General features: G+C 34.3%; 10 protein-coding genes, 1 long non-coding RNA gene, 2 other non-coding genes and 2 pseudogenes across 14 annotated transcripts in view; 9 read left to right on the top strand and 6 right to left on the bottom strand.

Moving 5' to 3' along the window:
- Positions 1-1,312, top strand: part of LOC132046502 (CDK5RAP1-like protein) — a 5,466-nt gene extending 4,154 nt beyond the window's left edge. The window contains exon 3 of the mRNA XM_059437143.1: positions 675-1,312. Within this exon, the coding sequence (XP_059293126.1) occupies positions 675-1,183 (509 nt within the window). The 3' untranslated portion in view covers positions 1,184-1,312. The remainder of the gene's footprint in view (positions 1-674) is intronic.
- Positions 1,313-3,641: 2,329 nt separating this feature from the next.
- On the top strand, positions 3,642-13,584 carry LOC132046503 (3-epi-6-deoxocathasterone 23-monooxygenase CYP90C1-like). The gene is made up of 9 exons (XM_059437144.1): positions 3,642-4,251; positions 6,696-7,023; positions 7,783-7,932; positions 8,093-8,359; positions 11,915-12,004; positions 12,254-12,332; positions 12,519-12,625; positions 13,080-13,207; positions 13,428-13,584. Exons 1-9 carry the CDS (start codon positions 4,016-4,018, stop codon positions 13,543-13,545), a joined length of 1,503 nt encoding a protein of 500 aa, XP_059293127.1. The 5' UTR covers positions 3,642-4,015; the 3' UTR covers positions 13,546-13,584.
- A 13,790-nt stretch (positions 13,585-27,374) lies between these two features.
- On the top strand, positions 27,375-27,447 carry TRNAK-CUU (transfer RNA lysine (anticodon CUU)). Its single transcript has one exon. It is a non-coding gene; the product is annotated as a tRNA-Lys (tRNA).
- Positions 27,448-33,471: 6,024 nt separating this feature from the next.
- On the top strand, positions 33,472-35,500 carry LOC132047828 (3-epi-6-deoxocathasterone 23-monooxygenase CYP90C1-like; the record flags this gene model as incomplete). The annotated part of the gene is made up of 5 exons (XM_059438809.1): positions 33,472-33,567; positions 33,830-33,908; positions 34,095-34,201; positions 34,654-34,781; positions 35,021-35,500. Coding segments are annotated over 5 exons (528 nt in total), but the record flags the coding sequence as incomplete, so codon positions are not given.
- A 10,340-nt stretch (positions 35,501-45,840) lies between these two features.
- Positions 45,841-45,913, top strand: TRNAK-CUU (transfer RNA lysine (anticodon CUU)). Its single transcript has one exon. It is a non-coding gene; the product is annotated as a tRNA-Lys (tRNA).
- Positions 45,914-50,105: 4,192 nt separating this feature from the next.
- On the bottom strand, positions 50,106-52,826 carry LOC132046501 (ribosomal RNA small subunit methyltransferase, mitochondrial). 2 transcript variants are annotated; one of them, XR_009412709.1, is made up of 3 exons: positions 52,335-52,826; positions 50,351-51,735; positions 50,106-50,320 (listed from the first exon to the last, which is right to left on the bottom strand). XR_009412709.1 is itself a non-coding variant. In XM_059437142.1 (2 exons), the coding sequence occupies exons 1-2, from the start codon at positions 52,746-52,748 to the stop codon at positions 50,974-50,976; spliced, it is 1,176 nt and encodes a 391-aa protein (XP_059293125.1). In that variant the 5' UTR covers positions 52,749-52,826; the 3' UTR covers positions 50,106-50,973. The 2 variants fall into 2 exon arrangements, 1 of the variants encoding a protein (XP_059293125.1); XM_059437142.1 differs by having other exon boundaries at positions 50,106-51,735.
- A 6,291-nt stretch (positions 52,827-59,117) lies between these two features.
- LOC132047827 (uncharacterized) lies at positions 59,118-59,706 on the bottom strand. The gene is made up of 2 exons (XM_059438808.1): positions 59,445-59,706; positions 59,118-59,356 (listed from the first exon to the last, which is right to left on the bottom strand). Exons 1-2 carry the CDS (start codon positions 59,704-59,706, stop codon positions 59,118-59,120), a joined length of 501 nt encoding a protein of 166 aa, XP_059294791.1.
- Positions 59,707-77,357: 17,651 nt separating this feature from the next.
- LOC132046499 (beta-galactosidase 3) lies at positions 77,358-83,623 on the top strand. Its single transcript, XM_059437140.1, has 19 exons — positions 77,358-77,849; positions 77,943-78,038; positions 78,137-78,249; positions 78,334-78,400; positions 78,539-78,631; positions 78,895-79,038; positions 79,713-79,801; positions 79,914-80,019; positions 80,142-80,229; positions 80,492-80,610; positions 80,695-80,859; positions 81,006-81,184; positions 81,331-81,440; positions 81,532-81,641; positions 81,901-82,011; positions 82,098-82,211; positions 82,291-82,493; positions 82,568-82,904; positions 83,024-83,623. The coding sequence occupies exons 1-19, from the start codon at positions 77,691-77,693 to the stop codon at positions 83,144-83,146; spliced, it is 2,526 nt and encodes an 841-aa protein (XP_059293123.1). The 5' UTR covers positions 77,358-77,690; the 3' UTR covers positions 83,147-83,623.
- Positions 83,624-84,639: 1,016 nt separating this feature from the next.
- LOC132046500 (thioredoxin H-type 2) lies at positions 84,640-86,309 on the bottom strand. Its single transcript, XM_059437141.1, has 3 exons — positions 86,176-86,309; positions 85,119-85,241; positions 84,640-84,960 (listed from the first exon to the last, which is right to left on the bottom strand). Exons 1-3 carry the CDS (start codon positions 86,263-86,265, stop codon positions 84,811-84,813), a joined length of 363 nt encoding a protein of 120 aa, XP_059293124.1. The 5' UTR covers positions 86,266-86,309; the 3' UTR covers positions 84,640-84,810.
- Positions 86,310-87,353: 1,044 nt separating this feature from the next.
- On the top strand, positions 87,354-90,509 carry LOC132046497 (uncharacterized; annotated as a pseudogene).
- Positions 90,510-92,074: 1,565 nt separating this feature from the next.
- On the top strand, positions 92,075-107,984 carry LOC132046496 (protein MICRORCHIDIA 2-like). Its single transcript, XM_059437138.1, has 18 exons — positions 92,075-92,428; positions 92,523-92,597; positions 92,953-92,987; positions 94,519-94,597; positions 94,693-94,782; positions 94,986-95,061; positions 96,599-96,677; positions 96,797-96,925; positions 98,881-98,979; positions 101,683-101,790; positions 101,882-102,031; positions 102,572-102,661; positions 103,036-103,087; positions 103,159-103,270; positions 104,214-104,466; positions 104,661-104,749; positions 107,455-107,497; positions 107,612-107,984. The coding sequence occupies exons 1-18, from the start codon at positions 92,215-92,217 to the stop codon at positions 107,726-107,728; spliced, it is 1,890 nt and encodes a 629-aa protein (XP_059293121.1). The 5' UTR covers positions 92,075-92,214; the 3' UTR covers positions 107,729-107,984.
- On the bottom strand, positions 98,986-101,482 carry LOC132046498 (uncharacterized). The gene is made up of 3 exons (XR_009412708.1): positions 101,063-101,482; positions 100,735-100,796; positions 98,986-100,079 (listed from the first exon to the last, which is right to left on the bottom strand). It is a non-coding gene; the product is annotated as an uncharacterized LOC132046498 (long non-coding RNA).
- Positions 107,985-110,825: 2,841 nt separating the features above from the next.
- LOC132046495 (uncharacterized) lies at positions 110,826-117,878 on the top strand. The gene is made up of 13 exons (XM_059437137.1): positions 110,826-111,029; positions 111,123-111,281; positions 111,990-112,241; positions 112,346-112,465; positions 112,722-112,802; positions 113,023-113,118; positions 113,618-113,713; positions 114,248-114,301; positions 114,394-114,597; positions 114,912-115,037; positions 115,673-115,738; positions 116,544-116,843; positions 117,042-117,878. Exons 1-13 carry the CDS (start codon positions 110,967-110,969, stop codon positions 117,516-117,518), a joined length of 2,094 nt encoding a protein of 697 aa, XP_059293120.1. The 5' UTR covers positions 110,826-110,966; the 3' UTR covers positions 117,519-117,878.
- Positions 117,879-118,201: 323 nt separating this feature from the next.
- On the bottom strand, positions 118,202-120,890 carry LOC132047826 (serpin-ZXA-like; annotated as a pseudogene).
- A 12,676-nt stretch (positions 120,891-133,566) lies between these two features.
- Positions 133,567-136,476, bottom strand: LOC132046494 (protein EXPRESSION OF TERPENOIDS 1-like). The gene is made up of 2 exons (XM_059437136.1): positions 134,875-136,476; positions 133,567-134,511 (listed from the first exon to the last, which is right to left on the bottom strand). The coding sequence occupies exons 1-2, from the start codon at positions 135,539-135,541 to the stop codon at positions 134,126-134,128; spliced, it is 1,053 nt and encodes a 350-aa protein (XP_059293119.1). The 5' UTR covers positions 135,542-136,476; the 3' UTR covers positions 133,567-134,125.
- Between the last annotated feature and the right edge of the window lie 7,703 nt (positions 136,477-144,179).

Genomic DNA, 144,179 nt, shown 5'->3' with positions numbered 1-144,179 from the left:
ATTCAAATATTTAAAAAAAAGAAAAAAAAAAGGAGATTGTATTCCATTGTGTTTTCTTAATTACCGGGATCTCACTTAAGGCTGACCACGCATGATACACTATGCTATATTTGGGCACCCTAAGGTGTGGCCTAGTGGTCAATGAAGTGGGTTGAGCACCCTGAGGTCTCAGGTTCAATTCCCAGCAGAGATAAAACACTACACTGGGTGAATTCTTTTCATCTGTTCTAGCCTTGGTGGACATAGTCACCCCGTACTTATTGCTGGTGGGAGGTGGCAGGTATCCCGTGGAATTAGTCGAGGTGCGCGCAAGCTGCCCTAGACACCACGGTTGTTAAAAAAAAGTATGCTATAATCGGACATGGTCCGTTTCTTCAGGTTTTTGGGAAATATTTGTACTTCTGTTTTCTAGTTATTTTATGACACTTGTTTTACTTTATTACTTTTTCAAGAATAAGAGTTGACTATACAAAGAGGTGCTATTTTGTATTTACATAAGCCGAGCTGACTACTTCTGCTTCCTGGCTTCTCGCATTGAGAAATTGATATGGGAGTTCTTGAATTATTCTAAATGTCATGAGAGGTTAAACTTCTCACAGTTAATAGGCAGATGGCATGGGAGCTATACAATATCAGTTGTTTGGCTCTTAATGCTTTTGACGCGTTCCTTTCAGGTTTCTGTGGAGAAACGGAAGAGGATCACAAAGACACACTAACCCTTGTGGAGACTGTTGGTTATGATATGGCATACATGTTTGCTTACAGCATGAGAGAGAAAACACATGCCCACAGAAAATATGTTGATGATGTTCCTGAAGATGTCAAGCAGAGGAGGCTCACAGAATTAATTGATGCTTTTCGCGGGAGTACAGGTCAGTTCTACGATGCAAAAATTGGTACTCTCCAACTTGTGTTAGTTGAAGGGCCTAATAAGAGAGCCCCAGACACAGAGTTAATTGGCAAGAGCGACAGAGGCCATAGGGTATCATTTACTATCATGCCTATCCCAGATAAGGTTGATAATAATGGGAAGCGAATTCCAAAGATTGGTGATTATGTTGAAGTACACATAACGAAATCCACAAGGGCATCACTGTATGGAGAAGCACTCGCTATAACTAAATTGAGCTCATTTTACAACACTTTACATGAAGAAGTTGTTGCCTTTGCCAGCAGAACTTAAGCTATTATTAAAGCTTCTGTACTACAGTTTGCTCTTCCATCTCGCCTTTCTTTTGAAATCACAGAGTATTGTTAATAGTGTAGCATTCTTGGTAGCTTAAGGTTTTTTTGTTTTCATACTGGAGTTTTATATCTGGCTGGTTCCGGCAGCAGTGATCAGTCAATTTTGAGCTGGTTAATTTTCAGGCTCCGATATACTTGCTATAGTGTGAGAGTAAGCCAGGAGCCTCTCGCTTATTAAGAAAACAAATCTTCAATCAAGAATTCTGAGCGTCTTGTTTGCTTAATAATATTGATAGTCTGTTGCTATTCACTAGTTTGGAGGGAACTCAGAAAACTGTAATCTCGATAATAGTTACCACCTATCCACTGTCTTCACATGTTGAAACTGTGTCTGGCCACTAACAGTCCCTTACAGATTAAAACTATATATTCATCAAAGTGAACAATGTTGGATTCACATGTAGGATAGAAGGCCTTTGTCGTCCCCCAACACCCCCCCCTCCCCCGGAACTCTGCTATCTAATATTTGTTCACTCTGCTATCTAATATTTGTTGGTGTAGCAGATCATTAATCAGCGGCCCAAAAAATGTTCATAAATGTTGAGGAAAATAGTAAAATGCACATCATGCGAGTAAAATTAGCTCAGTAGACACAACATGGAGCCATGTGGACTCTTACATGTACTAGCTACTAGTAGTATATATAATCAGTTGGTAATGATCAATAATGTCCAGGTTAGGTTCGCATCTTGCTGTAACCCGTCTCTACTCTCTTCTGTGGGGATTTATAGGCCCACTATTTTTTTATTAGACATGCAGCATATATACATGGATTGAGGTTAACCTTCCTCACCTGTACTTCTATGTACCAAAAAGAAAATATTATGTCCGTAGGGAGTGCTTTATCTCTAAAGTGAGCTTTTTTGGCGTGAATCCAAACTAATCAAGCTTGAAAATTGATATCGGACACTAGGTGAAAAAACGGAAAGATTGTTGAGAAACGCACATTGTTCATAATTGTATAGTGTGTGTTTAGAACCCCGTGGGCCTCTTTGAAGTTTGTGTGCTGGGGGAAAACTATGGATCCCTTACTACATTATCCATACAAAAACAAAAACAGAAGGGGAAGTTGAGCTACTACAGTACTCCGTATAAGATAAGAGGAAGGCAATGATGATACCTCAAAAAAGAATGAGGGAATTTGAAGTATGATGATCAAAGTACTTATGTTTGGTGTGAATTCTTCAACTGTTTGCAATAAAGTATCAAAAGTTAGTATTACAGAAATTGTTCACAGTTAAAATTACTAAAAAGATTAATACGTGTTAAAGAAATATTTCTTCGACTCTAAAAAAGTAATGACGTGATATATAATTGGATAGAGAAAGTAATTGGGATCATTATTTTCCGGTCCCAAATTGTACTTGCTACTAGCTCACCATCAGAAGTGCGGTCACTGGTCAGTGGTGGGATTAATGCAATTGCTCTATGTTAATTAGAAATTTCGAAGTCGAATTTTAGAAATGAAATTCTTTTTTGGACCGAAAATGATTTTCCCTTTTAATTTTTTGATAGTATCAATGCAAATCTGAATTATTTAAGCTAGTGTGTTTCGAATATCAAGTACTTAAAATAATAATGAGAACAATAATTTAGAAAATTAGCTCATAAAAACTTCCTGGAGTTTTTCTTAATCTTTCTCAAATACTCAATTTATGTATTGGAAGAACAAAAGATACGTCTCATAAATCATAAGACATGTGATGCCATTTAACCAAATGATGAAATTCTGCTTTTATTAAAAGTAATGATAATTTGACTCATTGGATCCACATTTCCCTGGATTTTGACATCTTTCAATTATAAGCGGAATTCCCTTTTTAATATGCCAAAACCTTCATTATTAAGGTAAGTTCGGTGTATATACATATGGAGAAGGAATAATTAGGCGCAATATCATGTGTCATGATTACTATTAAAGTAATTAACCATACAAGGCTGTTGAATAACATGTGAAAGTGTTGAAAAACTTGCATATAAACAGAGCTTTAGTGATTTTTTTTTTTATTATGGTTGTTAGTTGTACATAATCCAATTATAATAATCTGATTTTGTAATTAAAAATAGTACCCCACAAATATTGAGGCAACAACTTGCTCTAAATTAGTAAATAAACAACTATAATCTGACCTTTTTCATTTGTTTTGGTAAAGTTATAATTTGACTTGATCTAGATATTAAGATTAACAATTTGCCAAAGGAAAAGAATTTATAAGCAGTTATATTTCAGAAGCTACTTAATATCAGTCTGAATTAACATATCGTAATGTTAACTACAAATCTGATCAGAAAAGGAAACAAACGAAATACTGTATCAAACATCAAATGCACTTCCATGTTTAATAGGGTTGTCAATACAGATTTTTTTTTTTTTAAAGCATGGATAATAAAGATATAAAATTTAGTAATTTGTTGTCGTTTGTATATATCGAAAAGTAAGGAATGAAGACAAAAGGAAAACTGCTGGACCTTATACAGTAGCCTTCCCATTCTCATTATTTATGGTAATAACTTCAATACAAACACATCAGTTTCATCTCTGTGTTATCCCAAACGAAGATCCTCTGATTTTTAGTATTTTCTTTTTAAAAATCTGCTGTTCATAAACTCATCTCTCTTCCACCCTCCAAAAAACCCATCACCTCTCCTTCTCTCGGTATATATATGCAAGCAAAACTTTGTAACTAATCTGAGGACTACTCGATCAATTTTTTGTTTAACTCAAACACACAAAGATTGTTCCTCTTTTTTTCCCTCTGTTGTTGTGAAAATGGAAGTTCAAATAACAGGGGAAGCAGAAAGTTGGATTTGGATATGTATAGCAACAGGGGTAACAGTTGGATGGTTAATTTATAAGATGAGAAAAAAGCAAAAGGAAGAGGAAGAAAGGGAGAATGGAGTTCCAAGAGGAAGTTCTGGTTGGCCTCTAATTGGAGAAACTCTGGATTTCATTGCTTGTGGTTACACTTCTCGACCTGTCACTTTCATGGAGAAACGCAAGTCTCTGTAAGCATATACATACATACATATATCCTTTTCTTATCTTTTCATTGCAGGTTTCAGTTCTTTCTTCAAGTTTTCTGGCTGATAATTTTTTGGAATTGCTATCTCTATGATTTCAGAAAAGTAATTAACAGTAATTCTTGCTTTTTTACCAGTTGTAGAGTTCAGTAAAATCTTTTTCATCTTTCTTTCTAGTAAACAGGGGAAAAAAAAGAGTTTTTTATGTGTTTGAAATGGATTATTTGAGCCTTTGTTTAACCACGAATCTTTACCAAAAGATATGGTGATAGTTTTAAATCCTTAAAGCTTCGTGTTGGTTTGTTAAGATCGTAATTTAAAATGTTTTTTGTATTGTTTGGAGGAGTTTTCTTCTCTTAAATAAAAAGTGTCATGGCGCGGTCATTGCACGTGGGCCTCAATCAGTTGACTCAGTTCAGCTGCACGGCCTTTTGATAAAACACTAGTAGTAGTAGTACAATTAGCTGTCTTTTTCATTTTTCTAATTTGAAGGAAAAAAGGAGTATTGAAAATTGGAAAAGTAATCAGTAATTTAAAAGTAGTACCAGTTGTTTGGAGGAGTTGACTTCTCTTAAATAAAGTGGAGAGAATACAATCAGTTGACTCGCTGTCAAGAAAGATAGTCAATTCTTCTTTTTTTTTCTAATTTGAAGAAAAAAAGGAGTATAGTAGTACTCCTAGTAGTAGTACCAGTTGTTGACCGGAGAGAATACTACTCCTTCGGATTCTGTTTCAAAAAGATTATTCTTTTTTTTTTAATTTTTTTTTTTTTTTTTATATTTAAAATCAATTTAACTTTATTTGATTTATATCAAATATTTATTTTTTTTAAATTTCACATTTTAAAAAAATTTTTTTTATTTCTTAAATTTTATGTCAAATCAAAAGAGAATAATTTTTTTGGGACGAGGGAATAGTACTTATTTAAATGAGTTAATATTCTCATGGGATGATCACTTTCATCTTTGTCATCTTTTTCCTTGTTCTGCAATATTTACTATTTGCCGACACTTGCCAATATTATACTCCCTCCTTTCTATAATAAGTATCATTTTAGCCAATTTTTTTATCCCATAATAAGTGTCATCTTAGAAAATCAAGACATAAATTGGTTAGTTTTTTCCAATTCTATCTAGATAATAAAGTAACATCTAAATGATGATTGAAAAAGGCGAAGTACATAAGAATTATTGTTGAATTTTTAATGTCAAAAAGTTTACTTCTTTTGCATGCTCTAATTAAAAAGTAAAAGTAATTTATTTTTATTATATAGGGATAATTTGATAAACTTCACATTACATTATTGATTTCTTAATATGCATGTTTTTAGCTAAAATGACACTTATTATGGGACGGAGGGAGTATACAATTCCAAAATTTGTCGGCCCTCAGTCATAATTCGGGTCCGCTGTGGTTTCAATCTTGCCTTCATTGTGTTGTATAGTGATCGAGCATGTTTTCCAAAAATTTCATTAGAATCGATAAAATAATCGATAACTTCATAAATGATCATTATTGTAACTTATTATCACAAATTAAAATATATTACTAATATAAAAAATTATACTATTATCAGTTTATATTAGAGTTCGTACGTATATGAGAGTTCTACTTAGTTGTATTTCCAAGAGAAGCTATAAGGCAGCCAAGGAAGATAAATTGCCTTTTGCAGGAAGAAACATATCGTCGTTTTGGCAGCATATCATTATTCATACCGCTCTTTTAACCAATGGTACCATGTCATATGCCTTGGCCAAAATCATGAAAAGAGATTTGGCAATCAATTAATTAGGTGCTAAAAGCTGCCATCTCTCTTTTGAACTAATACCTTTCTTCCACTCTAGCTAGGAAGTAGGAACTGAATTGCAGAGCCTAATCGGGCTTCCTCATTAAAATTCACTGACCCCTTTTTACCCCACTTCGCACATATACGAAACTGACTAAAGTAAGTGTAGATATCTGAAATTTTGTCGGATTTAAATTGTACCCGCAATATTTATTTATTTTATTAATAAACAATGTGGATACAATTTTGTTTAGTTGAATTCTTTTAGAATTACACATCTATTTATTTTCATTTTTCCTCTTGATTGCTAGCGCATTTCTCGATTCCACACAAAACAAGTAATATCTTCTATATACAAAATATAATGTATTATACATGATTTATATAAAATTTTATATAGGACGTCCTTATATAATATTATTCTATGAAATATATTTATATCACTAAGAATGTGGGCAACATTGTGGTATTTTGAGTTGAAATATCATATTTGATGTCTTAGTCTCTTTGTGAATACCCATGAGATTTGTAAATGAACTCTTGGACTAGTCTTGGAGAGTCCCATTATAAATTCAGTAAAATTTCGATGTCTACGGTAAGTACTCCATACTAATAACTCTTTTTTCTTTGTTTAATTTTAAAGGTACGGAAAAGTATTCAAAAGTAATATACTAGGAAAAGGAATAATAGTATCAACGGATGCAGAGGTGAACAAGGTGGTTCTACAGAACAACGGGGATGTATTTATACCATGTTATCCTAAATCAATAACAGAATTGTTTGGGAAGAATTCAATATTGCAAACGAATGGACCGGTACATAGGAGAGTGCACGGACAAATTGGGAGCTTCTTAAAATCACCACAACTCAAGGCCCGTATTACACGAGACATCGAAGCCTCCGTCCGCCATTTTTTGTCAACATGGCTAGAAAAACAACACTGTGTCTACGTCCAAGATGAAGCCAAAAAGGTCTCTCTCTATCATACTCTTAGTGCTCGTTTAGTTGGGAAATAACTTATCCCGGTATTAGTTATTTCACCCTCAAGGTGGGATAAAATAAGGCTATAATCCTGAGATAATTAATCCCAGGATTAGTTATCCCAGATTTTTATTCCAACCAAATACTATATGAAGATCAAATTTTATCCCTTGACTATTTTTTGTTTATCCTTCACACCAAACGACCCCTTAGAGTCTTAGTTTGTTGCTGCACATGCATGCATTTATATTATGTCTGCTCGTACAACATTACCACTTGTTGTATCTATCATTTGAGCCCACTCCGCTCAATGTCAGACTCATACGGGCACCTTTCCATCCGTGCGAGTTTTGTGGTTCAACTGAATTCAATACGAGTATTTTTTACTCAAATAATTTATATTATATAAAATAAATTAAAATGTATATGTACAATACTATAATAGAGGACAACACTTATCCTAAATTGACCAACTCTAAATTTTGTACGCAACTTTCATCATTCAATTAGCAACAATATGAAATATGACGACTAAATTGGGATTAGTACAACCTAAATTACTCCTTCTTTAATTCCTAAATGACGTGTTCTATTTTGAGATTCAAAATTGTGAAATTTGACAATTGTTCCTAAAGAGTTGTTGTCTTTTGAAATTTAAGAAGAAATAATAGTATTTCTATAGCATTATTTATCAATCTCCAGGTCCATTTTCCTAATATATAGTTAGTTGTTGTTGTTGGACACGGAAGATTGCATTTGAGGTACTAGTGAAGCTGGTACTAAGCGTAGGCCCTGGGGAAGAATTGGACTTGCTCAAGAAAGAATTTGAAGAATTCACCAAAGGCTTGATTTGTTTGCCCATTAAATTTCCCGGAACCACACTCTACAAATCTTTAAAGGTAATTTGTCGTTGGTTACTAAGTATAATAAATTTCTTTTTGAGTTTTAAATTATATACATTGACATTATAAAAAATATTTATACTATGAGTACATATAACTTAAATTCATTACTTTTTTGCATGTGTGTGTTGTAACACTGGTTTTAGGGTTTGTGCAGGCTAAAGAAAGGTTATCAAGAATGGTAGGGAAGATGGTAGAGGAGAGAAAATTGAGCATAGAGAAAAAGGAAGAGAAGGGGTTACCAAATGATGCAATTGACGTGCTCTTAGGGAATGCTGATGGGGCAAAGCAACCTCTGCCGTCCGATTTCATCAGTAGCAACTTGATAGAGATGATGATTCCCGGGGAAGAGACCGTGCCAACGGCGATCACATTAGCTGTCAAATTTCTAAGTGACAACCCCGTCGCTCTATCTCGCTTGCTGGTATGATGTCGCCATCCTCTTTTATTAGTTTAGAATTTATCTACTGAGGGGGTAAACTTTAATTTTAATAAAATAACATGTACTGTAACAACAAGCCGATATTAGCGAGCCTTATATAGTTACCAGCAAAATAAGATAAATAGGTAAAAATATAATATTTGAAAAGGGCAAAAAATATCTCTAACTTATGAAAAATTACTCACTAAACCTCCTTCTAAGTTCTAATTTTTGATCTAATCATACCCTTTGTTTTTTTTATCAAGGATATCCTCCCTCCACCTTTTGGTCTAAAAGTATCATCAAGCTTTGTTTTTAGCTCAAAGTTTACATGGGTCAATATTAAGAGTCTATTTAATTAACTTAAGATAAAATCTTAAATATATATAAGCAACTAATTTTTGGTAAATAAAATTAAAAAATGTGTTACAGTATCCTTTTTGAATAGACAGAAATTATTGCCATACAAAAATGAAATGAGTAGATTACAGTAAAAGTTCTTTTGGGATACAATAAATGGACGGATAGGCTTGCTTGGGCTAATATATATGGTTGGGAGCAATGTTGCTTGCCCCCACGTGTGCGTGGTGGGGAATTAAATGTCACAGTCACATGATCGTTAAATATTTTCTTCTTTTATTTAATTTATCTTTTTGACCTTTTCTACCAAGTACCAAGTCATTTTCACAATTTGGGACACACACAACTTTTTAAATAAATAAAAGAAAAAGAAGTATGGAAGACGATATTGCAGCCCTACGATTTTGAGGGTCCAGAACACTCAATAAAAACCCAATTAAACCAAAATACCCCAAAAAAAGAGGTATCAAAGTATCTTTAATGCAGTTTTTTTCTGCGTTATATAAAAGTGAGTTAACGTTTCACGTTAAAATTCATTAACAATTTTTCTTTTAAAAAAAAAAAAAAAATCTAAATTGCATAACGCATAATTTTACTGCGCTATGCAACCAGGGTCAATTTCCTGAAGTTAGGCATCCATTTCCATTTCCATTTCATAACTATGCAAAAGTTTCCATTTTTTAAAATATTTATAAGATTAATTTATCTATATTTATAAGATTAATTTATCTTCTAATACTATAAGAATCTTTTAACAATTTTTTATCAAAAATATATATTCTATTATCTTTTGATATTTATGAAAAAACATTTATTCTTATCAAAAGTATTTATTCTTTTATTTTGATATTATCTTTTAACAAATTTTTTATCCTTTTGTTCATAGACTTGTTGCTACCTTTTCTTAATTAATGTTTGTTTAGCTAACTCTAAAAATAATCGAGTCTACGATCTATTTACCGCCGACAAAAGTAAATAATTTTTTATTATGATTGAGGGTTAGTTACATTAAACACTCATGTAATAAGAATTAATTCGAGATACACCCCTTGTATTTTAAAATAGAACATTTACACCACTTATATTATGAGAATCATGCACTTAAACTCTCTAAGGGTTATAGTCGTACCTAAATATATTAAATATAATAATAAAAAACAAATTAAATTATAAATAACACAAATGACCTAATAAAATATGCCAACTATTATTATTGGCTTTCTCGCACATTAAGCAAGCAAATTGTTTAGTTTTATTTAAATAATATTTTATTATATAAGAACTCCTCATCTTTAGTTTCTTTATTTATTCTTCGCTTTAAAATTATTTTTAATTTACTTATTCCGATAAAGTTTCATTAGCATAGGATTTCTTAGGAAGTTAATTTTTTTTTTAAAAAAAAATTGGGAATACATCACTATAGTTTAGATTATTTTAAAAATATTTTGCCAAATTGTTAAAATTCTAGTTATCTTTTCATTAAATACTCATATAATAAGAATTAATTCGAGATATACACCATGTATTTTAAAATTGAAGATAGGATTTTCATAGTATAAGTGGTGTAAATGTATGATTTTAAAATACAAGGTGTGTATCTCGAATTAATTCTTATTACATTAATATTTAACGTAATTAACCCTCAATTTTAATAAAAATTATTTACTTTTATCAATGAATAGATCTTAGACTCGATTGTTTTTAGAATTAGCTAAATAAACATTAATTTGGAAAAAAGAGCAACAAAGTCAATGAACAAGACAGTAAATTTTTTGTTAAAAGATATTTATTCAAAAAGTAAGAAAATAAATACTCTTTATAATAATAAATGTTTTTCATAAGTATCAACAGATAAGATAATACATACTTTGGTAAAAAAATTGTCAAAAGATTCTTTTAGTATCAAAAGATAAATTAATATTCCCTTCGTTCATTTTTACTTGTCTATAAAATTAATATTTCCTCCGTTCACTTTTAATTGTCTACAACTTTGCACATCCCTTAAGAAATAATAATGAAGTGCATAATTTATCAATATATTCATATTAATTGATGCATATTTTTAATGGATTTGAAAATGATTTGAAGTGAGCAATTAATACTATAGATAAAATAGAAAAAAATTATCTTCTCTTATTATGCTAAAAGTAAAAATATATTTTTAGAATAATAAATAAGTAAAAGTAAACAGAGAAGCATTATAAAATAAAAACTTTTGCATAGTTTTGATTTGAAATGAATACGGTTGGATTAGCAAGTATATTGACATGGCCTAACTTAGCAAGGCCTAACTCTGGAAATTGACCCTAGTTGCATAGCGCAGTAAAATTATGCGTTATCCAATTTTATTTTATTTTTTTAAAAAAATGGGTAATGAATTTTAACGTGAGACGTTAACTCACTTTTATGTAACGCAAAAAAAAAAAGGTGCGTTAAAGGTACTTTGTTTTTTGGGGTATTGTAATTCAATTGGGCTTTTATAAGGTCATTTAGGTTCCGGACTCCCATTTTGATTTAACGGCTGTCAGTTGTGGACCAACTTCATTTACAACCCGTGTGCTTTTCTTGTTGAAACTGGTGCCTATCACACACTCATTTTTTTTCTTCTTCTTTTTGTTTCTTTTACTTTCTCCTTCGCATGTTAATACGTCTATATTACATGTTCTATTGATAGAGTGACAGTTCAGTTTGCGTAGGATAAGGGTTGGAAAATTATTTTACACAATGCCTGGTAGTGTTACTCCAGGGATTATTCTCTATTATTGAAGAAGACAAAAGTTGAGGCAGACCTATACTGAAAACTATACGATCCAAAACTCAAATATATTATACCATAGAGTCTATTAAGCATACAAATTAATTCTTTTATAGTAATGTATATTATATTAAATTGTCATGAGATTTTATGACCAAGAATGTGAAATTCAAGGTTAAAATTAGAAAGAATCCAAATAAGTTGAGATCGTCGATATGAATCCTCACTGATATAAAAAAAAAAAAAAAAAAAATTAAGAAAGACATACAGTTAATCTACATTGTACTCAATGTAGACCAAACAACATTATACTATAATACATATATTGAACATTTTAATGATGTGCAGACATATATGTAGCCTACTTTTTTATTCGAAATGTAGATTCTTAGTCTTATTTCCTTTCTTATCACATAATTGTTGTTTTCCTGGAATGATTGCAGGAGGAGAATTTGGAATTGAAGCAGCAGAAGATAAGTTGTTGTGAGGATTATAGTTGGACAGATTATATGTCATTGCCCTTCACTCAGAATGTTAGTTTCCATTTTTATGCTATAAATAAATTGTGATACTTTTTCAGTCCAGTGTTCACTATATACATGTAAATGCAAGTCCTATTAGATGTACTCACAGTGTCACCCTACCCCTAAGAACTGTCTCAACGAAAGAAGATTATTTGTAATCCTATTTTTGGGTCTTTTAAAAAAAAGGCCGAATATCCGATCAAAATCTTGAAATTCACAAGAAAGAGAATTTTAAGATCCATTGTTATGGAATGGCAGGTTATCAGTGAAACCTTGAGATTGGGAAATATCATTAATGCAGTATGGAGAAAAGCTCTCAAAGATGTCAAAATCAAAGGTCTGTTTTCTTTTCTTTATGATCCAGCATTTCCCTTCTGTGTTTAGGCCTCCTAACTATTGTAGCTGCTTTATTATGTGTTACAAAAAATAGTTTAATTTTAGGGCAATAAAGTAAAAGTTGAGTGACTATCCATAAAACTAACTCGAGATTGTAGTGTTTAATATATGTTGGGGTTGTTGCCAGGGCATTTGATACCAAAAGGATGGTGTGTTTTGGCATCCTTCACTTCAGTTCACATGGATGAAGAAAATTATGAAAATCCATACAATTTTGATCTCTCCAGATGGCAGGTCAGCTTTTCTTTTAAAATTTTCATTCTCAACAGTCCTATTACCTAATCTTAAACCACCTTGATTATTGCGTGGCTATGCACTGGTAGAGTTATAGCCTTTGATAATAGAGCTATAAGATCCCAGTCTTACTTCCTTCTTCGCTGTCATAGGAACCTAGGCCTCCCCACCCCTAAAGCGAATTATTGGAAGAAAAAAAAAACTTAGAACATGATGTGTCTAGTTGAGATGAAATCACTATAGTTTATTCAACTCCTCAGAGATTTGTTAAGCAGCCTAAAGTTGCAATATCAAATACCATCTTCTTCAGAGACATTGCTTTTCGGTCCTTTTTATTGTTATTCATAGCTATCACTAAATTCTAAGTATATGTTTACTTCCCAAAGATGTGAAATGGATGAATCTAACTTGTCTCACTAATAATCAGAATTCTAACTAATTTTTGGCTTGTCAGAAAGCTGGAGTTGCTGTGACCAGCAGCACATTTACACCATTTGGTGGAGGACAGAGGCTGTGTCCTGGTTTAGAACTTTCCAGGCTTGAAATGTCCATTTTCCTCCACCATCTCGTCACCACCTACAGGTAAACTCGCTCTCTAAGAAACCATGACCCCGGAAAAGAAAAAAAAAATATATTTCTAGCAGCTCGGGATTGAGATATAGTTGTTGTAATACGAAAAAGAAGAAAAAAGAAGTGGGTATAGCATTCTGTTTTCTTAAAACCAAGTAGCTAAGGGCCAAAGATAGTGGCAAAAATTGGTGAAGGCTAATGAGCAATCACTTTCTATTGTGTTGATAAACAGATGGGTGGCAGAGAAGGATGAGATTGTCTATTTCCCAACAGTGAAGATGAAGAACAAGCTGCCTATCAACGTCATGCCCTTTGAGCAAAACCCACTAATTCAAACCAAACGAAACTAACTTGTTCTTTATTATTTTACCCTTAATTTTCTCCAACATGCTGCTTCTCTACAATTTATTATGTAACCCACATCTTTCCTCCATTATATTATCTGAACCAAAAATATTTCTCTATGTTAAGGTAGCAAACCAAGTACAAAAACCTCTTTTACCCCACACCCTCGACAAGGTTTTATTTTTTTAGAAAAATCTTTTAACATCATTTTGATAAGATCGAATATTTAGCTCAAGTGTCATTGTCTTTTAGATTGATGGAACCTATTTTTCATTTCTTTTTGGGTGGGGTATCGATGGATGTTGTCTATTTCATTATTATAGACCTGTGTATTAGGAAATAATAGGAATGCTAGTGGAAAAATCACGCAAATGTTGATCTCATCATCAATTTTTGGAAGATTTCTATGTCATTTTGATCCACAAAAAAACAAGATGCGATGGCTGTAAACTAGGTATGTGCATGAAGAAGAAAGGTCCCTGTCTAGCATAGGTGTTTCACTTGCCCAACAAAGTACTTAATTTGTTTGGTAAATCAGACAAAGTACAAGATTTTGTCATAATTTTGAGTTTAGATCACCCTAAAAATATGTATATGAATTTTTGTAATACAAAACACATCAATTAGATATAGTTATTTGTTGATGCCAAAGAGTTGGAAGGAAGTAATTATTGAGAAACTAGCTTAAAATGAACTTAAACTGTCTTTACCGTGCCTATAAAGTTAAACATATAGAGCCAAAATTCTGAATAAGATCATCCATCACTATCATTAATATGAAAAGCATATGTCCTTCCACAGAGGCGGATTTAGAAATTGGAGGTTCCGGATGTCACACTGATTTGTTGTTATTTATCCATATAGGGTAATTATTTGGTGGGTTTGATCAACTTTGGGCTTCGATTCAGGTTATTGCCTTTCTGATTATATAGGAGTCATTCACACAAATGCCCCTATTTCGGGGTGGTCTTTCATTTTTGCCCCTCAAAATTATGGTTTTAAATTTTTGCCATTCAAAGACTTTTTTGCGGCATAAGTTTAGATTTCACTTGGCATAGTTTAGATTATATCACATAAGTTATGCCGGACACGACAAAACTTTCAAACTCCACAAATACAGGACTTATAGCGGGCGAACTTAATTCCTGCAGAACTTATGTCGAGCGAAGCAAAAGTTCAAATTTCAAAGATTATTGTTACGTAACTTATGCAGGTTTGGATACTTTCATTAAATGAGTAGCAGGAGCAAAAATTAAAGACCAGTGCATTTGAAGGGCAATTCGTGCAAAAACTTCATTATATAGCCAACTCGATAGAATGAAAAATGAGATAACTCTGATAACATGGTGCAAAGTAAAATGACTTCCAGCACATTACTAATATTATAAATATATATGATTCATTTCATATTCTAAAAACACTCAATAATAGCATAATTACTTATATTTTAAAATATTTCACACTTTATGTAGTAAACTAAACAATCATTTATTTGTTTAGGAGATATCTTATTGGTGTGCTTAAGAGTTATTAGTAACATTAAGCAAGAGTGTTAAGACACTAATACACTATTAGTCTCCAAGTGTACCCACAGTTAGTGTAACTTAAAAATAGGAAGGAAACCTCTCCCTAAGGAGAAACTGCTATAAATAACGTTTGATGCCAAAATGAATTATTAAAACAAACAAAAAAGCACAAAGAAAATTTGTAAAAGAAATCTTTCAAGCAACCAAGAAATAAGAGAGCTCTGGTAGCACTAGAAATGAAAAAATGAAAAAGAGATAAGAGAGAAACAAGTTTTTGTATACATGACCAAATATAGACTCGATAGAGATAATGTTTTGTTGGAAAGAATAATCTATATCTATATCTATATTATATTAAAAGCACGAAGGGCCTTAGAAATGTTAATTGAACTTTTTGTCCTTCATTAAAAAACTCTACAATAGACAAAATTATCATTTACTAATATTTAAGATTTTGGAAAACAATTTTAAAAAATCTTATTGAATCATTGCTTATTTGACATGGGTAGGAAACCCTAATATTTAAGACTTTAAAATCAATTAAAACTTACCTGATATAAAAATTTCCACCGCCTATTGCTTATATATAGAGTTCATTGGCATATTGCATTCTCACCATTAATTAGTCACGCATGGTCCTATCTAATGTCTTCTTCCTTTTTGTTTTTGTATTTCTTTTCCTTCTAATTAGATATGTGCAGGATGCTTATCCATTATATGCGAATATAAGATGCAACTTTTATTCTTTAGGTTATGTTTTAGTTTTCTCTTTGTAATGTAATTTATTGAAGTTGTTAATTGATCTTTAATGTTTCAGATGACGGATGACCATTCTCTTTTTGGTTCCTCTTTTATGTTATTATTACAGGTAATACAATTTTTTTACCCGAAAATTCATTAGATTGTATTCAGAAATCACTTATCATGATACTAATTGTATTTGAATAATTATACGTACCATGTGTATTTTCTAACATTCAAGTTATCTTAATCCTTTTAATACTAAGTTATTTGAACAATTTTTGAAATTGAACACGTCCAAAAAATGGACTCATGAAAAGAGATCATTGTTTAAACAGTTGCACTTTTCTTAAAGTTTCGTTATGTTTTATGTGTAAAATAATGTTTCTTTAAAAAACACTCTCAAATGCCTTCGTCTATTATTATTTTTTTCAATAATTTTTTTAAAGTTAATCTTTTGGGAATTAACTTTGTAGGTTTGCAGAGATTAGATAATTGGAACTAAGAAATTCGTGTGAAGCTTAGGGAAAAAAAAAAAAAAAAAAGGTATCCAGCAAGTTACTTAAGTGATAAGGGCTCTTTTTAGGACAAATATGAGATAGTTGGGTGATACCTCTAACACTTACGCACACATAAAGCATTAGCAAGCATGAGCATACTTGGAGTTGTATGCAGATTATAGTTATTTTGATTTTGCGATCCAATAAGAGATATAAGCATATACTATTAAATAATAGAGCAAGTCTTTCCATATTAAATTTAAATTTATTTATGAGTTAATTCTAGAATAGAGACAATGTTCATGACAAATATTTTGAGAGTTAATTTGATTAATTTTGAAGTCACATTTGATTAGATTAATTTAATGTTTTATAACTAAAATTTAGATAAACAAAAACTACATGCAAAGTACCATAAGTTACAATTTCTTTAATATCAATATGGTGAAATTACATCACAAAATATTGGTGTAAGTTCAAATAATTTGACTCTCGAAAAACGAAACATGGCAAGTATTTGAGATGGAGGGATTACTATTTAAGATCTAATTTATTCTATATTCATTTGGTATTTTTTTTTCTTTTAAATTATTTTTATTACATAAGGGTTAGGGGAAGGGGAAATGGGGAAGAGGAGTACATGTGGGGATTCGAACCCTCACCAATAAGGTGAGAGTTCAAATAGCTAATCAACTGAGCTACTAGATCCCTACTATTCATTTGGTATGAATTAAGGGATTGGCTCAAAATATATTGTTAGCACTTTGGTCACAATAAATCGGTAATTGAGGGAGAAGCAGGATATGCAACATGTCTTCACACTCCAACCAAAAAAAAATTCACATTCAACTATATTTTTAACTTTCAAGATAATTAATGTCGATAACAAGAGCTCTGATTATGACAAAGTAGTTATAAGAAAAGATACTAATCGTGTTGTAAAACAAGCTCAAAGTAACAATATAAAATATTAAAACAAGAGAACAATATAGAATAAAACAATGTAAAGATGACTTTCTTCTTTCTTTCAAGTGTTGTTCAAGTCTCTTCATATCCCATTATATACCTCTATTTATACTATTATATAGAAGTAGAGTTACAAAGGATGTCTTAAAGATGACATTTACCAATTGACATCATGGGATAGTTATGGGGAAGATCATGGAAGTGTGGGAGTAATAACCACATAATTGTGAGAAAGTAGTGGAGGATTAACTATACATCATGGAGAAGAGTAGTGGGAGTTACTTTAGAGTTGGACATCCACCATATTATTCTAATATTTCATAACACTCCCCTTGGATGTCCATATAGATAATGTGCCTCGTTAAAACCTTATTAGGAAAAATCCAGTGGGAAAAATCCTAGTGAAGGAAAAAGAGTACACATATCTTGTAATACGCATTGCTTGCTGCCTCGTTAAAAACCTTGCAAGGAAAACCCAGTGGGACAAAACCTCAGCTAAGGGAAAAAGAGTACAGCGCGTATTATACTCCCCCTGATTAAAATATCACTAAAGTCTTGGAGACGACGCATCCAAATCTTGTATACCGGCTTCTCAAATGTTGAGGTTGTTAATGCTTTAATGAACACATCCGTCAAATTATCAATCGAGCGTATTTGTTGAACATCTATTTCACCTTTCTGTTGAAGATCATGTTTGGAAAAGAACTTTGACGAAATGTGTTGTATTCTGTCTCCTTTGTTATATCCTTCTTTCAATTGAGCTATGCAAGTTTGTAATTAGCTATCACCTTGGCAGGACTTCAATAAGTATCAACAGTTGACCGACATGTCAAACGTAATAATGCGGCAGTATCTTCACATGCAAATAAGTAACTTGCTTGAAGAACAAACTTTACGTAATAGTACAAATAATGTCCTGCATTTTACATAATCAGCAAAACCTTGATAATATTTGGTAGGATAAACAAATCTATATCAAATATTTCTTTTGTAGTATATAATCCAATATACCCATTATTTGCATGAGGTCATCTTTATTTATATCTAGCGACATCACAACCATTGGGGTACTCAATGGAATCGCTTTAACCCATATAAAGATTTGCTAAAGCTTTATTTTAAAAGCTTTATATTCTTCAGAACAAATTAAATTCTTCATAGATTTCTTTCATTGTCTATATAGCCATATTGACAACATTAATTATATGCATTCAAAATTTTCATATATTGCCAGACTGACAAGAAATCCCATTGCATCCAACACAGGAGAATACATACATCTCCATATAATAATGTCAGGACTTTCACGAAAAACCTTTATGCCACAAGGCACAAGCCATACTTTATATTTACGGTTTTATTTCTCATTTTACTTTTCGCACGTAAACCCATTTGTACCCCATCGACATTATACCTTCGGAAAGTCCTTGGACAATAGGTCCAAAACATCACTTTTCCAATTGAAACAAAATATACTTGAATTGCGTATTTATTTGGCCAATCATTATATCATCCACATTCTTTGACAGATTTGAATTCAAGATCCTCATCACCATTTATAATGTCGAGCGCTACATTATTTCAAAGATACCGTCGACGGTCATTTGATATCGGTTCCAATGCGACATAACTTATCGAGATCTCTTCATTTTTTTTTATATCAATTTCTGTGCAATTCGAACCTTTCCCAATGTTTATGAAGTATTATGTCGTGGTGCTCTTTAAAGCACTTGCTTCATTATTATGATCATCTTGATCATTTGCTTCTCTCCTTCTTCAAGGAGTTTTACCTTTGATACCAATTGGTCTATCGCCATAGACTCATCCTTTAAGGACTTTATTCTAATTGGAGCATTTGTAGCGAAGATATAATATTCACTTTTGGGTCAGCAAATGCGTCTGGCAATTTACTTGAATTATCTTTTAAACGAGGATCATACCAGCGATAATTCATTACATATACCTTATTTTCCAACCGCTTATCATCCCTCCCCCTAATGTTAGGTAATCTAACATTTACCTCCCAACCTTATTTGGGGACCCATCTATGTGCGTTGTGGTGGAGCAATTAAATCATATACTGCACATTCAAATTTTTAGATGGGAATTATTTGGTTCCTGAACCTGAACCAATTATGATAGGGGAACTTATTATAACTTGTTGGCTTGATGCTTACAAGTGCTGCTACATATGAAATAACATATCTCATCCCAAATTTCTTTTTGGGAGTTTTGTTCTCATAACCAATTTTTTTAGCTATAATTGGAGGCATACAATTTCTGCTAAACCAACTTTTATATAAACCAAAGATTATCAAAATAATTTCATAGTTTGAAACAATGCTCTTAATATAACAATTTGAGCAAACAATCTTGCAAAAACCAAATTGCAAGTTGATACCAAATGCACATGTGACCATAATATAGATGCATCTATTAAAACCATATAATAGTAAACCGGTCCACATGGCAGGTGACTGGGCCCATATATATATCACCTTTTATACGTTCCAAAATCATGGGATACAATCCCAACCTTAGCTGGTAAATTAATCAATTTTTCATCAAGAGAACAAGCAGCACACTTGAACCGGATGGCCAACCGGTCATGCCAACTTCTGCAGCATGTGATTCCATCATGTTTGTATTTATGTAGTACAAATTCGAAGGAAAAACGAGCAACATTACACATACATTTTGTTTACCCGCTATAGTTGTAGTAATATGAAGATATTAAACCTTCCCATAATTTATAGTCTCAATATAATTCATATTTGGCCAATGCCTTTGAAACTTAAAAAGTTTCTTTTGAGACTTACTACAACACCAATATTATGAACAATTTCATTCCTCTCTAGAGCTCTCAATTAATTATGTACTCCCACATATTTCATAACACCATCCATATGGTGAATCTCCTTTTAGGGATAATTGCCATTATGATCATGGTCAAAACCTTTATAAGCAAGACTTATTTCTTACTTTTTCCTTTGGTAATTTATGATAAGACATACCACAATATTTGTGACATACTAAAAGTACGTGACCAATGACCTTTTGTTCCAAAATAATTTTTTTTTATTTTGTCTCAAACCTCCCGTAGAGGTGAGTTGTGGTATTTATCCAACCACATACGAGCACGTCCTTATCCATCATTTTACACATTTCACTATAAAAATGGGTGAGCATTCATAATGCTTATCACAAGTCACATTCTCTTCGAGGAACGGACTATAGTCATATATACATGCTTCATAAATTTTCTCTTATAAGCCCATTCTCATGCCTTGACATTTTTCAAAATTATATGACTCACCTCAACATCACCTTAAAATTGTATTCCTTTCTTTTGATGGAGGATTTATAAAATTTTATCAAATTAGGTCGCAGACAACCTCGTGTCCAATAACCTTTCATACCACATTGAGGCAAAAGTTACCTTCACCTTTGGAAGGACCAACTTAAGGACTCATAATATTCTTCCTTTTATAACTACCAAAATGATGATGATTATTATTTTGTCCCTCCATACCAACATTTAACCATTTGTCTTTTCGTACTTATATACACGGTTACAACACTCTTTCAAGGAACGGAGCAAATTCAAAGGTGACGCAGCTTCACAATTTTTCATCACATGCACATTATTTTGCCTTAGTCATCATTACATCATCAATATAGTGCATCGGGACTCAAACCCAACGTCTTATCCATACAAAGGCGTGTTAGGCCGTAAATCACGCAGACTGAACCCAATATCTTATATTATCACCATAGTGCATCGTACTGGAAACTCGATGTCTTATCATCTTGACGCGACCGTACGTCTTAACCTCTCAATCAATGGCATAATAGTTCAAAGTGCAATAAAACTCACCCACGAGCCTTAAAAATATTACCACTTTACATAAATCACGTGGCCCTTCGAGTTCTTTGCCCTTGCATTTGCTGCACGAACTTCTATAATTAAGGATTCAAATCTTTGAAATCATTTTCAAATAAAACCAACTATCTACAATAACAACAACGCAAATATTATTAGCATAAATAACATAAAACAACTTAATGATCCATGATGCAAATGGGGAAACGAAGGGTTACAAAGAACTAACGATCCTACAAGCAGGTGTATCAACATATAAATTCAATAATAATTATACAACATCAATTAAATGAGTATTAAGTTGATAACATTACGCAACCGTTAGAACTAAACGAGACCATCTTTAGTTGGAAAACTCCAGAAAAGTACCGATAGACGACTACTAGAAAATTAATCCCATTACTTTATGCCTATACTTTATAGAATTCAATATATGAATTAAGTTTAAACTATTGTAACCTACCAAAGAAATTAAAGTAAAGTTAAATTTGAGATCACATACCTCATACTCCCTTTATAATACTACTATTATTTAATAAGATCCATACCAAATGCTCAAGCTTACTACTAAACTGATCACGGCCCAAAAGGTTATAAACAAGTAAAGGAAAATTAAAAAGCACCTACCACCGTTCTTGACAAAGAGTGAGCATTTCGTGCTGATAACGTGTTGTAAAACAAGCTCAAAGTAACAATATAAAATATTAAAACAAGAGAACAACACTTGAATACATTTGGATGAATAAGAAATTTCTCCTCTCTTGTCTCTCTATTTCTATTGTTTTCATCCTTTACTATTATTACTCTTTTAACTTAATTTTACAATAAATCATTATTTATGGAGTCCTTTTTTACTTTGAAAAATATTTTTTTGAAAAAGTAAAACAAATTCACCATTATTTTTGGCAAAATAATAACTGTCATAAGAGTCCTTTTTTACTTTGGAATCAGTAGAACTTCTCCACTTCTAATTCACATTGGATGAATCTATTCACAATGACTTAAGTCTTCCATGTTTCAATTGTATTAGTTCAAAAGATTATTATTTTGCTATATGAATTTTACATATTTGATAGGGCTTACCCGTATGAGGGACTTATTGTGTTTTCGAAGAATGTAGTTTAATACAATACCAATCCTGCTCGAATAATAATATGTACCATAGTGTATTTTCTAACATTCAAGTTATCTTAATTCTTTTAATAATACGTTATTTGAAGAATATTTGGAATTGAACATGTCTGAAAAATGGACTCATTAAAAGAGAATCATTATTTAAATAATTTCCCCTTTTTTAAAAGATTCGTTATGTTTTATGTGAAAAATAGTATTTCTTCCAAAAACACTCTCAAATGCCTTCGTCTATTATTATTTTTGGCATAAAAGTTTCTAACTCTTTTTTTAAAAGTTAGTAATTTTCTAGGACTTAAAGATAATTTGTTTCTTTCTTAAAAGATCATTCTCCTCTTTTATTTATATCAGAAATTTTAATTCACAAAATTTGTAGAAAGAAAAGTGTGTCGTGTGTGTCTGTGCAGTGTGCTCACGCCTCTCTCTCCCTATACAATATAAATCTTTTACGAATTTGCTTACTTTGTTTTGAAATATTTTATTATTTGATTTCATTATAGCAAGTGTATTTTGCTAACTAATTGAGGGTAAAGACAAATATTATAAGGAAGTTGATTCTCGATCTTCTTCACAATTTTTTCATGCTTAAACAAAGTCTAATGGATAGGAGCAAATGAAGATTAATCATGTTTTTTTATCATGCTTTAACTGTCTATTCAGAGTAAATAATCTTTTTGATATTATTGTAAGTTATCTTTTAATTCTTTTTTTGAAGCCCTACTTTGATCTGAGCTTTTTCATAATAATTCTCTATGTATTCGACGAGCTGAATTTTCGTCAAAACCAGTAATTCGTCTTTTAGCTTTAACAATTAAATTTTCCTTTCAAAGTTGTTTTCCTAGAGAAGTGTAATTATAAAATGACTAAAGTATTGATACCTCTATTAAAAGAACATGAATTGGCGATGGACAACTGCTATAGCTAAATAACAACATTCATCGCTAATTCTGTTTAGCGACGGTTAGACAAAATATTAAAAGAATCTATTATCTACTGGCTATTTAGCAGTAGATGTTCGATCCCGAAGAAAGAAAAAGATCTTCGTAAAGTGGGTTTTTATGATCCGATAAAGAATCAAACATTTTAATTTTAATTTTTATAGTTTTCTTTTTTTGGCAATTAACAGATTTTTATTAATCACCAAAGTATTTTTGTACATAACCAGAGCACACCATATCCCGGTTGCTCATCTCATATTTCCTATGATTCCTCTCCTACCAAAATACAGAAATCCTATAAAGAACAGATTGTATCAAAAAGGTTCCTATTTCCCCTAACTCGTATGCATATATTGGTTTGTATCATATGTATTAACCTATCCCCCTAACTCGTATGCATATATTGGTTTGTATCATATGTATTAACCTATCCGTAGTAATCCTCTTGCTTTGAAATACTCGAGAGTTCCGTTCACACAAGAGTTCATACACCACGCCTGCAAAAGAAGCCTTTAGTAACACATTTCTTGCCCTTTTCGACTTGCTGTGCTGCTGTACCCATTGCCATTCCGATGCCCATGCTAAAATACTGCGTTGCCAACCCAACCAATTCAATATCTTCTGCCAAACCTCCTGTGAATATGTGCATTCAAAAAAAAGATGTTCTAAAGTCTCCTGTTGATTGTCACAAAGTACACAGTTCTATCATGCCCGTTCCCTTTTCATAGCGGTCTTTGGTACGTATTCTCGCCGAGAGTGCCGGCCGAGAATAAAAACATGTTTTGGACAAGCTACATTGTGGCACACTAGTCTAGGGATGGGCGTTCGGTTTTATCAAACTTCGATTTGGCTATTTCGGTTCAGTTTTTTGAAGGTGGACACCGAACACCGAACCAAACTAGTTCGGTTCGGTTCTTTCGGTTTTTTAAAGTTCGGTTCGGTTCGGTTTTGGTTTTTTCAATTCGGTTTTTTTGATATAATATTAGAAGCGATTCCATTGACACTAATTCATATTCTCAAAAGCAATAAAACATAAAACGTATAAATTGAAATCAAAATCAAACAAACGGGATACACAAAATCAAAAACTATAATCATGATATAGGATTACAAGGTGTTATATACATACCGTAAGAATAATTAAGAAAATATATATAAGGACATACGGTAATCTAAAGAAACATCTAGTTACCTTTCTTTGTTAAGGATATTTGATTTTCTCAATTGAAGTGGAAAATTAGGGATACAAATGCAAAAGAGAACTTATTACAATTGGGTTTTTTTTGCTTTAAACTTAATGGGCCTGGATTATTTTAATTTTTTTTGGGTAATGTATTAAATTTGGTGCTCGTTCGATTTTTCGGTTCGGTTTTATCAAACTTCGGTTCGGCTATTTTGGTTTCGATTTTTTGACGTTGGACACCAAACACCAAACCAAACTAGTTCGGTTTGTTGAAGTTTCGGTTCGGTTCGGTTCGGTTTTTCGGTATTTATGCACAGCCCTACACTAGTCCTCTCCATGGTACTGTCGTGACATCCCCCCACAGCATCTTATAAGCATTTTTAATCTGAAATTTGCCCCTGCTAAGTAGTTTTTGGTTGCTTATAAGCACTGGCCAGAATTTCCTCATGTGAAATATCTTCCTGATCATCCACGAGGCCTGTTTAGGCACTACCATGGTCAGCCAATCTTGATTTTTGATGCAATATATATGTACCCATGTGATCCAGAGTTTCTCCTTCTGTTGACTAAGAGCCCATAATAATTTGCATATCACTGATTGATTCCATACCTTAAGGTTGATGAAGTTCAAGCCCCCTGCATCCTTAGGAAGGCATACTTTTTCCCACTCAACCAGTGCCCTCTTTGAGATGGTGGCCTCTCCTGTCCATAGGTAGCTTCGGCATGTTACCTCTATGAGCTTGATCACTTTTTGAGGCAAGAGAAAGAGTTGGGACCAATATGCTTGAATGCCAAACAAGACTGATCTAATCATCTGGACTCTACCTGCATAAGACAATCCTTTAGCCATCCATGATGTGATTCTTGCTGTGATTTTGTCCACCAACGGTTGACATTGAGCTACCGTGAGTTTCTTTGTAGATAATGGCACTCCTAAGTACTTGAAAGGTAATTCACCTATCTCGTACCCAAGTACAGAAATAATTACATCCTTAGTATCATTGTCCACCCCCCAAAGTAAACTTGACTCTTTTGCATATTTGCTTTCAAACCTGATGCCTCGGAGAACACGTCAAATCTATCCATTAGCAATTGGACAGATCCTACATCTCCTCTTGTAAATATGAGGAGATCATCAGCAAAACATAAGTGAGTAATCCCCAGTCTTTGGCATCTCGGATGATAGTTAAAATCAGGTTCCTCTTTCAATGTGCCAAGGCATCTGTTCAAGTACTCCATCAGAAGGACAAACAAGTAGGGAGACATGGGATCCCCCTGTCTCAACCCTCTTCTGGCTAACATGTTGTCTGATAAAATGCCATTAATTTGAAAGCTGTAACTGACAGTTTGCACACATAACATGATCCATCTCACCATCTGCTCAGGAAATCCTAGCTCTGTCAGTATTTGCTGAATGAAGCACCACTCAACTAAGTCATAAGCCTTTTGGATATCAACTTTTATCATACATCTTGGGGAAATATGTTTCCTTGTGTACCCCTTGACCAGCTCAGGTCTAAGTAAGATGTTATCAGATATGACTCTCCCTGGTATGAACACTGACTGGTTTGGTCCTACCAGTCCATCTATCACCCCTCTGATTCTATTTGAAATTATCTTGTACATGGTAGAACAGCAAGCAATAGGCCTAAAGTCCCGAACTGTCTCAGGGTGAGAAGTTTTGGGAATCAAAGTCACGACAGTATTGTTTACTGCTCTGAGAAGTTTATTTTCCTGAAAGAATTCCTGCACAGCCGTGCAAACCTCTTTTTGAATTATAACCCATGCTTTTTTGAAAAAACAAGAATTGAAGCCATCAATCCCAGGTGTTTTATTTTCATCAATGTCAAATAATGCTCTTTTAATCTCCTTTTGAGTAACAGGTGCGCATAGCTGTCGTTGTTGTGTTAGAGTTAGTTTAGGTCCCTTCCTCATAACTCTGACATCAATAGCAGGTAGACGGTCTGCTTGAGTGCCAAGTAGTGCCTTATAGAACTTCAATATCTCATTTTCTATCTCCTCATGTTTCACCAGTGTTCTTCCAGCTCCATCTTTCAACACTGATATACTATTGAAGTTGGACCGTGCCTTCATACATGTGAAAAAATACCTATTATTTCCATCTCCTGAGCTGATCCAATGTGCTTTAGATTTTTACTTTAAAGTCTTCTCCTGAAGTTCTAACCATCGTTGCAGATCTGCTAAAGCATTTTTCTCCTGTTGGACTAATTCCGGATCCACCCCATGTTGCACTGTTTGGGTCACTTGTGTCTGAATAATTTGCAGCCGCTCCCTTGCCTCTTGTACTCTCCTGTCAATGCTTCCCATATGATTGTGCATTAATTTCTTTAGAGGCTCTTTGCATAGCTTGAGTTTTGCCACACTCTTTAACTTTTATGGTTACGAGCAGTGCAAATACAATTTAAAACATGTGAACCAATTATTGTATAGTATGATAAAATTCTCAAATGTATTCAATTCTTATTATAGATTCAACTCTATACTCATAATTCTTATTATAGATTCAACTCTATACTCATAATTCATTCTTATTATAAATTATATACACATTTTTTTAAGAGAAACTAAATTCACATGCAACGCACGTACGCTAACACTAGTTTATAAATAGTCGGACCCACAATAGAAAATAGGAGAGAGGAAAAAGATGAGAGGGGCTGAGAGTGAGAGTGTGGGTCTTAAATAAATTGTGAGAATGTGGGTCCTAAATAAGTGTACTAAATAGGAATCGAACTTTTTAAAAAAAAAAAAAAAAAAAAAAAAACTAAAACAATAGGAATCGAACTCGGGTCTATAAGGAGAAAAACTTGATTCTTGCCACTCACACTATCGTTCCAATATTAGTGGGGTTGGCACGCTTAATACTTATACTATTTCTTACACGTACATACATGTATATACAAAATTTCAACGGCACCCCGACCCTCCCACATAGATCCGCCCCTGCCCGTCTAGCTCAGTTAGTAGAGCGCAAGGCTCTTAACCTTGTGGTCGTGGGTTCGAGCACCACGGTGGGCGAACATTATCTTTTAATTTATAAAGGTGTTTTTGTTAACCAGTTTTAAAATAGCGGTTAACGAAAAATTTGAAATATGCCTCTTAACTTTAGAATTTCTTTTCCTTTCCTTTTTTGAAGAAATCCATACAACAAAATGATTTTTTACTTTACTTCCCATATTTCTTTTTGAAGAAATTAATACAAGAAAATGATCTTTGACCTTTTTTCACAAATCTAAGGAAACAATTGATATTCAAATGTAGCCCAAAGTCGTCCAATAAAATTTGTGGCTAAAGAAATTTTTTTAATCTGATGCCCTTTGTGTATACACATACCAAAAAAAAAAAAAAAAACAGTGCTGTGGTTTTTATTTTTATATACTTGTTATTTTTAGTGTAATATCTTTTCCTTCACATACTAAGTTATTAATTATTATAGAAAAGATTAACTCAAGTTACTAAGTATTAGCCATGTCTTTTCAATACATTACCTTGGATGTTGTTGTAAAACAAATTTATTCATTAACATGAACATTGGAGTAGTTTAGTTCAAAGTTCTAAAATATTTCAGTCAAAAAGTAAGTAGTTTTTTCCACCATTAAAAAATTTTTAGAACCTCAAAATTTTGGCGGCTTAAAGCAAAGGTCTCACACTTGAGCCGCCTTTGATTTGATTCTTTAACTAGGTGATGGTAAGCCCGTGCAAGCACGGGCCCAACACGAAAAATGAGTCAGTTTAGTAACAAATTTATGAAAGTATTATTACATAGACACAATTATAATTCAATCAATTCGAATAGCATTTGCTAGAGTCCTATATTTTCAGGTACAAACTAATTGGTTGGGCACTAGTTTTGACGAGTTTCTTGCCTTCCATGATTGAAGTGACGAGTTTCTTGCCATCCATGATTGAAGGCAAGGGTTCAAATCGCATTAGTAGCTTATAATTCCTTTTCCTTAATTTCGTCCCTCTCTCCAAATATAATATAAAGAAAAAAGTACAAACCAATTATATCTTAATCGTTTTTTAAGAAATTTGTGTATACACATCTTAGTGTTTTTTGGGTTCAAACTAAATCCTCCTTTTGGTTTTTCCATTTTATGAACTTATTACGACTCAGTTTCGGATACACTTAAAATCAAACACTTATACCCCCAATACTATGAAAATTCTACGTCTGCACTCCCTATGAGGTATATCTATAACTAAGTATATTAAAATTTAATTATTAAAAAGTAAATTAAAATTATAAATAAGAAGCTTTTGTGTATTTATTTTTATTAAATTTAATAAAAAGGGATATTTTTCTAAATATCTTTATTCACGCATTTGATTAAAATAGAAAAGAACATTTTTGAAACACGTATATTTTAAAACTTATTAATAAGAAATGAACACAACGTACTTAATAGAATATAGTGACTATAAGTAGTAATTTTCTACACTTTAAACATGTAATATATTTGTATTTTTATTAGCAGATATAAAATCTTTTAAATATTTAGTAACATATTTTTCACTAAAGAAAATGATGAAAAGAAGATCTAGAAGAGTTTAGAACCAAATAGAAAGGAAAGGTGAAAAATAATGTATTATTTTCAAGGTAAATGTTGTCAAAGTAAATAATGCCCACAAATTGAAAATTATTGGCTAGAAGCAGCCATGTCAATTTGTTGAAATGGCATTTGCTAGAGTCCTATATTTTTCAGGTACGAACTAATGAGTTGAGCGTTAGTTTTGGCAAGCTCTCTGCTTTCCACGATTGAAGTGAAGGGTTCGAATTGCATTAGTAGCGTATAATTCCTTTTCCTTATTTTCTCCTCTCTCCAAATATAAAATAAAGAAAAAAGTACAAACCAATTATATCTTAATCGTTTTTTAAGAACTATGTGTACACACATCTAGAGGCTTGTTTGGAAAGCCACCCCTGTAATTAGAATTAAGTGTAATTACACAGTTTGACATATTTGTCAGGCCAAGTAATTACTTGGTTAGCATGTAATTAGGTGTAATTAGGAGGAGGTAATTACACTCTCCAATTCTCACGGGAGGGTTGAGAATTGGGTGTAATTACACCCCGTAATTACAGGATTACTTTTTATAGTGTTTTTGGGTTCAAACTAAATCCTCCTTTTTGTTTTTTAAATTTCTTCTATTAATTTTCACTAAGTTTAACTTTACCATTTTATGAACCTATTACGAATCAATTTCGGATACACTCCTTATATTTTAAAATCAAACGCTTATACCCCCGATACTATGAAAATTCTACGTCTGCACTCCCTATGAGGCATACCTATAACTAAGTATATTAAAATTTAATTATTAAAAATTAAATTAAAATTATAAATAAGAAGCTTTTGCGTATTTATTTTTATTAAATTTAACAAAAAAGGATATTTTTTTGAACATCTTTATTCATGCATTTGATTAGAATAGAAAAGAAACATTTTTGAAACACGTATATGTCAAAACTTATTAATAAGAAATGAACACAACGTACTTAATAGAATATAGTGACTATAAGTATTAATTTTCTACACTTTAAACATGTAATCTATTTGTATTTTTATTAGTAGATATAAAATCTTTTAGATATTTAGTAGCATATTTTTACCGAAGAATTTAATGAAAAGAAGATATAGAAGAGTTTAGGACCAAATAGAAAGAAAAGATGAAAAATAATGTACTATTTCCAAGGTAAATGTTGTCAATAACGCCCACAATTTGAAAATTATTGGCTAGAAGTCGATCCACTGGATTGATTGGCTCTTCTAATATACTAGATATGGTAAACCCGTGCAAGCACGGGCCTAATACGAAAAATATAATGAGTCGGTTTAGTGATAAAATTATGAACGTTTGGTTACATAAACCCAATTACAATTCAAATAACATTTGTTATATTCTTATATTTTCAGGTACGGGTTGAGCTCTAACTTTGGTGAGCTCCTTTCCTTTCACGATTGAAGTGAAATGTTCAAATTCCATTAGTCGAGTATAATTCTTTTTCCTTGTTGCCTCTCTCTCACCAACTAGATTTTAATCCCTTTTTAATGAAATATGTGTACACGCACCTTCGTGTTTTTTGAGTTCAATCTAAATATTCTCTAAGTTTAGCTATACTATTTTATGAACTTATTATGACTCAATTTCGAATGCACCCCTCATATTTTAAAATCAAACACTTATATCCTTTATAGTATGAAATTCTACACCTGCACCCCTCTGAGGATCTATAACTAAGTATAGCAAAATCTAATTATTAAAAAGTAAATTAAATTATAAATTAGAAGCTTTTATTTATTTATTTTTATGAAATTTAATAAAGAAGAACATATTTTTTTTGAATAGCTTTATTCACCCTTCTGACTAAATAGAGAATAAACATTTTTGACACATATATCTTTCAAAACTAATTAATAAGAAATGAATAAAACTTACTGAATAAGATATACCGACTATTAGTAATAATTTCCAACACTTTAAACATAAATTTATTTGAAATTTAATTAATAGATAATATAAAATATTTTAAATATTTATTAACACATTTTTTATTATTCTATTAATTTTGTACAATAAACAAATGTGCAAGTAAAATTAATTAACCTTATCTCTGAAAGTTTTCTTTCAAATGACACAAAATAAAAAAGGTTACCTTATGTATATATGTTATGCTTAAATAAATGAAACAATAATTGATCCCATAAAAAAAACAAAAAGAGCATCCAATGCATGGCTTCTCGTGAAATGGCCAAGATGGCTTCAAAATGAATTTTAATCTCAAAATACAGCCATGTCGATCCTTGTAGCTTACCCACTCTTCTATATAAGTTATATAGTTTTGATTCTTCAATTTGTAATACAAAAAGCAAGAGAAAGGGAAAAAGAAATTACTTCATGGACTTCTTGTAAAATATTGGGTAATCAGGTCAGTTGTCATTAGAAATCCATCGAAACGTAAAGATTCTTCATTGTTTACTTTTCTTTCTCTTTTTTTCTTGTTTTCTTTTCTATATTAGGAGTCTATTTAATTAATATTAGTCAAGGCATTAGTTATTTTAGCCTTTATTATCTTAGTTAAGGAATTACTTTATTTCGAATATGTCGAGATTCTTTTCATAATTAATTTAGGACATCGCACAAGTTATTAATAAACGATTATAAAGATTAAGATAACTAATTATCATTAAGAAAATAATACCAAAAAAATATAATATTAACATAATCTTATGTGCATTTTATGTTAATTAATATATTATCTTATGTGCATTTTATGTTAATATTATATTTTTAGGTCCCTATCAATTTTACACAATCTTAAAATTATCCACAAAAGAACTGAAAATAGAAATAATATTGATGAATAGAGACTTGTCAAATAAGTATAATATTTTATTTAAATAAAAACGTACTCCCTCTGTCCCATATTAGTTGACCACATTACTATAAATATTTGTCCATTTACAAAATCAAAATGGAATTAACTAAGTTTTTCCAACTTTACACCTAACATTAATTGTTTTTTAAAGTAACCAATATTGATTGGAGTGCAATTAATTGAAGAGAGATAAGGATAAATCAGTAAAAATATCCTTCTTATTTATGATTTTTTAATACAAGTGTAAAATCAAAAGTGACCAAGTAAATTGAGACGGAGGAAGTACATAATTTTTTTAGAACATCAAAGTCGGAGTAATTAATAAATTCAGAAATTTTAAAGAGCTCTCTTCACTCGGTATGTTTCCTTTCTTTCCCCTTCTCCCCAATTAAAACTGTCTGCAATAGCATCCATCAAGTAGTGAACTATGATAGAGAAATACAAACAAAATAAAATACAAACATATTTTATGTAATCATAAAAGAACTTTAAACTTTAAGTCACTACATACCTTCCTCACTAATTATTTCCACACGGTCAAAAGTGGTGGGTTTTTGGCCCTACAACAAAAAACAACAAAATCATACAATCTAAATCCATTTCCCAATATAGCATCAACTTGAGGGGCATAAGTGGGCCGTGGAAGTGAAGATAATAGATTAAACCAAATAAATAAAAAATAAAGGAGCTCATAGAGTTTCGCTGGGAAAGTTACCTCTCGGCAAAAGGTTTATGCTCAAAAGATACTTCTATCACTTTTTTATGTAATGAGTTATTTGGTCTCAAATCTTACTTTTTGGGTCATTTAAGTTGCGGACCCGAATTAAATGTCACAGTCGCATGATTGTTAAACATTTTCTGCTTTTATTTAATTTATCTTTTTGACCTTTTCTACCAAGTCATTTTCAAAATTTGGGACACACACAACTTTTTTAATTTAAATAAATAAAAGAAAGGGAAGTATGGAAGACGATATTGCAGCCGCACGATTTTGATTTAAGGGCTGTCTGTTGTGGATCAACTTCATTTACAACCCGTGTGCTTTTCTTGTTGAAACTTGTGCCTACCACACACTCTTTTTTTCTTCTTTTTGTTTCTTTTACTTTCTCCTTCGCATGTTAATACATCTATATTACATGTTCTATTGATAGAGTGACAGTTCAGTTTGGGTAAGATAAGGGTTGGAAAATTATTTTACACAATACGCGGTAGTGTTACTCCAGGGATTATTCTCTATTATTGGAGAAGACAAAAGTTGAGGCATAGCTATGCTGAAAACTATACGATCCAAAACTCAAATATATTATACCATAGAGTCTATTAAGCATACAAATTAATTATTTTATAGTATGTAGATTATATTAAATCCTCATGAGATTTTATGACCAAGAATGTGAAATTCAAGGTTAAAATTAGAAAGAATCCAAATAAGTTAGGATCGTCGAAATAAATCCTCACCGATTTAAAAAAAAAAAATTAAAAAAGACATACAGTTAATCTACATTGTACTCAATGTAGACCAAATAACATTATACTATAATACATATATTGGACATTTTAATGATGTGCAGACGTATATGTAGCCTACTTTTTGATTCGAAAGGTAGCTTCTTAGTCTTATTTCCTTTTCTTATCACATAATTGTTGTTTTCCTGGAATGATTGCAGGAGGAGAATTTGGAATTGAAGCAGCTGAAGGTAAGTTGTTGTGAGGATTATAGTTGGACACATTATATGTCATTGCCCTTCACTCAGAATGTTAGTTTCCATTTTTATGCTATAAATAAATTGTGATACTTTTTCAGTCTAGTGTTCACTGTTCACTATATACATGTAAATGCAAGTCCTATTAGATGTACTCACAGTATCACCCTAACCTTGAGAACTGTCTCAACGAAAGAAGATTATTTGTAATCCTGTTTTTTGGTCCTTTAAAAAGAAGGCCGAATATCCTATCAATATCAAAATCTTGAAATTCACAAGAAAGAGAATATTAAGATCCATTGTTATGGAATGGCAGGTTATCAGTGAAACCTTGAGATTGGCAAATATCATTAATGCAGTATGGAGAAAAGCTCTCAAAGATGTCAAAATCAAATGTCTGTTTTCTTTTCTTTATGATCCAGCATTTCCCTTCTGTGTTTAGGCCTCCTAACTATTGTAGCTGCTTTATTATGTTTTACAAAAAATAGTTTAATTTTAGGGCAATAAAGTAAAAGTTGAGTGACTATCCATAAAACTAACTCGAGATTGTAGTGTTTAATATATGTTGGGGTTGTTGCCAGGGCATTTGATACCAAAAGGATGGTGTGTTTTGGCATCCTTCACTTCAGTTCACATGGATGAAGAAAATTATGAAAATCCATACAATTTTGATCCCTCCAGATGGCAGGTCAGCTTTTCTTTTAAAACTTTCATTCTCAACAGTCCTATTACCTAAGCTTAAACCACCTTGATTATTGCGTGGCTATGCACTGGTAGAGTTATAGCCTTTGGTAATAGAGCTATAATCCTAGTCTTACTTCCTTCTTCGCTGTCATAGGAACCTAGGCCTCCCCACCCCTAAAACAAATTATTAGAAGAAACAAAAAACTTAGATCATGTTGTGTCTAGTTGAGATGAAATCACTATAGTTTATTCAACTCCTCAGAGATTTGTTAAGCAGTCTAAAGTTGCAATATCAAATACCATCTTCTTCAGAGACATTGCTTTTCGGTCCTTTTTATTGTTATTCATAGCTATCACTAAATTCTAAGTATATGTTAACTTCCCAAAGATGTGAAATGGATGAATCTAACTTGTCTCACTAATAATCAGAATTCTAACTAATTTTTGGCTTGTCAGAAAGCTGGAGTTGCTGTGACCAGCAGCACATTTACACCATTTGGTGGAGGACAGAGGCTGTGTCCTGGTTTAGAACTTTCAAGGCTTGAAATCTCCATTTTCCTCCACCATCTCGTCACCACCTACAGGTAAACTCGCTCTCTAAGAAACCATGACCCCGGAAAAAGAAAAAGCAAATATATTTCTAGTAGCTCGGGATTGAGATATAGTTTTGTAATACCAAAAAGAAAAAGTAGGAATAGTATTCTGTTTTCTTAAAACCAAGTAGCTAAGGGCCAAAGATATTAGTGTTTGAAATAATATGAGTAATAATGGCAAGAATTGGTGAAGGCTAATGAGCAATCACTTTCCATTGTGTGATGAACAGATGGGTGGCAGAGAGGGATGAGATTGTCTATTTACCAACAGTAAAGATGAAGAACAAGCTGCCTATCAACATCATGCCCTTTGAGCAAAACCCACTAATTCAAACCAGACAAAACTAACTTGTTCTTTACCATTTCACCCTAATTTCTCCAAACATGCTGCTTCCCTACGATTTATTATGTAACCCACATCTTTCCCTCTATTATATTATCTCAGCCAAAAATATTTCTATGTAAAGGTAGCAAACCAATTACAACAACCTCTCCTACCCCACACCCTCGACAAGGTTTTATTTTTTAAAAAGAATCTTTTAACATCATTTTGAGAAGACTGAATATTTAGCTCAAGTGTAATTGTCTTCTAGATTGATGGAACCTATTTTTCATTTTCTTTTTGGGTGGGGTATCGATGGATGAGTGTCCATTTCATTATTAGGAATGCTAGTGGAAAAAACATTCAAAATCTTGATCCTTATCATCAATTTTTGGAAGATTTATATGTCAATTTGTTCCACAAAAAACAATACGTGATGGCTGTAAACTAGATATGTGCATGAAGATGAAAGGTCCTGTCCAGAACACGTGCGTCACTTGCCTAAAAAATACTGTAGTAATTTGTTTGGTAAATCAGACAAAGGTACAAAATTCCTACAAGATTTTGTCATAATTTTGAGTTTAGATCATAGCTGGTAATGATATGATTGTATTAAGTTCATCACCCGAAGTTCATGACATGATAAAATATAGCCGAAGAAAAGTAAATCGGAGAAACCCTGCTGGCAAGATCGTTCTTAAGATTGGAAGATTGAACTAAAGAAGAAGAAGCTTTGGAAAGGAGAAAGAAAATTTTAGATAGGAGAACTTGGTTATGGAAGAAAGACTTTCTTGAATTACTTGAATTACTTGGTTACAAATGATCAAATCCACTCCTATTTATACTTGTCTAAGGATGGTTCTAGACATTCTTCTAGATACATCTATAAGAAAATCTAAAAACCTTATCTTCTTGCAATTCTCTGTAGACTACTAGAAATCTCTTCAAGATATTTATCCAAGATACTATCTTGGGCTATTCTAATCATTACTAAATATCTAGGATTTTTTGTAGTTCCAAAAAATCTACTTTATAATTTCACACTCCCCTTAAAGTGAATTTTTGGAACTAGATCAAGCTTGTCGCGAAAGAACTCGAATGAAGCTTTAGGAAGTGACTTGGTGAAGATATCAGCAATATTCTCCTGACTTCGCACTTCCAAAGTATTCCATCAAGAACTTTTTCTCTGATGAAATGATGTTCCACCTCAATGTGCTTAGTTCTGGCATGGAATACCAGATTGTTTGCAAGCTTGATGGTACTTTGATTGTCTCCGAAAATAGCTTGATTGGCTTTGATATAGATAGATGCAAATCTTGACAAGTCTTTGGAGCCATACACATTCTTGGCGATGCAAGAGCCGTCATTTATATTCCGCTTCGTAGTTGATAAAGAAAGCGAGTCTTGCTTCTTGTCGCACCAAGAAACACTTGTTCCACCACAAAGAAAAATATAGCTCCGACGTAGATTTTCGATCATCCGATCACCACCAAAATCGGCATCAGTATATCCAGTTAATACCAAATTATTATTCTTTTGGAAGAGTAGGCCCATATTTGATGTTGAGTTGATGTATTTCAAAATCCTCTTTGCAGCTTCCAAGTGAGGCTTTCTTGGTGATTGCATAAATCTGCTTACATATCCAACAGAAAAAGCAATATCTGGCCTTGTAATAGTCAAATACAAAAGGCTTCCAACAACAGCTTGAAAAGGCTTGGGATCCGCAAGAAGTGAGCCTTCTTCACGCCTTAACCTCGTGCTAGTCTCGAGAGGAGAGAGCACTTTTTGCTTTGTTTTATCCCAAACCCGTCAACAAGCTTCTTGGCATACCCTTCTTGGGTAACAAAGATCCTTTGCTCGTGTTTGTCACCTCTAAGCCAAGAAAATGATGTAGCTCTCCCGGGCCTTCTGATATCAAATCTTATGGCAAGCTCATCTCTTGAAGCCTCGCAACTTCATCATCATTGTTTCGTTATTATCATGTCATCCACATATAACGAACAACAACATACAAGTCTCCATGTTTTTTAACAAACAAGCTAGGATCAATGTGATGCGGCATATCCACAAAAAAAATGTAGATATTGTGCAATTTTTCCATACCGTGCTCGTGGAGCCTCGCTTGAGTCCATAAAGTGCTTTCTTAAGCTTGCGTACATAATCGGGATATAAGTTAGAGGCATACCCGGGTGGTTGATCCATATAGATATCTTTGTCAAGTTCCCCATACAAGAAGGCATTCTTCACGTCAAGTTGCCATAATTTCCAACGGTACGATGCTACCATGGCTAATACAACTCGAACTAAGATCATCTTAGCCATCGGACTGAAGGTTTCTTCGTAGTCTTCACCATACTTTTGTGAAAATCCTCGAGCAACTAGCCTTGCTTTATATCTGTTTATGCTGCCATCTGCTCTTCTTTTAATTTTGTAAACCCATTTGCAAAATATGGGTTGTACGTCTTTGGGCTTTGGTACAAGGCTCCAAGTTTGATTTTTCATTAAAGCCTCCATTTCATCATTCATAGCAAGCTCCCACTCTTTGACTCCTTTAGCTTCTTCAAACGAGGAAGGTTCTTCATCGTCAATTGGTCCTGCAAAGAAGCAAGAATATGTACTAACAAAATTTTCATCTCTGAAGCGGGCTGGCTTAATAATAGTTCTTCTTGGTCTTTGTGAATCACGTGAATTATCTTCTTGTTGAGCTTCATATTGTTGATTTCCCGGGCTCCCCCTTTCTTTTAGCTCCTCTGCAGCTGTACTATCCGAGAAAACATCTGTGATGGGTAAGGTTGAAACTCCAGGATTCAAGATTTTAAAACCCTCTCCTTTCCGAAGGAATCGCTCCATAATACGAGGAGACTTCATCAAATACGACATCACGAGAAATAATGAAGCGATGAGTTTTCGGTCCATGCACTTCCAACCCCTTTTCCTTTCATCATATCCAACAAAGATGCATTTCCTTGCCTTGGCATCCAACTTGCTTCGTTGAGAATCTGGGATATGCACATAACAAATAGAGCCAAAAACTCTTAGGTGTTTGATGCTATGCTTTTCTCCAAACATTAATTCATAGGGTAACTTCATGTTGTTTGGAGAAAGCGGCATCCTGTTGATCACATATGTTGCACATTTCATACCTTCAGCCCATAAGGCTCTAGGTAAATTTTTGGCATGAAGCCAACTTTTACATGTCTCGGTTAAGTGTTGAATCTTTCTTTCTACCACTCCATTTTGTTGTGGTGTATCGGCACGACAAAGTTAGCTTTTAATACCATGCGCGACGACAAAGAGAGAAATTATTCGTAAGTGAACTCACCACCATTATCAATCTGCAACCGCCTTATTCTGGAACCGAGCTCGCCTTCAACCGTTTCTTTGAACTCCATAAACTTGCTGAAAACTTCCGACTTATGCCTCACAAAGTAAACCCAAGTGAATCTAGTAAAATCATCAATGAGAATTAACATATAAGAATAGCTAGGAGAAATGAAGGAGTTCTTGTTGGCCCCATCAAATCACCGTGAATTAGTTCTAGAGGAGAAGACCGCATCTTGACAAGGATCTATCAAACGGAAGACGATGTGCCTTTCCGTATTGACATCCTTCACAAATCTCTCCTCCACCAAAGTTGCTTAAGTTTAGTAATCCTTTTACTAAATTGAATTTCACCATAACTTTTAATTTATCCATGCTAAGATGCCCAAGTCTAGCATGCCATATTAATGTATTATCATTACTACTCATCTTCTCAATATATGAATTAGAGGCAGATAAGACATATAAATCATTAACTCTCTTACCGGTATGAATGATATCGCCTTGAGTTCTTTGATATTTTGAAGGAACTTCACGTATGTGGGCCAAATAATAGATAACTTCCAAAGATCTATGGCATTTGCAACTGAAAATAGATTTTTCCTCATACCTGGAACATGAAAGACACTGTTGAGAGTGATAGAGTCCTCCTGCTTCTCGTTGATGACAACAGAGCCTTCCTTCTCCACATGATGAACTGAGTTATCTGCTGTTACAATGACATCACGACCATTGTATTTTCGGAAGTTGGAAAATTTAGATTCATCTCCGGTGAGATGGTGCCCACATATTGAATCCACAATCCAAATTTTTTTCAAAAAATTGATGGAAGGCATGGCCGCTCGAGTCTCAACTACAAAGCACTTTCCCAGCCCTCTTCTTCTTCAAAGAACTTTCTCGGTCCGAGCCATATTACTCTCTTTGACTCGGCAATATCTTTTTATGTGTCCTATTTTGCCGCACCGATAGCATTTGGGAGGCTTCTTACCGTGATTGTTAGAAGACTCTTCCTTCTTTCCCCGGCGAGCTTCGAACCACCTCGAGGAGAGAGAGGTAGCCTATCTCTTTGCTTTTCCTTTAAAGTTCCTCTTATCGGCAAGAGCATTTCCTTCACCTTTCTTTGATGTATACACCAGCCAACCCGTTTGGCTAATAACTCCCGTGACGATAACAAATTCTCAAATTCCTCCAAGGATGGTTGTCGAGCCCATCCTTGAATTGATGTAACAAAAGGAATATATTCTCGATTTCAAATCACGAATGATAATTCTTCTCATTCGTGCTTCGAAATAGCCTCGTCCGGATTTAATAGAGATATTTCGTAACATAAGTTTTTAATCTTCAAGAAGTACTCAAAGAATAGAAAGATTACCTTGAATGGTGTTGTCAATTCGTTCTCCAAAATCAGAGCCGAGCTTCATCCTTCTTGTTGAACAAACGATCAAGGGTCCTCCATATTTCAGCCGATTTACACCTTATAATATGATCAAATAAACCGAGAGACGGACCTCTTCGTGATGAACTCCGCCTTGGCATTAATCGTCTCCACTTCTTACGTGCGTCATTATTTTCCAGTGCATTGGCAGGAAGATTTGTGTTACTCCCATTGACAACTTCCCATAAATCCTCACCAACAAGGTAGGACTCCAAACAGGTCTTCCATACTTTGTAGTTGGACTGGTTCAATAATTCCATCCCAGTCCATTAGCACGACCACACACATCCATTTAGAAAAATATAATTGAATCGACCACTAACCCAATCTTGAAAATATATCCGTGCAACGTATATGGCTATGGCTCGATACCATGTGTATAGAAATATAAGCGGAAGAAGTGTAAATTAGAGAAACCTTCTCATAGCCCAAGATCGTTACTAAGATTGGAAGATTCGAACTAAAGAAGAGGAAGCTTTGGAAAGGAGAAAGAAAATTTTAGATAGGAGAACTTGGTTATGGAAGAAAGGCTTTCTTGAATTACTTGAATTACTTGGTTACAAATGATCAAGTCCACTCCTATTTATCGTTGTCCAAGGATGGTTCTAGACATTCTTCTAGATACATCTATAAGAAAAATCTAGCAAACCTTATCTTCTTGCAATACTCTAGACTATCTGAGAAATCTCTTCAAGATATTTATCCAAGATACTATACTTAAAATTTTATTCTAATCATTACTAAATATCTAGGATTTTTGTAGTTCCAAAAAATCTACTTTATAATTTCACAAGTGCAATGGTTGCACTCGTATAATTTAGAACTGCATGCATCTCATGTAGGGGTGGCAAAACTAACCCAAACCCATTTGACCCGCCCAATCCATCCAAGTTTTAAGAGAAAATTACGCTATTAGTCACTATATTAGATTTAGGCACATAATTAGCACAATTTTTAAAGTTCTTCAATAATAGCAGCTTTTATTACTTGTTGATCATGTTTAAGTGTGGTAATACGTTCCCCTAAATTAGGGATAAACATTTAATTTATCCCACTAAACAAGGGATTATGACCCTCTTTAGCCTACATTCAGTTGCATTAAGTACACATAGCGCAACAAGGCAAATATTTATACTAGAGATAATCTCATTTCTCTCTCCTGTAACTAATTATTAATAATGAGTATAACTAATTACACCAATAATTTTACGAGTATAATTATAATATGAGATGTATATTACTAATTATACTAGTAATTAGCTATTAATAATGAGTATAACTAAATATACCAATAATATTATTAGCATAATTATAATAAGAGTTGTATATTACTAATTATACTAGTATATATATTTGGTATAATTTATATATATTTTAAAAAGAAAATATATCATATGTATTGCCTATATATATATATATATGAAAGGTATATTGGTTTATATTGTTTCTAGACATATAATATTTTAATAAAATCATTATTTATTGCTAGTTTGCCACCATAATTGAAAGAGAGAGAAAGTAAAATTACATTTATTAATGAAATAGTATTATTTATGGCAAAGTCATACGTTGGAAGAGAGATAAACGATAAGGAAAACCCATTTTGTTGAGTTTGAGCGTGAAATTAGCGGAACATTCCCTAAAAATTTTGGAACAGGAATTCTCTTATGCAATGCAATTGTTACGAAATGTTAAACAAATAATACTGCTACAATTTTATAAATATTTTCTAAATATTGTCCATTTATGTTTTTTTCCCAAGCTTTAATGAGTTTGAAATTTAGAATGATTTGAAGATGGGCAAATTTGCCTAAGCCCAAGTTGACCCATCACAAATCATCAAAACTTGCCCGCTTCATCAAATGAGCCCAACCGATCCATCAATTGTCCTCCCTGCATATGTATAAAAGCTACAAAACATGATTAACTCCTTTTTAAATTATTATTTAAATTTATTTTTGTAATTATTTTTATTTTTAGAAATATTTATTTTAAATTTTTTACTAATAATTTTATTTTTAATTTTTTTCCCCGAGGGTCTATGTTTATCCGTTTTTTTTAAAACTATTTTCGACTCATCCATATCCGACACACGTTTGCCACTCTTAGTTATGTACAAGATAACCGTAAAAATAAATAAATAAGACAAAGGGGTAAAAGAGAGGAATCTGACAAAATCACTATTTATTACGTCAATTAACATTTAATTTTCTTTTGATTTACTTTTCGGAATAATTTCAAATATAATTTATGTGCTGGGATAACTTATGAGGAAATATTTACAGTGAATATCTTTATAATTTTGAGTAAAAGCATACGTTTGAGTTTTTTTATATCCAAAAAGTATTTAAAGTTGATTTTTTAAAATATCGTTTATTTAGAAAAGCATGAGCGAGAGAATATCTGCAATCAAAGCATATTAATATTTTTATTAGTTTCTCAAAATGTTGAAAAGGAGAGTTAAGTTGGGCGGATTGGGTTGCGACCCTGCATTTAGCCCATCTTAACCCGGCCCATCTTAGCCCAAACAAGCTTTGGGCAGAGTTAGGCTTTGACCCATCTTGACCTGCCCAACATTAGCCCAAATGGCCCACTTGACACCCCTAATCTCATGCTAAAATCTAATTTTAGTCATTTTGATTTTTGACATTTAAATTTGGAATTCTTAATATGCACTATTTCAATTGGACCAATCAGATGGTTAGATTTCAATAGCAACACGACAAGTCTAGAGTCCGGAACCTAAATGACCCGGAAAAAAATCAAATAGACCAAAATACTGCATGAAAAAAAAAGTGATCATTTTAGCTTTAACGCATAAATTTTATGCGTTAAAGATTTAACTTCGTTACACACCAACAGAGCACTATATTAACCAACAAAGCACTATATTATGCAAAAAGGGATCGTCCAACAAAATGGCACCTAAGAGTCTGACTCAATTTCATTGAGGGAACATTTATTTAGATAAAATTTATTTAGCACTGAGGAGTAATTTAGTTATGAATAAAATTTGAATATTATTTTAGTTAAGTAATCAGACCCCACACTGTGAGATTTAATTGGGTATGTTGTTGTTTGTGCCCCCTCCATCTCAAATTATTTATTCCTTTTTTTTTTTTTTTTTTTTTTTTTGGTTTTACATGCCTCTTAAGAAATATTAATTAGCAGGGGTATTTGACCTACTTCATCCTTATTTATGTCTCAGTTATAATGTCTCTCCATTAAATATTTACTTTATTTATGTGTCATCCCCATTAATGACAAAATTCTGCTACGGATAAAGTATGTCAAATACCCCTACAAGATTTATTTAGGTATTTTACAACAAATTCCTACAAGATTTTCTATTTATATTATAAAAAAAAATTATAATTTAGAAATTTTTCCATTGATGACAATTATAGCAAAAAGATGTTTTGTCAATATAAATAACGGAATGAATATTATCCAACGGTTTGAGGTCGCTTTCAAGTTTCAAAATATAATTTTTTTGGTGTGAATAATTGTTAATGTCGTTCTATATAATAATGTCAGTACCAAAATACAATATAAATTAATTACGTTCTATAAGGTATACCTTATCGAAGATACATTTATCACTAGAAATAATATATATATTTTTCTATAGGTAAATTTACTACATATATTAAAAATATATATCATGATTTTAAAGAAGTAAAAAGGAAAAATCAAAGCGGGTAAATATTGTGATTATTGAAAAATTGTGTTTTGACACTTGAAAGGGACCTCAAGAGTCTCGGACAATATTCATTCCGTTAATTTATATTGACAAAACATCCTTTTGTTGTAATTGTCATTAATGAAATATTTTCTAAATTACAATTTAAATTTGTTTATAATATAAATAGAGGATCTTTTAGGAATTTGTTATAAAATACCTGAATTTTATTAATTATTTTTTGCATTATGTGCATTAAATATATCTATAAAGCTCAATTATTTCATTATAGAAAGTCGTCAACTTATCTACTCAATTGGAGTATCAATTTTCACTTTTTTCATCTCGCAAAATAATATTTTTTTATAGCTAAATTTGTTACGTAGATTAACAATTTTTCTATAGAACTATATTAGGTACTTTGCTACAACCAATTAATTACATTAGTCGTTAAATCTATTACTCCCTCCGTCCATAATAAGTGTCACCTTAGCCAAAAAAATTTATCCCATAATAAGTGTCACCTTAGGAAACCAAGACATAAATTGACTAGTTTTTTTCAAATTTTACCCTTAGACAATAAAGTAATGTCTAAATGATGATTGCAAAAGCTACATTGTAACTTGGTATTATTGAATTTCCAATTTCAAAAGGTTTACTTCTTGTGCATGCTCTAATCAAAAGGTAAAAATAATTTATTTTTATTATATAGGGGTAATTTGATAACCTTCACATTGTATTATTAGTTTCTTAATATGCGTGTTTTTGGCTAAGGTGACACTTATTATGGGACGGAGGGAGTACTACCTAATTAATTGATGTAAGTTAGCTTGCACAGGACTTGATTGAAACTTAAAAAAAAAAAAAAAAATTGATAAAGAAGTACTCTCTCCGTCTCAAATTATTTTTCGTGGTTATTAAAAATAATTATCTCAAATTATTTATGTAAAAGTTCAAGGTATAAGTAATTATTTTTTCACCATTTTACCCTTAGTAGAATTTTTTCATTAATGGGAATGTTATAATAAAAGTAAACATTTAACGGAGAGAGATTATAACATAGACATAAATAAGGATAAAGTAGGTCAAATACCTATGCTAATTAATATTTCTTAAGGGGTGTGTAAAACAAAAAAGGAACAAATAATTTGAGACTGAGGGAGTACTTATTTATAAAAATATTCAAATTTTATTCATAACTAAATGACTCTCAAATATTAAATGTTCCCTCTGCCTAATGAAATTCTCTTGAGGCAGATTCATAGGAGCCATTTTGTCGAAGTTCCTTTTTGCATAACACAATGCTCGTTAGTGTCTAACTTGTAGAAAATCTTTAACGCATAAAATTTATGCGTTAAAGGTAAAAACGTGCTTCTAAATGTTGAATAAGCTTTTTTTCATGCAGTACTTTTTCTATTTGGTTTTTTTAATTAGTAGGCCATTTAGGTTTCGGAGAAAAAAGATCACAAGTCTACAGCTATGCTTTAATAACATTATGTAAACAATTCATGAATTTTTGTAATACCAGACACATCAATTAGATAGAGTTATCTGTTGACGCCAAAGAGTTGGGAGGAAGTAATTATTGAGAAACTAGCTTAAAATGAATTTTAATCTGTCTTAACAATGCTTTTAAAATTAAACATATAGTGCCAAAATTCTGAATAAGATCATACATCAGTATGGGTAAGAATCCCCTCCAGTACTACTACGTCCAGTAATCCTCAATGGTGTAGTGGATGTAGGCCACGTGTACAAAATGAATATTAGAGGCTAGTATCTTTTTCTTGGTACTTCTTCAAAGAATTATTTATTTATTAATTTATTCCTACACTATTTTTTGAAATCCAAGCTAAATTATTTATGGCCGTAAAGGCCTGGATCATTTTGTTAATAATCCTTCAATTTTTTTCTCAACGGTGCTATATATATAATGTTTCTTTTTCATAAAAGTGAATTTAATTCTTGTGTTTTTATGTGAGTTATGAACAGTGAAACTAATTTCGAGAATCTGGAAATTCCACAATTTTTATTTATGTTTACCTTTTTAAGTTACTTTTAAATATGAAGAGTAAATAAAAACTAAAAATGAAGGAGTATTAATACATATAATTACTTTGGTTTAAAGAATATTATTCTTTGGAGAAGTACCAAGAAAAATGATCCAAATCTCTAATATTCATTTTGTACACGTGACCTACATTCACTACACCATTGAGGATTATTGGACTTAGTAGTATTGGACGGGATCCTTTCCCCATCAGTATAATGATTGGTATGAAAAGTATTTGCCCGTTTAGCTCAGTTGGTAGTGCGCAAGGCTCTTAACTTTGTGGTCGTGGGTTCGAGCCCCACGGTGGGCGATTATTTTTTTTTATTTTTTCCAATCCTTTTTTGAAGAAATCGTAACAACAAAATGATTTTTTACTCTATTTCTTTTCGATGAAATTCCTACAAGAAAATAATCTTTGACCTTTTTTCACATATCTTAGAAAATAATTGACATTCAAACGTAGCCCAAAGGTGTCTCAATAAAATTTGTGCCTAAAGAAATTTTTTAACCCGATGTCTTAAGTGTATATACATACAGTGTTGTTGTTTTTTTGTTTTTTTCATACTTGTTATTTATAATAGTAAAAATTAATTCAAGTTACGAAGTAGCCATGTCTTTTCAATACATTGCCTTGGATGTTGTTATAAAAAAACTTTATTCATTAATATGAAGATTTGAATAGTTTAGTTCAGAGTTCTAAAATATTTCATTCAAAAAATAAGAAATTTTTTTCACCAATAAAAATTATTGGAACCTCAAAATTTTGACCTTGCTCACCCTTGAGCCGTCTCTGATTTGATTCTTCAATTAGTAATACAAAAAGCAAGAGAAAGGAAAAAAGAAAGGGAAAAGGGTCAAATATACCCCTCTACTTTAGTTTATTGGCTAACTTTGTCCTCCGTTAGCCAAAGTAGTCAAAGATACCCTTCCCGTTACAAGTTGGGGCCAAAAATACCCTTACGTTAGCAAAGTTTCAAAAATACCCCTCATTTCTAACATATTCCCATATAAGAAAGTCTAGTCATTTCAATTGGGTGACATGGACGCCACATGGCATTTAGCTTATTCTATGTGGTGCCTACGTAACAATTTTTTAAAAAACAATCTAGAATATTGATTTTTTAAAAACAAATATGGAAAAAATGGCTTTTATTAAAAATTTGAAACTTTTTTTGTTTTAAGGAAACCCTCTTTTTTAATATATTCTCGAAAATTGGATATTTTAGTTAAAAAATATGGAAAATGATTGTTTTTAAATCTGGAAAATTGTTAATTTTTTTTTAAAGTGTCCTAATTTTTTTTTGAAAAGGTGGATTAAATTTAAAAAATCTGAAAAACTGATTAAAAAAAAATCATTTTTTAGATTTTTTAATAAAAAAATCCAATTTTCTAGAATTTTTTTTTTAATAAGCGGGTTTTATAAAATCAAAAAAAAAAAATTCAGATTTTTAATAAAAGCCATGTTTAACAGATTTGTTTATAGAAAAATCAATTTTCCATATTATTTTTAAAAAAATTGCCACGTAGGCACCACATAGAATAAGTTAAATGCCATGGCAGCATTATGTCATCCAATTCCAACGATTTGCATTATGTGAAATATGTTAAACCCATTTTAGAAACTTTGCTAACGATAGGGATATTTAGCCCCAACTTGAATCTTAGGGGTATATTTGACTACTTTGGTAATGGAGAGTAAAGTTACCCGACAAACTAAAATAGAGGTATATTTGACCCTTTTCCCAAAAAGAAATCACTTCATGGCCTTCTTGTAATTTCTTGGGTAATCAGTCGATTGTCATTAGAAATCCATCAAAATATTCACTATTTTCCGAATATTTTTTCACTTTATGGTGTTTGGCCGTAAAAATTCCAAATACAACTTTAAGTTGTACTTGGAATTTGAAAAACAACTAAAACTTGTTTTTCACTTTTTTCACTTTTAATACATTCAAACAACCATATATTCCTTGCAAAAACTATAACCAAACACAACTTCATCTTCAACTCCAACTTCAAAATACCAAATAAAGTGAAAAATATTTGGTTTCATGGCCAAACGCCTACTTTGGTGTAGTCATTGTTTCCTTTTCTTTCTCTTTTTTTCTTGTTTTCTTTTCTATATTGTGGACCATGGAAATTACCTGGTGGGGGTGACACTACGTAGCTATTTCACCAGGACATAGTTGTTCACCTCCCTCCTTTTGCATAGGAAATTACAAGTTTGATTTGATTTCGCTCCATACAATTTGGGCCTACGTCTATATCATCCTCCGTTCCTCATTTTTGTAATCTCTCTAGAATCAAAGAGTGACTGCTGTATAAAATATGCTTGAAGGCATCTTCCTTGTTAGTGTAAGGACATTGCAAATATATTTGGCTTAAAATATCGACAACCTAAATCTTGCCGCCAAATTTCATTTAGACATTTGAACTAAGACTTGTTTCAATTGAGCACCTAAATACATAATAAAGGTCACATTAAACACTTTCGGTTCAAATCCATTACGTAAATAAGTTAAACACTTAAAAATATGACACCTTATTTAATTATATGCATTTGACTCAATAAGCCGTAAAAACTTAGGCCTATTGGCCAATTGATGTTGATATGTGCTTAAAGGACATGCGATATTTTATTTGGTTAACTAACTACCTAACGGATGCTTGTAAAAGTTTTTTCAAAATTTGAACCGTATAAGTCTAATAGGAACACTTTATTATGTGTTCAGGTGCTTAATTGAAACAAGCCTTAATTCCAATGTCTAAATGGAATTTGCTGGCAAGTTCAAGAAATTGTCAATGTATTAAGCCAATTTATTATGTATCAAACAAGATCAGATATAATCAGAGAATCAATTAGGTCCATTTTCTCTTGTTATTATGTAATTCTTTGATTCTAATTTCTAAAAAGGATAACTTCGCAGACCTCCTCTTAAGTTATGCTTCGCATAACCACTAATCTCCCTCAGTTTATGATATAAACTTACCTTCCTTATTTTGATTTTTATGTAACGATTTGCTTAATCTATTACTATGAATGAAATTAATTATATCTTGACTAATTTTCCCTTATCCAATATTAAACAATTCTAATCAATTAGTTTTATGAATCCATTCTTTAACAAATTATTCTAGAAGAAAAAAACTAATTTTCGTTGCTACAGGAATTGAAGGAAGATCCAACTACACCCCCTACCGGCTAATGAGATATCTCAGGTTCTCTTCATACTCATAAAATATTTTAGGGTTGCTACCAAGTTCTTCAATCGCTATGAAAAACATGCAGCAAAGCCAAGTGACTTAGTATTATTTTTTTGATCCCTAGTAGCGACAAACAGTAAAGCACCTTCTAAATTCTCAAAGGCATCTATTGTGAAACTTTGAAGGACCTAATTTAAGCTTTTCTTAGTATTAGCTGTAGATAGGGAGACGACATCGGTGCAAGTTACCACCGTCAAAAAATTTAAGAAAAGAAAAATAAGAAAATGGCGTTATCAATGATAATTGGAAGGACCACTCTCTGGAAAACATGAACTTTCAATCATCCTCAATAGATTGTTCGAAAGTTTCAAGAAAGTCAAAGGAGCAATCATGGCTCAGATTTTTAAAAGAGGAGATTATAAAATCACTAAAGTAATAGTAGTTGCTTAACATTTCATTATTGTCAATTAGACTTATTCGGTTAATAGGCAAGTATTAGCATGTGTTTTTGACATTCAACCTTTCTTCTTTTCTTTTCCTTTTCTGGATCAGACCAGCAAAGTTCCCTTTGATATTAACATCATCACCTGCAAATGATGTGTTTGGCCCCTAAATATGTCTGGAATTCAAAAGTTCCTGTTAAAGTGATGTGTTTTGTATATTTGGTGACCGAAAAGCGTGTTTAAGTCAAGCTAATCTTCAAAGGAGGGGTTTTCAACTTGTCAAAAAATGTTAAATATGTGAGAAGCAATGACTTATTACTTCAATGTGATGCCACATCACAATTATGCCAGATCTTTCTGATTTTGTTGGGTATCAAATTGGCAATGCCAAGTTCTACAGCTGAGTTGTTATCTTGCTGGAACAGAAAAGATCTCTCAAGGCATTTGAAGAAAGCCTGGAATACAATTACAGCAGCCATTTAGTGGTGTATTTGGAAGGAAAGAAATAGGAGATGCTTTGAAGGGTATAAGAACTCAATCCTGAAGATCAATTTCGAATTCCAAACCCAGTTATGCTTCAGCAAATCTTTTGTATAGATAGCTAAGGTTTCATTTTCTTTGCTACTTTTTGATGTAATCATAACACCTTCTTACTGCTGACTTTTGTTGGTAATAACTGTGAAATATTACTATAGACAAACCAAAAGATTACACCTAAAGAGCACGTAAAAATCATATCCACCTTCTAGGAAGGGTGATATGACTAAGTAGGCCTCCAACAAACCAGAAAACTAATTACACAATCTTTGAATAAAAACAGACAACGTATTCTATTCCCGGAAGAGAAAAGCAATAGAAACAACGAAGATGGATGATTTTCCTTTTGATCAATATTGAGCTATATTATTCCAAATTACATCCAACATGGCCTTGGTAAAACCAACATTAAAATTCCCGATGATTAAGAAACTTGGAAGAAAAAATTTATTAAGAATTTACCCAAACAAGAAAAGAAGAAGACAGTTAAATAGGACAGCCAAAACCCAATATTCTAAGCTGAAGGTAGAGACCTGGGGGTTTCAAGCTGGTCAGGTAGAGACCTGGGGGTTTCAAGCTGGTCCTTCTCACGCGAAGCTTGTTGCTGGCCCTTCCCTGTCTGGTGACTGTCGGTTAAGCTGTAAACTATTGAATGGAAAAATCTTACGAAAGGCTCAAGGTGAAGTGTGCCATATAACAGCCGAAGCTCCAGTCTGCACAGGTAGAGGTGGACGACAAGGTGCTAGCAAACAACTGGATACTCTCAGGCCTGACAGGAGGGTTTTGGAAATAAACTGTCTCAAGGCTCCGAAACTCATTTTCCCTAATGGACAACTCGATATGGGCTCCACTGCAGTACATCCATCTGCTAAATAGAACTGATCATAAATAGATTAAACAACGCCATCTTATGAGGTCCATTTGAACATTCCACCAATCAAATTTAATCCAAGGAAACACAAAGTTTGTGCCAAGAAACCAGTATTCTTGATATGACTAAGAGGCTCAGACCAATCAATCACCTTCAACGTGTTAACTTTCTGAGGGTGAAATGATACATCTTCTGCAAAATTCTTGCAAGAAAATTGATCAGCCATGGCTAGATCAATGAAGTTGGTTGAATTTCCGAAAATGAGGCAAGAAAATATGCAGCATGTATTTACACAAGAGTAGGTGCTTTAAGGCTTTATAATGGACCAAATGCTGAAGCAAGTTCTGCATCACTTTCACCCTTCGGATTTCCTTGACCATGAAAATGTATCCTAGCTCGATTGAATAAAGAAAGCAAGTCCAGTAGCTCCTCGTGGGAGAGCTTTGAAGGCCTCTTATCTTCAAATCCACCAGATCTTAGAATGTCATTGATTATCTCTCTAAACAAGGTCAGGTCCTTTCCCACATCAGAAGAGAATTTAGCATCGTCTTCATTACTCACCCCATCTTCATCTTCGGTATCATTCACATGATAATCACTGTACAATGTGCTATTATCTTCATCTCCTCTGGTTTCCTGCAGTTTCATTAATTCCATCAACATTCTTTTATGCTTAAATATCGCACCCAATGTTTTGTTTTTCTTGGTGAAGCAAGTTCTGGTAAACGCGCACCATTCTTTACAGTCCACCTCCGGGATTTCAGCTTTAGGATATATCTTCACAACAGAAGAATCAACCTTTGGACATGGCAAAAAGTCCTTCTTGCTAACATTCATGACAAACTCTACGTCAGCCACCAGCTTCACATTCACAGCTAATCTATTAAACTCCGAGTCCCCTGGACTAGCCAATAGCCTCCTTGCGAACTCTTTCTGCAGCAGTAGTGTCCCACTCCTATATGAGTTCTTCCCATAAACCAACTTAGCAAGCAGAGGCGAGGAAATTCCATAAGGAATGTTGGCTACCATAAGATCAAACGGGGGAAACTCGGTCTTTAAAGCATCTTGACATATAATCTGCAAAACCCAAATGACAACTGCTCAATTGAACCAAGTATGAAGTCCTACACTTGTCAGTCTCAACTGCACTAAGAAGTCCTTTGGTTGAATGACAAGTTACACAAGGATTATAATATAAGGGTTGTTATAGCTTATACAGTGCAATAAACTAATAATCATACACGGATTGTCATAATATAGGATGCAGCAACGGCCATACCAAAATCAATTCAGAATTTGCTTAACGTTGTATTACTAATACACCTAGTCTTATTTCACATTCTATCCCCGTATAAAATTTGGGGCGGAACTAGAATTTGAAGCTTATGAATTCGGGGTTCTACTCTTTTTAAGTTACTGGGCTTTAAATTAATAATTTATGCGTGTTCAATGGATTTCTTGACAAATATAGGGTTTACGATCAAAGTTACTGAGTTCAGCCAAACCCATAACCTCTACTCTAGCTCCGCCCCGGTATAAATGATACTTGGATTCCGGTTCAAGTTTTACCAGGAAACAACAAATTAAAATAATAATGCAGAATTTTAATCTAAGATAATTTCTTCAACGAGTGGTAAGGCATTTCATCGAACAATATGTAAGCATTATAAGCTTACAGTTAAACGGCCTTGAAGTCCTCGCTCAGATACGCGCTTGTGAAGAATCTCTACCATACGTTTGTCAATTTCAATGGCTATGACTTTTTCGGCAACTTCTAGAAGCTTCAAGGTGAGATTTCCAGTGCCAGGTCCAATTTCTAGAACAGTATCAGTAGGAAGTATGTTGGATTTTTGGACTATGGAATTAAGTACTCGAGGATTCATTAAAAGATGTTGACCTCTACTCTTAAGCAAATAAATTTGAGCTTCTTTATTTTCAGTTTTTCTTCGGGCTTTGTGATATTCTTCATCTTCATCTTTCACGTTGTTGAAGCGGCGAGTTGACTTCGCACGACAATTTTGTCGGAGAATATGTTGGCTAAGGATTAGTTTTGAAATATTGTTGGAGATTATTTTGGTACGATGAAGCATTGTGAAAAGGCTTGTTAAGGAGAGATTTCTAAATTATCAGGCTTTGATTTGAATTTCAGCGGGAATTAGAGGAGCATTCAGCAGCGAAAAAGAAATCAAAAAATAAATAAGGCTCTTTCCTCATCCGGGTCAGTTTATAAATCTGGGCCAAGCTCAGATTGAACAGCCCAAAAGTATGAACTGCTTTTCTGAGCCAGTGGTGATTTGGCCCATCTACCATGGAAAGAAAGGCCCAACTGAACCTTGCATGTTTGGAACGTATAATAGTTCTATGAAAAATTACAACTCAGTAACAATTTAATATGCCATGTGTTGGATAGTAACAATTTAATATGTCATGTGTTGAATAATACACAATCTAAAATTAAAATAATAATGCAGAATTTTTGATATTTTTATCTTTAATAGAACAATTTATTATGTCGTATATTGAACAGTACTAACATTTACCATAATATTTTGATCTTTTTATTGTGTAACTGTTTCTAGTGATGATAAAGAACAAATATGGGCAAAATTGTTGGGATAATAATTCTCCCCAAAAGTATGAACTGCTTTTCTGAGCCAGTGGTGATTTGGCCCATCTACCATGGAAAGAAAGGCCCAACAATTGATTTCATACAATAGTTCTATGAAAAATTAATTAATTTAATATGCCATGTGTTGGATAGTAACAATTTGGTGTTGAATAATACCAATCTAATTAAAATAATAATGCAGAATTTTAATATTTTTATGAATACACAAATTATGTCATATTGAACAGTCACATCATTATTTCATTGTGTACGTTTGTGATGATAAAAAGAAAATTGTTGGGATAATCACTCCAACAAATAATTTTTATGAGCTCAACTACTAATAATGTTCATCTTTGTCACTGAGTAATATTCTTCAAGAGTGTTTTGCTACAATACTAAATAATTTGTAGATGTTGAGTGTTTTGCTACAATACTAAATAATTTGTAGATGTTGAGTCTTTTGCATACAAATCATAACATGTGTTCCTCGGTAGAAAGGTACTAAGACAAGGCAATAACTCTTCAAAGGTTTGTGGATAAGAATTCTGGATCTGGTTATTTTTAGAGTCTTTACGCAAATAGTCAGTCAGATCTGCTATTTATTTTTCTCTCACACCCATTGTTAGAATTTAGAAATAGAGGTTCTCCCCCACCGATTCAGTGGGAAATAGTCATGGAACATTTTTCAGTGGGAAATCAATGGGGAAATAGAGATTTTTTAGTAGGGACCCTCGTGTTGTTTCCAACATTTTTAATTTTTATCACTAATTAGCACTAAATCCCCTCTCTTTGCAAGAACCTCCTATTTTTCTTTTCATTATTTTTAAAGTAAGATTGAAGAGAATTCTTCAGCTGTAACAGAGAAGATGGTACTTCGTAATTCCCATCGATCTCTGCGATTATATATGGGAGATTAATGTTATAGAAAATGATGTTGTATAGGATATATGTTCAAAGAAACATTGAGATCTGATAAACCCGTGGGATGTTTCAGCCAATTAACGCCAAGTCAACCAGACTCTCTAGTCTTGGAATATGTATCTTCTTTCTACGTACCCCTCAAGAGGAACTCAATTTTTTTTTTTTATAGTAGTTGTACTAATAAATGCGAATCATACACTGTACTATCACAGTTTTGAAATGCTATACTTAGGACATACAAATATTTGGAAAGCCACCTTGAAATTAGCTTTGACCTTTGAGTGTAATTAGGTGCGATTACATAGTTTCAGTGTGTTTGTCGAAGGAACAATTAGACTGTCCAATTTTTAAGTGCAAGGTAAAAATTGCTGAAAATTACATGAGGAAGGCTCGTCGACAAAATGTGACCATACAAAGCACACAAGTACAAACTATTGCAAGAACGAAAAACTTAGAACTATATGTGATGTCAAAAGAGAAAAGAAACAAATCGTGTAGCAATGTCCCTATCATCTACAACGACTACAAAGGACAAAACTGGGACATGCTCAAGTGATATTTCTCGATAACAAGTTCTTCCATTGTAACGTAATACCTATCGACAAAATATTTATCAAAATCAGACCATCTTTGGTACAAAGATAGCCACGTTAAAAAATGAAAATAACTTGGACATATCCTACTGGAGTATATTAATTATATGAATAATAAGATTGCCTATGGAAATTCTTAAAGAAGAAGCAAAGAGGGCGAAGCATGGAGTAGGGCAAAACTTAGTAGACCAATCACCTTTGTGATCTTTTCTGAGAAAAACATTTGCCCCATAACTCTCTCGTACGGGAGAAGGTCCCCATACTTGATATTTCTTGTCTCCATGCTGGTCCCATTCTTCACTATTCCTCATTAAGCTCTAAAGTTTACATTGCCAAACCTTGTTTCAGCTGTCTTTACAGAGTAGGAGGCATTTGTTTCACTTGCCATGTTTAATTCTTATAGAGACTGTAAGAAAGTGTTTTCCCTTCCATAATCTCGTCCCTTGAATGGGTTGATATACATGATTTACAACATAATTGTAGGCTACAAATTAGGAACTAATTTGACTAAATAATTCTAACATATGCTATCCTAAAATAGAAGATTACAAAATATATTTTACTAAATAATTACATAATCTAACACACCCCCGCAGTCGAAGCGGGAGGTTTACGAACGGTTAGACTGTCGCGAAAATCATCAAATAGTACGCGCGGAAGACCTTTGGTGAAGATGTCAGCAATCTGATAACGGGACGGAACATGTAGGACACGAACTTCGCCACGTCTAACCTTTTCACGAACAAAGTGAATGTCCATTTCAATATGCTTGGTACGTTGATGTTGTACCGGATTTCCGGACAAGTAAATGGCACTCACATTATCACAATAGACCAAAGTTGCTTTACGAATAGGACAATTGAGTTCAAGCAACAGATTACGAATCCAACAAGACTCAGAGACAACATTAGCAACCCCTCTGTATTCTGCTTCAGCACTTGACTTAGATAGAGTAGGTTGGCGCTTGGAAGACCAAGAAATCAAGTTATCCCCAAGATAGACACAATAACCCGATGTGGAGCGTCGAGTGTCTGGACATCCTCCCCAATCAGCATCTGTATATGATAGTAGGGACTGTAGAGAGGATTTGTATAAATGTGTGCCAAAGTCAATCGTACCTCGAATGTAACGCAAAATGCGTTTTAATGCTTCCATATGCTGGACTTTGGGGTCATGCATAAACAAGCAAACTTGTTGGACGGCGTATGATATGTCGGGCCGAGCGAATGTCAAGTATTGCAAAGCACACGCCGACGACGATACTTCGTAGGATCCTCATACGGGCGCTTGAAGAAGCCGAGTTTGCCTTTTGAGTCAACCGGAGCGGGGCAAGGCTTACACGTGACATGACCTCGCCCGTCAAGAATATCCTCTCTGCATAAGAACTCTGAGACATAAAGAGACTATTGTTGTCCCGGGAGACAGCAATCCCCAAAAAATAGCTCAACGGACCCAAGTCTTTCATTGCAAATTCCGTAGCTAACTTGGACATGATACCGAGTCTGAGAGAGTCTGAAGATGCAGTTAGAATAATATCATCCACATATAACAAAATGTAAGCAATATCTTTTCCACGACAAAAGGTGAAGAGAGAGTTGTCAGATGTACTATGCGAGAAACCAATGGTTGCCACATATTCAGCAAAACGCTGATACCAAGCCCGTGGTGCCTGCTTCAAACCATAAAGAGACTTACGCAAGAGACAAACATGATCAGGACGAGCTGGATCCCGGAATCCCAAAGGTTGATACATATAGACGGTCTCATTCAAATTGCCATGTAAGAAAGCATTCTTTACATCAAGTGGTGAACGGGCCAAGATCGAGATAAAGCAATAGTAAGAACCACACGGATAGTTGCACGGCTTGACCACCGACCGAACGTCTCGTCACAATCAACACCTTCCCGTTGAGACCGCCATCACCTACAAGACGGCTTTATGCCTCTCAAAAGAACCATCGTATTTCTTTTTATGCCGAAAAAATCCATAAAGACCGAATAATATTAGCATTTGGAGGACGAGGGACCAACTCCCAAGTCTTACTATCAATAAGAGCATTATATTCATCTTGCATAGCATTTTTCCAATTCGGGTCATTAAGGGCACCAACGGGATTCCGAGGAATGGGGAGATGGAATTGGTGGTGACACTTAAGGCTTGATTATGGTACTTTGAGTTCGGCTTAAATATCCCATGTTGACTACGTGTAGTCATGCGAGGAACTGGTGGGGGGCCGGGGAGGAGGGGGGCGCCGCCGTGGTGGGGGGGGCGTGGGAGAGGAAGGGCCGGCGGGGGGACCGGGGGGCGGTGGCGGGGGAGGATGAAGAGGCCGGCGGGCGGCCGGGCGGTGGAGGTGGCGATCGACGAAAGGAGAGGAGGTGGGGAGATCGGGTGGTGGGTTGCACGAGAGGGAGGGGGCTGCATTGGGGGAGCAGTGGCCTGGTCATGCAACAATTGGATTCTCAATGGGGAATTATCATCATCCAAAAAATCATATGAGGTAGGAGATGGAGTATTTATTTGTGAAAATGGAAAGGAATTTTCATCAAACCACACATGCCGGGCTATGATTATTTTTCGGCTCGATAAGTCATAGCATTTGTACCCCCGATGATTGGAAGGGTATCCTAGGAAGACACATGGAGTGGACCTAGATTGCAGCTTATGAATTTGTGTGGAGGGAAAGAGAGGAAAACATAGACAGCCAAAGACTCGGAGATGAGAGTAGGATGGATTCTTTTGATAAAGAATGTGAGTGGGTGTCTTATATGCTAAGAGTTTAGAAGGGAGAATATTGTGTAGGTACGTTGCCATGGCCAAGGCGTGATGCCAATAGGAGGGGGGCATAGATGCATGGGCAAGGAGTGTACGAACAATATTATTGATCGATTTAATTTTTCGTTCCGCCTTACCATTTTGGGGGGAAGTGTGGGGACAAGAAAAGCGGAAAAGCATCCCGTTTTGTTCACAAAATTTATGAAAAGGACCATTATCAAATTCACGCCCGTTGTCACATTGAAAAGTTTTGATTTCTTTTTCAAACTGAGTGCGAATGAAAATCCGGAACGACAAGAAGATATTATAAACCTGGGACTTTGTTTTGATGGGAAAAGTCCAAAGAAAATTTGTGTAATTGTCAAGAAATAAAACATAATATCTGTGACTTGAAGAGCTAAGAACAGGTGCAGTCCATACATCACTGTGAACAATGTCAAAGGGCATAGTAGTAGTTGAAAGAGAGTCATAAAAAGGCAATTTAATTAATTTCCCCGCAGGGCAAGAATGACAAACATTGTTTCGAGCTTTATTACATTCAATCAAATTACTACTACGTAAAGAACTAAGAATAACATCCCCCGGATGACCCAAACGAGAGTGCCGGATATGAGGAGAGATGACACTAAAAGCGAGATGGTGCGAAGACGAGATGGCTCGAAAATTTTTGAAGAATGGATAAAGATCACCCGAACTCTCACATCTCACGAGTTTTCTCCCCGTCCGTAAATCCTTCACATAAAAACCAAAGGGATCAAATTCAACAGAAACCATATTATCGATAGTAAATTTACGAACAGAAATAAGGTTTTTGATGAGTTTAGGTGCATGTAAGACATTTTTCAGTTTTAAAGAGGGATTTACTTGAAGGGATGTATGACCATAACCACGAATTGGAATCATGCTACCATTACCAACAACAATGCCATTATTTTTGCTCAATTGATAATAAGACGAGAGAGTACCTTGGGAGTTGGTCATATGAGATGTGGCTCCGTGTCCATGTACCAATTCTTGTCATCGGGCGGATTCAACGACATTGTGTGCATAGCTTGATCAATATCTGTGGGCGCATACCCGCCATGTGATGACGAGGCTGACGAGTAGAACGACTGTGGAGGACGAGGACCAAGAACTCCCTGTGCGAGGGGAGCCGGACGCGCGTGCCGCCCCACGGGCCGGCCGCCACGGCCCGTGGGGTAGGGGCACGGTGGGGTGGCCCACGGTTGTGGCCCCCAAGCTGCCCACGGTGGATAATACCACGACGGGGCAGTGGGTCCCTGGCTGCTGCCGGGCGCGTAGCGTGGTGCGTCGCCCGCCGGCCGCTTTGTCCATTGCCGCTGCCACCGCGGTTGTTGCGGTTGCCACCGCTGCGACCACGGTTATTTTTCTTTCCACGATTCTTGATTGTTGAAGTTATTTTCGAATTATTGGGGTCCATTGCCCGAGAAATTCTGAGGATTAACATTGTGGGAAACAAGAGCGACGATCGGCCGGAGTTGTGAATGGCGTCCTCGGCATGGCTATCTTCCTCAAGCTCAAGCATCGACGGACAAAGTCAAAAGACGGGAGAGAAGTGCGGTCTTTGCACCGTCGTGCGAAAAGTTTTATATTCCTCCGACAACCCTCGCAGAAGGCGAAGCACAAGTCGTTCGTCGGAAACTTTGTGACCGACGTTGGCAAGGTTGTCTGCAAGAACTTTCGACACAGTGCAATATCTTTTCACATTCGGAAAATCCACCAATTTGGTGTTGGTGAACTTTGCATCAAGAGCGAGAGCCCTAGCCGATTTATTGTCTGAAAAGATGAACAAGGCGGTCCCAAGCCTCGGCTGCGGTGTCCTCTTGATGAATGATCGTGTTGAGAAGATCATTCGATATCGTACCATATATCCATTGCCGAACAATGTCATCTAGCCGTTCCCATAGGGCCTTAGCAGCAAGTTTTTCGGCTGCAGTTGCCGGTGGTGGCACGGTGGGGGAGGCAGGAGGTAGGATGTGGTCGATCACCAAGTTTGCACGACAATGGAGCTTGAAGAGGGTAGCCCAGTTATTGTATTGGCTTCCTTCGTAGTCAAGCATAATAGGAATGCATGATTTGATATTGGTGACGGTAGTCGCAGGATGCAACTTGGAGGTGTCAGCCATGGAGAAGAGGAGGGAGAATAGCCGAAGGAGAGGAAAACGAAAAGAGGGGGGGGGGGGATCGGGGGGGGGTCGGCGGCCAAGGGCTAGGGTTTTAGGATGCTAGGGTTTTTAGGAGAACCTAGTCTGATACCATGTAAGAAAGTGTTTTCCCTTCCATAATCTCGTCCCTTGAATGGGTTGATATACATGATTTACAACATAATTGTAGGCTACAAATTAGGAACTAATTTGACTAAATAATTCTAACATATGCTATCCTAAAATAGAAGATTACAAAATATATTTTACTAAATAATTACATAATCTAACAGAGACATTCTCTTTTAAATTTTACAAGAACTATTCCTCCAACATAGAGCTAAAAGATGAAGGGATAACAAGTGTAGACATCCAATGCGGGTAAGTATTATTGTTCCACAAAAAGAGTAAAAGACGGAAAAAATGTCACACCTAGTATTTGAACCTAATAGTAGGTTTCTAATCCACCTTTGCCGCTACACTAAGAGTATCTCTTATGCATTAAGAAGATTCAACAATTTATATATTTATATAAAAAATTACTTTTACCCTATTTGCACAATGCAATTTTTCTGGGAAAGGAATTCAATTGAACCGGCACCTTCGTACGATGTAGCTCCGTCCCTACGGTTTAGTATATATAGTTTTAAGTTATTACTAAAAAGGGCGAAAATATTCAAATTCCTTGTTCAGATACAGATTAGTAAATTGCCATTAGGTGTGGGAAAAACTAGTAAAGAAACTATTTACTTTAGATGATAGTTGTGGTAGAGGACCAAAGAGCTAAAGAGGAAGCTGAGGAGAGAAAAAGAAAGGGGGGAAGTGAAAAGGGAAAGAAACGAGTAATTAAAGAAAGGGGGGCATAAATTATGCGATATATATGTGTTAGTGACGAAAGGCCGAAACAAAACCAAGGCCCAAAATTTAGGAGACTGTCGTGGCAATCACATGCAAAAGAGTAATTGCAAGCACAAATCTCATAAAGTACCAAAATAAACGAGTCGTGAAAATGAAGGAACCATCTTGTATAGGAGCGTGCTAAAGCCTTATTAATTAGACATCCTATTGTTTGCTGGTACCACCCTCATGAAGGGCCAAATCATAATTTGCTTCATGCATGTGTTTATGTTATCTAACAGCAACGAACTTTAATTCTTAACTAATAAATGAAAGTACAATATGAGGTAGATAAACAGGTCTATATGGTTTACATCCATCAAAACTGATAGAATTTTGAAGTGATAGTTTAAGTCATCAAGAGGGTGTTATAGTAAGTTTATAAGCTGGTCAAATCAGCTTTTAAATATTTTTTGGCTTAATTATGCGTCATTCCTAACTTATGACTTTTTTAGTTTAATAACAGGCACTTTTGGTGTGACCAGGATTGTACCACTATCTTATTGATAATAATGTTTGTAAAAGCATTTTCAGCACTAATTGACATTTTCTCAACTGCTTTTAATCATTTAATCCAAACTGGCTATATGATAGTTAATGTACCTAGTAATGGTTAAGTTTTAGCTCTTAAAGTCCGTTTTTGTACAATAACAAAACAATGAGTTCGATTCATAAAAACAACTTAACAGAAAACGACTAAATCAAGTTAAATCTATATGGTTTACATCATCGAGAGTGGAAGTTTAAAAAAACAAGTCATTGAGGTGATTAATTAATTACCAGGCAATGGCTACATTTTAGCTCTAAAGGTCTTTTTTGTATAATAACAAAACTATGAATTTGGTTATTCTTTTTAAAAAAAAAAAAAAAAAAAAAATCAATAGAGAAGGTATAAACCATGTTAAATATAATTCAGCTCGAACAGATCAAAAATACTTAAATCGAAATATGTTCTCGTGATATTTACGTCATAGCTGGTAAATGTAGAAACGTAGATTATTCTCAAACATTTATATATACAAACAAACATGACTAGCTTGTAATTTGTATAATGTCATAATAATTGAGGATTACAACCAAAATAACAATCCAAAACCTATAGTCTCGTGTCATCTGAGGTTAAATCACTAAAAGTAACTGTCGAATCCTAGATTCTCTTAAATCATAGCTTGCTATGTCAAAGTTTTCTTTTTTTGACAATTGCTATGTCAAAGTTTAGTGATATCATATTTAAGCAAAAACCAAAAAAGAAAAGGGACTGTTGTGCTAGAAGGTGAGGAGAAAAAAAAAAAATGATGACTAACGTTCAAGCGATGAATGCGGCAGATGGATAACACCCACTATAGTAGGGAAAAAATTAACACCAACTATAATCATTGAAGATGTCAAAAAACCTACTACTACTATTAATCAACCGTTAGATCATCAATAAGAAAAGGTTAAAAACATAACCGTTGAAATGTCACAATTAGCAACTCCTATTACTTCTTGTCTTACCGTTAAAATATAATTACGGTTTGCACCATGGTCGGAGACTAATAATTCAGACATCGGATAGGTCTAGCCGGCTGGGAATCTACTCCTTTTTCCTTTTTCTTTTTTTTGAGTTAAGAATTTGGTAATTTTAGTTATTTGTGGATTAAATTTAAGACATAATGATTAATGAATAAGAAAATTATGTTATTAGTCCTACCGAAAGGAAGCAATCACGTTACAAATTCTGGAAAATTATGCATGTTTTATCCGTTAAAGCATAACATAATTATAAAAAAAATAAAAAATAAAAACCGTTAAAGCTGATCCACTCGAACTGAAAAAGAAAATTTGAACACTCCTAATCATAATTATAAGATGGTAATAAAGAGAAATAAGTAGCAAAGAGAAAGCATAAAAAGACACTACTTTTCTTTTCCTCCTTTTAAACAAAATAAAAAGCAACTCGAGCAAAAGTCAAAGATACCAAATCTCCCAAAAAAACAAAAAACAAAAATCTAGCCACGTTGCCTTCACAAAAATTATAACATCCCCTTTCTTTTGCAAAACACGAGTGTCCGACCAAAATTTAACACATAATCCTTAATTGCAGCATTCACATATAAAATGAAAAATTCTTATTCTTAACAATACTAAAAAAATGCCTCTCCAAAATACTAGTGGTGTCAATGATTTTCAAAAAACCGACTTAACCGACCGAACCACACCGTACCGAACCAATTTTTAAGTTTCTTTTTATAAAACTAGCTGTTTTTATATAAACTTATAACCGTACCGAATAATTAGGTAGGTTTTTAATTTTATAAAAATAAACCAAAAAAATACTGAACCGCACCCTATAAGTTTATATGTGTAAAATATATTCAATATATTGAATTTAACTATAATAAAATATTAAGATTTTCACCTTAGGTAACGGAATGATGAAAACGACTACAAGCCGGCAACATAACTAACACCAAAAGTTCCAACTCTAAAACCTATTATACTATTCCAATTGAAATTAAATCAGTTCTAGCATCTCGAGTAGTTACTAACTAGTAAGCTACAAGGTATTCCAATGATCTTGGATAGAAAGCTACAAAGTATTAGATAGATTTCTTCTCGTATGATTTTAAATTTGTCTTATAGGATACTTAATCTTAGTAGACTTAGTTCTTCAGTCCCATCTTGATTGAATTTTGTCCCCTCGTGCGATCTAATTTATATTTTTGGTATTTGCTTAACATTATTTTACACTAACTTAAAATAGTGGGATCAATCTTTATTCTTGTTGTCTTTCATGTTTTCTTGATTCATCACCTTTTAAACAATAAAATGCACTACAAGAAAGTATAGAAATTGCAACAGCTCTTTCGGCAACAAAAATAATATAGTTGGCAAAAGTCAATATTTGGCAACAACTTAGCTTTATTGTTGGCATATATGATGAATCTTTTAAAATGAACTTTTTTTTTTTGTATTTTGTTGCCATATAATATTGACTATTGTTGCAAAAAGTACTTTGGCAACTAAAAAAAAGTTGTTGCACGTCGTTGCAAAAAGTTATTGACTATTGTAGTGATGTCTAAAGAGTTTTTGCTAAAGTCTCAAAAAAGTATGCATCATATCGTGTTTTAAGTTTTACTAGTGAATAGGGGTGTACATGGACCAGGTTGGTTCGAATTTTTTAAACACCAAACCAAACCAATTGCGTCGGGTTTTTAAATTTATACACCAAACCAAACCAATAAAATTCAGGTTTTTCAAACTCGGGTTTTCTCGGGTTATTCGATTTTCTCGGATTTTTCGGGTTTTTTTTCGGAATAGTCTTGATACAAAACATATAACTTTTTCTCAAATATTTTTGTAGTCCTAGTAAAATACAACTATATAATTAAGGTGTTTCTTAAGAAAATAACACAAAATGTGAGAAGAGTGATGACATTGTATAAAATATTCAACAAAAGCTAATAAAATCGGTTAAAATAAATATTGCTAATTAACAAGCCATAAAGAAAATGACCATAATCTAAAAATACTAAGTCATGCTAAAATTAGTACGGCTAATAAGTATTAATTACATGACAACGAAAAAAAACTTAAGTCATGTATTTTCACTGTATAAATCAATTATGCAAAACTAAAGAATAGATAATCAACATTATTGTCATTCCTAGTGGTAAATTAAATTTCTTTTGTTAGCATTAGTGTTGAGTTGGTTTTGGTTTGGACTTTATTTGAGTTACTAACATCCATATGATATAAAACTTATTGACATTCAAAATTATAAGTTCAAGCTTTAATAATATGATAATAGATAAAAAAACTACGAAAAAATTTAAGAAATATTTATAAATTACATTACAAATAAATATTTTTATGTATAAAATATTTTAAAAATTGAATACATGTAATGTCGGGTTGGTTTGGTTCGGTTTGACTTTTTTTAGTTAAAACCAAACCAAACCAAATCAATTATGGTCGGTTTTTTTTTTCAACACCAAATCAAGTCAAACCAAACCACTAGTCGATTTTTTTTTTCTCGGTTTATCGGTTTGGTGCGGTTTGTCGGTTTACTTTGTACACCCCTACTAGTGACTATAAGTATACCATGATGTTCTTTTTAAAAAAAAAAAAAAAAAAAAACCGAAAATTAACCAAACCGATACTCATATCGAAGAGAAATCGAGATGATGAGACGATTTCGAAAAGTCTAATTTTAATTATACAAATTGAAATAACTAAAAAATTGATATGATATAAATTTTATAAATTAGCTCCGCAAACCGTAACATTGACACACCTACAAAATACGTAAAGATAATAGGTTTGGAGTTTTATGAAGAAAAGGGTCAAATACATGACTAAATTTCATGGAAGATCACTCAAATATAGGTTCATATCATAAAAAACATTTTTCTTTTTTTTCATTACATAAAAATCACTTAATTATGCTCATATTAACTTAAAAGTCACCTTTTTTCTTTTTCTTTTTTTACATAAAATCACTTAACTATATACTCATATCTACTTAAAAATCAACTAAGTGCTCAAATCTGGTGAAAACTCATTAAAAAATTTAAGTTGAATGCCACATCAACTTTCGTGGGTCCACTTTGCATCCAAAATTAATTAAACCCATTTATGATACCCAACTATTAACCCAAAATATGGTTAAGATTAAAATTTACCCTCAAATACATATCATCTTCGGCTTATAATTATTCATTTGCACCTAAAAGATATATAGTCAAAAACTACTTGTAGAAGAGGGGGAAAATGATGTAAACAGTCAAACCTCTCTATAACAGCATGGTTGGGTTTGAAATTTTTCGGTACATTATAGAGAATGGTTGTTATACACCTATAACGACCTTGACATTTAAATAATATTTATTTGTTATAGATAAAAAAGATGCATAAAATCTAATTTTCATTTTTAATTGTCAAATTCTAAGCTTAATCACACTTTGTATAACGCAGGAAAATCGTTTAATGATGAAAATATATATATTCATATGATAATTTTTGTCATAAATAGTGTATTAAATGATCAAGTATTTGGTCAAAATTTCCACTCTTATTATTGGTAATCATACATATTCTATTTTTATAAAGATGGTTAATTATTATATTACCAAAAAAAAGAAGATAGCTATTATATGGGGGTAATTTTACAAAGAAATAGTCTTTATATAAAGTTGGTTATTGCTGTTCTAAGTGAAATGTTGTTATAGAGAAGTAAAAAATATAACGTAAAAATATCGGTTATAAAAATCTTAGTTGTTATATAGACTTAGGGGCTTTGGTATGCGGGATATATTCGGTATTAAGTTTGGTATTAATTTTATACTATAAAGATATAAAATTATCCTGATAATTTTATATCTTTTGTATCAAACGGAGTGTATGAGCTCAAAACTAATTGCGGATTATATTTTTACTTTTAGATGGGATAAATTAGTCCCGTAACATCTAATGCATTATAGACTTAGGACCCACTTATAGTATTATATTGTGAAGTTCTAACTTTTACTAATTTGTATGATTAATTACTCATACGGGATAAGGTGGGATATTTAATAAATTTTAAGTTTGGTATTAATTTTATATTTGATCCCGCCACCCCGCCGTAAATTAGATACAAGATATAAAATTATCCATTTTTCGACTTCCTTCTTTTTTGCGCTTTTTAATTTTATATACGGTATCAATTTATCTTTTTATTATTTATATTTTCTTTCCCTTTTCTATTATTTTATACGTGATATCTTCTAATACAACACAAAAATAGAAACTTTCAAAACTAAATTAAGCATTTTTCTGCAAATTTGTGAGTATTTAAATCAAAAAACTTGGATATTTTGGAATGAGATCAAAATTCAATTTTTTTTATTTTTTTTATAGTTTCTTTTGGTTATTACTCCATCATCCATGGATTATTTTATAAATAAAATGAGAAATGAATTACTTAATAATAAGGGTATGGTATAAATTGTCTTACAAGTAAAAGTGGACATATATTTTTAGTATAATATAAAAATGGACGGAATGGATTATAAAAATTTATGTTAATCCGCGTAATTTAAATCCAAAGGACCCCATTATATTATTGAGTATTATATTGTGAAGTTCGAACTTTTACTAATTTGTATGATTAATTACTCATACGTACGTAGTACTATTATTTATCTCTAAAGATTTTTTTTAAAAACGTAGGTAGCTTAATGAAAACGGGGAAAAGGAAAAAGAAGATTCCAAAAGAGAGTAAAATTATATTGTGAAGTGGTCATAATGATACTACTCTGATTTTTTTAAAAACGTAGGTAAGGGATATTGTTGTGGTTATGATGGATACTTCTTGAAAAAAGATGCAAGTCCAAGGGTGAGAATTAACGGATCTTCAGCCCACCGACGCTATTTTAGACAATGATAAGCAGACAAAAAAGTTGTGTAGCGGTAGTTAAATGTGAAGTGGGGTCACGGCGTTAATAATTATTGGCGCCAATTATGACTGCCACGTGCCTCTTGTTTTAGTAGTGGGCCCCAGTAAACAACTACCGTACCTCAATTGCAACTCTTCCTTCTTCATTTTTTTATTTTTTATGGGCTTCTAGACTTGTATCACCAATCACGCATAGGCAGGCCTATCACGCTTTCATGGACAAGAGCTTTACTCGAATTAGTATATACATCCAAAATCATGAATACGATGACATATTTTTTATATAAGTTCATCATTTATAATTTTTTTATAAAATATATAATCTTGTTTAAAATTGTCACTTAATTCAAACTCAGACATCCAATTGGAAAACATCAAATTGACTATCAAGGATTGTTGTAGGATCGTGGAAGGGATAGAATTCTACCACACTTGATTAGAATTAATGAATTCGAGTCCTGAGTATAAAAAAAGTTCTGATAGGAAAGCCTTCCCCTTTAATTAGCTTACGGGAAATTTAGATTAGTCAGCGCCCTAATGTATATATTGAATATCGTATGGATAAATAAAACACACTAAAAAACAGGCGAAAATCGAATGCCAAAATCGACGGACAGCATCTGTTTTTCAGTGAAAATCGACGTAACACGTCCGTCGATCTACGTTACGTCGCTTTTCGAAAACCGACGGACTCCATTGTTTTTTATTTTTTGAAAATAAAATAATGAAATGTAACAACTTGGAATCGAACCCGGGCATATTCCTTGACATTAACGGGCTCTACCACTAGACCACATATATTCTTTTGTTCAAATACTTACATTGATTTAATTTATACTGTTTTTTTGCTCTAAAAACCGACGAACTTCATCGGTTTTTTTATAAAAAAAAACAAAAAAAAAACGACGGAGTTCGTCGGTTTATTTTAGAAAACAATATAAAAAATAACTGACACAGTCCGTCGGTTGTCTTAAAAAAAAAAATTTATCTAAAAACCCACGGATTCCAGTTTTTTAGTAGTGAAAAGAAAATCAAATTGGTGAATATGTTGTTTTCTTCTTTTTATTTTCTTTTTTAATCCATCCAAAACTATTGATGTATATTTTATATTATAAGAAACTATTAATTAATTCCATCATTCTAATATATTGAAATAGGATAGCATGTTAAGATAACAATATTCTAATATATTGCGATATGATACGTTAAACACATCAACTTATGTGATAAATCTTGTTAAACCTTAATCAAACAATATTATATACTTAAATATTTACAGTGTTCGATGTAGTATATGTGTTTCTTTTTAATGAGATGGAGGTGCGTAAGGCATTTGGTGTATATGCAATCACGCAGCAAGGGGACATTTGTCTCTTGCAAAAAATACAACCTCAAACAAAATAAAAGAAACGCAATGAGTGTTCATTCAATTGCCATTTCGACAAAGACTGACCAACCCATCCATCTTCCTCCACGCCTATACATATTGTTTACTCTTTTCCTTTTTTCATTTTTTGATATACGCTATTGAATTATGAAATTTCTTATTATTTTCTTATTAATGTAGATGGTTATTGAGAACCAATCAGTACTTAAAAGACGAACACTGTCTTTTTCTTTTTGGTGCAAGTTAAAAGAAAGTCGTCAATAGGTTATAACCTTCTAGCATGTACTTTACACAGTACTTTTTTTTGCTTCTCTATTTTAGGAGCCGTTTGGACATGATTTAAATACCGTAGATAAATCGTATGATTAAATGTCACTGGAATTCTTAAGTTGCTTTTTTTATAAACATACAAACTACAAGTTATGAAAATCATCAAAAAAATTTCAATTCTTATACAATCTTACCAAATGAGTAATTCATAGTTCATAATAAAATTAATACGCTAGAAGAAGGATTTTCTAAAAATACAACATCAATTGATCAAACTTTAGTTCAATAAAAAGAAAAATTTAACAAGAATAGTAATGTAACTACTCTTTAATATAATCCTCCCACATGGTACGAACTTGCAACTTAATACAAATGACTGGTAAACATGATTGGTATATATATCTACCAACTTATGGGTCTTTTTTTACAAAATATAAACATATGGGTCAAATTTTACATTTATATTTTTTGAAATTATGATTTCAAATCCCAAATCATGCCTTTTTGGATGATTTGGATGAAATGAAATCGCGTATTCAAACGCTAATTTCATCTGCAATAGATGAAATCGCATGTCCAAATGCCTACTTAGACAAAACCTTCATCAGGCCAAGGTAAATTAATTATCGTCTTTGCCCTGATGTTGTGTTGAGATAGAGAACAGCCTTTTATGATAGGACCTAACACATTTCTTCATTGGTGCAATTGCAAACCTGAAATTATTTACAATAATCATGTGCAAACTAATTAACTGCCTGTATTGTGCAAATTGAAACTTTATTGAGACCCTTTGGATGATCTCAAGAGTTAGTTGTGGGTGTGGCAGAGCTTTACGTAGACAGGATTTATGATGTTTGATACTAACTTTCTTAGGCCTGTTTGGAAAGCTAAATGATCTCTTAATTACTAGTGTAGTAATTACAAAAAACAAAAAGAATAATTTAACCATTCCTAAATGAATGATAACATTGTTTAATTTAAAAATAAAATTTAATTATAAAAAATTTAAAATTAATATCTAAACAATATTTGAAAATGATCAAATTAGTTATTTAATAACACATTGTTCTTATATATTAATTGATAATCATATATTTTAATATTGTAACAAAATAATTGATATATATTTTTCAATTAATAATATTTAATTTTAATTAAGTATAAACATTACAAACTTTTTTTTTTTTTGGATGTTTGACAAAAAAAATAATATTTATAAATATAATAAGTAACATTATTCATTTTCTAGACAAAAAATCCATCAATTAAGTTTTAAGCAACTTAACCATGGCGTTATTAAAAAAAAATATAACACCTTCAAAGAAAAAGTTTAATATCAACTTACACACATGGTAAGCTAATATAATTTGCGAAAGGTCTCCCTATGATTTAATCAAGAAGCATGATATGAAGGCAACATGTTTGTTAGCAGGAAATCGATTCGGTATATATCCATTGCTTAATCGATCAGAAAATTTGTGTCATTTTCTCTGCCACATTCATTCCACTGATTCTGGAAGAGATTCTTTCTTTTATACTTCTTTTTTTATTAACAATTATTGAAATTTTTTGCCAACTTAATAATACCCTTGGAGTCGTGAAATATCATCAGAACTAAAATGTGAACAAACTCTGTAATAATACCTAAAAATGAGCTTTTAGCAACAACTACAAGTAAGTGGACTACTAGTTTAATATTAATTAGTTGATATGCTTTGTGTTAAGCAAACAAGCATTAGCGAGACAGAATCTGCAATCTCCCCGGTCATTACGCCGTCGAAAGCTTATATGCGTAATGAAAAAAAAGTTAACAAAAGCAACAAAAAAGCCCCACTCCTATTATTTTGACCCCCAAAAGACTGCAGCAACCACTTAGTATCCAATGTTTATTAATTAACAATTTGCACTCTAAATGACAATTCCAAACAATTGATTAAACGAAAAAGAAAAGAACTGGCCCCAGCCCTTTAAACAATTCCATTTTCCTCGCTTCTTTGACCACGGATCAACAGGGACAGACTAAATTGTCCTTTTTGTCTGAGACAATTAGAAGTGTACAGACTACTTATTAGTGATAACTAGCGTCTAATCTTTGGTACTTTTCTTTTGAGAGTGACCATTATCTGATAGAAAATTAATCCTCGTAATTTGGAACTTGTTTAAGGTTAACTTTAGGATAAATGACAAGTTGTATTTGCGAGGTTACTGTATACATGATAAAACATAGCTTGATACATGACATGACGAGCAGGGAACACGTGATATTTGAAGACAAAATGCTGCTTAGTCGTTTAACTTGGTTGGAACGAGAGACCCTGGTTAGCCCTGGAGTAAACTTGTCAAGCTAATTGCTTCGGGTCATTAATTAAAGATAAAACGTTGTGTGGCTTAAGCTCGATTCAAAGCGAGAAGTTACGATTTAAATTAAAACAACATTTATTATCTATTATTGCTCATTATTAAAATTTAATCTCGGCAAGTCTGATGTATTTGTACTATAAAGGAGCACGAAGGCCTCTCAAAAAGATCATCGAATAACAACTTACACACATTCATACTATCCAGTTTTTTAGCAATTAAGTTTATTTTATCGTTCTTTTGTACCGGGTTACCATTAATTTAGCAAGGCCGAAGCAAACAGCTATTCCGCCGGAGGAAAACCTATCAAAGTATTCTCTTCAAGGATCAGCAAAGCCCAGGCTTATTTAATTCATTATTCCTTTATAATACTTTACTAATTTATTCATTCAATTTCTCTGGTCATTATTGACTTTATTATTCACTGTTGATAGCAAATCAATTCATGTATCTTTTAGAACTTAAATAAATTTAACTGTACTCTTTTTTAGGGTAAACAGTTACACTTGTTAGGAGTGAGAATGATTGCGTAACCCGTCTAATCAGCTTGAAGTAGGTGGGTAGATTATGACATAGTTGTTCAAATAAATTCAAGTTGATCTAAACAAGCTTTGGATAGGTTCAATCAAAATATATTTGTTGATATAACAATAACTACGACAACTACTACTCCTCAACCCAAGTTGTCTGGGATCTTTTGGGGTTACTGTTTATTTCGCTCAATCTGAACCTCCTTCAAATAATATTTTAGTATTCAGTAATTTGAGTTCTCAGGAGATGTTCTTTACATTTTCTACTACTATATAAACAGACCAAAAAAGCAACACTAAATCTGCTATAAATTTTGTTTCACAACTAGTCTTTATAATGCCAACTAGTTGGTATGGCTTATATAAATTAAATATTTTACTCTTGTTATATTCTATTTTCATATTTGTATACGGTAAAAATGATACATTACACGTGGCATACACACGTGGCTGATGAGAGTAGGTGATGGCGTTTTTGATGACAGAACCCAAAGACAATGATTTCGCAGAGACCTGGAGCAGAGGTTACGGTGCAATTGCCGCGGAGCATTTAGTGAATATCAGACGTTATGCAAACGGCCCAGATATGTAGTCAAACGTTACAATTATGTAATTAAGTAGCATTTATTGATTATTATTACTCATTGTGAGGCAGGATTCACCATTTCTTATGATGATTAACACCTATAAAAGGAGCGCAAACTCAATGTAATAGGGACATAGAATGGTAAAAACTTACCCGCATCGGGTGTTTACACAAGACCAATGGATTCAATTTGTTGGTATGTAAACTCAGTTGTTGCTTTCATTTGGCATTACATTCGGCATTGTTCACTGTTGATAGCAAATCAATTCACGTATCCTTTGGACCTCAAATAAATTTAACTGTATTCTTTTTTAGGGTAAACAGTTATGCCTGTTAGGAGTGAGAATGATTGCGTAACCCGTCTAATTAGCTTGAATTAGGTGGGCAGATTGATGACCTAGTTGTCCAAATAAATTCAAGTTGATCTAAACAAGCTTTGGATATATAGGTTCGATCAAAATATGTTTGTTGATACAACAATAACTAGGACAACTACTACTCCTCAACCCAAGTTATCTGGGATCGTTTGGGGTTACTGTTTATTTCGCTCAATCTGAAAACCCCTTCAAGTAATATTTTAGTATTCAGTAATTTGAATTCTCGAAGATTTTCTTTACATTTTCTACTACTATATAAGCGGACCAAAAAAGCTCTCAGCAACACTAAATCTGCTGTAAATTTTGTTTCACAACTAGTCTTTATAATGCCAACTAGCTGGTATCGCATGTATAAATTAAATATTTTACTCTCGTTATATTCCATTGTCATATTTGTGTATGGTAAAAATGATACATTATACGTGGCATAGACACGTGGCAGATGGGAGTGGGTGATGACGTTTTTTATGACAAAACCCGAAGACAATGATTTCGCAGAGACCCAGAGCAGAGGTTACAATGCAATTGCCGCGAAGCATTTAGTGAATATCAGACGTTCCACAACTGACCGGGATAAGTAGTCAAACGTTACAATTATGTAATTAAATAGCATTTATTGATTATTATTATTCATTATGAGGCACGATTCACCATTTTTTATGATGATTAACACCTATAAAAGGAGCGCAAACTCAATGTAATAGGGACAGAGAAATTCTAGCTTAATAATTCGTATTTATAAAAACAATCAAATTATAGTTCATCTGATATTCTTAGTGTTATGAGTTCATAAAGCTTTTCAAGGCTAAGTGTTGATCTTCAGCGAAGGAATCCCTCTGAAGCTCATACAACCCAAACTAATTTTATTACATTTTTGTTATATAATTATCTGATTTCATTACTTGTCATTTATTTCTTAATTTTATCTATAACAAATCAATTCACGTATCTTTTAAACTACTAATAAATGTAACTGGAACTTTTTTGGAGCAAACAATATTAGATCTATTTATTGACTCAGACTATCTTAAATCATCCAATTCTACCCAACTACTCGTTTGACATCCTTCAGTAACTTTGACTATCCTTGGCATACAACAAAACGTTGTGCAAACCCACAAACTTTGACTATTTATTTGCTTGTCTTGTTGAACTCCAATAACATGTACAGATCAAATGACATGTTAGGCCAGAATATGACGATTAGGGATACTCTCCTAATTGCAAAATATGCTCCTACTCATTTTATAAGCTAAAAATATACTATTATATATTTGACTATTTATTTGCTTGTTTTGTTGAACTCCAGCAACATGTACAGATTAAGTGACATGTTAGGCCAGAATATGATAATTAAGGATACTCTCCTAATTGCAATTAAATAAACTACTCTACTCATTTTATAAGCTAAACATATACTAGTATATATTTGACTATTTATTTGCGTGTTATTTTGAACTCCAATAAAATGTATAGATCTTAAGTCATGACATTTTAGGCCAGAATACGATAATTAGGGATACTCTCCTAATTGCAAAATAAGCTACTACTCATTTTATTAGCTTAGAAATATAGTACTATATTTGATTATGATAGGAAAAGCAACATAGCATGAAATCGTTGCGAATTTTCATGCTATGTTTCGGGTAATGGAGAAGTACTACATATATTCTCATGGAAAAGTTTCAGTATATAAACATAAATTTCTGCTCCATTATGCTAAAGCAATTATAGAACTAGAATATTGAAGTCTAACCGTATACTGCTATTACTTTCTGACTGACACAAATTAACTTAGTTCTGGTGTTGTGGGGACCTCCTCTTTTAAGATATAAAAAAAGTACTAACAAACAGCAAAAACAAAAATAAAACTTTAATTAGTGGAATAGCTTTTGAATTTCCCACCAGTACTAGCTTCCCCCATTTCATTCAACGAATTGACATTTCCTTGTTGAATCTTGACGTGTGTTATTAAGTCTTATTAGTGATTAGAAAAATGGTAGGCAAGTTTGACACTTAATCAGTAAGAGAAGTGAGCATAGCTAAGCTAAGGCAAGCACTAGAAAAATAACATAATTCTGGGAGACACAATACTGCATCGATCACGCATTGGAAAAACGACATCCATGAATATGGAAATAGTGGCCAAGCTGTAATAGTACTGTCCCTGCAAATGCTGTGGATTGTAAATTAAAAGAGCAGTAGTTATTGCTAGCTGAAGGGGATGGAGAGAGAGTTTTGAGGTTTACTCTTCTGAAATGAAAATGACCGACCAAAAAGTTTTGGGTGTAACGCAGGCAATTTCACACGTACTACTAGTATGCTTCAATATGGATTATAGTTGTGGTGCCAATTCGGTCAGTATAAAGGACCAAAACATTTTTGTGAAATGAATAATAATATCTTCGGTCATACTATTTGTCTTTTAAGGATTTTGCGTTCTTATGAAAAATAGACGTGTCACTTGTAATCATAAAAGTATTAATATGAACTATCATTCATCTCTAGTTTAGGGTTTCATTTAATTAACACTCTAATAATTGCAAAAATAGTAGATTTGAAAAAACAAAATGCAATTCCTCCTATCCTTGCTATTTGTCTCTTGGTTCAAAATAGTTGTCACTTTAGCAAAGCTAAAAGTAATCTACGGTCAAAGTTTATAATTGGCATAATCAAATGAATTTCTTAGTGGATGCAGGGTCAAAGGCAAAACAACAAATAAAGAGAACTAAAGGGGGTAGTAATAGATGTCTTCTTTTAAATATTAAAACATTAAATATTTAAATTTAGGTCAATTTATCAAACTACTAGCTACTACCAGTATCATTCGGAATAGTTGGAGAAGTGACATTGATTTATCTTAAGATTGGACACTTGACCATCTTCTTTCTTTGACACAAATCACATTCTTGTTCTCCTACTAATGGCTGTGTCGGTGCGGGCTTCATCAATTTCTGTATACATGACAAGTAAGAGGTGTTACACAGATTATGTGAAGAATTAAACTCACGTTTATTGGCTTTAAGTCTATTTGTCGTTTTCTTTTCACATATTAATTGCTTTTGCCTCTAGTGAATCACGACAAGTGACACACAAATACTTGTTTTCTTATGAATTTTTTTTCGTAAAAAACAGTCCGCTAATTTTGTAAATCATATTTCTTCCATACGTGAATACAACCTATTTAATTTTTCCTTTTTCGAGAAATTTTATTTTGTAAGTCATATAACCAACATTACTTATGCGAGTCTAGTTTATTATTTGACAAGTGAACTCAGGGTCCCACAAACTTGTTCTTAAATATAAAATAGAAAAGACAATATTAAAATCTACTTTTTTCCTTATTAGGACGCATACCCAAAAGGAAATTAAAATTTGAAGATCTCCAATCGTCTATTGACGCAAGGTCTTTATGGATGTAAAAACTTGCTTTCGTTATAATTTTTATTATGCAAAAGAACCTGTAAAGATCATTTGTATAAGGTATTAATTGGATTCTTCCGAAAAAAAAAGTCTCAATTTTCTAAAAGCATGGTCTTAGTTTGATCTTCTAGGAAAGAAAATTGGATTATCAGTTATTTAAAAAAAAAAAAAATCATGTACAAAGAATTTAAATATATATGATCTTAATTCAGTAAAGTGATCTTAATTGAGTAAAATAATACGATATTTACATGATCATAAATCACCAGCAAAACAATACGTTTGAAAGTTTTACAACTGCTTAGCGAAAAAGAAAAAAGTTATACAAATGTAAAATTACTCATGTTTTTAAATCAGATTGAATCCTAAAAATATAAGAATTTCAATTAAAATTAGGATAAAAGCAAGGGAGACCTTGCAACAACTAAAAGTTCCAACACAAACGGATTTGTTAGTATGCCGTCAATAGCCGATTGGAGATCTTTAAATGTTAACTTCCTTATAGATATGCATCCTAAAAGATTTTAATATCGTCTTTTGTATTTTATATTTAAGAACAAGTGTGTGGGACCCATAAGTTCACATGTCAAATAATAAACTGGATTCATATAAGTAATGTTGGTTATGTGACTTGCAAAATAAAATTTCTTTCCTATTACTATACTTGATTATAATTTAGTATTAATATAATGATTTTTTTTTAAATAGCGAGGATAAGAGGCAACTGCCTAATTAATTATTTGACAAGAAAAATCCAGTGGAATCGACACCTTCACGAGACTTCTTCAGAAGTTTCAATTTTCAAATCATTTAACTTATTCTCCTTAGTCAGATTAAGAATCAAAGATTTCATTTTTAATTAAATGTCAACTAATCACAATTAAGTGAGGTCTGAAAATATAATTCTGTGTCAGCTCAGTGGATCTAAAATCAAAATACAAGGTGTATAGTTTGACCATCTGCAGTGACCGCTAGGAAAACAGGTATACAAAATAACATTGCTTCTTGTAACAAATTTGTAAAATACGACTCCTTATCTGCAAAACATTTAAAGAGTCTCAACAAAGATTATGAAAATAAAATATAGCCACCAGTTTCCCACTAATTAAATAATGACCCCGCAAAATTTGCACTCATTCAATTAATGCGCCAAAATCACTCTCTCCCTCCATTCCAAAACTTAAACTTTAATTTCATTAAACTTTAATTTGAAAAAAAAAGAAGGACAAAAGGGTCCGAAAGCTTCTTAGATTTACACATGATATTCTTGTTTTCTTTTTTCTGTTTGTCAGCTTCTTTTACTATTATGTGCTTTTATTAAATAACTTAATTTATTTTTTACTTCTTTTTGAGTGTTGAGCTCAGAGTCACGCACTGATGACTTTCTCTCTCGGCAATAGTGAAATTAAAGCTGTACAATTACAACTGTCTCTATATATAACTTGTATTTCCATCACTTCCAAGACTTGCACACTACTAGTATAGATTTGAGGCAATTACTTAGACACAAGCAGTGTGGTTGCTCTCCAAAACCAAAAGTGGACTTACTTGTAGTGCACCCACACTGCAACTAAGCCTACCCCCCACAATTTTTTTCACCATTTTTAGCTTTTTGTTTCAAGATTCTTGATCTTTCTTCAAATTTCCCTCCACCCAGAAAGCAAAGTTGTGTTCTTGGATGTGTTTGTAAGATAAAGAGCAAAGAGGAAGTGGAATCATGGAGTTTAACTCACTTCTGATATGGTGTGTAGTGCTGTTTATCGGTTGTGGGTTAATTCAGTGTGATGTTACCTATGACAGAAAAGCTATTGTGATTAATGGGCAAAGAAGATTACTTTTTTCTGGTTCTATACATTATCCCAGAAGTACCCCTGAGGTACTTCAATTCTTGCCCATGTTGAACTCTCTCTTTCTTGTTTTATTTACTGTGAAATTGTTTATCAAATTAGCTTGAAAATGTGTTTTGTAGATGTGGGAAGATCTGATAAACAAGGCAAAAGAAGGAGGTTTGGATGTGGTTGAGACCTATGTCTTTTGGAATGTTCATGAGCCTTCTCCTGGCAATGTACTTCATTTTCCACTTATATCTGTTCAATTAGCTGGTTTTCACTCATGTCTTTTGCTGAAAATTAAATCTTTCTTGTTTTTGTGTGGTGGTTTCAGTACAATTTTGAAGGAAGATATGACCTGGTGAGGTTTGTAAAGACAATTCAGAAAGCAGGCCTTTATGCTCATCTTCGAATTGGCCCTTATGTTTGTGCAGAATGGAATTTTGGGTACATTTCTCTTTTTTGAGCTCTTCACTGGATCTACTTAACAGGTATTTCATACTAGTACTAATGTTACTGTCAATTCCGCAGAGGGTTTCCAGTATGGCTGAAGTATGTACCAGGCATTAGCTTCAGATCAGATAATGAACCTTTCAAGGTCTCAACTTCTACGCCTTCTTTTGCCCCTTACACCCTCCCACACACACACACAAAGAAAATCAGAATTGAAAGAGGATTTATCCATTTTTATATGGTGGTAGTTAAAGAAAGTTTAATTGTTTTATGGTCATGGCAGAATGCAATGAAAGGGTATGCTGAGAAAATTGTTAGCTTGATGAAGAGTCATAATCTTTTCGAGTCTCAGGGTGGTCCAATCATACTCTCCCAGGTTTGTCTTTCAGGATTTTTTTGTCCATTACACTAGTCACGGGTTCAAGCCTTGGAAACAGCCTCCTGAAATGCAGGGTAAGGCTGCGTACAATAGACCTTGTGGTCTGGTCCTTCACCGGACCCCGCTCATAGCGGGAGCTTAATGCACCTGGCTAAAAGAAAAGAAATATCCATTATACTAGTCTTCTGTTTGCTGAAGCTAAATTTCACTAAAACAAGTTCAATTCCCATGTAACCATTCTGACTGATCTGCTATTGCAGATTGAGAATGAATATGGGCCGCAAGCTAAGGCACTTGGAGCACGGGGCCATGAGTACTCACATTGGGCTGCAAAGATGGCAGTTGGATTAGACACAGGTGTCCCATGGGTGATGTGCAAGGAAGAAGATGCCCCAGACCCTGTGGTATGCAAACTCAGTTGTTGCTTTAATTTGGCATTGTTCTGTAGCATTTTCTAGTTTAGTTTAACTATAGACACCTATCAGTTAGGTTTTTACCTGCTGTAATAAGTCATTTACCATTTGCCATTGCCAATTCATAAGTGCTATAGAAGTTACTTGTAATTTTCTTTAAATGACCTAATATTCCTGATCTCACACTCTAAAGGGGTTGTTTGGTTGCTGGTTAGAAAGTGCATTATTCATGTATTAAAAGTAGCTTAGTTAATACCATGTTTGGAAGCTTTTTATTTGCTTGTATAAAATTCAGGACACCAAGTATGGTGTTTGGTCATCATTTTATAATCCTGCCCAACACATGTATAAGTTATTAGTCAATTTATGTATTATTTTATGCAGGGTATTAGATGGAATAACTAATACATGAATAACTAAACCCGATATAACTCTAACCAGCAACCAAACAACCCATAAGTGTATATTAGCTAAACTCCTAGCATGAACCATACTGTTTTTTGCTCCTCTTGAACCTCTGCTATTTTGCTTCAGTTTCTAAAATCCAAAATTTATATGATGGTTGGCTCTCAAGGATCTTAAAACAGTTTCATAACCTCTTACATAATTTTTTTTGTTTGAGATAAACCTCTTACATAGTTTTTTTTCCTTGCTGTTGATAACAGATCAACACATGTAATGGTTTCTACTGTGATAATTTCTTCCCAAACAAACCATACAAACCTGCTATTTGGACTGAAGCTTGGAGTGGTTGGTATGTTATCTTGTCTCTTCCTTTAAGTTTTGACTATGTTTCAACTTTGAAGTCAGGTCATGTAACTTTGAAGTCAGGTCATGTTTGACTTGCTTTTTCAATAAATTTTTAGGTTCTCGGAATTTGGCGGTACACTTCATCAGAGGCCAGTTCAGGATCTGGCATTTGCGGTAGCCCAATTTATACAAAGAGGAGGATCTTTTGTTAACTATTACATGGTTAGTTGCCATTCCACTTTTTTCGGAAAATGCATGATATAGAAATGTCATAGCACTTCTTATTAAATCAAGCACGCATGAAGTCCCATATGGTAACAACATTTCCTCTTTTTGCCTAACAGTACCATGGAGGCACAAACTTTGGACGTACCGCAGGGGGGCCATTCATCACTACTAGCTATGACTATGATGCTCCAATTGATGAATATGGTGAGTGTAGAGCTTTCGTTTCCTCTTTACTCATCTCTTCTCTTGTAAATTTATATTCACAGGTCTTTGAATATTTTGTAACGAGTTGTATTGGTCTTTGTAATTGTGGAATGGTCCAATGAGACCACTTTGCCTTCACTGAAATTTGTTCTATAAGGTTTTCTAGGAGCTTCCTTCTCTAACTTGTGTGTGCTGAAAAAGCTTTTCAACATAAAAAATTTGAAAGAGAAACAACCTCTAAATGCCCTCTTTCGTTTGATAGGTCTGATCAGACAGCCAAAATATGGTCATCTCAAAGAGCTTCATAGAGCTGTCAAGATGTGTGAGAAATCCATAGTTTCTGCAGATCCGGCTATCACATCCTTGGGAAGCCTTCAACAGGTATATATTCTGCATAAGCATTAGTCTCTTGTCGCCATGGTTCATTATAATGAGTCTCTCATTGAATATTTTCTGTTACTGTAGGCTTATGTGTACTCTTCAGAGACAGGGGGTTGTGCAGCTTTCTTGTCAAACAATGACTGGAATTCTTCTGCTAGAGTATTTTTCAATAACATGCACTATAATTTGCCTTCTTGGTCCATTAGCATCCTTCCTGACTGCAGAAATGTAGTCTTCAACACAGCTAAAGTACGTAATACACCGGCTTTGGAACTTTTGTATATTCAATATTACTCATGAGCTGCTTTAGCATCTTCGGAAAGCCGGAGTTCGTTTATGCTACTCGGTAACAACTCTGATAGTAAGGATTTAACTGCTTTGGATTTTATGTGCAGGTTGGAGTTCAAACATCAAAGATGGAAATGCTACCAACTAATTCACAGCTGCTATCTTGGGAGAGTTATAACGAAGATATATCTGCATTAGATGACAGCTCATCAATTAGATCTTTTGGCCTCTTGGAGCAAATAAATGTTACCAGAGATGCAAGTGACTATTTGTGGTACATAACTAGGTGAGTTTAGTTTGGTATCTGACTATTAAACCTGTTTCCTCGGTTTGCTCAACCTTGGTACCTCTCCTTTGCATTAAACACTTGTGACCTGACAGCTGAAATTCTAGCTTTATATGACATATGTATGATGTTTCCTGTGTGTACAGTGTTGATATCGGTTCAACTGAGTCCTTCTTGCATGGCGGAGAGCTCCCTACTCTTATAGCTGAGACAACAGGCCATGCTCTGCATGTGTTTATTAATGGACAGCTCTCAGGTAATGCAGTCAATACTACTTCATCAAAAGTTATCTATGAAGTATGATTAAACTTGGCTAACTATTTTGAATGATCCTACGCTTGTTATAGGTTCTGCATTTGGGACGAGGAAGAATAGGAGATTCGTATTTAAAGGAAAAGTCAATCTTCGTGCTGGCTCAAACAGAATTGCACTGCTGAGCGTGGCTGTCGGACTGCCGGTTAGTTCAATCCTCATCTTCGGTCTTCCAAATAGTGTGCATACTTGAGATCAACTCAAAGTTCAAATAACTAATAAAGAAAATAAAATAAGTATTTAGGAAAGGAAATGAAACCAGCTCATCAGTCTGACTGTAGCTATTATCATCACCATCGCTGATATGTTGAAGGAACAATTTGTAGCCGATTTACAGTCCTGAGATAATATGTGCATTTTTTCAATGTATTCTAAAATCTTAATATTTTCGTTTGTTACTGAAGAACATGGGCGGACATTTTGAAACATGGAGCACTGGAGTACTGGGTCCTGTTGCAATTCATGGGATAGACCAGGGAAAATGGGACTTGTCCTGGGCAAAGTGGACATATCAGGTCGGTCTAACTTACCGCACTATTGTTCAATCAATCACCAACGGTTTCAACAGCAACCATTTTTACTAATGTGGACTTACTAACAGGTTGGGCTCAAAGGGGAGGCCATGAATCTTGTTTCTCCAAATGGTATTTCTGCTGTTGACTGGATGCAGGGTTCATTAATTGCACAGAAACAACCACCTTTAACATGGCATAAGGTATGAAATTAGGTCAAATAAATTTCAAGATGCAAGTGATATTTGTAGTCATATCTTACAAATCCTCATCATATTGCAGGCTTACTTCAATACACCGGACGGAGATGAGCCACTGGCTTTGGACATGAGCAGTATGGGTAAAGGTCAAGTATGGATTAATGGTCAGAGTATTGGTAGATATTGGACTGCATATGCTACTGGGAATTGCAATGGTTGCCATTATTCTGGAAATTTTCGGCCTCCAAAATGTCAACTGGGATGTGGGAAACCAACTCAAAAATGGTAAACCAACTCTGATACGTAACTTCACCCATACTATTAATGGTACTTGCAACTAAAAGATTTTATTTTTTCAGGTACCATGTTCCTCGGTCTTGGTTAAAACCCACTCAAAATCTATTGGTGCTTTTTGAAGAACTAGGAGGAGTTCCCACAAGAATTTCTCTTGTGAAGAGATCAGTCAGCACCGTATGTGCCAACGTTCCTGAATATCATCCAAACATTTGGAATTGGCAAGTTGAGAACTATGGCAGAACCCAAGAGTTTCACCTACCTAAAGTTCACATTCACTGTGCTCCTGGTCAATCTATTTCCTCCATTAAATTTGCAAGCTTCGGAACTCCTCGCGGAACCTGCGGGAGCTTAGAGCAAGGACCTTGCCATGCTCCTAACTCGCACGCCATTGTAGAAAAGGTAACCCTTATTTTGCTAACAGTCTTGGAGTGGACAAGAATAAATTGTTTACTTTTTGTTCAACTAACTTGGCCGCCTAACTTCTTATGACTCACATTTTGTTCTTGTTACTTTGACAGAAATGTCTAGGACGCCAAAGATGTTTTGTAACAATATCAAATAGCAACTTTGGAAAAGATCCCTGCCCCAACGTACTGAAGCGGTTGTCTGTAGAAGCAGTTTGTACACCTACCCAGAGTTGAAGAGTAAAAAGGAAAAGTTGTTCAAATGTTGCATAACTTAGTGTTCAATCATGAGGAAAAGGCTAGTGAGAGGTAACAATAAAGTTTGAAGCATAGGAAATAGGAGGTAGTAGTTCGGTTGATGAATGCCATTGTTGTAGAGGAAAACTCCTGATCCGCATTCATTAGATAGTAGTCTTAATTTTGGGGTGCCAAAGGGGACTCTGTGAAGATTAGCATATTTATAAATGAGTTTGTAGATCGTTGGGAGTTCCAAAATGCAACTCCCATCTTAGAGTGCCGTCTGGTCCCTTTCTGCTTTTAAATTGGAAATGTGGACCAGATAAGCATCGATTATGTAACAGTGTGATAGCTCGTCTTCCTGGGAAAATCAAACCCCTTAGGTTCATGTTAGGAACGGATCCTAGTATGACCCTTTGTAATCGTCTGTATTGTGCAGTTGGTAGAAAGAATTCAATGGAAAAGTGTATTTGCATCCATGTTTCTCTTTCCTTTTCATGCAACTACCATCATATTAGATGAGCATGTTAATTACTCCGGAAGAGAAGTACAGGGACTCACCAGAGCGCTCTAATAAGGTACCATAGTTCAGTTTTGAGTTTGAAAGCTGCATCAATTTATTTATGGTCCGAATCCTTCTACTATTGCTGATGCTATTATTCAACTCTTCTTACACCAAACTGAACCGACTAAAAAGGCCATTCCATAACCGAATCTCGTTGCTGAATTGAGGGGGCTTGAATGATACCAGGCACTAAAAGAGTTCTCTTTGAGCGAGCGGTCTTTCTATCTTTTGGGTGTCATGCCCAAGGCAATGACACCAAACAGAACCGAAGTTTCAGTGATTGGATGGCAGTTCAAATTTTGGTTTCCGGTACCATCAATCTTGAGCTAGTCGTGGTTGATGTCTTTCTTCATAAACTGAAGTCACTTGCGATATATTTCAATCAATCAATCAATTATGCTTCACCCATCAATTACTTGGAGTTGACTATATGAACCATCTATATCTGTTTAACTCTATTGTTTCCAACCTTTTTCTGCGAAACCATTTTTCTCCGCGAAATGGGATCGAACAACTTGTCATATGAAAATAGCAGTCCTTGTCTAGTCAAGAGATCATCCTATAATAGTAGAATAAGAAGACCCGTACCAATCAGCCTAGAAATTATAGCTTGCTTAGTCTTTGATTGATTTAACCTTTTTCACAAAGCAGTGTCATATGATCTTTTAAATTGATTATGCTATTTTGAAGTTGATCTATTAGATGTTGCCGTATGGTATGGCGTTATATTTGGTTCTTGGTTGGAGATCAATAATGGACTTTGATAACTCTCGTTCATGACTTTCATTCTTCACCATGACAAGAGGTGATTTCAAGTTTATTACTTGGACTGGATAAAACTACTGTACGCTTGGGTATTATAACACTGTCAGCATAAATAATTCAAATGGAACACTCCCATTGAAATAACTAATGAATACGTTCGTCATTCGAGACAAGAAATCACTTTTGATTGGATAAGGAACAGTTCAAACTACAGATTAATATTGACTTAATAGTAAGAACTTGGAATATTCAACAGACAAATAAATTAGTTCTTGCTCATATTAAGATAGATGTTACTAGACCAAGCGCAAATATATTATATTGAGTAAGCACATTAGGCTGATGAGGAGGTACAACTGATGTGCTTGGCAATGGTCTGCTGCAGTTCATCTTTTTTGGCTCCGACCACCTTATCAACAATCTTCCCCTCCTTGATGAACATGAAGGTTGGCATTGCCTCCACAGCCCAATCAGTAGCTACCGACTGCGACAAGGAAATAGGACATCAATACTTATAATAGACCATTCGTACTAAGAAATATAACTCCTCAGATGTTTCATCATATCATATTGTTAGGTAACATTAATGGGGTTTGGTTATATGCCAACAAACGTATTAAATGTTTGGCTCAATAATTTTACCTTCAATTCGTCGACATCCACTTTCAGGAAGGTAACAGTGGGTATCTTCTTGGCCAACTCTGAAAGGAATGGGGCAATGAACTTACAGGGACCACACCAAGAAGCAGTGAAGTCCACAACTATCTGCAGCATTAGTAATATCATGAGCAAATTAAAGTAGTAGAAGGATATGTGTATAGTAAACTATGTCACCAATTTGTTTTTCAGCAAGAAATTAGACTGTATACAGTACTGCAGCTATCGAGTCTTTTGGCTGTTAAGAGTTAGACCGACCAATTAAATAGGCATTGTTTGCTCTTTTGGAGCAACAGTCTAGGCATATCGAGAGGGATCTTCCGGCTATATCAATTACCCAGACGATAATCTATACAACAACAACAACAACATACCGAGTGCAATCCCACAAACTGGACCGGACAATCAATAAACCAAAAGCCTCACAATTTTATCTCAATACACAACAAGTACAGAACAAGCGTGAACAATAGAAAGATTGTAAAAGAGTACGAAAATATTGTGAACCTGCATATTTTTATTTATCAAAGATTGTACATTTTTAATATTAAAAGTTAAAAATGTTTAGCTGAAACAAGACTTCAAATAATGGTCAAGAACTCAATTTATTCATTTGGTTGAAAAAAAAAAAAATCTTTTGAGAACATTTCTTTATCATGCCAGAACGCCTTAGATATTCTAGAAACATGGGTGAGCCTCAAAGTCAGAAAAGTTTATTCCCTTTTGATTTGTGTGGGCAGAACTTGAACATATTGCCTACATTGCCCAAAAAAAAAAAAAAATGACAATTGGGATAAGTTATTAAGATTTCAATCCCCAATTCCTCATAATGGAGAACGTCACACCCGATGTATTTACTCTTTATGTGTCATTTCCAATGAGGGAAAAATAATTAATTTTCCTTTTTAACAGTTTCAATTCTCGATCTCGACAAACACTCCAAACCCACGCATAATCAGGATCCGATCCGTAAACATTAAGCAAGAAAATCCAACGATGAATGATCACATAATACTAATAAAAGAAAAAAGACAAATGTTACCAGTTTTTTGGTATCAATGCCTTTTTGGAGTTGCTCGTTCCATGCATCAACTGTGTGGACGCCTAGCACTAGTCCCTCCTCTGCTGCCATTTCTCTGCTCTTCTTCTTTTTCCTATTGCCTTCGCGGATGAATAGCTTAGTGTAATTTGGAGGCTCTCTCCGTCTTTCTTATATACTGGGCTTAGCTTACGATGGAAGAATGAAGATTCTGTACATTTACAAATTTGTCCCTACTCGGACCTTTTTCCCTAGGCCCATGGACGACGTGGAAGGAGACAAATACGGAGAATTCCTTTTTCAAAACAAATAAAAAATTCCTTTGATTTATAAAATTACCCTCTTCAGTAAAAATTAGGTGTTTGATTAAACTACCCTTAATTAAATAGTATCTAGTTAATCTAGTTTTTTTATTATATAAAATTCATCTATTTAAATAGGGGTAAATTTGGAAGAAAATAATTAATTAGTTTGTTTAAAAATAATGTCTTTTTTTTTTTAATTTTTTAATTTCAACTTATCACCTGAAATGTTTAAGATTATAAAATTAAAGGAAATTTTGTATATCCTACATCTTTTTAGTTTAAAACCATAAGATTCAAAAAAGTTCTTTTTATTTTTCAATTAAAACGGAGGAAGTAATTTTTATTATTTTGCAAGAAACTAAGGAGATTAGGATGCAAATCATTAAAAGAATGTAGAACAAGGTGTAAATCATAAAAGCGGAAATATGTTCGGGGTGCAAATTGCAAATTACAAACCGCAAATCTAAGGCTACAAAATCTTTTTTTTTTTTTAAATAGGAGTTTTTATGGGCCGATTCCTTTTTTCTAATGGGAAGAATATATCTGTTGAGATTTACCTCTAGTTTCGTATTCAATCAAAACACAAAACAAATTGGACACAATTTAAGGTAAAAACTTATTCACACCGGGTGTTTACACCAAATCAATATATATATATATATATATGACATGTGTTTAAATATGCACAACTAGCACTTAATCATGATTAATTAATGCATATATATAATGGTATATTACATTGATTCAGTGTAAACACCCGGTGTGTATAAGTTTTTACCAAATTTCACCCCAAAGGCCTCCATCTTTCATCACACAACACAAAACTTCTCAAACCCTAAACTTATAACTTATACGCAAGGCATATACTCACACAGCATGGTGGTTAAGAGGGGAAGAAAGAAAAGAGGAGGAATGGGGGAAGCGGAAGAATCATTGGCTCATTCCCCTTTGTAGGCCATTCTTTTGGCTGATAGTTTTGACACAAAATTTCAACCGATCACTCTTGAACGCCCCAAAGTACTCCTACCATTGATCAACGCCCATATCATAGATTATACTTTAGCATGGCTTGAATCTGCTGGTGTTAAAGAAGTTTTTGTTTTCTGTTGTGCTCATCCCAAGCAAGTGATCGATGATTTACGTAACTCCAATTGGTTTAACCAACCAAACTTTTCGGTCAAAACGATTGTATCACATAACGCTGTTAGTGTAGGAGATGCATTACGTTTGATCTACGAGCAACATGTGATACGTGGTGATTTTATCCTTGTCAATGGAGATACTGTGAGCAACATGTCACTATCACATGTACTTAAGGAACATAAAGAGAGACGAAAAAAGGGTAGCAATGCTGTAATGACCATGGTTATTAAACAATCAAAGCCTTCATCGATAACTCGTCAATCTCGTGTTGGAACTGAAGAGTTGTTTATGGCAATTGATTCACAGGCTAAGCTATTGTTGTATTATGAAGACAAGGGAGATAACTTAAAAGGGTATTTTTCTCTTGATAAGGCAATGCTTACTGATAGTAATTATTCTTCCATGTGTCTTTACAATGACAAGCAGGATTGCTATATTGATGTCTGTTCACCAGAAGTTTTGAGTCTTTTCACTGATAATTTTGACTATCAAGATCTGCGGCGTGATTTTGTTAAGGGGTTGCTCGAAGATGATATCATGGGGTATAAAATCTTCACTCATGAGATACTTTCAAGTTATGCGGCTAGAATTGATAACTATAGAAGTTATGACGCTGTTAGCAAGGACATAACTCAGCGATGGACGTATCCTTTGGTGCCTGATGTCCAGTTTTTTGGAAATTCTGCTAGTACTAAATTGGAAAGGTAAGGCATTTATCGAGCACCTGAAGTTAAGCAATCCTGTTCAGCAAAAAATGGTCCTTACAGTGTAATTGGGACTGGAACTAGTATTGGCGACAACACAGAGATTTCAAATTCAGTTATTGGGGAAGGTTGCACAATTGGCTCGAATGTTACTATAGAAGGTTCGTTTATATGGCACAACTTCACGATTGAAGATAACTGCAAATTGAAGCACTCAATAGCGCGTGACGATGTGACAATCAAGTCCGGAGCAGCTTTAGAGCCTGGTGTCATCTTGTCTTTTGATGTTATGGTTGGCAGGAATTTCGTTGCTCCTTCTTACTCAAAGGTATCTTTGCTTCAACAACCTAAAAATAATGATAGCAGCGATGAGGAGCTCGAAAATTATGCTGACAGTAGTAGTGGGACCAATGAAGTGCCATACATATCTGAGGTTGGTGATGGTGGAGTTGGTTTCATATGGTCAGCCAGTGAAGACAAATGGAGACATTCTGTTGCTCCAATTCCTCTAGATTAACTTATGCAAATCATTAATGATGAAGCGGATATACCAAATGAAGATGGTGGTGTTGTTCTTCCACCTTATGTAGAATTGGGACCTGACTCTACCACTAATGATTCTAATGAAAATGGTCAAGATGTTATAGATGATGACGCCATAATGTTTGAGGAAGAAGTTGAAGCAACTTTTCGAAGGGCTGTAGTGGAAAACGTAAAAGAAGATTATATAATCTTAGAAGTTACACTCTGTTTGGATAGTTGTTATCCATCGTTTGCTGTTTTGTAGATATAATGTTTGGATAGGCTTGATTCGCTTTCTTTGTATAGTAACATTTTTTTGTTTGGATTGATTGTATCGTCAGAATTGTAAGCTACTTACTAAAATGCCCTAAACTATTGGAAATATTGAATTTATTAAGTTGTGCCAAATAATGCATTGTAAATATATTAAATTGTTAAATTATTGCAAATTTTAACAAAATTAATGAAAACAGGTAATGGACAAAAAGAAATACATGTAATTCCGAAACAAGAGAAGAAACCTGAGCAATTAAAAATAGTATACTATAAAATCACAAAAGTTTTTTCACCAAAGAGTAGGACACAAAGACGAAGAAGGAAAAAGAAAGCAGTTGACGAGCTCGGAAAAGAAGAGAGTCGTAGGGCAGAGCATTTGGATGGAGTTAGATAATATAGGGTAAAGGTAAAATAGGATTATGAAATATTAAGTAAGGATATAATTGGAAAAAGAAATTAGGTAACAATGGGATAACACCAAATCGGTTGTTACATAAAATAGGACTTTCATTGTTACGTAACGACGGAATTTAACAATACAATACGATACATTTTAAATAACAATCAAAACAAACATTGTACTTGTAGTAACGATACAATGGGTAACAACGTTCCAAACACAGTGCTAATGCACTGCGGTTGTCCTACAATATGACATCTGCTGATTGTGCTGGTGCTTTATTTTATTCAGTGATGAAATTGGCATTGGATACTCCACATGTTGAACTGGTCGGTGTTGTAGCTAAGGCAATTGAAGAACGGAAAGAGCTTCTGAAATATTACTTACCAAGCATTGATGAAGAGATTGAAGTAATATTAAAGTTCGAAGAAATGTGCTTGGAATCTGCCAAGGAGTATTCTCCACTATTTGAAAAGATTTTGGAGCTTCTGTATGATAATGACATTATACAAGAAGACGCAATATTTGGCTGGGCTTCTGAAAAGGAAGGAGCAGAGGAGTCAGATAAGGTTTTTGTCAAGCAATCAAAAGAATATATCCAGTGGCTTAGAGAAGCTGAAGAAGAGGACTGAGGCAGTAGGGACCGTGTTTTCTTTTTATTTTTATAAGTTAGTTAATCATTGGACACATTAAGAACTAGTAATAAAAAGATGAATCTACACTCTTCCTATGCTATGCTTTGAGAACATAGTGAATGATCAAGTTTTCTTTTACTTTGTTATAGTTTAGCTGCAAATTGCAATGTTGGGCATAGATTGTTATATTGTTGCTAAAACTTCGAACCAATTTTTGGAGGGGTATGTCGCCGCAGAAATCAAACTATTGATTAAAGGATGCTACTATTAGTATTTGTTGCCTAACCAAAATGTAAAACTATTATCGTATTGCTGTAGAATGGGGTCTGCAAGTTGTTAATATGTTTCAGAACTTATCAGTGCATGTCCCCTTTTAAGACATTATGGATTGCTGGTTTTGTTTGAAGTTTGTCCTCTTTGAACTACGAATTCTATTGGCATTGCAATAAATTATATGTATACTTAACAGTTAGTGTATATCCTTTCTTCTCTTTGATTGCTTGTGCCGAGCTAATAATTATTTTTAGCCCTGGGCATTATTTTAAAGCTGTTCATCTTAAGGTGTTATAATCGTCCTACTAAAAGTGCGCAGTTTTAACGATCACTATGGATAATATGGGTCATTCAACCCATTTTTATCCATAGCAAATATGAATCTCTGACTTTCTATCCGTTTTTATCAGCCTGTTTTCGACCTGATAATATTCGCTCTACCTGCCTGATTGGAATTCCTAAATATAAGCACTAAAACTTTAGTCGGTAAAAGAAAAGTGAAGTTGAGGTCAGTCTAGACGGTATAGGAAAAGTGAAGTTGAGGTCAGTCTAGACGGTATAGGAAAAGTGAAGTTGAGGTCAGTCTAGATGGTTTTGCAGTGTCTAATGCAAGCAATTCAGATTTTTAGGTTGATATTTCTAAGTGACATGGCAGATGAAGATATCACATGTAGAATCAAAATAAAATTATGTGATAAAATGATCCATACCAAAGTCAAAGATAAGTTATATTAGTTACGAATATTAGGACTCTAAAGTTTAACATATCCCCAAAATGAGTGTTGCAGAGATACGGAGGTTAAGATCGAAGTTGCCCTCGCAGGATTAATAAGGTTATAAATGATTACATTTGACAGAAGGTCCAAATTACACCTATTATAGATCAAATGAGAGAAGTCTACTTGAAGTGGTTCGATCATGTCATTCGTTTGCCTCCAAATGCACTATCTATTGGTATGAAACCATGGTTAACTAAATGCGTTGAAAGGGAAAGAGCTAGACCTAAAATCACAATAATAGAGTTGCCTCAAAATATCTAGAGTCTCTTAATATTGATGCAAACCTAGGGAAAAAAATACCACACTATACAGGGAAAAAAAAAAAATCTATAAAAAACACTACTAAGATTCATTTTACAATCAATATTTTTTAATACATACTCTCTCCGTTTCAGTTTATGTGAACTTTTTTGAAGTACGAGGATTAAACTTTATAACTTTAACCGTAAATTTTGACATAGATTTTTCAAGTTTATAAAAATAAAATTTATATATTTAGAAACTATATAAAAAATACTATAAGTCATGATAATTCAAATAACTTAGAAAAAATGTAAGGAAAATATGGTCAAAGAAGCGTAGGCTCTTGACAAGAATAATAGATTTACATAAATTGATACAGAGGGAGTAATTATTATGAAAGATTTTAATTAATTTTATATTTTGTATTTTTATTTAGTTAAAATTTAAAATCACTATAAATATAATTAAACCAAAAAAAAAAAAAAAAGAGAGAAGGGTTATACCTAAATTTGAAATATATATTAAATTAAATAAGATATAGCTTGACAAATATAAATTTAACAAAGATAATTTTATTCTGAAAAATAATCTTTTTGATTGAAGAAATTTATAGTATTTCTTTCCAAACAGCAAAAAACTGCTTGGGTAAACCGACTTTGGAGAGTAGTGTTGTAAAGCCCTGAAGAAACCTCAGTGATCAAATCCAATCGGTGCTTGTCGGGAAACGGATCTCTAATTCCTTGAAATCTACATTATTTCTCAATGCCACCTAAGCAAGATAAACCCTCAGTCGATGTGGTGGAACTCGATAGTAGCGACGACGAGGGCACCGCCACCGCCCTTCCCAAATCAGCGGTAATAGAAAAGCCCAACGCCATTGTTCCATCGGATTCCAATTACAAGCCACTCGATTCTCGAAGTTTCTGGAAAGCTGGCAATTTTGAAGTTGATCGTATCAAATCAACTTCCATCCATGGTTCATTTCTCATCTCTTTTTTTTTTTTGGTAATTCAGAGGTTACTTTTACTGGAAACATGAGTTGCGAGTAAGTTTTGTTTTACCTTATGTAGGTGAATTGGAGCATGCGCGTGTTCATCCCAAATTTCTGCATTCCAATGCTACTTCTCATAAATGGGCCTTTGGAGGTAAACTTTATGCTTGACTAGGGTTTATCAGGTTAACATTACATTCTAATAGAAATATATGTAAAAGAAAACCTGCATAGCATTTTTTGTAAGCCGAAGCAAGTGCATACAAAAACGAACCCAATGATTCTTTCTAGGTTGTCTAAATATTATTATGTGTTGTTCATTTACATGTGGCACTTTGATATACTATAAAAGAATATGAACTTTGGATTATTTTGGGTTGATAGAAGAGCATAGTGCCAATCTAATTAGTCATGTTCTTATGGTGGTGGAAGATAGTTAATTAATAAGTACGTTTCCTCATTCTGGTCTTACTTTTGCACGGCCACTAATATTTTGCATGTCATTGCAGCAATAGCCGAGCTTTTGGATAATGCTGTTGATGAGGTATTTTACTGTAATGTTGATTATTTTGTTATATTATGTTTTATGAGGTGAAAATAAAAGTTCAGCATTCTAAGAAAATAGAAGTTCAGGATTCTATGTATAATATATCAATCTACTTGAAATTTGGTTTCTGTTGAAACTACAGCTTGTCAGTTGTCACCCATATGTCTTTGAGAGTTCTACTATGTTTTGTTGCTTTGGTAACTTAACCCATGCACACTTGCTTGCTCCCACCAGAAGCCATCACCTTTTCCTCATTGTCTTATGTGGGAGTTAACTTCAATCGGAAATTCTATAGTCATAGAATCGTGTCATTTCCTCCTTGATGAGCACAATCTAACCAAAATGTTATCAAGTCACCCATTTTAAGCTTTCTTTCCTATTACTTTGACCTTAGGATCTTACCAATAATTTGGATCGAAAGCTACAGTCGAAGTCGAATTTTCTTCCGGGAGCTTGCTCTTTACTTTTTTGGGTATTGCTTGAATAATGCCAAGAATGATCTCTGAATCCTTAAGGAGCTGTAGTTCCACAGACTATGAGGCACAAGATCACCCAACACTGTCTTCTTGATAGTTTGAAAGGAATGCAATAGAAGAACTTTTGCAGGACGAACAAAACTCCATGATTCGGTTAAAGCACATTTTCTTCTTGGTGTATTTTGGATCAGAATTACCCATTTTAAAGATAATTGGACGGTTCCTTGAGCTAACTTAACCATATAGTGCCCTTGATATGGGGCTGTATACTGAGTTTCCCCTCTTTGCCAATAGTATCCTCATAAAAGGAGCTAGATGTGATACTAGTATACTACATAGGATTTAGGTATCTTTGAATTGGTTTTTGGTGAGAAGAATAGCTTTTAATTGTTGTTACGGGCCATTGCATATTTGATTTGATTGGTCTTAAAGAGATGTTCAGAGCTGGATTGGTGGAGATCACTATTTGCAAGAGAGCCATTCTCTTTTTGTTTCTATTGTTATTTTCATTTGACTTGTTGTCTAAGGTGGCCCTCGAAGATAGTTGTGGATACATTTCCTTTGGTACCTTTCAGAGGTTTTGCAATTAGAATATGGTTCCTGTGTTTAAGTTTCTTTGCAGAGATAGACATATGAGGTATCACAATATTGTCTTTTCAGCCAAGAACTTGTTGGTCTCCTTTCGTTACTAACAACTTTCTAATTTACCATAGCATCAAGTAGTTAGAACAAGAAGGCACAATTTTACCCTTTTTTCTCTTCCCCTTGTTCTGTACTGAGCAGGAAATGGAAGCTCCATTTTGGTTAGAACTTTAGGTTAGATGCTGGTTTGTTTTGGATGCCTTCACAACTTTATTGACTTTCTAACTTTCAGTGTGTTTCATTTCCTCCTTTGCCATTTGGATAGAAATTCAATTATTTAGAGACTTAAATGTCTTTAACAATAATTTTCACAATCAAGAATGTATGTTGAAACCAATCTCTCTTTCACTTATACAAATTATCTTTTGTCTAATGCCTATTTTTCTTGTATGTCTTTATCTGCATGCTAGATAAGTACTGGTGCAACTTTCGTGAAAATTGACAGAATCTCTAACCCAAGGGACAACTCTCCTGCATTGCTCTTCCAGGGTGTGGTATTGCTGTTACTTAACCTTCATCACTATCATACTATACTTTCTACCTTGTTACAATTGCCATAACGTGTACTATATCATATTGAGCAGACGATGGGGGTGGTATGGATCCGGAACGCCTTCGCAGATGCATGAGCCTGGGTTATTCTTCTAAAACATCAAACTCAACAATTGGACAATGTAAGCATCTTCCTAGAGTTTCAAATAATCGGAGTTGGTGTATTAATTTGTATTACTGCCATAATCAGTTTTTGAGCTCCATTGGTGCTTGTGAATCACTTATACTCCTGTGAAGTTTTGAGGCATTTTATGCTACTTGACTTCTCTTTTTGATGAATAAGCTACTTGATATTTCTAAAGCTATTTTTTTTCCTGGACTTTAGATGGTAATGGATTTAAGACGAGTACCATGCGGTTAGGCGCTGATGTAATTGTCTTCAGCCGTTCATCTCATTCAGGGTAACCCCCCTCTCTCTCGACACACACACACACACACACATATATATATGTGTATAATATGTATGTATATGGTAGTTATGGAATATTAGGTCCTTCAAGAGATCACATTGGTTTCAATAAAGAAACTTTATGAGCTGTTTTGTGAACTACCAATTCTCAATGTTTATATTATTTCCCTTGAAGAAAACATAGCTTATGATATAATTTAATTACTAATAAATCCCCCCCTAACAAGCACCAAATCACTCACCTTTCAGATTCTTTTGTTAGTAAGCATGTAAAGCAAACTACGATATTCACGACAAAGGAAGTGACGTCTCTTATGACTTTGGTGGCTAAAATGCCAGTTTTCCTTATAATAACATTTGTAATATCTCCAATGACATGGTGCCTTTCATAGAGAACTATGTTATTCTGTAGTTTCTCTATTTGCTGGTGTACTTTTTGTTTACGGGGTTGGTGTTTTTTTTGGGGTTGGGGGGGGGGGGTGTTCCACAACATCAATACACTATTTACCTTATTTAAAAAATTACAACGTTTCAGATATAATTGTAAAATATTTCATAGACAAAAAACTTATCTTATAGTTATCTGTTATTGTATGTTAGATTTGAAACTAGCAATGTCAATTACAACTTGGATCTTACAAGTACTAAATTGATACAATAGGTATTTATTATAGTTTCTTTAAGGTGTACACATCAGTTGGAAGAAGAGTGAATGTTCTATTTAATCGGTATCGTACAATTGCTTCTTGCTTATAGCTTAAAGCTCATCAGTCTTGTGTTTTTTGGCACTTTCTGTTTTTAAAGTATATTGGTTATGTGAAGTATTTTGGTTATGTGACGCAAATTATATATGGGTTTAAACTCTGAAAATCACATTTGTCAAAGCTCTATTCAGGCTATAAAGTGCTTCAAATTTGGGAACAAGGGAAGCCCTTTTTACTACTTTCTCATGACTGCCAAGTTTGTTAATAGTTCATTTTTTTTTTTAGTGTACTTTTTTTAGACAAATCTATGTAGCTATTTTAATTTTTAGAAATGGTTGAACAAGTTTATCATTATCATTATTCTTTTGGCTAATAGTGGTGGTCGGGCGAATTTGCAACACCTCGACTAATCCACCGGGTATTTGCTACTTTTAACCTGTATAACTATAGAGTAACTCTGGCTACTGAGACTTAGGCAAATTAGTTGGGATTCAAACCTTGGTTTCCAAGATGGTTACTCCATTTTTTTGATCGCTAGGCTGCCCCTGGAGTGGAACAGGCTTATATTAGAACAGATATGTATTCTTGTATAGAATGAATCCGAATGAGTTGGGAGAAGAATAAAAGAGGAAGACGGTGAGTTGGGAGAAGAATAAAAGAGGAAGAGGGACCAAGAAGTTGATTGATGGGGGGTTTGTTTGCATTATGCTGCTTGATATTTATTTCGAAATTTAATGCTCGCTGGTGTTAAACAATTAGTTATGTTGCTAGAATTGATGTTGTACTTGAGAATCTTGATGAATTTTGATATTTTCTATGGTCTAGCCGAGCAACTCAAAGTGTTGGCCTTCTGTCCTATACATTTCTTCGGAGAACAGGGCAAGATGATGTGATTGTTCCAATGGTAAAAAGTCTTACTTTCTGTTGAAATTTGTAATATTTGGCACTTGAAGCTTGTAATCTATTTCTGAACATGAACACCTATTCTTGCTTTTTCTTGTTTTCAATTGAAAATGAATGCAGATCGATTTTGATATCTCCGACCATTGGGCTGAACCAATAGTGTATGGCTCTCAAGATGATTGGGCAACTAACTTGAAAACAATCCTCGAGTGGTCCCCTTTTGCAACAAAGATGGATCTTATGGACCAGGTTGGTTGGATAATTGGTACATATACTTTGAAGCTACATTTTTTTTTTATAAATTTACTTTGTGTGAATTGCTGTATCTAGAAAGTTACTTTTATCGATTCAATTCTTTGTTGCAGACTCTGAGCTTCGATGCGTTATCTGAATTTCTTTTTGTTTTTTAGTTTTCCATGAGAACATATCATGATCACAATACAACAATCAAATATGAAAATGTCCATGTATAACTCATTAAGCATACAAGCACAAACCTGCTAAACTTTGAGTGAACATATACTTCCTCTATCTCAAACTTAGGATACACGTTTTGAGATGACATGGTTTTAAGGTTAGAGTTGAAAAAAGGTATGTTGCTTCCTGTTAAATGGGGGCACATGTGAAGCCTATTAGTTGCTTCAGGATTTTCAAGGATAGAGGAGCAAAAAGTTGAACGGAAAACTATAAAATGGAGCACATATAACTTTCATCATTATGTAAAACGTATTAAAATTTCACTTCCAATTGGAGCTTAGATAACTTTCTAGATTATGCAATACATATTCAACTTCCAGTTCTAGAACACTGGCTTTATTTAGGATGGGCTATATTGTGGACATTTGGCGAGTGTGATACTATCTATATACTCTCTCCATTTCAATTTATGTGAACCCATTTGATTGGGCACGGAGTTTAAGAAAGTAGAGAAGACTTTTAAACTTGTGGTGTAAAATGAGTCACATATATTTTGTGTAGCTATAAATCATTGCATAAAGGTAAATTGTTTCCAAATATAGAAAAAGGTCATTCTTTTTGGCACGGACTAATAAGGAAATGGGTTCACATAAATTGAAACAGAGGGAGTATTTAGTATGTTAGGCATATAAAATACTGTTACCATTATCAAAAAAATGTTAGGCATATAAAATATCTGATAAGTGATCTTGCCAAGTAGGGAAAAGATAACAAGTATCATCAGGGTTCTCTTCATAGAGGGGACGCCTGCTACATAATTGCATTCCTCTTCTCTGAAGATTTGACTGAGCGAGGCATGCTTCCTTAGCCACAAGCCATGAAAAACAAGAAACCTTCAAAGGTGTTTTGTTGTCCTCCAAGGCTAACGATCGGTGTTGGAAGAAGTCAATGACATTTAGCAAGGCTTAACAGAGAAGATTTCACCTGAATGATAGCTTCAACAACAACAACAACAACCCAGTAGGTGGGGTCTGGGGACGGTGGAGTGTACGCAGACCTTACGTCTACCTTGTGACAGGTAGCGAGGCTGTTTCCGATAGACCCCCGGCTCAAGGAAAGAAGAAAAGAGAGATGAAAAAGCATCAGTAATGATAAACAATAATAATAAGCAGTAATAACAACAAAATAATAAGATGACGAAGTGAAAGAAAAAATCAGATAACACTAGGGATCTAATAATAAGCACACAAAACAGAGATACTGCTACTCCTAGTTCGGAAAAGTAATTCTTGTGCAACCTACTAACCCTCTACCCCGATACTCGATCTCCACACCCTTCTATCATGGGTCATGTCCTCAGTAAGCTGAAGCTGCTCCAGGATGATGGTGCTAAGGGACTGTAATGGAGAACAAGATCTTGCAATTCCCCAATGGCCTAGTGGTCAATGAATTGGGTTGAAAACCATGAGGTCTCTCAGGTTCAGATCCCAGCAAAGACAAAAACACCGGGTGATATCTTCCCATCTGTCCTAGCCTTGGTGGACAGAGTTACCTGGTACCTATTGCTGGTGGGAGGTGGCAGGAATCCCGTGGAATTAGTCGAGGTGCGCGCAAGCTGGCCCGGTGACCGTAGTTATTAAAAAAAAAAATCTTTTTTAGAAATAAATTCTATCCTTGAGCGTCAGAAAAATCAGCTATAGAGTAGATTCCACTGCAATTATTGTTACCAGAATTACTTTTATTTGTTATTACTGAATGCTCTGTCTTTTCTCTTATATGTTCTCCAGTTTGATGATATAAAATCACATGGAACTAGGATTATAGTCTACAACCTATGGCTGAACGATGAAGGCATTTATGAACTGAACTTTGATGACGATGATGAGGTATGTCTACTTCCTGAAAACATTTGGCTCAGCTTTCTTCCAGTCTTAGTTTGTAAATCTTGGACATGCTAGCTAATAAAGGTCAAAGGATTTGATTGCTGCTTTAACCTGAGACTGAAAGCTTGTGTTCCTTCTTTTGCCATTTGCTAGTCATTGATGGCTCTGGTTTTGTCTCTAATGCTTTGTTTATTCTCTTTTGGGTTTGTGGGTATCTTTCTGTTTAAATCGTATCTTAAGGAATTAATGGGCAATGTTTTTCATCGAAAAGTGAGCAAGATTACCATAACTGCTCTAGAAGTAGAAGGGGTTTTCTTTTTTATCTTTTAGTAAGTAGAAGTAGGAGCAGTACATCGTATTTACTTCAGTAAATTGCAAAAGAAATTTCTGAAGTTAAGCTCCGAAACGAATATTGTCATCTTCAAACAGCTGAACTTGCATGAACCTTTTGAGGCTGGTCATACAAAAAGAAGAAAGTGTTTGATTTGTATGCTCCAGTTGGGCCTGTTTCATTGTAGTACTTAGTAATTTGCCTTTTAGGATAAATCAAGGCTTCTCTAAAACTAGGAATTCTCCAAATCTAGTTATCGTAGAAGCTGTTAAGCAGACTCTAGAGACTCCTGTGAAGGTTGGTTAGTGTATCTATGGCTAAACTTGTCACGACCCACCCACCTAGGTCATGACCGGCGCTCAGTTAGCCTAAGCCAACCGAGCAAGCCTGAACCATTTTATGTTAGTAAAGATTTCGGCAGAGTTTCCTCTGTATCGGGAGAAAATCCATAAATCAAAACCTGTCAACACTCAGTAAAATAATCCAACATGCTACAATACCAACGTATTAAGTTTCATAGAGCATCATAATCCCAAGCCATGGGCTTTCGCAAAACTTAAGTCCCAAGCTACACTTTACTAACACTAGCCAAAATAAGATATACAAGGCCGACTTAAGGGGCAAAACTCTAGGATTTGAAAAAAAGAACTAATATACTATAGTAGCCAGCAACATGATGGCCTACGCGAAACAAGTGTGGGGCTTACTGGATTCGTTGTCAGCTCTGTCTATCGCTCTGTCTGAGTCAGAATGTCACCCTCGGCTAAGTTATCTGTAGGAAAATAAAACAAGGGAGTGGGGTCAGTCACACCGACTGAGTGAGTAATAATATCAACCATAGCGTTTTTTTTGGGACAAGCATGTGTACAAGATATCTCCTTTAAACCAACAGAACAATACATCTATGAAAACTATGTTTAAACTAGTTAAATAATCACGTTCTTATCTATTGGGAGGTTGCTGTGCCAGTATCGAAATATACATTCTGACACTATGGATCTACCGTAGCCGTCTGACTACCCCGTCAGCTAGGTTCCCTTCTAGAGGGCCTTTGTACAATACGAGTTCACTTACAAGGTGCACCAGGTCTAACGATCCCGACGTTAGATAACGGCGAATCTGGCAAAGGTTCTTCCGAAAGTCCCTTTTTCATAATACAAATGTATTCTTTCCGTGTCAAGAATTAAATCCAGCAATATATATCAACTCATCCTTATCAGAAAAAAATATATAACAACTCATAAATGGCATAGTTCAAGAACATCCAGTATGTAAAAGTGAATTGATGTGTTTTCATATATAAGGTCATACTGTTGCTTGTCCGCGTGCAAATAATCTCTTTCTTTAGACAACCAGTTCTATGCAGGAAAATGAATTTAAAACATGCTACAGTAAAAAAAATCAACTATGAAGGAATTATCACTCACTGTACTCTTGCCGAATAACTCCAATTCGCTTCCGACAATTGTCTCCTTGAAGTATCAGTTATCTAAAATATATAAAGCAATATTCAAGTCACATGTGGGCTTATCAGATGTCAATTTCCCCAAATTAACATATGCTCATCAGGTTACTAATTTTAGATTTCTAACTACTGTTATTCTGTGTCTGGACTGAGCATGCCAACATCAGGTTTTTAGTTTTATTCCCCAAATTTAGAACTCGAAAAGGAATTCCAATTTATTTGATTCAAAATCTTAGTTGTTATTGCTCCCTACCCAACAGAAGGATGAATTTAGTGATGAAAGAACTTACTTGCAAAGTCAAGAATGGAGAAACTAGTTGGGTCTTGCATTTTTCTTATCTGGTTCTAAGTTTCTAGCTTCTTTTCTTCACATCTCTTCCCTGTAGCTCTTGTTCTTTCTTTTTTTTTTTTTTCCCCTGGAACTATCCTGATGCTCTTTTTTTTTTTATTATGTTATAAGTAGGTACTAAAGAGGTGGGTAAATAGCTTATGGTTGAAGTAGCGTAAAAATGGGCCAAGAATACCTAAGTAACTTAGATGGGCCAAGGCCCAATATTTCAGGTTGTTATAAAACTTAATCCCAGCACAGGAAAAAAAGTGAAAAGAAAGTTTTGTTAAACAAATTGCTTTTGATGATCCCGTCTATGTCTAATGCTCTTGTAATGGAGGAAACTCATATTTCTCTTCATATAATAAACAGCTAAATGCCATCTCCATTGGGCTAGAATTTTACTTCATTCCTCTAACCTTAATAATAATAACTCTTCTTATAATACTGATTGTTATTGTATTATATTTTTGGAATCACGGGTTATGCTGCCAATGTTGTTTGAAGATTTCCTCCTTTTCTGCCTCATCCTTCTCTTGCTATTTAAAGGATGTCCTATTCTTTCTTTTGTTGGTCATGTAGGATATAATGCTGAGAGATGAAGCTAATCATGGAAATACATCAAAAACAAGCAAGAGAAGGCTTGAATTGCAATCCCATATTTCCTATCGCTTACGATACTCTCTAAGAGTAACCACAAAATTTTACTTAATTCCTCTAAACATCACTGCTCTGATTATTTTGGTAATGTATCTTAGTGCTTCTTTATATCTCTTCTCAGGCATACGCATCCATATTATACCTCAAAAAATTTACGAATTTCAGTATCATACTAAGAGGGAAGCCCGTTGAGCAGTTAAATATTCTTGATGAGTTGAAGCTCTTAAAAGTAATCACGTACAAGCCACAGCTTGCTGGGACATCAAAGGAGGTACAAAATTCTTGATTTTCCTGCTTTTTTGTTTTGTTTTGTGGGGGGGGGGGGGGGGGGGGGGGGTCATGTTCAAATTAGACCAGAAGTCCAACTTTAGATTGTGAACTGTTATTTGTGTCAAATGTTCACAATTGAGAACAAAACAGCGGTTTTACTAATATACTCCCTCCGTCCCAATTTATGTGATATAGTTTGACTGGGCACGGAGTTTAAGAAATAAAGGAAGGCTTTTGAATCTTGTGGCCTAAAATAAGCCAAAGATATATGTGTGGTTATAGATCATCTCGTTAAGCGTAAAAGGTAAAGTTTAAAGTTAAATTGTTGCCAAATAAGGAAATGTATCATTCTTTTTCGGGACAGACTAAAAAGGAAAATGTATCACATAAATTGGGACAGAGGGAGTAGTATTATATGAGTTCTCCTCATATATGATTTTCTCAGTGTGGGTACCAACTAATTGCAAATCGGTTGCCAGACTTGTGGCTTTATTTGGCCATCGTCAAAATTTTGTGGATTCAAATAGCTTTTCTGCTGCAGATCTTGGTTGAAACAAGTCTTGGCTTGGTCAAGGATACTCCATCACCAGTTTGTGGATTCAATATTTACCACAAAAATCGCCTCATCAGGGTATGCGATGTTGTTACTGGAGAAATATGTCATTTTCCAGAGCATTTTAATTACCATTACATGCAATATCTTCTTTTTTAGAAGATGTTAACATAGAAATATCTTGTTTCTCTTGCTGAAGATCTTAAAAAAAAAAAAAACTCATCTGATTTGGCCTGGTTTAACCCCTCCCCCCTCCCAACGGAAAAAGAGAAAAAGAGAAAGCAAACATTTGTACAGACCTTGAAGCTCTGAATAAATGGCATGTAGGGGCATCCCAACATTGCAGTTGTCCTGAACAGAATTTTGCTGGAGTTGAGATTACTTAATAGAATTTTTTTTCTAAGTAACTTGAAATTGCCTATTTCTGATTATGTTCTTCTGTGTTTTCTTAGCCATTCTGGAAAGTTACTGCAGATGGTTCTTCCAAAGGAAATGGTGTTGTTGGTATGTATTTTAAGTATTCCGACTCACTTTACCCATGATGGCGATGATGTACTCAATTGCTCTTGACTCAGGTGTTCTGGAAGCAAATTTCATAGAACCTGCACACGACAAGCAAGATTTTGAACGATCTTCTCTGTTTTTCAAGCTGGAGGCTAGGCTCAAGCAAATGGTGATGGATTACTGGTATGTTCTGTATTGTAATTTCAGATATTTAACAGGAGTTCATTATCTTTTTGTATGTTCAGTTATGTAAATTTGTAGGTCACATATCCAATTCGTTGTTGATTAAATAGAATCCATACCGCAGTTAAATCTTCCTTCAGAACCCTTGAGGCTCTTTTTTCTCTCTGGATGAAATGGGTGTTGTGGAAGAGTGGTTCTGCTTGTACTTCGTTGTTTGCATTTGTAAGTCTGACTACAACATAACTCAACTAAGCTTTCTGTTTCAAACAAAATAAATCAATTAAGCTTTAACAGGTCAATACAATTTCTAATGTAGTACATAAATATATATATCTTTTACTGAAAGGGAAAACAGATGTAGTTCAGTGGTAATTATGCCTTGATTTCACAAGTGGCTCTCGAAGGATGGCTTGCTCTGAAGAACATATACTGCGAATGTAAAATAGCGAATACTGAAACATGTAATTTTGTTTTTTTTATTTGACTTCGCTTCTGACTTCAGATGGTTCTGATTTCATCTTGTTGGCTAATATCCAAATGGGCTCATGCTGAGAATTTTAAAAAGTTAAAACTAATGGGGATCTAGTAATTTTTCACTTTTTCTTTAGAACTCTCTCATAGTCAAACCCTGGTTGAGGTCATGAGGTAGCTAAAGCGCATGTGGCCAGTCATGATTGTCAGTGCTCCCGGCCAAGATTAAACCCTCCTGCACTCTTGCTTACTGAGAACAAAATTTAAAGTTCCTTCCATCAAAGTCCGGCTTATGGTATCCTTGGCTGTACTTTTCTCGTCCTCCCTGTCTCCACCTACTTACTAGACTACTACACCTCTGAAATTTACTGCTCAACTTGTAATGTTTCATCACTGTATTCTGTCACTGTTAGAAAACTAGTAGTACTTCACAACTTGTGATATAAGCATGTTTCTCGTGATCATAATACAGGAAAGGTCATTGTCACCTGATAGGATTGGCGCCTCTTGAGCCGCATTTGCGAAACCTTCAGAGAGAATCTTTTGTTCCACCTCAAGTTCAAGTGGCTAATGCTCAAAATCAGTCGCCAACTGACTTTCAACCAGTTACAGGTCTTGCAGCTCATCCCAGGCCACCTTTTCGTTCTCCGCAGAGTGGTAATAGTGGAAGAACCAACTGCAACAGGGAATTGCCAGCTGTACAGCCTATGACAGGGAATGCAACTGTAGGACCTCGTTCTTCCTTTTCTCGGCGTCTGTTTGAGTCACTTTTTTGTTTATGGTGCTTTTACATTTTTGAGAAGCTAATGTTACTACATTCATGTTCCTAAAGTTATCAAATGTCTAGTTGGATAGTGTCAATTTATTATATACAAAAATGGCGTTGACAGTTTCATCTTTTCTAATGGTATATTTGCAGGGGTCTGTTCACAAAGATACACAAATAGCCAGTTCAAGTTGCATGTCAATTGATCAGATTTGTGAAGAGAATATCCAACTCTTTAGGAGGTACATGCTTCTTTGAAAAAAATGCTCTCTTTAAGATACAGCCGCACACGGTACTTGATTAAAAAAAGATTCAACCGCCCCCGGCATAAAGTTATTGCATGATTGATCAATCATGATGGATTTATGCACTTAAAGAGTCATTTGATACCTCATATGGGATAAGGTGGGACTGTATCCCTTCAGATTGGGATTGTTAATAACGGGATTCTTGGCCATATTGGATAAGGTGGGATTATATCCATCCAGATTGTACTTCTATTTGGGAATTTTGTAGGCCAAATCGAAATCTCTGTCCTATGTATGCTATGCTGGAGCTCTCGGATAATACAAGAATGACCATTAGACACTGTTAGCAATTTCATGGATTTGTTACTGAAAGGCTAATGGAACAACAACAACAACAACCCAGTGGAATCCCACAACGTGAGGTCTGGGGAGGGTAGAGTGTACGCACCGACTCCTACCAAGGTAGGGCCGCTCGTTTCCGAAAGACCCTCGGCTCGAATAGAAAGCATAAAAAGCATAACAAGAGGTCGATAAGGCCAAGAGATTCAAAGCGATATGGAAATGCAAATAACTAAAGCGACTAAGCCATGATGAAGCGGTTTGTAAGAGCGTAGCTATCACAGATATAATAAGATAATCAAAGTACGGATAACAAATAGTAAAGCTAAATCAAAGCACAAATGTGACTACTAATATGAAAGGATAAACGTTACTATCTACTAGCCTTCTACCCTAATCCGAGTCCTCCATACCCTCCTATCAAGGTCATGTCCTCGGTAGTTCAGAATCGCGCTATATCCTGTCTAATCACCTCTCCCCAATACTTCTTCGCCTACCTACCTCTTCCGAAACCATCCATGGCAACCTCTCGCACCTCCGCACCGGGGCATCCGTGTCTCTCCTCTTCACATGTCCAAACCATCTCCGCCGCGTTTCCCGCATCTTGTCTTCCACCGAGGCCACTCCCACCTTGTCCCGATAGCCTCATTCCTAATCCTCGTCACTGTGTGCCCACACATCCATCTCAACATTCTCATCTCGGCAACTTTCATCTTTTCGAACGTGAGAGATCTTAATCGGCCAACACTCCGCCCCATACAACATGGTCGGCCTAACCACCACTTTGTAGAACTTGCCCTTAAGTCGTGGTGGCACTTTCTTATCACATAGCACTCCAAGTCGAGCCCTCCATTTCATCCACCCTGCCCTAATACGATGTGTGACATCATCGTCAATCTCCCCACTACCTTGTATAATAGACCCAAGATACTTGAAACTACTTGTCTTCTGAATGACCTGGGTACCAAGCCTCACTTCCACGCCAGCCTCTTGAGGTGCTTCACTGAACTTGCACTCCAAGTACTGTCTTGGTCCTACTCGACTTGAACTTTAGACTCCAAAGTTTGACGCCAACCCTCCAGCTTAGCGTTGACTCCGCTACGAGTCTCGTCGATCAAAACTATGTCATCCGCGAAAAGGATACACCATGGCATCTCGCCTTGAATATGCCGCGTCAATTCATCCATCGCCAAGGCAAATAAAAAATGGACTAAGAGCGATCCTCGATGCAACCCCATCACAACCGGAAGTGCTCTGAGTCTCCTCCTACTGTCCTTACCCCGGTCTTGGCTCCCTCATACATGTCCTTGATCACCCTAATGTACGCCATAGGTACACCTTTAGCCTCCAAGCATCTCCATAGGATCTCCCTTGGAACTTTGTCGTAAGCCTTTTCTAGGTCGATGAATACCATATGTAAGTCTCTCTTCCTCTCCCTATACTGCTCCACCAGTCTCCTTACAAGATGGATGGCCTCTGTAGTTGAGCGTCCCGGCATGAATCCAAACTGGTTCTCCGAAATAGATACACCTCTCCTCACCCTCATCTCCACCACCCTTTCCCACACTTTCATAGTATGGCTTAGCAGCTTGATAAGAAGAAAAAAATTAGAGCATTTCGCTACTGTAGGACTCTTCTAAGTATGCATTATTTTAATATCGTCGTGTTCTTCTTTGGCTTGCAATTGCTCTTGTTCTTTTACTAATCATCCATCTTCTTTTCAACAATTACTTTCTTCTTCTGGTGTGTGACTTCTTCTTTTTGTTAGACATGCTTTCGGGCTTATCTTCTGGTTCTCTCGTTTACTAATTCTTGTTGTCAACGTGTCACGACCCAAAAAAACGTCGGGTTGTGGCCTGGGTTGACTTACCAGGCAAAATCTGTACCTTACGCTAAGACAAAGTAAACAATCATAACAACTAAATATAACGAAACAGAATATGAACCGTCTTTATCCCACTGCTTGTACTAAAAGTTAAGGGTTGCAGTGTACAACAACTGAAGTTCAGGGGAAAAGATTCTGCAGAATTCATGCTACTGTTTCCTCTCGAGTTTGTTGATCAATGGATGAGTGGTAACTGCATGCTGCTACTTGTGGGATGGTCTTTCCAATATGAGTACATGATAAATGTGTTGAACCTTCTCTTGAATTTGGTTTTGTACTTAAATTTGCCTTCGAGATTTAAATGATATAAGATACCTCTCTTACATCTCTGGTTTTAGGCAGCCTTAAGGCTGTCTGGACCAATCCTTGTTTCTGTTTCCTTCTCTAGTTTGTCTCTTTCAGCTTTTGGCCTCCTTTAGCAACTAAATCAGAGTGGCAACGCCAATTAGTAACATTTTGAATCTTTGTTCCACAGGTGTGAATCATTCATCCAGAGAGAAACCGAGTTGAAACGTACAGTATGTAGCACTTCCATGCGCAGCATGTGTTTGATACTTTTTAACTTTTCTTTGAAGTTATGCTGTTGAAACTAATCTAGTGATATGACCTTATATCTGACATACTTGACACAGATAGAGGAGCTGGAGAAAGAGCTAGAGGACACTAAAAAGAAATCTTCCGAGCTTTCTTCGCGCCTGGAAAGTCAGAAAAAGCTTAAACTTTTGAAACAACTTGGGCAGCAGGCATAGTAAAGGGCCTATCCTCTCGTGAATTGTATGCATTCAGCTGGACCATGACGAATTGATAACCGTAGGCCCCTCAGTGCCTCTTCCAAGAAATCCTCAACCTTCCATCTCTTCGTCCCCTCTCTTCCTTTTTGTATATGGGGTTCTCCTTATCGCCCATTCCGTTTTGGATTTTATACAGCAAATTCTATGGGCTCATAAGTCCCCTGAATTATTGTACTATTTAGTATTTAGTTGCATTCGTATGATGATTTCTATTTATGCTGCCTCACCCCACCCCCTAAAAAGGATAAAGTAATTATCATCAATATTCAAGTGCATCAGATGAGGGAAATATAAAGTAGTAATTAACATCAACATTCAAGTGCATTAGATGAGGGAATAATAAAATTGGTTTGTGTTTATCTTCATTTACACAAATATTATTTCCATTTAAAGGAAAATAGAAAACCATCTCTCTTCCAAGATTGGTTTCATTTAAATAATATGAATAAATCTTTTTCTTAGTAAATAAAGTTCTACTCTTCGGAGTAAGTGAAATAAGGGTCGAAGAGAATGCTTCTCATGTCAAGTTCTCTCGTGTTGAGATTACTAGACGAGGCTGATAGTATTAAAACCTAGTGCGGAGTCATTCTGATAAAATAACCTTTGTTATTTGACAATCTGCTAGCTTTGGAGCATGTTTATAAGGTGCATTGTTTGATAGCCTATTGTGCTTCCAAATTTCACTAGAACTAACGTCCCTTTACCTTCCATTTCACGTCATTACCCAGATTGCTATATAACAGAAGTTGTTGCTTCCACGAGTTTGCAATTTGGGCGAAAGTAATATAATTGAAATTGTAAGGGTTTCCAAACTAGTATGAGAAGTTGCTGGTAATCCTTTTGTGATCCTCCCATCTTTTTTCCACTGACAAGTATCATTTGGAAAACTCGTTATATGGTTCGTCCTCCTCTGCAAATGTAGTTGCATGTCCTTCAGTCAATGATAATAAAGGAAAGATGATAAAAACAAGTGAGCTAGGGAAATATGTTCTAACAATTGATTATGAGACGCTTTACGGAACAATTCCTTCAAGACTGGTTCACTAGTGATGTTCCCGCCTTGATAGCAACCTCTATTTTTACCGTACAACCTCTATTTTTACCGTACTTAGTCACACCTAATGCTGTAATAAAATCTCCATCCAAACAGGAAGTTTTCTTCAACACAATTGGCGCAAGAAACAACCTATCTAAACGTCACAATAAAGAAAAATGTTCTCTTAGTGCGGTACTGAAAAATTTCTCACAACAGTTTGGACAAATTGGTAAAAATTATTTCAAAATCTTTTTCTGAAGAAGAGTTGAGCAAATTTGTATCTAATCTACATTATTAATATAAAAGCATGAATATAAATGTTAGTTGACCAAAATATCCTTTAAATATTGAATGACTTTTATACTCCTATGTATATTAAATTGATGGGCTATTTCGGTAAAAAGAGGCATACTTTGCTAGAGGTGGAGTTTTAAATAGAAACTAACTCTTACTTCAGTCCTCTTTCCTTGTTATATTAAAAGAAGCAATCCTATACTGGGTTAAATTGTAATTATATTAATTATGTTTGTCTAATACTCAGAGTTAAATTCCGAAATTAAACCTTCTAAGTGTTGTCATATAATTTTTCTCTAAATAGATTTGTCCTTTTCTTATTGTATTGAAATATATATTCTCGCCATTTTAATCTATTCTAAATAGGGCACCACATAGCTTTTTCTTTAAGAATTTTAAGTTCCTTTAGGGATGAAAATTTGAAATTGGACTCTCAAGTCTTAATGCTTTTCCATATCATATTTGTACGAAATAAATATATGAATATACAATCTTATATGTAGTAACATCTTTTTACCTAAAAAACAAATGTAATGTAATTAAGGATAATATTATCTAACATTTTCTTACGATGACTGGGATTGACGGGAAATAATGTGTAATGCACATTTATAGTGACTAGTAGTACTAAAAATGCGATCTTGAAACTAGAAACTTTAGTTTGTAACAAATGAGCGGATAGACTTATAAAGTTTTGCCATTGTTTTTCACACGAAAGTTTATTTGGCGTCATTCCATTCATCATAATTCGATATCAGCTAGGCCCATTCAATCTAACTATCTTTCTTGAAGCATTTTTTTTTTTTTTTTGCGCGGATTGTTCTTCAAACGCACTGGTCTTTAATTTTTGCCCCTCAAATTGTTGGTCTTTAATTTTTTCCTTTCGCCTAAAAATCCATGGGTTCCTGGTTCGAACACTCGTTCAGTCAATTTTTTTTTTTTTTTAAGCAAGGATGAGTTTTGGATTTAAACTCTACAAGTATGCTTGAAGGCAAACTCTGCCTTACGACTTTTTTTAAAAATTTTTTTGACTAAGTGAGGGTTCGAACCCGGAACCCATGGGTTTGTAGGCGAAGGGCAAAAATTAAAGACCAGTGCCTTTGAAGGGAAATCCGTGCAAAAAAATTGGGAAGTTTGCACGATCGTCCATTTTGCCCCTTAAATTGTTGGTCTTTAATTTCTGCTCTTCGCCTAAAAACCCATGGGTTCCGGATTCGACACTCCGTTCAATCAAAAATTTAGAAAAATTCGCAAGGCAAAGTTCTGGATTCAAATTGCCTTATGGCTCAAGGCAAACTCTACCTTAAGGTAGCAAACTCAGCCTTAAGAGGGAATTTGCTACCTTAAGGCAAACTCTGCGTTATAAAGTAGCAAACTCTGCCTTAAGGTAGATTTTGCAGGCAAATTCTGCCTTGCGAATCCAAACTCCATCTTGCGATTTTTTTAAAAATTTTTGACTGAGCGAGAGTTCGAATCCGGAACCCATAAATTTTTAAGCAAGCACAAAAATTAAAGACCACCCCCAATAAGGCCAATGGTGCAAATTGCCCTTCACACTTATTGAAACACAAATCCGCCGCAGGTTGGAACAAAAGAAAAAGATGGAAATTACAGCAAATCAGAATTGTGAACCTTTTTTTGTGAGATCTAGTAAAGATCACTGGACCAAAAAAAAAAAAAAGAAAAAAAAAGAGAGATACTGTTGTAAGATCATAACATTTGAACCCAACTTTAATTGGGCCAGAATGTAAAGAGCGGGTTGACCCGGGAAAAAATCAAGGCGTAGTCAAACGTTACAACTGAGTAATCTCCATTGAAACTGAGAAAGCTACAACACTCCTTCCTACTCTGTTGATCGGCAACAAGATGAGGAAACGCGATTTAGCTATTCTTATGCTATCTGCTTTCGCTATTTTCTTCTCTCTTCAGGTAATTCTATTAAAAAACCCTAGCATCTTAGATATCACTTTTCCTAATTGAAAAAAATCCATACTTTAAGCTTAAATGATTGTCTATGTGTAGCATGAAGGCGATTTATCGTTCAAGGAGGCATGGTTTCATCTTTCCGAAGAGTATCCTATCAAATACGAAGCTGAGCGGCTTCCACCCCCAATTGTTGCGGATCTCAATGGTGATGGCAAGAAAGAGGTCCTTGTCGCCACTCATGATGCCAAAATTCAGGTTTTTTTCTACAATTACTATCCCATTCGATCATAATACGGGTTCAGGATTTATAATCAGTGCGTTCTAAGTGCTGCATTTTATACATATAGGATGATTAGTTTTGACTGATAAGATATAAAGGGCCAAACTGAAACCTACTCGGCTGTATGGCTACCTACTTTAATGCTTATATAATGTAGAAGAGCGCTGCTCGCGTTTGAATACAAGGAACTTGAGGAGAGTAGAGACTATTTTGATGAAGCAATGCATAAAATGAAGATCTCTTGTTCCCCCCGACCCTCTGAAGAAGCGTCTGCCCCCACCCAAGGGTGTGGCCTAGTGGTCAATGAAGTGGGTTAAGTATCATGAGGTCTTAGGTGAGACAAAAACACTAGGTGAGTTCTTCCCATCTGGCCTAGCATCGGTGGACAGAGTTACCTGATACCTGTTGTTGGCACGTATCCCGTGAAATTAGTCGAGTAGCGCACAAGCTGGCTCGGACACCACAGTTGCAAAAAATAAAAATAAAAAGCGTCTGCACATGCGTTGGATCTTTGGTTTATTCCATGTTCGTGGATAGTATAATAGACTTAACAATTACTGAGCAGTATTTTTTGATGTGGAGTAAACTTTTTAATCAATTTTTGGATGAAGCTTCATCTACCCTTTTTTGCTGAAAAATTTCTTGTCTGTCGTTTGGTTTCTTATCATATGGGTATTGGCTAGGTTTTGGAACCACACTCTAGGCGTGTTGATGAAGGTTTCAGTGAAGCACGTTTGCTCGCAGAGGTGTCCCTCTTGCCTGACAAAATTCGTATTGTCTCAGGAAGACGAGCGGTGGCGATGGCCACTGGTGTGATAGATAGGAACTATAATCACAGGGAGCCTCGGAAACAGGTCCTAGTTGTTGTTACCTCAGGTTGGTCTGTGATGTGTTTTGATCACAATCTCAAAAAGCTATGGGAGGTCAACTTGCAGGTGCTTTCATGCATGGAGATTCTCACATTTGAACTTACGGAGGCCTCTGATATAGTTTTTGATAAACTGATGTTCTATTCGTTCTTCCTGGTTAATTCGTACAGGAGGATTTTCCACATAATGCTCATCACAGGGAGATAGCAATTTCCATAAGTAATTATACTGTAAAGCACGGAGATTCAGGCTTGGTGATTGTTGGCGGAAGGATGGAAATGCAGCCTCATGTATGTAATTACCCTTTATGTTTTCTAGAAGTGATCAACCCTGTTAGAATGTTATGTCATATACGACTCAAGCTACTTAAGGTAGTAGTATTTACAAAGTAAAAAATCCAAAAGGAAAACAGAATGTAGCATTTGTTAGCCAGTCTCTTACCCCTTTTATAGGTTTTCTTTGAGTAAGTAAAAGTTCTGGAGCCAAACTTCTCTTAACGTCAGTTTCAAAAAAAATTCTCTTTAACTTACATATTTTCCTTTTCAGATGCATATTGATCCATTTGAAGAGATTGAAATGGCTGAGAAAAGTGCAGAGCAGCATAGAAGAAGTGCTGCTGAAAAGGAGGTAAACATACAATATGCCTATTATTCCCTTTTTTCGTGTGTGGAGTTTTGTTTGTTGGGGGAGGGGATGCTGAAAGTGAAGTCTGTTCCTTTGTGAGAGGTTGTTTATATTCAGTTTTATAGTTATCTTCTTTTCGTGAATTTGTTTCTTTTGTTATGCTTATGGTAATAAGGTATTGCTAGGTTTTTATTTAGTGTCTAAATTTGACTTGTTTAATCAGGCATCTGAGAACTCAGGAGCTGTGGATTTACGCCATTTTGCACTTTATGCACTTGCTGGTCGGACCGGCCAAGTTCGTTGGAGCAGGAAGATAGAGGTCTCCACTAACTTTCCGCTCCATAATAGGAGCCTTTTCTGTTTCATGTTATATATATATATATATTTTTTTTTTTTCCAAGGACTGAAGATGATATTTAGTATTGTCGCTTATTTTCCTTCGTGATTGTTGGTTTCCGTTTGTTATAGAATACCTTTCAGGTCCAATATTTGATCAAGTGTGTATATCCTAGAGTTATCTGTAACATAGATCAACATTACAGTGTGTAATTGCATCATTGCTAGTCTGCTATTTGTCGAAAATCATTGAATTAATGTCAATTTGGAGTTGAATATCCTGTCAGAGCTAGCTAGTTTAATTGTTTGCGAAGATCTTACACTGGGCAATACAACTTACTGGTGTTTTTTCTAGCTTAGAATTTGTGATGTGAACTTGGTCAGTTTGGGTATGACTAAACTTGAGAGAAATCTTTTAGATATTTTATCTATTAATGATCTTCAATCTTTTCAAATTTCTTTTTTCCCTCCTGATATTGCAGAATATTCAGACGCCATCTTCTGATGAATCTCTTCTAATTCCACAACACAACTACAAGCTTGATGCTCATGCTTTGAACAGTCGTCATCCTGGGGAGGTATGGCAACATACTAGCTCAATTTGAGTGCCTTGAGGTGCCATGTATAGACACATTTTTTGCTCTATGCCTTATATTTGAAAAGATCTATTCCCGTTCACTTAGAACATCCAATAAAAAGATCTACTTGTATAATTTTTTTCAATTTTGGTCTCCATAAGAACAATAAAAGTGAAGTGAAATTAGACAAGATTGTAGTGCTTAATACAAACTATTCAGATATCTAGGCGAGAATGACATGATAGGTGAAAATGTAACAAATGATTGCAATAAAGGAGCCCTAAGGGAGTGATAGCAGTAAATAGATACCTAAAAACATCAAAGTGATTGTTGGGACTTGGGATTTAATGACCTAACAATGTGAAGCCAATTTCTATAGAACGGTTGTGAGACCAATGGAAGTGAATGTTAGAACTTTTAGAGACCAGCAATGTTATCTTTCGTCGCTACTTCTGCCTTGTTTGTTGAACTATGTTTTATTTAACTCTATAAAATATTCATCTGTAAGCTAACTTGAATTGTTTGCAATACTAGTTCGAATGTCGGGAATTTAGAGAATCTATTCTTGGAGTTATGCCACATAACTGGGTGAGTATGCCATCTTATTTTTACTTTCTGCTAGTCGTTGCAATGTATGTTGTTGGGGGTGTTAATTAATGCGGCAAATTCTTTTGGACCAGGATCGGCGGGAAGACACCAGGTTAAAGCTGGCACACTTCAGGCGACACAAAAGGAAGGCGGTTAAGAAAGTACCTGGGAAGTCCGCCACTTACCCTTTCCATAAGCCTGAGGAAAAGCATCCTCCTGGGAAAGACACTACCAAGAGAATCTCAAATGTTATTGGAAAGGCAGTAAATTATGCAAAATCAGCAAAACCCAAAAAGGTGATGGTTCACTGTGAGTTTTAGCAGTTTTTCAGTTTTCTTCTGAGTATTGGTGAGGGGGTCTGGATCTTGGAAATGCAATAAATTATACAATGTTGTTCACTAAGACGGTGCCTGTTTTGCGATTGAAACTGCATTTCTATGGAACCATCTAATAGAGCAACTGTTTTCAGCTGGCAGTTAATTTGAAGTTAGAATCATTCATAGATAATAATCTGGACTTAATTGGGTAAAATTGAGAATATTTTGACTATACTGTGTTCCTCAAACCATTTCAGCACTCGATCACATTCTAAGCTTTTTCTTTTTTGCAGCCTTCGCCCTATATACCTACTATTACCAATTATACCCAGCTTTGGTGGGTCCCTAACGTTGTTGTGGCTCATGAGAAGGAAGGGATTGAAGCTGTTCATATAGCAACTGGCCGTACTGTGTGCAAGGTATGAATTGCCGCATATTACACATCTGACCTAATGTACTATGATGATTCAAGTATTGCTGTGTATATGTATAGCATTCTGGTAAATAAAAGTTTTTGATTGTATTGTCTAAGTAACCAAGGTTCGGATAGTAGCTGTCTGATAAACGCTAAGCATACTGCAATATCTTGTTTTCAATAGAATAGTAGTTGAGAAGCTTAGCTCAATGGTCTGGGGGGTTCAAATCTTTGTCGACGTCTCTGGTTCGAATATTAGTCATTACGATTTCTTGGAAAAAAAAAAAAAAAAGAATTTGCCAAATATCATGAAAACCTAGAAAAGAGTTTCCACACTTCACATCCCTTATTTCTTTTGGTGCACACAGAATGTTCCTTGTTGTCAGATGATTGGGTGGAGTTTGTAGAGAATCATACCGTTTTGTAGATTCTTACCTTTTGGTATATCCCTTGTATATGGCTGCTTATGGCCATGTTTATGATTGAAAATACTTTTTCTTGATCAAAAGAAAAAGAAAAAGATTTTCCACACTTTTTTTAAACCAGAAGATTGTTTATGAGGGAACTCTGTACCCTTTTCACGCTCCATCTTCTTGTCTGTTAGCTCATGGTTTAATGTGAAGTCATGATTTTCACCAGCTTCATCTCCTAGAAGGCGGGCTTCATGCAGATATTAATGGCGATGGAGTGTTGGACCATGTCCAGGTAATACACAACTTTTGATGTCTCGCCTTCTTCTTCTCTGTTTCCAATTGAAATGCATTGTTTCAAGTCAAGGTGTGAAGATATGTTAATGTTAGTCAAGCATTGTATTGATGCTACTTTCTTTTTCAGATTGAAATGAACTATATTGTCCAATTTCAATTACTTATCAAATTTGGGCTTTAATATAGCATACTGGATAATCTCTATTAGCTTTGGTGTACGAACCTTTGCTTAAATGGGAGTAAACATGGATAATTTATCTTTAGAATAAAACAGCAAATAGATTGCTCCATCAACAGGAAAAACATGTGATGAACTAGATGAAAACAAGCATAAGATGGAGTGAAGTCGCAGAAAATCTTGGGGACCCCAAATAACTGCATAAAACTGAACTTGGGGAAGAAGCTTTATAGCAGAGAGGTTTATTAAGGAAGAGTATAAAACATGCGCTGAGGATGAGATAATTTTAGAGAACACGCTGTTTCTCTTGAACTTATCTATGAATGGCATGTTCTCTGTTATACTTGATCCCAAACAATGAATGAATGATACATATCTGAGGATACTGGATGTGTAAACTGCAAGTGAAAGGTAAGAACCAATATTAGGAGAGAAATCCGATCTCTACCATATTTTTAGAGGCCAAAGAACTAGCTGATTAGAATGCAATGTAAGGTATTTTGACTCTACATGAATGGTAAAGGGTAAAAGTTGGTGGCACGGTAGTACTGTTATTCTAAGAAATCAATCAGCATTCTCACACCTTTTTGCCTTTCTTTTCTTTCCTAATTTTTGTCTTTTGCAGGTGGTGGGGGCCAATGGTGCTGAGCAGACTGTTGTTAGTGGATCAATGGAGGTGCTGCGCCCCTGTTGGGCTGTTGCCACCTCTGGTGTTCCAGTGCGAGAACAGCTTTTCAATGCTTCTATTTGTCGTCATTCTCCTTTTAACTTATTCCAACATGGTGAATTCTCCAGAGGATTTGGTCACACTTTTGATGCAAGTTCATTAGAGGTAGCAACGCCTATTCTCATCCCCAGAAATGATGGTCATCGACATCGTAAGGGAAGCCATGGAGATGTTATATTCTTGACAAATCGTGGCGAGGTATTCTCTTAACTTGGAACAAGAGCCTACTTTTAATAGTAACACACAATTGTTTCTTCACAATGAGTAGTTTGAATCCTGAAGGAAATGAGTTCTCATGCCATGGACGTGCTAAAAGTCTTTATCTTCCATGCGATGTTTGGGCACATTCATTTTATTCAATAATTGACTGCTGGTTCCATGCCATTCTCTTTTCAGGTAACATCATATTCTCCGGGCTTGCACGGACATGGTGCTCTGTGGAATTGGCAGGTATTGACGGGTGCCACATGGTCAAACCTTCAATCGCCAGCGGGGATGATGGAAGCTGGTACAGTAGTCCCAACCCTGAAGGCGTTTCCTCTACGTGTGCATGACAGTCAAGAATTGATCCTAGTAGCAGGAGACCAAGAAGCTGTAGTATTATCTCCTGGAGGGAGTCTATTGACTACTATTGACCTCCCTGCACCTCCCACTCATGCTTTGGTGTCTGATGACTTTTCCAATGATGGATTAACTGATCTTATCCTTGTCACTTCAAGTGGAGTTTATGGTTTTGTTCAAACTAGGCAACCTGGTGCACTCTTCTTTAGCACACTCGTAGGCTGCCTTATAATTGTTATGGGAGTGCTCTTTGTCTCGCAGTATCTAAATTCTACAAAGGGAAAACCTAGAGCAACTTCTGGTCAGTGGTGACAAGTGAGACATACTGATAGTTTATTAGGGTGGCATAAGCCATGAGATCCCCGACTTCATGCTGAGAAAGAACTACCGAAATGGGATTTCAGCCATATACATCGAGGAAATTTCTTAGGTTTGGGTGAACGGACCACCTTGCTATTGGAAACACTGTCAACTTTTAGAGAGCTCTTTTTCTTCTTAGTCCTTATTCTCCTATAGGATTGAGTTGTATATTACTGCAAGACTTGTTGCGTATAAACTATGCCTATATATGGGAGATTAAGGCAAGTTTTTTCTGTCAACCTTTCCTCCTTGATGTTGTTTTTCATTTATCTAGTTATCTCCAAATTCTACAAGGATGGTTCTTCAGGTGTACCATAGCATCTTGCTCAAATCTGTCCATTTTTGTCTTCATCTGCTGTTTTCATAGCTACATTTTCCCCAGGTCTGGGTTGATTGATAGAAATATAGTTCCATTGCCTAACGTATTGATCTGTGAACAACCAGTTGGAAGGAAAGACGGTTCAATTATTTTCTGGTTAAATATTTCAAAACATATGCTCTCTCCAATAACTACTTGCCTGCAGGAATCCCTTCTGTGCTTGTGTAGTTGTCCTAGCTTACAAAAATGTGGAAATGTGTGGACTACGTTCAACTTCTTTGTTTTATGAAAGATGTTTTAAATGGCAAGCGTAGAGTTAAAAAATCCCCTATTGCCTATAATCTACTATTAGTGACTGTTAGCAGACCGATACTAGATTGGTGTTCCAACAAAGTCTTAACACCTTAGACTATTAGATGAAGTACAAGAGGGGTAACAGAATAATATGGCAGACTTATGCTCCGTTAGTACTCAATATGGCAGAGTTTCTGCCCCTGAGCATTTTGGTAATACACAGTCGATGCAGGAGGTTGATAATGAGAGTAAGAAAGGAATGAGCATGTCCAGATCATCATGGGAAGCTTTAGTCATTTGTTAGTACTCAGATCTCCACCACTCATGGACTAAAGGAAAAATCTAACATGACTACTGCTCATATATAGATGCAGCAGATATTAGAATTACCAAAACCCCATCCTTCCGCATTACATTGGGCATGTCGTCGTCGTTGTTTGTTTGGTTATACATTGAAATAAATTTTTGGTTAGTTTTTTAAGATGAGTTTTTTAAGTGTGAAAATGGGGATTTCAAGTGAATCCCTCCCCCAACCCAACCCCCACACATGACACTTCAACTTTAAAATCTTTTTTTTTTTTTTTTTTTTTTTTTTTTTTTTCAAGTTTGAACTAAATCCATGTGCAAACGCCTACAAGAATGCAGGCGGCCAAACAGTACAACATCCATACAGAAGCAGGTGGCAGAACTTTTCTCAAGAGAAGTAAAGAGACTATATCTGTTGTCTAACACTATTATGACAGGCTAAAGCATCATATACCCATCCGTACTGAAAGGGTGGACAGATGTTTGGAAAGGAAATCTTAGACAATATTTATACAAATTGCCAGACATCTCAAAAGAGTATCCTATTAGAAACACTACATCAGATATTGACCATTGGCGTCATACTCTCCAAACTCTATCCCAAATGTAGATATTCGCGATTGCTTTCATTCTTGTCCAAACTCATTAATTTTTTGTTCCTTCCGTGGGCAAACCAGCTCGTCGATTCAACAAGCTCCCTATGATTATGAATAACACCACACTACTAGATTCGTCTCTTACAAGGAGCAAGAATGGATGATCAACAACAAATTTTATCATTCTCAATCGTGTGGCAGCAATGCATCGCTGCAGCTTCGGTTTCTTCCTCATCTACCTCAATAAAGGACGTTGTGGAGAACCTCTGAAGCAGCAAAAGAAGAATCCACCATAAGAGAGAGGCAATGTGAGGCAAGTCCCTTTAGAACTTCAAAAGCTTCATAACCAGAATATATTTGAATTTAGGTATTCCGAGAGTTGCCCACTTTAACTTTTCTACACGGAACATGGCAATCTAAAATATCCTGGCTCTGAACTGATTTTGTCCACTAAAGTAGATAATCCATCATGTGCATCCGGGAGACTTAAATACATTGAGAATCGACACGTTTATATGGAAGCCTCAGCACTTTAAAGCCATTATAAAAGGCTGCTATATATTCCCTCCGTTTCAATTTATGTGAACCCATTTGACTGGGCACGAAGTTTAAGAAAGAAGAGAAAGACTTTTAAACTTGTGGTCCTAAATGAGTCACATATATTTTGTATGGCTATAAATCATTGCATAAAGGTAAAGTGTTTCCAAAAATAGAAAGAAATCATTCTTTTTGGCGCGGACTAATAAGGAAATAGGTTCACATAAATTGAGACAAAGGGAGTATGTATTACTTCTTCATGCTAGTAATGAATGGTGTTTGGTGTTCGAACACTTCCTCCACTGAGGAGATGGATTTCACGGTCTTGCGTCTTTGAAGCATTGAACTTCTCATCCCATGCTCCTTTAGGATATAGTGCATTGGCCAAGACGAGGAAGAATCTCTTCGATGAGATCATTTGTCAGCCCACTCATTTATTTGATTGACAGCCTCAGCAACCTCAATCAATTAACACAGAGTTTAAAAGGGAAATTGCAATAACAAATAGTAGATGACAGTGCTGGCCAGGTCTATATATGAAAAAGAATTTAAACAGGATTTCAATAGTTTAATACATTAACGAAATTCAACTTTGAACCCTCTAGAGTTGGACATAGAGCCCCAACTTCTAGTACTACAAACCAAGAAATACAAGTAGGATCCTTTCAGTATCACATCCTGTCTATATCTACACTATGGATAAAAATTTAGTTTCTTTAACACCTTTGGTAATCTAGGCTTACTATCTCCTTTGTAATGTATGTCTTGTATGATCACCTTTGTCAAGACTCTTTCTGTCCTCCTTTTGCTTTAATTTGAAACACCCGCGTGTTTCTCTCCTGCCATATGTAGTAAATGCACCCTGATAGAATCATCCCATAGATCTCAGCTTGTGCACTGTTGAAATTATAGAAAAGCGAAGTACATGGAAGTAATTAGGACCAAGTATAGTTTATGGCTGATATGAATAAAATGCCTTAAGTTTAGGGGGTCTTTAGACTTTAGGTATTCTACCAAATAAAAATGGCCCAAAGCTGATGTTTCGAGCAAAATTTGTGGACAGTTAGAAAACTCAAGCAGGAAAGTATTTGAGTTGAGTTTAACCTTTATCATCCGACAAAATATGTGAAGGATCCAACTAGGTCAAACTTTTGTCCGCCAGGCAAGCTTGTGAAAATTGAAAATGGTAGGAGAAAGTCCAAGGCAAGTTTGGACTATCCGCCAAAACTTGTGAGAAATACGCCATATGGCTGTTTTAACGAGAACAGGCATTATAGCTTCAACAGTGTCTCAACAAGCATCCAAATGACCATTTAAATCCCTTGGAAAGCTTACACAACTGATGGAGAACAAGCGTAACTCTCTCTCAAACACATTACAAGAGAAGAGATTCTTATTTTTTTTTCCCTTTATTCCCTTAGTACACTTACCTAGACAGTAAAAATTCTATGCCAATGGCAGGAGAAAAGAAAAAAGAATTAGCGACCTCCGAATTTCTTTTCGTACCTATTTTTCAAAGGACCATTATTCACTTTGACTCTAGTGAGCATTCAACTAGGGCCTTTGAAAAAGGAATAAACCAATTTCATTCCATAAACCCCTCTAGGTTTGTTTAAAATTTCAACACCTCCATCAACCCACATCTAAGCCTGTTAACCGGTCCGGTTGGACCGGTTCAAACCGGTAACCGGAACCGGTGGACCGGTTAACGATCTACCAGTGTTTTAATACCGGTCCGATTTTTAATTTTTGGGACCGATTAACAGGAACCGGCCGGTTAAAACCGGTTAACCGGTCAAATTTTTTTTTTTTTTTTTAAATATAGTCGTTGCCTGCGTGGACTGGACCGTTGGGCAACGGCCCATTTTGCAAAAGTGGGCGTTGCCAACGGCTCCAAACGCCCCTTTTGGCCCCCCAAACTTTTTTTTTTCTTTACACTTTAACCCATCCCCCACCCCTATATAAACCCCTCTCCATTTTCAATTGTAATCCACACCAATTCACTCTTCTCTTTCTCTCAATTTTTCTCAATTATAGCTGCTTTGCAACAATTAGCCACTTTAAATTTCTCTCAATTAAATATTATAAAGTTTTATTCTAGTTTCAATTATTAATTTTGCAATTATAAAAAAAAATTATTTTTGGAGTTAGTGATTTTACAACAATCCGAAGTAGCTCCAAAGCTTTGGTGGATTTGCAATTCTAACCGCCTTCACTTTGGTGAAAATTAGTCCGGTAATTTGGTACCTTCGTTTCTATCTTTATTTTTCGCTATTTAATTTACGCAATTTAATTCTAGCAACTTAATATGTTGCAATTTATTTGAGTGTGATTAAAATTAATTCTATTTAATAATGTCGAAGAGACTGTGACGTGGTGCAGGTAGTAGTGGTATTGTTAGGGGTGAGTTTAATGAGGAAACTTTTGTGAACGAAACACCTAATTTAGGTATTGATATTGGTGGAAATAATCCACTTTTAGAGCATGAGGTAATGCAACAACACTATACCGGCACTTTTAATGAAATAAATGATGATGATGATGATGAAACAGGTCCTGCACAATCATATACACAAGACAAACCGCCAAGAACTCGTAGGCCAACCGCTAAAATTTGAAAATTTATGACTAAAGATAAGGAAAGACAAACAGCTATATGTGGTATATGTAAACAAGAATTTATTTTTAGGCAAGAAACTAGTAAGGATGGTGGAACGGGTTCACTAACGGGTCATATGAGATCTAAACATAAAGATATTTGGGGAGAGAAAACGGGTTCAAATGTGGGGGGTATTCAAATGACAATAGACTTAGGAACCGGTAAATTTTTTAGCTATAACAAGAAAAAAGAGCGTGTAGAAATAGCTAAAATAGTTGCTTTTGATGCTCTACCATTTTCCTTTCCTTCAGGTTTGGGGTTTGTTACTTATATTCAACGTTAGTATAATCCGTTATTTGAGGGTATTCCTAGAAGTACTTGTAGAGCGGATATTATAGATTTATATAAAAAATATAGATTAGTTGGTTGGTCGTTTAAATATAGGGTATTCCTAGAAGTACTTGTTTTGCTTTAGATAATGCTTCTAATAATACAAAGGCGGTTGGTCTTTTAAAAAGGGAATTAAACCCTCCGCTAAAAAATATTTTTCATGTGAGATGTAGTTGTCACATTTTAAACTTGATTGTTAGAGATGGTCTTGACTGTTTTGAAGATTCTATTCAAAAAGTTAGAAATGTTGTTGTTTTTCTTTTTTGTAATGCTAATAAGCAAAAAATGAGAGATTTTAAGAATTCTTGTGTGCAAAATGGCCGTAGATCTAGAAAAATTCAAGTAGAAGTTGACACTAGGTGGAACTACACTTACATTATTTACAACAAGCATATGATTATAGGATTCCCATTCACAACCATTTTAATACGGATAGTGATGATTGGTTAAATATTACCGATTGGGAAGACGTTAAGGAATGCATTGAACTTTTACAAAAATTTTATAATGCAACTCTTGCTTTTTCTAGACAATTATATCCCACGGTAATCGGAATTTTAGCCTACTTAGCGGAAATAGCTAGAGTTTTATAAGAGTCAGCTATTTTTAATATGACAACAAAATTTGAGAGTATTTTTTTCCCATCCCAACATTATTTATATTGGGTTCTCTTTTAAATCCTTGTTTTAAAATGTCTTATACTAGAGCATTGGTTGGTTAAATTTATAACTATTTAGAAATTGACGAGGAAGTTGAACAATCTTTAACTGACGCCGAGCTCGCGATTGATTCCAAGTTTAGAAAATTTTTTAGTCATTATTCTACTTTGGAAGAAAGTGCTACACCCGTTGCTCCACGCCCTACTACTTCTCAAAGTAGCAAAAAGGGCTTAAAGGATTTGTCGAATTTAAAAGTTTTACATTCACAACCAGCTCCTTCTAATAATGCAAACTTTGATGAATATCACCTTTATTTGATGCAACCAAATGTGGATATCAACTAACTAGATGATTTGGACATCTTAGCATGATGGAAGAAATACAAGACAAGTCATCCGATACTTTCAAGAATGGCTCGAGATATCCTTACGGTTCAAATATCAACCGTGGCTTCGGAAAGTGCATTTAGCCAAGGAAGACAACAAATTGGAGACCATAGACACTCTATTATCCGGATTTAGCTTGCAAGTACTAGTTTGCATTTGCGATTGGATTATATCAGAGCGACGCAACCAAAACTCAGAAGCGGTGGAAGGCGAAGAGGAAGAGATTGAAGACTTGATAGCAAGTGGAATAGACCAAATGGAAGACTTCGAACATATCTCAATGACCGAATATGATATGGCGGATATTAGCCAAATGATTGACATTTTTTTATTTTATTATTATACTACTTTTTTGCAACTCATGTATTATTTGCAAGTTAAAAAAAAATTACAACTTGCAAATAAATGTTATCCATGAATGAATAAAATATATGGCTCATTGAGCTTTCTTCTATTTACTTGTGTTCATATGTTTACTTATATTAAGTTAGGAATATACCTAAAATATACTTATAATATACATCTACTTAAATTGAAAAATAAAAAGTTATATACTTGGAAAATAATAAAATATACTAAGAATATACTTATAATATACATCTACTTAAATTAAAAAATAGAAAGTTATATACTTGGAAAATAACTAAAATATACTAAGAATATACTTATAATATAAATATACTTAAGTTATAAAATAGGAATTTATAAACTTAGAAAAAACTTAATATATATATATAGTATATATATATATATATATATATATATATATATATATATATATATATATATATATATATATATATATATATATTATAACTTAAGTTATTTATAAGTTAAGTTTTTTCTAAGTTTATAAATTTCTATTTTATAACTTAAGTATATTTATATTATAAGTATATTCTTAGTATATTTTAGGTATATCTAGTATAAATATACTTAAGTTATAAATAGAAAGTTATAATTTAAGCATATAACTTAATACATATATACATATATGCTATTAGTTAGTAAATATATAAACTAACATATATAAATATACCTACAATATACTAAGAAATACTATAATATACTTATACTATACAAAAAACAAAAAAACAAAAAGAGGTTTTTTTAAGTATAGAACCGGCCGGTTCCGTTTTTCAATTTTGGAACCGGTTAACTGGCAACCGGTGGCCGATTTCGATTTTTTGACTGGAAACCGGCTGGTTTTCTAACCGGTTGCCAGTCCGGTCCGATTTGGACCCGTTAACGGGCTTACCCACATCCCAAAAATTCGAAAAAGAGAACTTATACATGCAAATATATATAGGGTATTTGGCTAAGTTTATAAGGTTGTCAAATTAGCTTATAAGTATTTGTAGGCGTATCTACGCATTTAGTAATACCAAAAGTTTTAAAAAGCCAAAATTAGCCAAATTAAAGTCATAAGCTGTCACTCTTAACATATGATTTTATAGCTTATAAGTACTTTTGGTACTAAAAGCCTTTTATGTTTTCATCCCTAATATTTTTTGTAATCTCCAAAATACTATTCCTAAAGCATAGCATTTAATTTTATCTAAGTTCTGTCTCCTGGCATTTGTCCTTTTGTATATAAATTTACTTTTAAATTTTTATTTTTTGTACGGTTCACTGTCCCCTTCATTTTCTTTTTTGGTATAAGGCTGATCTTTCATCCTCATGTAATTATGGAGGTTTAGGCCCTTGTCCCCCTCCACTTCTCTTGTTGGTACGAAGGAATATAAAAGGTAGGGGTCGTGCCAAATCCCCCAACATCCTATGATCACTGATTAGAGGATGATTGGCTTGAAATAAAAATAAAAAAATATTTTTTGTACGGAAAAGGCTCAAATATGCCATTGAACTATTGGAAATGACTTATTTATGCCATTAGTCAATAGTTTGGCTCATTTATGCCATCGCCGTTACCAAAATGGCTCACTCATGCCATTATTCATTAACACCGATTTTACAATACCATATATGACATATGGCCTCTAGTGGTCCACGTTGTTTAATTAAACCAACCCAATTTTAAATGAAAAATTAATTAAAAAAACCCACCCAAATTAGACAAATGGCATGAATGAGCCATTTTGGTAACGGCGCGATAAATGAGCCAAACTATTGATGAGTGACATAAATGAGCAATTTCCGATAGTTCAATGGCATATTTGAGCCTTTTTCGTTTTTTGTAATAAGCTTTAAGGACATTTTAGTCGAAAAATGTGTTTATCAACACCTTTTTACCAAACATATTAAGTAACCGTTTATATTAGTTCAAACTTCTATCAAGAAACGCTAATTAATTTCAGCACTTGACAATACTTTTCAATATTTGCTCCTTATCATCTAATTTTAATCAGCAAACATAAACCGGCTCATATAGTAAATAGGTACTCCAAATTAAAGATGCAAATACATGCTGCCAGTAAATAAGTTTAGCTCTATAGGGTCATGTGACTCGGTGTCCACTGTTTCCTGCACACTGCTTTAGCCTACTGCTATACCCTTTTTGTATATCATGACCTTATCAGTACAAGGTATCGATCGGACCAGCAATAACGTTGTATGTATTTCAACCATTGGATTTAAAATGGTCACTCTCTGATGACTGTGTCTTTTGGAACTTTGTTCATATATAGCAACGTTATTATTGCAAACCCCCTTCACATTCTCGTACATTTGATTCCACATATATTTTTATATACACAGTATAGCTCCATTATCATATGCAGCTTAAGTAATTTGACCCCACGACATCAAGAAAACGAATAGTCTCTTCTGAAAATGGGTCCTCCATGAAATCACCCTATGCTTCATCAAGATTTGGAAAGTCCCGAAAAAACACACAATTAGAATTTTCAGTTCTGGCTACTGCATGTTCTTTTATTTCCTCTTTTATTTCCTATTAACTTTGCAGCATCTTCAATCCAAATAACAATCATTCTTGTACTCAAGTGTTGAGAAACTTTAGGTTGACCCTATGTAATTGAGCTTAGGGGACCACTCCATTATCATCGCATTGGGCTTGGAGATGATTCCTATATCTTTATATATTTTGCTTTAAGAATTAAGCCTAATCAACCTAGTAATCCAGCTTTGAGAAAAGAAAGCAACAACCCTAAAAGGAAAAGATGCTATAAATCCTTACAAGAGATGCTAGTATAATCCACGTCATAATACTACAAAACCCTAATATCCCTTTCATTCAGTTATCTTATTTTTAGTAAAACCCATTCCCAGAATTAATGTGTAAACTCGGTTTTTCAAAATGATTAATCGGTTGACAGAAATATTAGAACTACTGCACGATCAAACTAAGAGCACTATATCTAGTCAAAGAATTAAGTTCATGCAATAGAAATCAAAGGCCTTCCAATTATTCCAGCCTTATAAGACACAGATTTTTTCCTGGCTTTGAATCATTGCGATTTCGTTAGGGACGGGAGAGAGAAAACAAAAGAACTTGGTGGAAATTATTAAACGTACGTCTTAGACTGAGAACAAGCAGTCCATTATTCTAAAAGCTCAATGTAAGTCAATATGACCTAATCCAAACAAATTCAGTAATCGGGTAACATAAAATACACCTTCAGTCCCATAATAAGTGTCACCTTAGCAAAAAAAAAAAAAAAAAAACCCCATATTAAGAACGGAATAGGGCCTAAAATGCCCTTGAATTATGAGATTTGGTAAAAAAATGTCATCCATTTACCTTTTCACTCTAAAATGCAACTGCCGTAAACCTATTGAGCCTAAATTGCCCTTATTTTTAACGGCCCCTTGACGGCTGGGACATTGTAGAGCGCAAAGGTAAACGGAGGCATTTTTATACCAAATCTCATAGTTCGAGAGCACTTTAGGTCCTTTTCCGTTTATGGAAAAAAAAACGTGCTCTCTCTCTCTCTCTCTACACTCACCAGCCCACCCAACCCCCTTTAACACATTCTGTTCTCTCTTCCATTTTATCTTCTTCCTCCCATCAACCCCTCCCTCCTCCAATATTTTCTCTAATTACTTATTTGTTTGCTAATTTTTTAATTATGCCAAATTATTATTAGTGAAAACAATTATTTAATTAATTGTATAAGCTAAATTATAATTTATAATTAATATTTTACTCCATTAAATCAAGAAGCTTAGATAATTAAGTAAATGATAAAAACTTAGGATCAGATTCTAACTCAAACTAATTTAATTACTTTGGTCATAATCAAAATAATTTTGCATACTTAAATAGTTTACTTTTAAAAATTTAGCAAACAAATAAGTAATTAGAGAAAATATTGGAGGAGGGAGGAGTTGACGGGAGGAAGAAAACTAAAATGGAAGAGAGAAGAGAATGGGTCAAAGGGGTTGAGTGGGATGGTGAGTGTGTAGTGAGAGCGCGTTTTTTTGGCTGGTGAGTGTGTAGAGAGAGCGCATTTTTTTTTAAATGGAAAAGGGCCTAAAATGCGCTCAAACTATGGGATTTGGTATAAAAATGCCCTCCATTTACCTTTGCGCTCTAAAATGCCCCTGCCGTTAAAGGGTCGTTAAAATTAAGGGCAATTTAGGCCCAATAGTTTGACGGCAAAGGCATTTTGGAGCGAAAAGGCAAACGGAGGCACTACAAAAAAATGAGTCATTTGCGGAGGTTGAAAGTTGCAATTCGCGGGGGTTTTATTTTCGGCTAGCAAATAGTGGAGGCTAAAATCTCCGCGAATTGCAACTTTCGACCTCCGCAAATTATTCTATTTTTTTTGTTGTGAGCATTTTTGTACCAAATCCAATTGTTCAAGGGCATTTTAGGCCCTTTTCTGTATTAAGAAACCAATAATTCAAGGTGAAGTTTACTAAATTACTCGTATATAATAAAAATAAAATACCTTTTCCTCTTGAGAGCATGCATGACTAATAATCCTATTAACATTGTGATTCCAACAATACCAAATTACTACGTGAATTTTACAATTATCATTTAGATATTACTTTAACTATCAGTTTTTGTCTAAGGGGTGTAGAATTAGAAAAAACTAGCCAATTTATGTCTTGATTTTCTAAGGTGACACTTATCATTATGGGATAAAAAAAAATTGGGCAAGTGACACTTATTATGGGATGGAGGAAGTAAATTGGCCAGTTTTTTTTTTTTTTTTTCCCTCGCGAAAACTTAAACGAAAAAGACCTAGGCATTGCACCAAACTGTAGCATCTCTGTCAAGTTTTTGTATTAGATAATTAACTTTGCGAGAACTAGTCAGATGGAATTCACGCTTTAATAATTCAATGGTCTGGCATGGTAACGACAAAAAATGGTCTACAACATATTTCCAACATTGACTAGAGCAAATGAAAGTTTTTATTTTTTTCCAATTTATCACGTGAAAGTATTGTTGGTAATTAGCACTGATCTTAATTAGCTCGTAAAAATGACGTATTTATCAAAAAAATTGCGCAGGATCAACTGTGGCACAGGGAAATTGCAGACAACAGGAGATATCTGCTTTTTTTGTTGCTCGAGATTTCTTGAATCTGAGGAAAGTGGAAACCTTTCTTCTTCTTTTGATGGAATTCTTTTTTCCTCCAAGAAAATATGATCGAATCTAATCGTTCAAAATTTCATGGGACAGTAAACTTGCAATAATAGTTGTCAGCATTGGGAATGCAAAAATAGTCGCTCATATATGATCGTCTTCTTTCGGCTACATGTTAAGCCAGAATTGAAAACCTGACCATTCAGACTATATGTTCCCTATGCATTATTCTCATACTAGGTAAATATGCCTTTCGACACCTTCATTGCGATGCATGCTCCTCATTTCGGTCTTTATAGGCGTGAATATTCGTTTATTTCAACGCTTCACATGTTCCATCAAATACTTGCTACCTCCGCTAATACACATATCAAATATTTTTTTTCTACCAAAGCTTATAAAATGAAACAAATTAGAGTTACCTAACATTTTTCGTCTTTGCTTAATTTAAATTCTCATTTCTAATGCTTAAAACCACTCATCAACCATTAAATCACACCCTTAAGTGCGTAATACTTCGGATATATTACAATAAGAGAACATTGCACTTTGTCATTTATCAATTGTATAAGAATTTCTAAAGATATTTAACTTATTTTAGGCTACTCCCCATTGCTTTGAAAATTTGCTCCGACACTTTCATATGGCATCATATTCTTCCATGGTAAGCTAGCACAACTACATTAGTGTCCTATCGTTCAAAACTTTTCTCTCAGTGAAGTCATTGAGTTACTAATATTACTGCAGGTATGATATGTATCCAAACTATGATAAGCTCGTTTCTACAAAATTTAGTCGAGTTACTAATATTACTCCAGGCTCATTGATTAGCCAGTTGAACCAAATCTGTCATCCCCTATACATACCCGCTCATGTTCAGCCTTCCCTCTCCCTATACTTCAAGGGAAAAAACAAAAAGAACGCCAAGAAGTGCCTTAAATTGTACACGTGCGACATTTAATGTTACTCGTCTCTTGTCAATTGTGTAAGAGCTTCCGAGAAAGTTTAAATGGTCCTCCTGCAGTACCATCAATCGAATAAAGCGTTTTTGTTGGATACTTCAATTCTTTCACAATCACTGCAATTTATTTTTGGAATGGGGTTACATTTGGAGCATATGGCGAGTTTTGTTTACTTTTTTCTCTAAAATAAAAAAGGAATGGAAATACGCAGTATAACAAACAAGCAAAAAGTAGCATAACTCTAAAATTCTGAAAATGAATCCATGTGCATGCATAAAACCAAACAAAAAACCATAGAAAAAAAAAAAGTGGAAACTCGTAGAAATTATGCCATCGAGGATACCAAAAACATAAAGCTCCATATAGATTAGGCACTTGAACTACAAGCACATGCAATCACATTCCGGAGTTGAAATATAGAGGACTAACATGAGATAGTTCGTGTAGACCATGGTCCAACAAGATGTACTCGACTACACGACCAAAAAGGAAAGTTTTCAGTTGAATAAAGGCTACTTATATCTAGACAAGACAAGTGCAATGCCGGACCAAACCAAGGAATTATTTGATACATAAAATTATTCTGTCTTTTAAATCTTAGCCTAAATAAAATAAAGATTTATATTAATAAAAAACAACGAATTGATCCCCAATGAGTTCAAACAAATAACCAACAGTAACACACTTCAAGTAATGTCATTAAAATTTTATATTTCAAGACACTTATGCACCTCTATTTCTCGATATCTCAATCATCAACCTTTTCACTAGAGAACGTTAAAAATATACAGCGAGTTTCAAGTGTATTAACTGCATATGAATTTATGATACAGTAAGTAGAACTGGACCATGATTCATAAAAGCGTGCATGTCACAGTGACACAGCACACATTAAGTAAATTAATGGCACTCTAATTGCAAATGCATTAATTAAATTAAAAATTCAAATAATAGCAGTAAATGACCAATTAATACATGTTCTCATCACGAGTAAAAGCAGAACATTTAAATAATGCAGCGGTTAATTCTAGTAGGAGTAACTTTTATCTGCAAGAAAGAATCAATCCATCTTCCCACATAAGGGAAGAAACTCTAGCCTGACTAAATAAATTTAGTTCAAAGAAAAATGCAACTTATCCATACACATATTTATTATTCTAATTATATTCTCAATATGTTCTTCAAGTGCAAACCTGATTTTTTTTTTTTTACCCAGCCAAGCACTTGATAATTCTTTCTTAATACGATAAATGTGGTAGTAGCACTCGGAACTCACGACTTTTGTCTACTCTAATATTATGTTGAAATGTGCTTACATAGCATATTTTATGTACTTAATTATATTCTCAACACACATAAGACAAATTCATAATAGAGTGACGGAAAAAAGTAACAACATTTCCTGTGCATAAATAAGAAATACGTCCCGCCCATCTTGTCATGTAAGAAATGGGCTGTACAGGTGTTATACATTGCTATATCCATTGCAGTCTTGGGACAAATACATATTTCACACTTTACGTCTGTTCTTATCTGAAAATATGGAGAATACTGCTCATCTTTTTTCTTCTTTTTTCTGCTCTTTTAACTTCTCCCTGAATGTTTCTAGCTAATGATCAGACCATTAAATAAACCTATCAAACTTGTTAAAACCTGCTGAGAATTAACTTTCCAGCTAACAATACGGTCATTTATGGTCATCCAAATGGGGGTGGCTACTAATCAATGTGGATGTACACATTATATTATTGTTTTTTTAATACAATCATCAACTACACATTTCTAGCTGTGCTTCCACTGTTTTTATGAACATTTAGACGTCAAAGACTTCGAAACTGGTTAGCTTAAGCATTCAAACAGACTATAATTGCTAATTCGTCAAGATAATTTAAAAAATTAATTAGTCGGAATTATAACTAATCTCTAACCCAATAGAAAGATTTTTGGCAAAATGAACTATATGAAAGACATAATTTGCAAACGAAGGATGATGATAAGGTTAATCAATATCTCAACAAAGGAGGATATTTTCAGTTACTATATATCTATACTTTTTTTTTTTTCAATGAAACTATTTCCCTTTCCATCTATTCTTTCCAAAAAAGATGGCAGAAATTAGTTTAGATATTTGAAAGAAAAAAAAATTAATTTAACATTTTTATTTTACTTTTGCTGACATAATTTTATGATGAATCAAATATTATAGTATACTATATCAGTTCTAAAAATCTTTGTGCAAGCATTAGCAAAGACAGTAGAAATATGGCAAATAACAGACTGAGAAGAACAAAGGAGCCCTTCAATTCAGATTAGATAGTAACAGGCAACAGGTCAGAAAATTGGCGAAACTATTCAATTTATCTGTTCTGCACAGTTACCGCATAAGTAGACATTGACAATGAAAACAGAAAAACACCTTGATGCATCTTGTGTAAATGCTCTTAAATTCTCTCTTTTTTTTTTTTTTTTTTTTTTTTTTTTTTTTTTAAGCTCTTTACGTTATGCCACATAAATTTTAACATAATGCGCCTGCAATGCATTTAATCAAACCTCAACCAACCAAAAGCAGCATTCCATTTCTTACATGCAAATCACATCTCTTATATACACAGAGCTCATTCAAAAAAACAACGGACATAACATAGCAACACCTGATAAGGTATGCTCTTTCAAGTTTCCATAGAGATTAACTAATATAAAGTGTAACAAAATTTTCATTTGTCACTTACAAGTCAATACGATGTAACTGTTATAGTTAGCACTTCGCATTATAGCATATATTGGAACCTAAAAAGCATGATAAATAACGCCAAGTCATATCTACGATTTCTAGAATATGGATTTATCAGTAAAGAAAGAAGAAAAAAAGAATAACTCAGCATTCAACTAAATGTATTATTCATCTTTTTTGGAGCATGGAAACTAGCACTAGTAGTAGATCAACTCTAGAAATATGTAAAAAAAGTAACTAGTTTTGCTGAGAGATCGTGGTTTCAAGTGAACCATAATTTGCACAGTAGAAAAATACACTTATGCATAATTTCTTTTTAAAGTATTAGTGCATGTATAAGTTAAACTCTTTTACCATACACATGAAAGACGTTTGACAATGTAAAAGGAAAAAATACCTCGTTGAATGTCACTACACTTCAAAGAGCACCTCTCCTCTTTGTCTATGTAGACCTTTTCAAGTTGTCCATTCGGTGTATGTAGACCTTTTGAAATCGCCTATTCGCTATGAATTCAAAGTATTTCTCATGCAAGCGCAACAAGTCTTGCTTGTGCTCTTCCTTTTTGTAGAGGTGCTATAGATAGGATCTCTTTGCACCTTTATTCAAAGGTTTCAAGTCCTAATGCAAGCGCAACAAGTCTTGCTTGTGCTCTTCCTTTTTGTAGAGGTGCTATAGATAGGATCTCTTTGCACCTTTATTCAAAGGTTTCAAGTCCTAAGATTGAGAAAAAGTTCCTAGGAGTAAAGTACTCTTAAAGATTTCTCTTTAAGGGACGTGAATTAGTCAAGAACCCCAAAACGTTTATGGGCACGGGGGAACAAAAAAAAACAACTCAAAGAGCAGGCAATACTACACGTTTACGGAGAAGAAAAGGGTGCTATATTCAACCTTCAGCCAGGAATTTGGCTATAAAACTCAAACGCAACTTATTTCAGACCCCATTTTGAATTCACTTCATAAGACACTTGAAAACATGTCATTTGAAATTGATACAAAAATAAAACAAGAAAGCCAAACATTTCAGCTCAAAGAGAGAGACTTTATAAGACATTCCAAAGAGAATTAATGGAAATAATTCAATTATGCTTGAAATTAGAACTGAAACTAAACATCATCCTCTCAATTCCCTCTTTTCTTTCATATGCTCCTATTTTGTCCCCCTAGAAATTTCAACCTTAACGGCTACTACTAACATAACTATATCCCATTACAGAGTAAAGTGTCATATGTCAATTTTAAGGTGTAGAAGAATATTTCATCTCTAAGATCTTGGAGGTGGAAAGAATTGCGTACCAGCCATGAAAGTGTTGAGAGGAGCTGGATATAAAGAAGGATCAAGATAAGGCGAACCTTCGGGTGCTGCAGCAGCACCGCCACCACTTGTAGCAGCTGACGTGGCGGTGCCTGCAGCACCAACAAGGTTATGTTGGTGACTAGCACTTCCACCACCGGACGAGCTTTCACCAGCAGCCATGTACTGATTCTCAGGACCTTGATCGTATAGAATTCCCTTAAATACGTGTCCACCAATGTTCACAGCTGTTTGATAAGCGAATTGATCCTCAGCATCGTCAATGGAGCTCATTCGAACGCAATTAAATACGGCATCTGAACTTACTTTTGCTGGAAAATTCCCCACTTCTAACCCTAACAACATCAAAAACAAAGTGAAGTTAATATAATTGGCTAGAGAAGAATTTGCGTAGAATGAGGAAAAAAGAAAGGCATGTGGCTACACAGATATCAACAACACACATAGAAGTATGAGAGGAGAGAGAAAATAGCGCCTTCTTTGTCAGGATTACCGAAAAACAGTGATGACAAGGTAGAAAGAGAGAAAAAGCAAAAGCGGTGATGGAAGTTCGTTTTTTTTCTTAAAAACATTCATCTTCTTCTTCTCGTTGAACTACTTTGTAGTACAGGATTAATCTTTTAGGTCCTTTATATGAAATTCGAGAGTATATATATTTCTGTGTTATAGAGTAAGGAAGGAAAGACAAAAAAGTTTACCAGAAGTACTGGAAGGTAAAATACGAGTGCAAACAAGAGAGGAAGCACTTGGATCCTCTCTTTGCCTTTTGGGGTTATCTCTGTGCAGCTGCAGCGTTTGTTGGTCTTGTTGTTCTTGTTGTTGTTGTTGCTGTAAAGTAGATAGTTGTTGTTGCCTTTCTCTCCTTTTAGCGGCTGGAACCCAAGTGCTTCTCACATGTGTTTGGCACTGAAAGCCTCGGCTCTTACAACAAGTCCTACATCTCATGTGTGGACAATCTTTCTTCGCTTGGTTACCACAATCCTGGCAACTAATTCCCCCTCCCCCACTACTCCTCATCATGACCAAACCCGATCCTCCTGAGGAAGGGTCATGATGATCGGGCCGCGCCGTAACAGTAAAACTGCTACGGCTCGGCCCGACAGCTAATCCAACCGCCGCGGTTGGATAAAGATCTTGAAGCGGATTAATTGGGTGTCGAATTTGGGGTTGCTGGGAATTATTACTAGTTTGCCATAGTTCGAACCCTCTGTATGTGGTGGGCAACTCTTGAGGATCATTTCTGTACAAGAACCAATTATTTTCTGGACTAATTTCAGTGGGAGGATTATTAGTGCTCTCTTGGTGAGCCGCCTGGTCTTGGCTGCTACTTGCTCCCCCTCCACCTAGTGAAAAGAACCCAGCCATTTTGTTGCCTTCTTTAAGACTTTTCCAAAATTCAATTGTGACTGACAATCCATAGCAGATCACCAACACTGGCTTTGATTATGACCCAAGAATGATATGGGTTGCACCTCCCCTTCCACTTTTTCTTAATTTTTGAGTACAATAAACGAAAAGAATAATACAAAGCTTTTTTTTTTTTTTCTTTTTCCTCTCCAAAATAAAAAAAAATTAAAAGAATTGCAGTTCTTGTCTGTACTATATAAGCGCGTGACAGCAACAGTGAGAGGAAGCTAAGAAAGCATTTGGTAGCTATAGATAAAAGTTGCAGCTTTTTTGTTAAATTTTCTTGGACAGACAAAGGTAAGGAAGACTTTTGGAGATAGAGATAAATCGAAGAGTGAAGAAGTGGGGTAGCTATAAGTCCTTTGATTTTGCTTTTTAGGCTTTTATTTTGTGGCTTATGTATGGGAGCATTAAAGAGGTAGACTTACAACTCTCTGCAAACGCCGCCATGGCCAAAAAAGCAGCAAACGTCTCTCTCTCTCCCTCCCACTCTGCTCAGCATAAAAAAAACACACACACACGCTAATTTATGTCTTGTTTACATATACAGGCCCTCCAATTCTCTCTCTCTGTAACTATCTTTAACTCACACTTAAATCGATCGGTGGTTGTAAAGTGATGTGCTTTTACTAGTGTTCTCTCTCACTGCTCTCACAATTACTACTTAACAGTGTTGCTCTTAATTCATCCTATGGTTCTGAGATAATAACATTCCAATCTGCCGGTTGTTGTGTTGACACGTGTCGAGCACTCAGCAGTTGCTTCCCTTGTCCTCGTTACTCCAAACCTGCTGCCTTTATGTCTCCATCCATTTTTATTGTGTGTAAAAAATATATAGAAAAAGATTGTTTATCTTCTTGCGCCCTTATTGTAAGATCGTCTATCTTCTTGCTCCCCTATTGTTTGTTTCCTAATTACCATGCAACAAATTGTGTAAGCCCCAAAAATTTCTCCCTCTGATTCTGAACTTATATATAAAAAAAGAGGAGAGAAATTTTATTTGCAACATTTTTAGATTCATCCCTTATTTATTTCTTTTTGGTTATTTGGTTCAACTATAGTATTTATGTATGATTAATAATAATGAAGAATTGTTATACGATATTTAATAATTAATAAATCCTTATGCAATCTAAAAATTAAAAGTTATTAAAGAAAATATATTTTTATTTATTTAATTATGTCATGCATGCCCACTAGTGTTTGATTCTTTTGATGAGCCAAATCAGTCAGTACATTTCCGATAACAATAGGAAGAACTCTAAGGGCTCATTTCATCTACTCTAATATCATGTTCAGGTATTTAATTTGGTGTAATTGACGGTTAATTATCTTATAGTTTAAGTTGTTTATTTTTTTTACTTTAATTTCTTTTTATTTTTAATTTCTATTATTTTAATTTTTTTTTGAGATTTTTTATTTCTATTATTTTAATTTTCTTTTTTAGTTTTACTTTTGAATTATTTTTATTTTTTAAAATGTATTTTTTCTTTTTATATTATTTATTTTTTCATTTTCATTCTTCTCATTCCCAACTTTACTTCTTGTGGTGCCACGTAATTGCTCGTATTTATTTTATTTTATTTTATTCATTTACATAACCTTGTTATTATTTTAAAACACAATATTTATCTTTAAATAGTTTATTAAATTAGAATTTCGTTGTAGATGAGGTTAATTAATCTCTTACTTATGTAATGTTGGATTAATTTACCTTTTTTTTTGATATTACATTTGCTTTCACATTGCATTAAAAACATAATAATGTTATATATTGACACATAACTTAATATATGTATTATTACTTAATATGTATTATTTGATTATTAATATATATTTTCAAGAAACAATGTGCACCCAAACGTTTAAAAAGCATGAAATAATTATATTTCGTTATAATTAAATTTTTATTTTTAAATTAAAACTGCACCAATCAAACATTGTGTTATTTATGTGGAATTTTATGCTCAAATTAGTTAACCACATACTCAAGCGAACAACCCCTTATCATGGGTGGCTGTTTAAGTTGTTATCCAGATATTTTTATGTATGGCATCAATTAATTATTTATGTATTAGTTATTAATTTACCTTTTTTTATATTACATTCTCCATTAAAATAATACATATATTGACACTAACAATATAATTAATATTATTTGATGCTGTCAAAAATAGGTATATTTTTAACACCAATCAAACATTGTGTTATTTATGTGGAATTTTATGCTCAAATTAGTTAACCACATACTCAAGCGAACAACCCCTTAGGGTGGCTGTTTAGTGTTATCCGGTATTTGTATGGCATCAATTAATTATTTATGTATTAGTTATTCCATCTTTTTTCATGCATACACTAACAAAAAATAGGTAATTTGCGGAGGTTTTAGCGTCCTTTAGCAAATAGCGGAGGTTAAAACCGTTATGACTTCAAATAAATTACCCTTTTTTTGTAGTGATAACATAATATATAGATTCCCTAATTTTCCTGATATAACCATGATGTACTTGGGATCGATTCACCTCACGGCAACTTTCTCAGTCACATCAGAGCTTGTCGCACCTGACTTGCCTAGTGCGGTTTACATCTCCTATATGGTTTGCGAGCTATTGCGCATTGAGCAGGTTGACCAATGCGCACCCAAAGAATAGCGGCTGCGGATTTCCCCGAGAGTTGAAGAAAAAAAAACTAACATGCCACTTATGCTGATTTTAATAATAAGTAATTCACTTCCTAACCAACCGAACCCCTTAATTTATTCATATGAAAATTCTTCATGGACCTACAGATAATTTTGACTTATACACTCTCCGTCCCAATTTATGTGGTATCATGGCACAAAGTTTAAGAAAGAAATTAAGACTTTTAAAATGTGTGGTCTAAAATAAACCTTAGAGAAATTAAGACTTTTAAAATGTGTGGTCTAAAATAAACCTTAGACATTTGCGTGACTATAAATCATTTCATTAAAGGTAAAAGAGGAATTTTAACATTAAGGTGTTTATAATTATAGAATAGTGACCTTTTTTTTTTGGGACAGACTAAAAGAAAAATGACGTCACATAAATTGGGACAGAGAAGTAGCACTTCTTTTCTTATCTCACGGTTTCAAATGTTATACAAATCTATTTATATTTATTAGAATTAATAAAATCATTGTGTAGCCTAAATAGACAATTTTGTCCTTTAAATATGTTGTATTTTTATGTTTTCTTCTTGCGAAGTTAATTTAATCCATGACCGGCACTTAATTACCTAGCTAACGCACCAGTTATACTTATCACAATCAAAAGCAAGCTCAATCATTGATCTATTCCATTCATAACTGTTTGGAACAAAAGCATTCAAAAACGAAAAAGGGCCAAATATACGTTTCGTTATATTTTGCATCTAAATATATTCTTACTGTTATATTATTAGCTCAAATATACCTCTCCATCATTAAAGTTATCCAACTTGAGATCCAATCCCACAGGACACTAATATTTTAATAAGGTGGCACTATGTGGCATGCCACGTCATTAACCAAATCCAATTTTACCCCATCTCCCTCTCCTTCCGTATCATCTTTCACCCTTAACATCTCCCTCTCCACCGTTGCTACACCCTTATGCCAACCACCTGTATTGGAGCTGGAAGAAGTAGGAGAAATGGAGGAACAAGTTAAACCAAATGGCCGAGAGAATAACGGAATATCCGGTAACAATTGCGGTTCAGCTCAAAACTATTGTCTCTTCTATTTTTACCCAAAGACCCGTTTTGGGCACCCATTTTGACGATGGATTCGAATCTCAATCTGGGCCCACCAGTAATCCCAGCTTGCAATGTTTTAATTTTATATATTTGCTCTGGAATTGTTCCAGAAGGTGAAATATGGTTTCTTTGTTTATGTAATTGTGATGCCCAATTGTTAGTTTTCTTTAGTTGCTCTAATTTCTAAGCTCATTCTTCTATTTCCGAAACAATGTTAATATAGAAAAAATATTAGTGATGAAAGGGTGTAACAATGGTGGAGGGGGAGATGTTAAGGGTGAAAGATGATATGGAAGGAGAGGGAGGTGGAGTAAAACGGGTTTGGTTAATGACGTGGCATGCTACATAGTGTTTACCTAATTAAAATATTAGTGTCATGTGGGATTGGATTCTAACTTGGACAACTTTAACGGTGAAGGGTATATTTGAGTCAATAGTATAATGCTAGGGGTATATTTAGACCCAAAATATAATGAAGGGTATATTTTGCCCTTTTTCGATGGTAGAGCGATATATTTGGCCCTTTCGGAAGAATAAATAAATCAGGACTGACTAGAATAAAAGGGTTAAAAAAAAGTAATCCATGTGCTTTGGAGATCTATTCGCGCTCTGTTCCTCAAATGTCATTGGTCTTCTGACACCAAAAAAAGGACATATGTCTAGCTGCTCCAATACGAGAACAGACCTCGCCAAAATAGTTTTCATTAAATCACTATAAGAAAAGCTTTTCTTAATTGGAAAGAAGAATTGTAGTTTTGCTTTCTAAAACAAAAGAGTAATTTTTTTCGTCATCACTAGATATAAGCAGAAGTGTAAGCTCATCCAAAAGCTGGAAAAGCTTCCTTTCATTTGCTTGGTAGGGAGATTCTCTGTTTAGTAATTCTTCTATATATACCTGTCACAAATTTTTTTAATCATAGAGTCCTTGAACTTGTTACCGTCTTATCCAATCCACAAACCACCTAAGTGGCCTTGCAGAAGTTAAAGATATCTTTATAAAGTCCACAAACTTCGGATATAAAACTTCCACTTAATAACACCTAATATAAATTTTAAATAACTTGTAAATATTAAAAATGCTAAATGCTAAATAAGCTGAAATAATGAATAAATAGTGTAGTAGAGATGGTTCCATCAACGTTTTTTCCCCCTTTTTCCGGAGACACTTTCAAATTCTAATAATTGTTGTTTTCACTAGTGACTTTAATGGGACCATTTTTATGTTGCACAAGGGGAATGTATCTATTTTACTAGTGAGTTTAATTGCCCCATATCTTTTTTGCGTCTTTATAGTTAAATTAGTCAACAGATTTTTGTAAATCAAAAATGAAAATTTTTTCCCAAAACAAAATTACGTTAACTCAGCAAAAGTTTCAATTATGAAGAAATGTGCTTCTTTAATAGTAGTACTTGGACATTTGTTGAAAGGGATGGGGGTTGACTACTACAGTGAGAGCATCGGGGAATTTTCAGAAGACTCCGGAACCAAAATGACCTAATAAAAATCCAAGTGAACCAAAATATCCAAAAAAAAAATCGGTACAAAAGTACCGTTAATACTGCGCTAAACAATATTTCTCTCTCCCCCATAGCGCAGTAAAATGTTGCGCTATATCACCCAACATAAAACCCGATTGGGTTCCACCACTGGTCCCTCCAGTGGCCAAAAAAAAAAAAAATGAAAAACACCGTTGGAGGCGATTTCAAGGTGGTCCCCACATCAAAATACGTCGTTTTCTATTAATTTTCATCGAGAAAGTTTAGATTCTCGGTATATTCAAGTCAAGGAGCAAGATTTTAAGCTCGAATTTTGAGAAAAAAGGGCGTACAACTCGATTAAAACAACCCTACAAAAATCTTCGATTAAGGTTTTCTACTATGAACTTTTATTAATATTTTGTTATATACATTATATTCTAAGCATGTTTAAAATTTAATTGTCGTTAATTTCCAAAAAAAAAATCATTTTTTTTTCTTGTTTGATCGGTCTGGGCAGTGGCTTTTGCCACTGTTCCGGTTTTTTTTTTTTTTGGCTAATTCATTATTTGTGTTATAAATATTATTATAATATTTTTCTTCTTTAGGAGAAATTTTAGCTAATTCATTATTTTAAGATGTTTATTTTTTTGGCTAATTCATTATTTGTTAAATGTTTATGAATTGTTAATTTGTTAAATGTTTATGAATTGTTAATTTATTATTTGTTTATGAATTGTTAATTCGTTAATTGTTTATGAAATGTTTAATAAAGTAATGTACTATTATTTGTAAAATATGCAATTATTAATTAATTGGTTAAATATTGATTATATTGATTACAATTCAATTGATATTTTGTTAATTATTAATAAATATTATTTTGTTAATTGAGTATGAATTATTAAATCTATATTATTTTAAAAGCATGAATATATATTTTAAATAAAAAAAGACTATCTAAAAAAGAATAGTTAAAGTTCTTCTTTTAATATTTATGTTCACGGAAATAAAAATTATTTTGAATTTCATAAATGCATACGTTAACGATAAAATGCAAGGTTTGTAGGAAAACATGTGGTCGACGAATATACTCTTTTAGTCTAATTTAATCATATTTGTGTTGGCTATTTGGTCAACTAAAAATATATCACATATTCAAAATAGAGTTCTAAACAAATATTATTGCTGAATTTCGATTCCCAAACTAATTAACTTAAAAGTCTTTGCCATCACATAATTCAAAATCTCGTGTCCTTACAATCACATATTAAATTTACTGGACATTTAATATGACGAAAGTAGTGTTGAAAATAATTATTTTCTTCCAATATTTGGTTGGAGAGTGAAAATAATTTTTGGAAAAGACTATCTAATAAAGATTGATAAAAAAAATACTAAATCAAATATTCAAAATCGTGCAACGAAGTAAATATTTGATTTTTATACATTCAAAATAAATATTGTATTCAAGATAATAAGTAGCTATTAATTTTTTTAAGTTGCTTATCAATGTAGATATAAATAATATTATAAAAATCAACAAGAAATATTCGTGCAACGCACGTACATAGGACCACATTCCCCCAAATATATGTAATCTCCTATTATGTTAATTATGCCATTGTTACTTTATTTATTTGTGAAATTGTTTATCCATGTTAATTATCCATAAGATATAATACAACATAATTCACATATTCCCGACAAATTATTAATTAGTTAATATAATTTCTCTTTAATTTCAAGAATAATGACTAATTTAGTTTGTACAGACCGGACTCTTTCATGGATCTGAATGTTCCCCCGGAGCCCGATGATCACCCGGGGCCCGCTGTTCACCCGGGCCCCGATGATAGATTAGTATTGTCTTTGCAAGGCAATCATGTTCGAGTTACTATGGGGTTTGGTACTATAGGGATATCGACGAGTTCCGTCCCCCGGTAGGCTACAGAGAGCGTGGATTCTTTTACGCGAGCGCTCCCCACACTCCCGTTGTCTTGGAGATATTGTTTCGGGGGCGACATCTATGCGTGTCCGTTGGCTTCCGTTTACAACACAATCGGGCGCCATTATGGCCGCGCGGTTGAGCCGAGGCCGGAGACACATACCTTCCATTTTCGCACCGGTGAGGCCACGATTACACTTCGGTGATACGGAGGTCCTCTTTGGATTAACAAGTGTAGATGGAGAGCCATATACCAATCGGTACGAGCCTTCTCACAGTAGTACATGGGTGACGGAGTTGACTGGGTGTTACACCCCGTAGTTTTGAATGTTGTGATTAGTTCGTGTTGGTTGTTTTAAGTATGAACATTGGAGTTACAAAACATTGGAGTTACCTCCAAGGATATATGAGATTATATGCGCTTATCTTATGGTTAAGAAGGTTTAAGTTTAAATAATAAGCTACGGAAGGATTGGAGGGCAAGTGAATCAAGGAAATTAAGTTTTGTTGAATTTTGGAGAAAATATGAGGGCAATTTTGGCTCAACTTGAGAAATAATATCTTTTAGTAAATGAAAAAGGGCTTTTGGAGCAAAGCAAAAGCCTAAAATTGAAGTTCATGAAATCCAGTTTCCAACGCAACAAACCGCTCATCGATAGAGCATCAGAGTAGAGAGTTATGGACGTTACAAATTAGGCCGCCAGAGCAGAAATTAACCCTGCGCGAACGCGACCAAAGGGCCGTGAACGCGAAGAGGAGTTCAGAATAACCCTTCGCGGCAAATTCTGAGTCGGTGCAAACCGACTTAAACACTTTATAAAAGGGGCAAAACCCCTCATTTCCACCTAAAACATTTCCCCAAAGCTCATCAAACATATGAGAGTATATTTATATCACAAAATTAAGGATTTTGAGTGATTTCAAGTGACAGAATATTAATCGAGGCTCGGGTAACGTGTGTTTGGTTATAGTTTTTTTCATGGAGTTGGCTTGGTTAAAGCAAATATTGAAGATCTTACGGATCTAGGAGAATAAGGTATGAATCTCCCCTTATTAATATTAATTTGGTTTTTTTGGAGGTAAAGTTTTTAAATGTGTTACAAGTTGGCTAGTTGAGAAATTTGGCTCTTTGGGATATTTTTGGGGAAAATATTTATTGATAATGATGTTGTTATTTGGTATTGGTATTTATTGTTTTTTTGGTTGTTGATATTATGATTTGGTAGGATATAAAGAACGTCGCCCCGAATTTTAATTCTAAATGGATTTAAATTGAAAGCTTAAGATAAGCATGTGACAATGAGCCAACGATAGTATGAATGGTTTATATGTAGATTTCCAGTTTGGAAGGATAAATGTTGAGTAGTTAAGAAGCCCAAAAAAGGGGGAAGGCTAATCCCTTTCTTTCTAAAACCATGA

This window comes from Lycium ferocissimum, chromosome 2 (assembly GCF_029784015.1).
Source record: "Lycium ferocissimum isolate CSIRO_LF1 chromosome 2, AGI_CSIRO_Lferr_CH_V1, whole genome shotgun sequence".
Lineage (NCBI taxonomy): Eukaryota > Viridiplantae > Streptophyta > Magnoliopsida > Solanales > Solanaceae > Lycium > Lycium ferocissimum.
Note: the sequence above shows the minus strand (reverse complement) of the source record. Positions and strands in the feature narration are given on the sequence as shown.

Coding starts and splice junctions, on each gene's coding strand:
- LOC132046503 (XM_059437144.1), top strand. CDS start 4,016: ATGGAAGTTCAAATAACAGGGGAAGCAGAAAGTTGGATTTGGATATGT. Junction 12,005..12,253: donor CATTGCCCTTCACTCAGAAT/GTTAGTTTCCAT, acceptor ATGGAATGGCAG/GTTATCAGTGAAACCTTGAG. Junction 12,333..12,518: donor CAAAGATGTCAAAATCAAAG/GTCTGTTTTCTT, acceptor GGTTGTTGCCAG/GGCATTTGATACCAAAAGGA.
- LOC132046495 (XM_059437137.1), top strand. CDS start 110,967: ATGAGGAAACGCGATTTAGCTATTCTTATGCTATCTGCTTTCGCTATT. Junction 112,242..112,345: donor TATGGGAGGTCAACTTGCAG/GTGCTTTCATGC, acceptor TAATTCGTACAG/GAGGATTTTCCACATAATGC. Junction 112,803..113,022: donor GAAGTGCTGCTGAAAAGGAG/GTAAACATACAA, acceptor TTGTTTAATCAG/GCATCTGAGAACTCAGGAGC.
- LOC132047827 (XM_059438808.1), bottom strand. CDS start 59,706: ATGGCTGACACCTCCAAGTTGCATCCTGCGACTACCGTCACCAATATC. Junction 59,357..59,444: donor TGTTCGGCAATGGATATATG/GTACGATATCGA, acceptor TCATCTTTTCAG/ACAATAAATCGGCTAGGGCT.
- LOC132046494 (XM_059437136.1), bottom strand. CDS start 135,541: ATGGCTGGGTTCTTTTCACTAGGTGGAGGGGGAGCAAGTAGCAGCCAA. Junction 134,512..134,874: donor TTTACCTTCCAGTACTTCTG/GTAAACTTTTTT, acceptor TGATGTTGTTAG/GGTTAGAAGTGGGGAATTTT.
- LOC132046496 (XM_059437138.1), top strand. CDS start 92,215: ATGCCACCTAAGCAAGATAAACCCTCAGTCGATGTGGTGGAACTCGAT. Junction 103,088..103,158: donor CAAAGGAAATGGTGTTGTTG/GTATGTATTTTA, acceptor CTCTTGACTCAG/GTGTTCTGGAAGCAAATTTC. Junction 107,498..107,611: donor AAACCGAGTTGAAACGTACA/GTATGTAGCACT, acceptor TACTTGACACAG/ATAGAGGAGCTGGAGAAAGA.
- LOC132046499 (XM_059437140.1), top strand. CDS start 77,691: ATGGAGTTTAACTCACTTCTGATATGGTGTGTAGTGCTGTTTATCGGT. Junction 78,039..78,136: donor ATGAGCCTTCTCCTGGCAAT/GTACTTCATTTT, acceptor TGGTGGTTTCAG/TACAATTTTGAAGGAAGATA. Junction 79,802..79,913: donor ACTGAAGCTTGGAGTGGTTG/GTATGTTATCTT, acceptor ATAAATTTTTAG/GTTCTCGGAATTTGGCGGTA.
- LOC132046500 (XM_059437141.1), bottom strand. CDS start 86,265: ATGGCAGCAGAGGAGGGACTAGTGCTAGGCGTCCACACAGTTGATGCA. Junction 85,242..86,175: donor GCATTGATACCAAAAAACTG/GTAACATTTGTC, acceptor CTAATGCTGCAG/ATAGTTGTGGACTTCACTGC. Junction 84,961..85,118: donor TGGATGTCGACGAATTGAAG/GTAAAATTATTG, acceptor TCCTTGTCGCAG/TCGGTAGCTACTGATTGGGC.
- LOC132046501 (XM_059437142.1), bottom strand. CDS start 52,748: ATGCTTCATCGTACCAAAATAATCTCCAACAATATTTCAAAACTAATC. Junction 51,736..52,334: donor GACTTCAAGGCCGTTTAACT/GTAAGCTTATAA, acceptor TGGGTTTTGCAG/ATTATATGTCAAGATGCTTT.